This window comes from Trichoplusia ni, chromosome 10 (assembly GCF_003590095.1).
Source record: "Trichoplusia ni isolate ovarian cell line Hi5 chromosome 10, tn1, whole genome shotgun sequence".
NCBI classification, from domain to species: Eukaryota; Metazoa; Arthropoda; class Insecta; order Lepidoptera; family Noctuidae; genus Trichoplusia; species Trichoplusia ni.
The window spans coordinates 13,765,366-13,909,544 of record NC_039487.1 but is presented as its reverse complement, the minus strand read 5'-3'; the positions used below and the strand labels follow the sequence as shown (position 1 = coordinate 13,909,544).

Genomic DNA, 144,179 nt, shown 5'->3' with positions numbered 1-144,179 from the left:
TTATTCGTTTATTTGCGAATTCAGTCTTTGTATCACAGTGGTTACAAATAACATTCAAGTCAAATGCACAAAAGTTGTTTTTCAAATGAATGGGTTTGTCTATGTCACAACAGAAAAGACAACTCTTTTTCAATCGAAATTTAAAATCTACAGGGATTGTTAAGATTGTTTCACTTGTATCAACACGAGCTTATATTGCTTAAACACAAAACGCGTACTCTGCTAACCAATATAAAACCACAAATAAACCCTCAATCAAACATATCTTCGGACTCATCTCAAACATCATGTGCACCGCGATTTCCCACAATTTATTCACACGTATCCGACGATACTTATCTCATGTACAAAGCATATTTATTTGCTTATGTTTTACCTAATGAATCATTGCGTGACGTCACTAAAGGATGTATGGGTTATAATTTGAATAAATTTGAGGATTTAAAACTTGTCAGTGTCTTGTGTCGCTGTAGTGATGAATATTCCTGGGATTTCTTTGTAAGGGGATTTTATTATACCACTAGCTGTTGCCCGCGATTTTGTACTTGTGTGCTTCAGTTTACAGCGCGCGGTGGTTCCCATTTTCGTGTGAATGCCGGGATAAAATGTAAGCTACATTAATGCAAAGTTTCCTCAAAATCCAGCCAGTGGTAAAATCCAACAAAATTCGCGTTTACAATTTTATTTTGACACCCAAAAACCGCTGTGCACATATTTCATTCCGAAAAAAAGTTTCATATAAACTTTGTCCCCACAGAAACACACATTTCAAGTCTTTTTTGTAGTTAAAAAGTAGCCTAAGTTGCAACTCTTGATCGTCCTCATGGGTCTTGGTATCTAAATAAGAAACAAAATTATCCACACAAATTAATGTAAATGAGGAAGAAACTATATTTTTAGCACTAGTTTATCATTGCGACGCTATTTAATTACTTTTCAATACCTAATGTTTGATTCACGCATTTTAAAAGAAACACAAACTCCATTCATGGTTAAAAATCTCACCAAATATGGTTGATTTGGTAGGAATTTTCTAAGATGCCTAAAAGTAATAGGGAATTTGCCAAAAAAAGACGTCAAACAGAAAAAATATTGGATACGTATTTTTTCCTTTCTGTTGTAAACCAGAAACGAAACGAATCTGTCGTTTGTCAAATTCATTTGCCTCTTCAACAAAATCATTAACACCTACACCCCTATCTACTTCATTATTATCTTCATCGTCAACAAGAATATTAACGAAAACTCTTTGTTTTTCATGATTAGACATTATTGTATATCTCAGTTGTGAGCGGAGGTGTTGCCAGTTTCCCACACTCATGACAATCATTAAAACTTGTTTTTTCTTTCATAAATTCGGTAGTGACAACGATTTGATTATACGTTTGGTTAGTTTCTTGTTTTTGAGCTACTGGTGCTTAGCCATTTGTTATTTTGTCCTTTGATCCGAGTATGTTATTAGATATTACACCTTTCTTTGAAAGATAATGGCTATCTGTCAATGCTTTGGTGACATGTTCAACTTAAGTTTCTCCTTATATATTTTGTTTCTTTTTATAGATGACAGGTCCAAATCTCGTGATGAATCGAATCAAAATTGACTGTCATACATTTGAGTAGGCTTAAAGCTAAGAATCTAGAAATGTCCAGTGACTTGGAGGTCTCAGGGCCAATGTTGCAATTTCTTAAAGTTAAAATTTTCAAATGTATAGGAATGAACTTTTTCGACAAGTGACGTGACTTTGTCTTGTTAATTCAAAACATATTGGAGTGAATCGTTGCCGTAAGCGTTCGGGGAAAGGGTCTGGCTACAGGATTTGTGAGATTCTGACTTCATAAGCTTAGCACCTCTATAGAAACAGTTAAAGGAGTAGGTACTGTAAATCGTGTATTGAAGTAATACTGATGACTATATTTCATGAAATGTATGGTCGTATGTCACGCAACTTGAGTATGTGAATGATTCTACTATCACAAATCAAATACTTGTACAATGTTATGATTCGATCTTTGTCACGTTGAACACGTAAAGATTGTATTTTTACTTAAGTTGAACTCTGTTATTACTTTAACAAAAAAATATAAGATTGAAATTCAGGGACGATTGATACGATAACATATTATTATGTAAGTTTGTCTTGTAGGAACTTAAACGGTTTTATTTAACAATGAGAAAATTGATCACTAACTTTACCTTAAAAAAGAGGAGGTTATTTTAATGGCAGACAATTCAACAAAAACACATTTGTTACCCTGATTTATGCGTAACTTATATAGAACATAAGGTTCCATCAAGATTTCCAAGTAACAAAAATAAAATGACTCATAAAATACCGAGTTTTAAATTCATCATGGCGGCCGAATATATTAGCGGACAAAAACACATCGACATTGAAACTACGAAATAATTGTTAGCAACGAATGTTAGACAAAGGCATATTTAATTATAGGCTAGGGTGACAATATGTTTTGGAAAAACTATGTTAGGGAATTTTTGGATGGTAAAACAGTCAGTCAAAAAAATGATTTTCTCGCAGTTTGACTCGAAACGAATCGGGTGATCTCGATAAATACTCGTATGTTAACCATAATTATGAATTTTCTTCTCGGAAGTTATTAAGACTGAGGAAATTAACGATTTTTTTTACATATGGGCTTCCAACAAAGGCTGTTCACGTGAAAGACAGTAAAATTGAGTAAATGAGTATCAATGTAGCAAAAAATAACTGATACAGCCCATTTATAAATTTCGATTTTCAATATTTTAACACATTACATTAACAAATATAGCAGGAATTTTAGCCATTAGCCAGCAAACATTTTCAACACCCGGACATACTGCCAAACAATACACGCCAAAATTTATTGCTTTTAATAGAAATTCATGGTCACTAAGTGTTAAATTCCCCTGTACTTTATCCTGTTGTTAATCATGGTTTTTCAGCATAGATAAACTGTATGTGTATTAGACTAAGCAACATCCAAGGACAATGCGATAACATCGAAATCCGACAACTCTTTAAACGAATTTTGAAATATTTTTTTCTACGTCACTATATAATATTGGACAACATTCACACAACGTCATCTAGTCTCAAATTAAGCAGAGCTTGTGTTATGAGTACTAGACCACTGATAAAGATACTTATATAGTTCTAAATACATACATATTATAGATAAATTACACCCAGACACCAGAACAAATGGTCGTTCTCATCACACAAACATTTGGCCTGGGTGGGAATCGAACCCACGAACTCTGGTATAGAAGACAGGGTCACTAACCAATAGACCAACAGGTCAGTCGAAAATGGACATTTTTGATTAACTTCTGAGTTAAATGTAGTTGCAGCATAGCGTTTTGGTGGCATGATTTGTATGCCGCCTGTTGGAGGATCGAAACCAAGTAAGTGTTTAATAATTGCTATCGTGAAAATGTTCTTTATTATTTTAAGACATTGTTCTAAAAGTAACTAGTTATGAAATAGAAGAAAATTTTAATGATCTAAAATATATAAACGTAGTGTCTCTCTGTTTGTCTGTGTGTGTATTACCAAAGCTCATGTCTTGAGGAAGTAAATAAAAGATACGGTTTTTTATTTAGTACATTTAATCACTTGTTAGAAAAAAATGTATTATTGTATTTTTTATTAAATAATTTCATTACTTCCCAGTATCTACAATAACCCAAATAAAATTTCCACAAAACAATACTTAGATAAAATCTATGAATTATAATTTCGCAAACCCATCCAATTACCGATGAAGCGAATCGTTCAACGAAAAATGTAAAAAACAAATGCAGGCGAAATGGGCTGTTTTGTAAACAATAGTAATTTTACGGTAGATTTACGTTCGAACCCCTGCGTAAGCGCAGCTAGTGAAAAAATTATGTAATTATTTCAACCCTTGGCCCTACTAAGGTATCTCGATTGAAACTCGTTTATTTAAGTTTCGGTTTACAATAACTTTTAGGTATTACAAGTTATAGTCAAAAAGAAGTAATAGTTTCTTAGATTTTTGTGGAACTTTAAAGTACCACGGGACTGTTTGTTGATTAGGTTGTAAAATAAGATATAAAAAGTCGTTATGTTCGGAGCAATTCTGTGAACAAAAGTAACATGTTTGCTGTATGGTAGTACGTATGAATTTTCTATAAATTTAACAAACTGCACCAGGACTAAGGTTTTCCTACGATTTTCTTTAGAATTTGAAACTACTTCTTGACAAACATCAAAATACATTTCAAACCAAAACCTCACACACAACTCACCCCAAAAATTATAAACTAGAAAAGACAAATGGTAACACATTCTCACCCGTTTAAAGTTAATTGGTAATTTCTCCCCTATTTATCACAATTATCATATTTATAATGTTTACCCCTTAAATTCCGATACTACAGATCGCGTGAGTGCCAACGATTGCCCTTAATAAGGGGTGGGTCCGAAGTTCAATTCCCGTGTCGGTATTCAAATTATTGTGTTTCCGGGATTTACTTGATTTTATTTATCGTTTTAGTGTTAATGGGTCAATTCGAATATTTCATATTATTTTGTAAAGGATTTTTAAAAATGTCTGTTTTGCTTTCTCCGGGCCCGACGGAATTCGCAATCATTACTCATAATTTTGAGACTTGGTGCATGGAGTAAAATTAAGCGATAAAATATTATGTAACTTAGAACGATGAATTACATTTGATCTGATCTGATGATGGAGTAAGATATTAATCATCCCATCTTGTTTTAAGATTTAATTTTGATGGATAGCCGATTAGTTGAGGTCATCACGGCAATCCCATTGCGCGCGGAGTGTCGCGGTTTCGAACCCCGCGTAGGACAAGAATTTGTGTGATCCACGAATGCTTGTTCTGAGTCAGGGTGTTATTGCATATGACTTGAATGGTACTGTAGCTCCTCGCAACACAAGGATTATATCCCTTAGTGATGTTCTTTATTGTCGTAATCTAGTACTGTAAACTGTAAGGCAGTCATATCCAAAAAGTCGATTTTAATTACTTTGTATTTTTGAAGTTTTCAAAGTCCAAACCAAAGCCCACATATTCTACAACACGGTTACCCAATAAAAGTTAAAGTAAAAGCATTTTTCCTTTCAAACATGACATAACTCGACGTAATTGTAAAGGCTTTTCACACGCGTCCTAGACATTGACTCGTGAGAACTCGCGGCTCGTGTGAACTAGCACTAACATTGTTATTTAGTAGGTTAGTTTCATTTACATTAGAGACTTGGAAAAAAGGCTGTGTGACCTCCAAGTGCCCTTGAACTTTAATCTTGGTGTTACCGCGAATTTTTTTGAAGTGTGGATTTGTAATGGTTTTTGATTGCTAATCGTTTCTTGGTTTATTGCTTGGTAAGTCTTATGTTGCGTTGTGGTTGGGAGTCTTTTGGTTAAGTTATCATAGGATTCGAAAGTAGATCTGATTGTGTAGACAGGCAAGAACTGGTTGTAAGCATAGTAACTAGCTGTCTTTTACGTTCTTTTGCTGAGCATAAGTCCATATTTTAAAACGAGCTTAAGATTTTGTTATTTTATAAAAAAAGGTGCCTTGTCAATAAAACATTTCCACCTTCAAATTTTCGCTTGAGTTCCGAGAGGATCTCAAAAAAATATGTTTAATTTAGAAAAAAAAGTACCTTCTCCTTTCATTTAAAATTCGCTTAAAAACAGACACTCCTGTACTACCGTTAACTTAAAATAATAAGTCCACTCTTCTAAGTTCGTTATTTTATTATAATGACTGATAAGACAGGAAACATACAGGAGGGGAAACAAACTACAGTTGTCGCAATTAACGTGTTCCAACCGTCTTCAGACATTATCCTCACGACATTGTATGTGTATGGGGTAAGCGTAGCTTTAAGTCTAATTAGCTCGAAGTTAGTGTTTAACACTGAATTTCAGCTCATATATGTAGCATTTTTCAAACTATGTTGTGGTCGGCTTTCAGTGTAGTCGGATGCAACTAAATACCAGTATTTTACAAGAAGCGATTGCCTATCTGACTTCCTCAACCCAGTTACCTGGGCAACACGATAGCGCTTAGTTGGTTGTCAGATTTTCTTGCTTCTGACTACCTGTAAAAAGTTTCTAAAATGTCTAAATAACAGATGGGGTCCACAATTTAACGTGCCATCCGAAACACGGAGGAACTTGTTATGACATAGCTTGTCACCCACCCACAGACGGACTGTGTCAGGAGTAGCTTAACATATGATCGATTAACTTGTGCAGTTAATAGTTTAGCCTCGAGCTTCTCTAATGTAACTCTTTGACATTGAACTATAAATTAAGCATGACTTATGTTAATCTGTTTTAAAATAAGTAATCATCATTCTAGCCTTTTCTCAATATGTTGGGGTCGGCTTCCAGTCTGACCAAATTTGGCTAAGCACCAGTGTTTTACAAGGAGCGACTGTATATCTGGCCTCCTCCACTCAGTTACCTGGGTAACACGATACTCCTTAGTTAGACAGGTTTAAAATAAGTATTTAATCAAATTTGAAAGGATTTTCCATAACATTTTATTGCAAGTTTCAGCTTCATCCGTTTTCCTTGTCTCAAGAATATTTTATTATTTGTTAAGATAAGAGGAAATTATACAGCGAGTAATTATTCAATCATCGTCGATAAGTTTTTGTCCCATTGTCTTTTTAATTGTCCTATTAATTAGGGTTCAATGAACTATCATCTTAATGGCGTCTGCCTATACGTTTTTTATGGAAAATTACTGATGATTTATGATTCTAAGTTTTCTTATTATTTGTAGGTATTTTGATGTGTATTTTTTAGTTTCCCCTATAGTGATTCAATTAAGGTTTTTGCTTATAAATAGTCGAGTAGAATAGGTGTCCCATAAGATCCCACAATGTGGTGTAGCTTCGATGCCCGATAGGTAAATATTAAACTTCCATTTATAATTTATGGTACTCACTTACTTATATCGTTAAAAAAATCGAACTGTAATTTGTGTTTTTTTATGACCTACAGAACAGTTTTAACTACCCTTTACCTTGCTTTGAAGGGTTCCGTAATTCAAAGGTAAAAACGGAACACTCAGACACCTCTGTCTGTCCGACTGTCCATCCATCTATCATCGTATCTATCATAGAGATAGCTAGAACTTGAAAATTTATGAGAAGATATATCTGTGCTGCAGCTATAATAAAAATTAAGGGTAAGCAACACTTGTTTCGTTCAAAATCTGATAGATAACCAATTTTCTGCAAATATCATTTTTTCATCACGTCTATACAGAACCGCACCAACCTAAATTGTCCTTAACCTAATTTCCAAATACTTTTACACAACGCCAAACCTTACTAACCTACCTTACATTAAACTCCTCACTTATCTTAATCTTGTAACAAAACAGAATGTTCGTTACATCTAAAAAAAGGTTACAAATCGTAGGGGTGACTACCCGGGGTCGTTACACCCACCTGCGCGGCACCTGACGTAACGGATCATGCGCACGCGCACGCCAGCGACGTCTTGCCGCCAAATCGAAAGAAATTGATGTAAGTGATTTATTGGATCATTGCAGAGACTTCTGAATTCCTTCATGCTTATTATTTTTCCTCGCCAAACATATTTTTATAAAATTTGAAAGTTTTCATTAACAGCTGATAACGGCTGCCAATTTCCTTGCACAAATAGCCGAGTGTTTGAGGTCACCACGCAGAAACCCACTATAAGTGACAAGTCGCGGGATCAATCCCCGTGTAGGAAAAGATTTGGTGTGATCCACTAATGCTTGACCAGAGTCTGGGTGATTAAGTACATGTGATTTTAATGTCTGTAAAATCCACGTCTTAATTCCTTTTAAACTTCTATTAAAAAAATAATATAATTAACATAAAAAACTTATGTTTTACACCCTGAAATGCTCCTAGTTCTACCTAGGTTTCCCTTATCAGTCACCACCCAGGTTAAAGGCCTTAAGGTCTAAGAACCTGTGCTTATTAATTAATAAAACGAATGGGAGCACCTGACGTAACGGAATCCTGCGCACGCGCCGACCCTTCGCACCGAAAGGCGTTGGGGTTCAAACGTTTTTTTTTCACCCCGTAATATAGTTAAGATAATCTTCACAATTATTAGATTAAATTTACAAAAAAAGAAACCTTCGAAGATTATTTATCAATAATAATTTAAGTATTTTGCAGAATTTATCATGATTAATGATTACTGTTTAAGATAATCTAAAATATTTTAAGCTCATAATTAGCTTAAAATATTTTGTGTGTTATATTTAGTGATCAGGTAAAGGTTTGCTAATATTTGAGAGCGAAGAGGTTCTGTTGGCAGACAAGCTATGTTTATTTACTTCTTAAACAAAATATAAGGACTTAGAAATAATTTATTACAAAATATTGAAACAGCAAAATTCCATACAAAAATACATTACTTTACATGTCCCCTTGAGTTAGGGCTGTGCGTTATTCAAATTTTAATATATTCAATGTTTTTCAACAACAGGTGCGGAATTTATGTGTGAACTGTTAGCTATTTGCATACCGATGTAATGATAGCGGGTTCAATTCCGTGACGATCACCGGCAAGTGACAGTGCATGAATTGTTGCACTTTCTGAAATTGAATGTAACTTTTGTATGATCGAATATTTTTGTTAATTTTTAAATATCGCTATGGGTAAGTATTATATAAGTATTGAGTTGAGTATCTTCTGAATAGGCCACGGTCAATAAAATGAATTTCCATCTATCGTGTTGGCCGAATGTTTAAAATAATAGGAATAGTTTCAAATTTAATCAAATTATCTACCATTCATTCATTGGACATTGTGAATAGTAGAAGTGGGGCCCTGGTGTCGCAGGGGTTTCACAAACATTCACATCATAATATGTACAAAGACTCCCAGAATTAGGACAAGCATTATAATAAGCGGGGATCGAACCGGCGACACGTCGCGCCCAATGCCCAACGCGTGCTTACCTCTTGCACCCTCACTTACACCGGTCTATGACGAAGTGACCAGATTCGTTTATTAGAGTCAAGATACATGACTCAAATCCTCCTTGTTTCAAGAACCAAAGTAAATTACTCATAAATGCAATAATAATAATTAATATTATTTATTTTTATAACGACTAGGTATGGATAATTACTACAAATTAACTATTATAACTACTTTCGTAATGAATCTATTTTTCTAACCTCGTAGGAAACCGTTTGACCTTTGCAAACCTTTAGAAAATACCGCAACCCTTAACTAATAATTGCTGCACGACATATTAAAAACAAACTTAGGGTTGGCACGTTTTTTTTGCAAAAATGTAAGCATGTGAAGTGAAGTTGTTAAGTAAGGCTATGCGAATAAAATAAGTGAATAAGGACACAATTATTTGAAGAATTAATAATTAACTTTTGTATTAAATAAAATGGCTTTATTAATTAATTTTAATCATAAGTCTGTAACGAATTCCGCTTAAACCAAATGGCCTAACCTATGTAGGTAGTTTATTGAAAAAAACCATCATTTTTTAGTGTCATTTATTTTTTCATTTAAATGTTGTAGAACGCAAACATGTTAGCAGAGAAAATTAAACTGAAATAAAGTTTTATAAACGTCTTCATTTTATTTTATGTAATATTCCTAAATATTCTTCTTTTATTCTTATAACTCTCGTGTGTCAACCCTGAGCGGGTTCCCCGCTCGCCAGGTGAGCGAGCACGTGTCGCGCGTGATTTTTTACAGCAAATGTCAACGCTGGTCAATGGGTTCGATGCTCAGGCCGTTATTGCTAATAGGTAATTATGCGATTTGATAATTGTAATAATTTAAACACGATGAAGGAAAAAATGTGTGCTGAGAAGATGAATACTTACTAAATAATATTATAGTACAGATAATTGATTAAGCAGATTAGAAAAATATACATTGCGTACGTTTTGGCTCTAAATAACTTAGAAATGGGTTATATAAAGATTAAAATTGTGATGGTCAATTTTTTTATATTTATCTACTAATATAATTATGTGTCTATGTTTTGGATTCAAAAGCTTTTAAGCCTCTGGTTGTTTTCTTGTTGTTGAGAAAGAATAATGAATGTCAATATAAAATTTATCGTTATTTTTTTGTATTTGAAAAAGTTTTTTCACCTTTAAGTGACTGTATTAAAATGTAACTTTTTACAAATTCCCACCCGTTTCTAGACCAAACGACGGTTAAAACAAGGACAATGAACAGACAAACAAACAGGTTGTTTTATATTCATATTAATACTCGAACACATGGTCTAACGTCAATTTTTTATCCAATCCGGCGCGTGGATAACTATTATAGAGGGTGGAGTCATTTCCGATGACAATGATATCAAAATGTAACATCCTGTATAATTATATAACGGTTGAAAGTTGAATAGAATCTTTTTTATGTTCAGGGTTCAAGAGTTCTCTAATTTTTGATGGTGGTTAATGAGAAATTATTGATTTTTAACGCTTTTAAGGTAACAGGCCTTAAGGTAACATGGTAGGACAATCCCCTTGTTTAACAATTCTATTTAATAGATATTTTTTGTATTTTAAGATCCTATGGTAGTAATTTTAATTTTTGTGAATCCTGCGCAGAAGATTTCCAAATCAAGTCATTATTCAAATAATATTGTTAATCTAACCTTCGTTTTTTTTATATTTTAGTTCAAATGTAAATTCAAATTCAACAAGAAACTAGGAAGAAACCAAATTGCGAACTTCCTAGCAACAAGCGACAAATCTACAACTAACACACAAAAGGTATAAAACACAAAGAAAATTGAACTTTATTACCAACAAAATACGAATCACTAAACAGTTTTACCAACTACACAAATAAACTTGTCATCACTTGCAGTTGTTTTATCAAAACTACAAACGAAATTCAACCCTATGACTGTGATAATACGAGTGATATAAGATGTTTGTGGATATCAATAATAAAACTGTTTCAACTCAGCCTATAGGAAATGCATTTTAAGTATTTTATTCTTACTTACAGGGTGTTTTTTTTATAAAAGTAACGGCAGACTAGTGGTGGCACCTGTCTTCGCTTTCTTGGGGTTAAATGACCTTTTGTAGGGTCAGGAAAGGGCAGTGATAAGGGCTAAGGGTAATTCTAACGGTCGAGAGAAAGTACAAGGGTTGGAAAGTCATTTCTTAGAATGAAAGGAGTAATAATTAATTGACTGCTGGAAACTATCTAGTAGCAAGGAGTATTTGATTGAAAAGTCAAAATATTTTTAAAAAGTGTTTTCTAAAGAAGCTTTAGTCACAATTTCGAAGGATACTGACAAAATCTATATTTAGCCTAATTCTAAATATTAGTCTTTTTTAATAAGCCAAAACCCTCAATACGTCACAATTGTGTACATTTCTTACGTAATCGTTTGGTCACAAGCTCACCTCTCTTAAACTTGAAATCATAATCTTCGTCAATCTTTCTTTCTTCTTTTAAAGAAATCGGCAAAAATAAGACACTAACATTTTTTAATTATCTAACTGAGTCTAATATCCCAGTCTTATCATCCCTAAAATTAGTATTAACGACAAATTAGGCATTTTACCTAACCATTCTATAGTTTTGGCTATCTAGCCCATACCTAATACAAGTTTATACAGGATCGTCCTAGGTCTGCAGTTCGGCCTACATTCTAACTGTAGTCTAGACTAGATTACAGTGTTTATCCTGGACAGTTACCCATTTCTAGGACCCAAGCAAATATACTTAAGGGGTAGTTTTTGAAACATGCTCAAAAATATTTTGTAGCTTTATAAAACTGTTCTAAGAAATTGTTATTTACTGTGAAGAAGAATAAAAAAAAACCGTTAAAGTGCAAGTCGGACTTGCGATACGGGTTCTGTACAAATAGGAGGGGAAAAACAATTGGATGATAAATAACTTTGAGAGTCTATTCCGGCAATAAAAATGAAAATTTCTACTGTCTAGCTATCTTGGTTCATGAGATACAGCCTTGTAACAGACGGACAAATAGACTTCAGTTTTTACCCTTTGGGTACGAAATCCTAAAAATAACAAAATGGCATACTTTTTTGTCACTTTTTGAATCCCCTGGAAATCGAACCCACAATCGTCTATTAACAATTGTAACCACAATACTTTAGTAAATGCTTTACAAACTTTCAAAGACATAGTATCTTAAGTTAGTAATAAAGAAAAGAAAGTCGCCCCGGGTGTGTTTGTACTGGACGTAATCTTTGGAGGGGGCTGTCAACATTTGGATAAGGTACTTAAACCTAGTAGTGACAAATCGGGAAACTGATGATGGTACGAATATGAAAAGTTTTTAATCCGTAAGTCATATTATAATTATATTTTCTTGCTAAATATAATATATATTACCTAGTTACAGCGATTTGGAATATGGAAAAAAATACTTGGTGAATAATCACACTTAATGATATTATACCTATTACACCAACCAATATAAAACAGAAGTTTCTAAAAAAGGAAAAACAAATTTCAAAAATATCACTCGTAAATTTTCGAAAAGCAACAAAATGTTTGTCACCCCTGCTCTAGGACATAATCTAGGGTAACTGGATTGCGGTCTAGACTTAGCCTACGGCTAGCTGTCTGACGTCTTCTTTATGGCTGTATTGTATACTAGTTTTGGACCCTGACTTGGCTTGACAATGATGATAAAGTGAAACTCTTTGGTGACAATTTCTATGAAGGAAAGCAAGCTTTTATGTTTAACTGTTCATGTTAAAACTTTAAAATGTTTAACTATATAGTTATATAAAGTATTTTACTGATATCTTCTACCGTGTGGTGCCACACCATTGGAGTAATCTACATTCGTATTATATTTTCTAAGCCAATAGTATTGGATTATTAAAGAAATCCCGTCCCAATCTTGCTGCGAAAATTTAAGTCTCATTGACGAAATTTCTAAACCTAAAAAAATATATTGAGGTAACACTTCGCAGGGCCAATGGAGGAGAAAACGAGACAACGTAAAGCGAAGATCTCGCTTCCATAATAATAATAGACTTGGCTCCTACCGCATGATATCCCTTGCTTGGGTAGTATAGACGACAGTTTTGCATACACCGGCAAGTCAGCAGTGGATACTTCGGCCGGTATACTGAGAGGCAGGCCATATGGGGGTGTGGCTTTACTTTGGAAGAAGGACGTGTTCCCAATAGCCACAGTCATCGAGTGTACCAGTGTGCGTTTATGTGCGGTGAAATTAGGCATAAATAATCGCTCTTTACTAGTATTTTCTGTATACATGCCTACAAACTCTATTGATAATTTATTAGAATTCACCGAAACTTTGTGCGAAATTAATGCAATTATCGAAAACAACAGTGTAGAGTCAGTGTACATGTTGGGGGACTTTAATGCCCACCCGGGTGAGCTATTTTATAATGAACTAAGTAGTTTTTGCATTGAACAGAGGTGGTCATGCGCGGATATAGAACTATTGCCACCAGAGTCGTATACGTTTGTCAGCGACGCGCACGGTTCGCGAAGATGGCTCGACCACTGCGTGCTGACGAGTGCCGCGCGGCTCTCTGTGTTAAATATTTCAATTTTGTATGATATTTATTGGTCAGACCATTACCCTGTCCTTATGGAGTGCAATTTAGATTTAGTTAAAGCCAAAGTTGTTTCAATTAGTTATAGTAAAAACAAGGTTATATGGGGAGACAGGGACAGTAGTCAAATTAAGAAATATATTAATATATGTAACTCACAGCTTAAGTTTATTGATTTTCCTGAGCAATGTAGTGAATGTGCAGATAGATTTTGTGATAACGTTAACCATAGAGTAATATTAGATAAAATGTACAATGATTTAGTTACAGTATTGACAGAAGCTTCAAAAGCGAGTAAACAATGTTGTAAAATACACAAGCGTAAAAAGTATGTCACAGGATGGAACAAACATGTCAGAGATAGTCACGTTATTGCCAGGCGTTGTTACATAGATTGGTTAGCTAGTGGGAAACCGACTTCGGGAGAAAAATATAATGATATGTGTAATTCTAGAATTATATTTAAACAGAAATTAAAATGGTGTCAAAATAATGAACAACAGATTAAAATGGATAAAATTGCAGATCAACATAACAAGAAAGATTTTAAAAATTTTTGGAAGAATACAAATAGCTTAAATCCGAAGCCTGGCCATCCCGTGAGTGTTTCTGGCATTCATGAACCAACTGAAATAGCTGAAGCGTTTCGTCTTCAGTTAAAGATAGACTCCTTGTCTCCTACAGACACTCACAAGGACGTAAAGAGATGTAAAAGTGCGGAGTCGGATGTCGCTGTCAGGTTCACTAATAAGCAGGTGAAGAATGTTATCCGAGGTATGGTCAAAGGCAAGTCACCAGGTCATGATGGTCTAAGTATAGAACATCTAAAGTACGCAGGAGCTCATTTACCGCGGATTTTAACAATGTTTTTTAATCTCTGTATTAGCCATTCATACCTACCAGATCGGTTAATGCATACAGTTGTAATTCCCATAATTAAAAACAGGAGTGGAGATGCCTCGGATATATCAAATTACAGGCCGATATCTTTAGCCACAATAGTGGCCAAAGTATTGGACAGTCTGCTTGACCAGCACTTGAATAAACATATCAACCTCCACGACCAACAATTTGGCTTCCGGACAGGTTTGTCAACAGAGAGTGCTATCATGTGCCTCAAGGAGACTGTTCAGTACTACGTGACCAGAAAGACGCCGGTGTATGCTTGCTTTTTGGACCTGTCAAGGGCGTTCGACCTCGTTTCTTACAGAAAGTTATGGGAAAAGTTGGAAGATGAAACGTCTTGTAACCAGGAGGTTGTGTCCTTATTGAAACATTGGTACAACAATCAGACTAATGTAGTGAAATGGGCTGGGGCGTCATCAGCAGTGTACAGGTTGAATTGTGGAGTGAGACAGGGTGGCCTGACCTCACCCAGACTCTTCAACCTGTATATGAACGGACTTATTGGTGAGCTCAACAGTACCGGCGTCGGATGTCACATAGACGGTGTTTGTGTTAACAACATAAGCTACGCAGACGACATGGTACTGTTGAGCCCTTCAATGGCAGCGTTAAAAAAGTTAGTTAGAATATGTGAAGTGTATGCGGAGGCTCATGGACTGAAATACAATTCGAGAAAGAGTGAGATTATGATATTTAAGGCTAGCAACAAAAGTTATGCAACAGTTCCTGTCACCTTAAGTGGTAGCGAGTTGAAGCAAGTCTCGAATTTCAAGTATCTCGGTCACTGGGTCTCCGAGGACTTGAAGGATGATAAAGACTTGGAGAGGGAACGTAGGGCGCTGGCGGTCAGAAGCAATATGTTGGCCCGCAGGTTTCGGCGATGCAGTGATTCGGTAAAAGTGACTTTGTTTAAAGCCTATTGCCAGTCATTGTATACGTGTTCTCTGTGGGTAAACTATACGCGGATGACGTATAACGCCCTGCGTGTACAATACAACAATACATTTAGGACGCTGCTCAGGTTGCCGCGGTTCTGCAGTGCCTCGGGCATGTTTGCTGACGCGCACACTGATGGTTTTAATGCCATCATCAGAAAACGCAGTGCTTCACTTCTTCACCGAGTGCGGACTAGCACCAATAGCGTCCTAAACGTATTGACTGATAGGTGGGACTCTCAGTTGCTAAGACACTGGTTAAGCCTTCACACTGTGTTGTAATTTGTATTTTATTTTATTTCTTTGATGTTTTGTGTTACCTACTTTTTATATGGACCTGGTCTGAAATAAAGATTTATTATTATTATTATTATTATAATTGAAAACTTAAAGAAGTTATAATTTAACATCCAAGAAAACTTTAAAACCCAATCAAAATCAATACGGAAACAGTACCAACATAGCAAAAATATGAAATAGAGTGTAAACCAAACAATCAGAATTAATGGGATCAAGACAGGTGCGACCACAACCACTTCCGATAAAGATGGACTGACCTTTACACAACCAGTTCCCGAAGGTCCTTGACTTCGAACTAATTTGAGGTACGGTAAGGTCAAGATCTTTGGCTTGGCTTGAATGAGAAACTAGTGTTCATTTTGATCTATTTTTCTGTACAAAATCTGATCTTTGAATCTTTCGTTGTGTGGGCTATTTAAGATCTGTTGTGATTTGTGATAAATAATAAAGTCACTTCTAAATTTTACAAGATCTCTGTTTTATAAAAAATAAGTATGTACTCGTAGTTATTAAATACTTGATTTAGATTCTAATCATCATCATCATCCTAGCCTTTTCAAAACTCTGTGGGCGTCATCTTCCAGTTTATCCTGATGCAGCTAAAGTCAGCCAGTGTTTTACAAGGAGCGACTGCCTATCTGACCTCCTCAACCCAGTTACCTGGGCAACACGATACCCCTTAGTTAGACTGGTCAGACTTTCTAGCTTCTGAATACCCGTAACGACTGTCAAAGATGTGTGAATAACAGCCGGGACAACAATACAATTTAACGTGTCTTCCGAAATAAAGATCAACTCATTATGACAAAGGTCACCCACCCACGGACCGACGGTGTCAAGCATAGCTTAACCTACAAACTCCTACTTCCTATTTTATGTTCTAAAAGTTCTGATAAGTTAATTTAAAAATTAGTTGACTATACTCGTCTTTTGCCTAACCAGGAAACCGAACTATGCTCAAGGTCTAGGTGTGCCTGACTGGCGATAAGGCGATGCCAGCAAACCCGCATTAACAACTCCTAATCAATTTGTTACACAATACTGTTTAGTTTAAAATAGTGATGGGTAAAATGAAATAAAATAATAATAATACTAGTTTTTGCATTAGTCAAGATTTGGTTGCGCAAAATACGGTTATTTATTTATTTATTTAGAGTTTAGGAAAAGTTCAAAATGTTCTGTTTTTTAGAGGCACTTATTAAAAACTATCTTTGGTTTACACTTTAGTTTAGAGTTTGAAACAACAGCGACCGAAAGTATAACTAAAGATTTTTTGAAAGTGAGAATTCGCACTAAAATATATTTACGGACTGGTGAAATACCTGTTGAAGCAAAACTTTTTCTAATATAACCAGTTGCAAACCAAAACCTCGGGTGGTCCTTTTTTAAAAACAGTAATAAATAAGATACCGCTCAATAGAAAACCGAAACAGAACAATTATGGTGGTTATTAATAAAAAAAGTTCAAATAAACATTACGAAATATGCCTATATTTTTTGCTAATGGAATTACTGAGAAACGAAATATCGAACACTAATATTGTATCGAGATGCTAGCGGTTAGCTAGTGATGTGCTTAAATGATTAACGAAATTATCGATGAAATTGCATCGACATCATTTGTATCGATATTCACGCGTTGACTTGCCAGAACGGTTTTGATGTATGTGTGGAGTCGATACCAGAATATTCATTGAACCGTTTCGAAGGGAAACAGACAATATTTCAATGTCAATGACTGCTATTGAAGGCAAAATTGTATATCTAAATAACGTCGTCAACCCATCACAAGCATTTAGTAACAGAAAAGTTTAGATAAAACGTGAATAAGTCAACAAACACACTGAAAACTTAGTAACACTCCTGTAAAACCTGTGAAAATAACCATCACGTAAGACACATTTTAGTCAATCACGACTTCAAAATCCCACACAACACATCAGAGAAATTTACAGTAAATATCGACATCAGAATCCCGCAAAGTATCGACATGTCCCATCCCTAGCGCTAACCGCACAATTATCAGTCTGTTTACCATTTCCAACCATTACCACTGTATCTATCTCATGCTGCCTACACAGTAGTCGGTAACCGGCTTTGTGAAGCCCCAGGTTTGATTATTGAGTCATCAAATATTCAAACGGAAGCTACATTGATCTGTATAGATAAGTATTTTGGAAACCACTGAAAAGTGAGGCAAAATTTTTTTGGAAACTACTGAATTAAACGAAAAGGGAACTTAGTCAGTAACGGTCTAAGATAAATTTCATATTTACAGGCAGAGTGCAATATACAGCAATGCTATCGACCCGGGAACCTAGACAGCCGCAATACAACGCTGAATTTAAAAGAATAATAGTCACACTTATGTTTGTGGGTTATTCTACGAGAGGGTTAAGTCAAAGTGAACTAAAGTCAAGCTATAAAGGAGACGGATACGCCTTCATACAATTTTTGGCCCGGATGTAAAAAGATGAAATTGGCGTCGTGTGATGGCTACTATATTAACAAACAATCACTGAAAATTTTAAATTATTGCTATAAAGTTACGAATTTTAGAGATCTGTATAAAAAAAAATCATGATGGCGATCAGACTTCAGAAATTATAATGACAGGCTGTTTTGTTTTCCCTGTAACCAAACAGTTCAATAAAACAGTCATAAAAATAAAGACTCTACAAAACTGTTTCACAAATAATTATTTAAACCATAAAACAAATAACCAGTAAAGATCAAGACTGAAGCAATAAAGATCAATGATCAATAGATCTAGATCGACCATTTGTAATGTCGCACGCGCACTCATTGTAACGTCTTCGCCGGATGTTCCGCCATTGCTCGCTCGACCGTTCCAAATTCAAAACGGAGCCGTTTCCGGTGTGACGTCACCGCCGCCATGTTGCCGTCGGCGTCTGCGCACCTCTCTGGCTATTGTCGGCTCCATGGGAAATGGGGGCATGTAAAATTTCGTTTCCCGTAGGAAATTATCACAGGAATTGGGAATTGGTTTTTGTTAGGCTTTTTTATTTTTATTTTAAACTAAATGGTTGTTTATCAACTTTCTTTTTAATGGTTTATTTTAATAACGTCTGTATTTTGCAATATTTTGATTTTCATGTAGATGTTATTGCAGTCGCTCTATAAGAGTATAGTTTGTGACATGTGATTTTGTGATTATATTAACGTTTTCTTTTTCCTACCCTCCTTCTAATAGAAAAAAATATATTATAGATAATAAAAGTGGATAAGCCGTGCATGTAAACTACTGTTGCTGAATGCTGGCTGTCAACTTCTAATCCGAAATTTCATTGGAGAAGTGCAGCAATGTATTAGGTACTTGGAATATTTTAAAATAACAACAACTTTTAAAGTGGAAGGGTCGACTTGTTTGTTTAAACGATGTGAAAATACATCTTAAAAGTCTACTAGAGATTAGCTGTAATAAGGAATAAATTTATATGAAAACCAATTATTCTCTTAAGACGAAAATATAAGACAAACAAAATATTCTACAAATATTTAATTTAAACATAGAATAAATGATGAAGTAAGTTTTATTCCATAGATTCAATATTTTTATCTATTTCTTTAACAAACCGCCTTGATTTGAGTCACAGCTCATCAGCAACCATTTTAATTTGGTTGCTAACAACCTTAATACCGAGGTGAGGTCAAGTTTAGATCAACGAAGGCCGCCATTTTGTACGGTTTACGTCAATTTCAATTAATGTATTTTATTATTGAAGATATTCATTTGGTTTATTATAATAGTTGAACAGTTTTTGCTACAGATGACTATTCTGAATTACGTTATTGGTGATTTTCAAACGTTGGTTTATTGACGAGTGGTGCAAATGGGTTTAAATATGTTTTTCCGTTTTACGTCATTCTATGAAATTGATTTGGATTAAAATAGATAAATTATAATGTTATAATAATAAAAAATGTTTATTTTCTCATTATCACACAATGTTACAATACTTATTTTTTGTACTATAATAGAGACTTTTGTCTGTGATAGGTAAGACCTGTGTTACAGATCAAATCACAATGAACTGTGTCTCTTGCATTACATAAAGAAATTCAAGTCTCCGGTACTTTAAGTACCTAGTACTAATTTAAGAGTTTTAGTCTCCAAAAGATTATGTACATCCAAATACATTAGGGTTTATGAGTAGGCCCATTATTATTCCGGACGAAACTTGTTACATATCCGATATTTGCGTTGCCTTGACTACTGACAGCCTAAGAGCTAGATTTTGTCAAAAAGACTACATATTTTGTTCTTAGACAGCATGGTAATCGTTAGCGTCTAAGTCATATAGGGTGCTACACACATAAATATATCTTCAGCTGCAAATTGATTTCTTTCAAACCTCAACAGCGCTGTGGCTGAAGAAATAAGTACAATTAATATTACATAACAAAAGGTATCTAACATTTACAAACAACAATCGTATCAACAGATTTCAGGGCAAACTTGCGCAAGCAAATAAGGTTGCAGCCTTGTCGATATCGACAAAAAATCAATCGTTAGTCAACCGACCTCTGAGTTTTTGTCGATAAGCCAGGGATGTACCGACGGCCATATTTTTTTCATGTTACTATTAGGGTCACTCATTAAAATTTAGAGTAGAGTATGGCCGTGACTCCATTGGATTAGATTTAGCCTAGATTATAGCTTATTGTGTCAGTCACATGATAAATTGTTTACTGAAACAACGAATTTTTAAAGTGATTTTCTATATAACCTTTGTGTTTGAAATCTTGGTGTGCTTGTTGCAAGTGAAATATTATTCTCAAGTCTCACATTGACACTTCAGCATGTAAGAGGATTCCCCTTATCATGTGTAAAATTCATCATTTTTTTAGAGAAAATCTTTTGAAAATCCCACAATTTTCCCAAATGAGGTAGACTGAGGTAGACTCTTAAACTTTAAATGCCAAATCGGCTTTTCACAGCCCAATAAAATTAAAATATCCATAATAATTTGGTCAGCAATGGTTCCTACTTAACCCGTGGTCTGCGGTTCTTGGTCGAGTGGACCCACGTGGGGCATGCTCCACTGAAGCATACACACAAGACGTTTGTTTGATTCGCACGATGACTGCTCATACCGCACTGCCTCGCTCAAGCATTGAACTTTGGACAAAAGAGTTTGTAGTGGCGGTGCATCAGCCGCGACGCCTGAGGAAGTACCGCCTTTTAGAACGGACGTAAACTCGCTGACATTGTGTGTTTTGGCTTGTCTTGCATATACCTGGCTTGATATTAATGTACCACTTGACAACCTCCTTAGAAGGTTGAAGATGATCAAAAATGTCATGAGTACTTTTTCTTTGCAAGTCAGGCGTTCTTCATTTATTTGGAGTCTAAAATTGGTCAAGTTTATGGTAAGTACATCATCAAAATGGTATATTTTGACGTTGTTAAGCAAACTGCTATCCTGAATACTCATATGGCCTAGTGGTTGTGATATGGCCTAGGTACGTATTGATTGATAGAAGTCAAAAGAGAATAGAAGTATCCAATTCATTCAGTTATGGCTTTAGAAAACTTTTTAATCATCTCAAATTGTCCTGCAGAAGCAAGTCCAAGAGTTGCCCAAAGGTTTGTTAGTAACAAAATGCCAAGCCTCATTAAAAACAAGTCGTTGAAGGTCAAAACATTTTCTCTAACCCGTCAGCTGCTGCGTTTGGTCGAGTGGACCCACGTGGGCCATGCTCCACTGAAGCACACAGGACCAGTGTTTGTTTCGCACATTGACTGCCCATACTGTTTCATACAAACTGTATTGCTTAATATCGTCACGATTGAACTCATGGAGAATAACTGAACCAGTTAGACAGATAAACGGAATGACGTTTCTTCACGAGGAACTTGAAAGTGACCGTTTTGCAGTAGGTGGCTTCAGGACAAGTGGAAATGATTTTTTCATTCTATCACTGCTCGTATTATACGAGATGTCAAATTCCAGTCATGAGCTCTGCTATACTTAGGACAATTTGGTAAAAGCCACCTTCTCCTGTTATAGTCGTTGCAGCTGGAAAAGTGAGGTTCAGTTCTAAGTCATGAGGTACGCTACTTAGTTTCCATGACTAAAAACTCTTCACTGTGGAGCCGCTGACTTTTTAACTTTACTTCATCGCTTCATATCTCTAAATCATAAAGAGCGACATTTCAAGTGACAGCAAAATTTTTGAAACATCTTTGCATTGGAAATTTCGTATGAAAACTTTTTGGTCAACATGGGTTTGCGGTACATCTTTCTTTTCATGGCCAGTAGCCACTGGTTCGTCCATTCACCAGCACGTGGTGCATGCTCCACTGAAGCACAGGACGTTTGTTTGTTTCGCTCGGTGACTGCTCGCTCTCTGCTCACCGCTCAGGGTCTTACCGCTAGCTGCGCAGGCGCCGGTAGAAACGGTAGTAAAAGTCAATGGTCTGGTTGCCGTTACTTGTTTTTGGTTATGATTATTTGTGTTTTTTTTTCGACTTAGATGTTTTTTTTTGGTGAATACTCTTTTCGCGGTTTTGGTACTTTCTTGGCCAGTTCAATTCCTGCTACGGAATATTTTTGACCGGGTAATAAGAAACCGATTTAAGTATTTTAATGGAGAAATAGAAGTACGATTGCAATACATCACAAATAATATTTTCACGTTATAACTGGAAACTTGCTTTGGAGGCTTTGTAAAAACTTTTTTGCTATAAAAAGGGACCTTTCTTTACTTAGACACAAAGAAAATTGTTGTTTCTATCAAAATTAAACAAAGCACTTCTTTCGCAATCCAATAAAAACGCTGATACATTTGACTGCGTTCCGTCGCCGTGGTTAGTACCGGCGTGGCAGCGATGCGCGTGCGCACCGCCGCGTCAGGATCCATTGCTGTGCACTCAATGAAGTGCACGTCATGATAAACTGATGACGTCATTTGGTGATTGGATTTTTGTTGGCACTGAGTATAAAAAGGACTAGGCAGAAAGAAATAGGCAGAATTGTTTTCTGAGCTATGTTTTTGTAGCAATAGATCTATTTGAATCATAAAAGAAGCCAAAAGGTGTTTTAACCGACTTCAAAACAAAAGAAGTATCTCAATTTACATAAGTTTTTTTAGGTGTTCAATTTAAATATTGTTTTTACTTAATAATTATTTAAGGTAAACCATCCTGCTTCTATTTATTATTATTACTAGCTAACTAGCAAAAGAAAAATACTCAAAACTAAAAAAGAACTTAATAGTTAAACAAACTGATAAAAATACTGATCAGTTAAAACTACAATAACACGATCATATTCTTATTATCAATATAACTATCTATCAAAATTGTTTACTATATAATAGTTGGTCCGTCGGTCTGCGCGCGCGCCGGTCGCCGATCATTTTAGAAAGTGCCGCCATTGTAGTTTTTGCCGCGATTTTTTTACTTTTTATTTAAAAATACTGACGAAAGGTGCTACTGTCACTTGAATCGCAATCAGATATTTTATTTGTTTATCGATTTTTGTTTAAATTTATTGATTTAGGGTTTTAGTTAGTTGAAAACTTTTGTTGTGTCGTTATAATTATTTAACTAATGAAAAATTATAAGGATTTAAAGATGAGAGAGACCTTTGAATAAAGTCTAGATATAATTTTTTTCTTGGTCTTGGATTGGTCTTATGTGCAAATAGAAAATTAAAAAAACGACTTGGCTTCATGAATGACCCATAAAATAATGCATTCAAATTCAAAGGATTTTGTAAAAAAAACAAAGTTTTTGTTAAAAGAAATTGAAAAATAAAGTTACAAACTTAAAACTTAAGAGCAAACTCATGTCACATAAAAATTGAAAACAAAAGACAATTGAACAAAACACACCAATTCATACACAACATATTCAAAAATAAAGTTCCTTAAGACAAAATTTCCGTAAGACTCCTAATTTTCTAGATAATACTTTAACAATTGTTTAAACATCGGTATACTATGAGAACTAAGCGTAGGTTAAACAATAAGTTTAACCTAGAACCCTGACAATGGCTCCCACACTTGAAATGTTAGATAAAAAATTGTTTTCACTTACTACCTTATGTAACTTTAAAGGTATTTTGATGACTTCAAGTTATGTAAACGATAGTTTCGTTAATTCTTTACTGATAGATAAATCGGTTTTGTTAGGAATTGGCGGTATTTTCATGTTATGAAGAATTTATGTTGTATTAGAGGAAGGTCGATGAAAAGATGGGCGGATTCAATTAAAGAAGTCTATTCATGATTTTATTAATACTTAAGGTATGTTTAATAAAAAAAAATCGTAGAGAAATCGTAGAATAGTAGAATTAAATAGAAACAACAGTTCAGAACAGAGGCTGTAAAAGTTTGAAACTTTGACAAATGAAATGAGTGCAGTTTTGCAGAAAATAAAAATCAATTGATCAATGTTTTATTTTCAATTTTAAGAATTATTTTTCAAGTTACCTGTGGAACCCTTGCAAAGCTTAAAAAAGATAAAGTCAAATGTGATATAGACGTTCCTAACATGCTAATACTCTAACATATGGAAAATAATATTCATAATACTTTATTTCGTTACCAGAAAAGAATAAGAATGATTTCAATATATTACAAATGAAAGAAATTCAACTAGAACATTCTGTAAATACTCCAACGTTGCAACAGAACGAGTTCCGACGGATAAAAAGTGTTATGAGATTTACGTAAAACTAAGTACTGCTTTTGGTATCGTTACCTAAGTATTAGAAATAAATGAATAAAATATTTTCATTGAGAAATGTAAGTATTGTTAAGGAAAAATATTTTTAATAAGGAAAATGCTGTTCTTTGTATGAATTTGTATACACTAGATACACGTTCGATCCTTACGCTGGAAAAGTGCCTACCAATGTGACTTCTTCGAAATGATATGTTCTTGCCTATTTATTCTAAGACACTACTAACAAATGGTGAAGGAAAACATCTCAACAATTAAAACTGTATTTCAAATATTGGAGTCTGAAATCGTCAACTCGCTGTGATCTAGAGTAGTGATCTAAGCTTAACCCTTCCATAAACGGACAGGCTTCTATCCTGTGCCCAGCTGTGGGTCAGTGGGCAGTATATAAGTTGTAATTATTAATAGTCTCTCGCCAATGTTAATAATATCCCTCCAATTCCTTTACGTTTATGTTAAATATGTACACTAATGTCTTTCATTACACAGGCTTTTATATAAAACTCCTGAAGATATTTACATAACACATTTAAATTAATTAACAAATATGATACCTTCTTCGCAAGTTTATATCCTGGTAAAAACGACTGCATTTCCTTTTGGTATCAAATTTTGTTGTGCTTTTTCCTCGTCATGATTTCAGTAAGATTTTTGCAATGTACCGATGCACTAGAGTCACTTTTAGAATTGTCATGATTAAGACTCTTTCGAAGTTAAAAAAATCAGAGGTATACTTTCCTCTTTAAGCTTGCCTATCCTACTTCGCTGTGTGCCACAAGGTTTACTATATTCAAGTTATACAACTAAAAAACTCATATTGTAATAGCTTTAATATAAAGGAAACTTTTCAGTTAACCTTTTCTTCTTTCTAACCGTAAAAATATATGAGTTTGTCCCTTTCTTAGTAATTTGCAAAAGCTTTTAAAAACATTGAATGCGAATAGACAATCTAAGCAACCAATATATTTTTCAAGACACATAAATGTTTACACATACATCTTTAAAAGATATAATTTTCCATCACTATTTCAACAACAATTGCTTATACGAGACGCCACTGCCTTTAATGCCTTCAGTGAGTCATTTTAATAGGTAGCTATTGTAACACAAGTTGGGTTTTAATATATAAATGCCTTTTAGTATTCCTTAAAACACTGTCTACTACTTTAAAATCGTGAATAAAGTTTAAACAGGGAAAACCAAGTTGAATTGTAGAGTCTTGATGAAATCTATTGCAACTTAGTAATGTAGACATGTTAAAAGCAGTTTTTACTCCGATCGTATGCTCTGTAGTAAAAAATATTATTATATTGTAAACTTTTGTTTTTAAGGAACTAAAAGATAGTACGCAGGTTTTCCTGAAAATCAAGTAGTTTCCTTCGCCCGGACATACATACATATAACTAACGTGCTGCTTGGTCATAGGTCTTCGAAACAATACATTTTCAATCTATAACGCAAACAAGAAGTGTTACCACAATAAAACTTAGATCAAATTTACATATAACGCTGAAAACACCTTTCATAACAAGTAAAAACAGCATTCAGTTACGATGAAGGAAAAAAAAACGTACCTGACCGGAAAAACACGCGAACAATCACGTTACCAAATCTTCCAAAAATACTTGAAAAGAATATTCGATGAAAAAAACTTGTTAAAAACCAAACTTTCTAACACTTGTCCACGGGCACTCACAAGCACTGTTTCGTAACGCTGACACGTCCGTCCGCGCGGCCGGCCACGACTCAAATGCGATTGAGTGGAACATAGGCGACTCCCGCGCAGCGACTCGCGACTGCCTGCGCACACGCACACATATGTACACACAGCCTTATGTAAGTCGTCCTTATGTAAAGTACTTGTATATTTTCGAGGACGGAAAACTGCTATTATAGTAGAGTTTTCGGACGACAGAGGTTCTAATTTAAGTGGATATGACGTTGGCATTTAAGCCTTTTCCTGTTGTATTTATCTACTCGTAAGTTAATAAGTCAATTTGATTGGTTATTTAATTATGAATGGTTAACAATTAGCAGTGAAGATATTGCTTGTAATTTGTAGAGAAGGCTGTTATTGTCTTCAATGAGCATGTGTTGTGATTCTCTGATTGAGATGAGGTCTTTGCCCTGAAGGCTTTATGTTTACAGGGATCGTGTTTTTATTTGAAATGGTAAATTTGCACTTAAATTCGAATCAAACAATAGATATAGTTGATGTTTGAGCATCATATTATGCATAGGTACTGAAGTTATAATATTCTGACTTGAATATTGAAGCAGAATTTTCATATTACACCTTCTAGCGCATCTATGTATATGAAATCATATCCCACTCTAACTACAAAGTGACAGTATTAAAGTTTATTTAAGCATTCATCAACAAAAAGTCTGTCTAGAAGATTCTAGTAGTAAATTCATTTAAAAAATCTTTTATAAATGAAGTTTTAACTAGTTTTAAGCATCCTTTGTAATCCTAAGTAGAAGTAAAAAAAGGGCAAGCAAAACCGCAGCACAAAACTATAAAACTAATTTATTATAATCTTATTTTTATATTCATGTATGTGCTTTATGATTAAGCCAAGTTTTTTTGAACAGTTTGAAATAATAAAAAACCGCCGTTTGAAACCACTTGAAGCATACCATTAGCCTTACCGCTTTAATTAATTGCCTTAAGTTTTAATTAAGTTACGGTATTTAAAAAATAACTTAATGAATCACTTTATTATTTAATATGACCAATCTGGTACATCGTACGGATTCAAAATTAATTATTCAAACAAATAACTTTAAAACGCCTCTAAGTAAGAGATATTCTTTTATTTATTTACTTCCCAGCTTAAACTAGGCGATAATAAAATTGTGGGCGTAATTTAATTTGTGATTTTCCAAATTGTTAACTACCTTTATGCTAAATTTCATCAAAACGGGCCAAGCCGTTTCAGCGTAAAGAGTTATCAAACTATTCATTTATCACGCTGAGCAGCTGCTTAAGTGAGATACATGTTTTGGAGTGAAAATACACAAATAAAGGTATTTAACATTATCATACAATCATATTTTTATATGTATACATATTTTGAATATAAGTTAATAACTATATTGTATTGTTAAGTATATGTATAGTCAAGTTACTCGATCAAGATACTTTCCTTATAAAAAGACATCAACGCGTGCACCTTTGTAAGAAAGTATTTGTAATTAACAAGAAAAGTTTTTTAGCACTTTATGGATTAAGCTGTTTATTTAATTATTAACAATAATTTAAAAAGCTTTATTACATTCGTTAAATTGTAATCTTAGTAAGACTTTTTGAGATTTGGGAATCCTCTTCAGCCTTTATTGTGCAAAAAATATCAGAACAATATGAATGTTGCCTTCAGCAGTTTTATCTTATTTTACAATTTCAGATTTTCAGTGATTCAAAATTCATATTTTTTTAAGGTTTTCACACAATTATATTGTGTGACGAACCTTGAAAATGAAAAATAACTATATTATAATCCAAAATATTAACAAATTTCCGTTTTCCAAAAATCATCGACTCTACAGTTGTAATTATTTCTACCCTAATGTCACGTGCCAAAGTACCAGCTTTATAGATGACTATCGCCACTATTAGTGACAGGTGGCAAGCATCCCTTACAACCCCTAGTACTGAGCAGCGACGGGTGAGGGGTAAGGGGTAGGTGGGGTAACACCTGATGTTAAGACAATTGACTATCGTCTGTCAATCTTCAAATTTGAATATTGCTATGAATATTTTAAGTAGAGCAAATCGATTTTTCAGTTACAAATTAATAATATTATTATTATTATTTTGGTAAAGTCTTAAGCATGCTCTGAAGACAAACAAACATGTTTTAGAGTTGATATTGTAAGATTGTTTTAAGAAAAACAAATGAATTATTTTTGAATGCATATGAACTCTTTTATGAAGACTCTTTCAATCCGACATATTAAATTCAAATGTTACGTTTTTTTTAGAAGTGCTTTGAAAGGTTTTTCAATATTTGGTGTGCTAAATAAATAAATAAATAAGTCTCAGCAAATGGATATATTCATCAAAGAGGGGCAGAAGTTTTCCCAAATGTTAGATTAAAACCATTAGCTATAAGATCGAGTGTGATCGTGCTGATCAATTTCAGTAAAGATTACAGCGCAAAAAGAAACATATTCGTGCCATCAATTCTGCATATTGAGGACCACTGCTGGGCATAGGACTCTCTCAAATTGCACCACAACCCTCGGTTCTCCGTATTCGGTATCCAGTCCAAAGCAGCTATATTATTAAGGGTCGTTCCATCGAACTTAATGTCAACCTATACTGGGTCTCCCGATTCAAGCTTTATTAAGGAGATCGATCTATCCAGCTGGATATCTACCTATACTGGTCTTCCCTATTCGTGGTCTGAACTCTACGACTTGTCTGCTCTAACGGCCATTGGCCATTTTTCCATCGACAGACATGGTCAGTCCACTGCCATTTCAGCTGGTAGAGCACCAGCAATGTCGTGCATTTCAGTTCTTTTTCGGATAATCTCATTTCGGGGTTTTATCCTTTAAAAGAACGAGAATAGTAAACTCCGTAGTTCTCTGAGTGACTTTAAGACGTTCTTGAATATTTTCTATTAAATTAATTTTGGGAAAACTGTTAAAAAAACGTGACGTCACAAAGTATATTATTATTTAAAAATATTTCAAATGAACAATACAGTCTTAGAGATATAGCACCATTACGCCATCGTAATTAAGAACGGAACAAAACTCTACAGACAGGTGTAGTAGTCGCCTCTCGCTCTAACTTATAAGAATCTATGTATACCCGTCTCTTTCTAGTAGAAAATTGTGGATTAAGTGTAACGAACTGTTGTAATTTGGTAATGTTTGGCTGTAGGCTGTAGCACTGTTATATTGTACTTGTAATAATATTTTTACTGTTGTTTACTCATACAATATCATAGTGGCCATGAGGTCATGTGGTTCTGTACAGGGTTGTTAGGTACGTACAACATCGTTCCCGATTATCGAAACCTGAATTTCAAATGATCTGAAGTCGCAATCCCAAGTGCGCTTGGCGATCAATGCTTAAATCTTCTCGAAATGTTTTTATAAGCCGACAACATAAAAACATGCGTAACTTTTCCAGTACATGGTTTCTAAAAATTGCAGTTTTCAAAATATTTTCGAAAAATTTTAGCTTCTTTCCTTCTCTCTACAACCTGCCTTTCAAAAAATATATAAACACGGTCTCCCAAAATAGCCTTATATTGTAGTCTGGGGATAAGTTTCACTTTAGTAAATATTTTTTGAACCATGTTAAATTTTGTATAACTGCTATTATAAGTTACATACTTTAATATATCACATTCAAACATATCAAAGCAAACGCTATTCGATTTAATTACAAATCAATACTCAAGATGTTGTCAGTTCGATTCCCGGACACGACAATTACCAGACTAAAACTCACTCATTCATGTATGATTTTAAAAGTAACACAAGTTAGACATGCGGTCTGAAACTCAGCAATCACCGTTAATAGCGGCGCACGCGCACCTCAACTTAACAAGCGTCTTTATTAAGTGGCACACACTTTTTGTTAGTGATTCTTAGAAACAACATAATATTGATTTTTAGTTTTGGGTGTCAAAACGTTTTTACTTGAAAGTTTAAAATGGTTTTTTTTTATGTATCAAAAATGTCACGATTATTTTCTCTCATGTTTGGGCGTTGGATACTTGTATGACCTACAAGCGGTGATGGTAATAGAAATCATTGCTGGAATTTAGACCTGCAACTATGTGCATAATAATTCAATCTTTGAAACCCTAGTTCACATTAATACTTAGACCTTTTTTAGTCCTAGCAACCGCATTAGGTTAAGTAACCTGTAATGGTAGATAGTGTGATAATTAAAAAAATAAATCATTTTTTTTTGTATGGCAATAACATTTAAGGTTGTCAAGTCCCGTGATGTGAATACATTTGCAAATTGATTTGCCTTTAGCTATTTTACAAATACAAATTTTCTAAGAGCCGACAATTTATGAAAAAAGATGTACATATATGCATGCAGAATTGGTGTTAATTAAAATGGTGCATTATGATGTTTTTTTTTACTTTTGCTAATTTTTACTGTTTTCCTAAAATATAACTACTATGGCACTTTTTCGTATTGAAACTAGTGTTCAATAATAAGGTCTAAAACAGCGTCCGGCTTCAATACCAGTACTTCATGTATTTTAAAACAGGTTAAATTCTCTTTAGTGTCATTAGAAGTTAACTTTATGGAATATCCAGTAAAGAAAAACTTAGTTTAAACCGTCAGATCCCCAGTCAATAATAATAGATGGTACAAGACAAGTATTGTGAACTTTTTCGTCGACTTACACCGTCCAGTGAGGGGAAGTCGCGCCACAATTATACTACTTCCGCCCCAGGACTATAGGGATGGGACATGGAGTTAAATACATCGATATCGATAATATCAAAATGTGTCGAGTAACATCAGTATTCAAACCCTCAATATTTTTTTACTGAATTTTAAATGAAACTGGGTTTTACAAACAACCAAATAATTTTCCGAACATATTACTTAAAACAGTATTAGTCAATATTAGTATTGGAGTAAAATACCCAAGTTTACTAAAATAATGTATTTTATGTGCAAAATAATAAACAAACGAATAATAAAACTAACAAATAATAACCATAAAGGTCTTGAGTCTGTTAACTAATGAAATATGCATGCGATATAATTATTATTCATTATTTTTTATGTAACAAAAAATCGTAAGATTGTATATTATGTTAATTTTGCGCTTAAATTAAAAGTATCAACAATTAACATGAGTATATATTGAGGTGGTTGTTACATATTAAGTTTATCCTTTACACTATTCAAGAGCGATTCTATTTGGAACCACTTGATAACTTATTACATGGCTGTTATTCTTTACATGTCATGTTCTCCACTTTTTCACTTTGTTTTCTTTTTTCATATAAAGTACGCTCTAAAAAATACCGAAACGGTATCAAAAATATAAACATAGGCCGCAGATTTGACCATTCTTTCTCATTTAACCGCTAGAACGATTATTATAAAGTTTAAAAAGTGTCTGAAAAAAAGTATTTTGAATACCTAAGTACAAGAATAAAACTTGAAACTAAGTTCATGGTAAAGTCTAAACTGGGCTTAGAATCTATGGTGTAATAAATTTTGTTCTTGGGCAAAATATATGAAATGCTATAAGTAATTATAACCCAAATTTTACCATCCCTAAAAAATCAACAATTTACACGTAAGTTAACATGTAACCATACATATCTTTATATAACATCAATTAGTGATGCAACCTATCGTATCGATATCGGCACATCACTAGCCCAACCCCGGCTGCGCGTGCGCCGGAGCGCGACGAAGAAAGTATAACCGCCGCGCCGCGTAACGGCCAACACTACTGAACGGAATTATAAGTTAAGAAAGCCCTTTAGAGGTAGGCAGAGGAATAATTATAATTTTGTACTTGGAAATATTGTTTTTATTTTGCCCAGACTTGCCCATTGCTGGGAAACGGGGTGCCTTTAATATGTGGAAATATTATTTCCATACATGCATAGTTTGATCGGAGTCGAAGCTTCTAGAATTTAAAATTAATATTCTCTTTAAATCACATGAATTTACCTCTCAACATATATACACACATATTTATCGGGATCGCCCGACTAGTTTCGCCATAGCTGACGCTACGGCTTGGACGTGTAAGTTAAGCTTTATCAAATCTATTCTATATACTTACTAATATATAAAGCAGAAGAGTTTGTTTGTTTGTTTGAACGCGATAATCTTAGGAACTACTGGTTCAATTTGAAAAATTATTTTTGTGTTCAATAAAAGGGCAGCTGTTATGACCTATACGCGTAAATATTTCATGAAAAAAATATTTTAAGAAAAAAATACATCCGCAAGAATAGTCAGAATTGTTTATTTATTATTATTTACGTATATGTGATATAAAATTTAATAATTAAACTGAATACATCCTTAATTAATAAACATTTATTTAGACACTTTAATTAGATTTAAAATTAATGATATGAATAAGTAAATCATCTTCGTAAACTTGAGTTTTTGTTACAAGTCGCTAATTATATTTAAGTTAACATTTAGGCTTCTTGTACGACAGGATTTTTTTGCATTTTAATCTAATATTAATTGTATTTAATTAAAATTGTAACATTTGTATCCAACCTGCCCCTTGAGTCGCAAAAAACCCTCTCATTTATGTAGATGACAGTCAAAGTCAAAGTGTTAATTTACAAACTAAGTGTAAAAAGGTCTTACAAAAACAGTTGGTACAATACTTGGTGCCTTTTTCAAGTGCTGCAAAAACTGAGGGCTATATAAATTAAGAATGGAATAAAACGGAATTGAAAAAAAAATAAATATTTTACAACATACAAAAATCAAATATTATTACAAGTAAATTAAGGTAATAAAAATTTTACTAACCATAACCTATAGACAATCTGCCACTATTTATTATCTAAATTTACTATAACTATTTATTTCAAAATACTCTTCAAGACAATAAAATCAATTTTTAAATATACACAATTTTAACTTCCCACAAAAAATGCCAATCTTTCTGTCTGTCTCTCTTTCGGTAATTTGGTATATATCTTTACTGTCAAATATTTTTCCATTTTAAGTTGCAAAATAGCCACAGGTATATTATCGAAACACTAAAAAAAATACTCTGCATTCGTTTATGAACTTATAGTCGCATTTCAAAATTGTCTGGACTTTGAAGAAGACCGCGATGAGAACATTCTCAAAAAAAGACATGTAAAAGTGATGACAATATTATCATTCTTGCAGAAAAATTACAACATGTGAATCTTTTCATATAGACTGAAAGTTTTATTGTTTAGAGATGCAATTTAAAAATTACCTTATATTAAATACTAGCTGTACCGGCGAACTGCGTACCGCCTACCAGTCGATGATAACAATGCAAACAAAAATACAGCCTTTTTGCAGTTTTCCCATATTTTATTTAAACCTTCCCTGTTTAAACTTCCACAAATATTTCAAGACTAAAATAAGCCAAATGGGTACAGCCATTCTCGAGTTTTAGTGAGACTAACGAACAGCAATTCATTTATTAAAAACACAGAAAATAATTAAAACAGTTTTAAGTGAACATAGGTAAGCTACATTGCAGAAAGTGATGTTATTCAAAAAGTCACATAATTGATACATGTCTGGCATTGAACCTGCACCCTCGTGCATTCATATCCGGTCATTAAGTACTGAGCTAATGTATCCTCTGTATTCAACAATAACGATAATAAAAGGTAGAAATAAGATAGTTATTACGTTTCCTTTTTGTAGAACATTTTTTTAATAACTTCTAATTAAAAATATGTAGTAAGTGAATACTAAAAGCAGTTACTTCTAGCCGATGTTAGATTAAAACCTGTTTTACTTTATCATATTTCAAAATTCACAAGCATTCTAATTCAGTAAACATGATTTACAAAATGCAGACATGGAAAATTAACATCCCTGCTTATACCTACACAAAAACAGCATTATAATAAAATAATTCTAGTCTCTACTTCATGTATCGCATCCAAATAAAAAATAAATAACTATAAAACGAATAAAAACATATAAAAGAATTCTATAAAACACCTCATTATATATCAAAACTCGGTAGCAATAAAAAGCAATATTTCCGAGATTAGACCGTACACTTGATACAATCACAGTAGGTACAGACAGACGGAACCAGTAACGTACAGACCATAATTACATACTTTATGACCGAGCGAGACAGCAATACTAAACGCCTGCACAAGACAGAGATGACAACAGCCATCTGTTATGTGTTGTAAGTGTGCGCACGCGCCAACTTTTTATTTCACCCACACATGAATACTTACTCACACATTGTGATTGAATGTGTGCGTGTGTGGAGTGTTTCTGTGTGTGTATGTGTGTTTGTGTGCGTGTATGTACTAACGGAATCTTCTAGATTGTGTCTGATTAATGTGATGCTTGACAATACGGATTGTGATCATCAAATTGCTTGATACAATTAAGTTTTGATTTTAGCTCTGATATAAAAATGAGTACAATTCTGCGTAGTTATAACTAAGTAGTGGTTAGGTAAGTTTGTAGCATTTTTTTTTTGTAATTAGTGATTTTGACACTGTCTGTATATGTTGCACTCTCAATCACCTTTGCACACATTGTTTTAATAGCTCACGTTATAATGGTCGTATTGAAAAACATGCTTACCTATAAAATACGACTCTACATTTTATTTGAAGAGGTACTAGTAAAAACGTTTAAAGGGAAAACGATTAAACGGCATTAAGCAATGTAAAACTTAATTAATGTGATATTTAAAATAAATTATATCCTCTCGGTAAAGAATCTTTTCAAACGTTTAACGCAAGTTTTTAGTTAAAATGTTTGCTCTACATGGCTCTTTCTCATCATCATCATCCCAGCCTTTTGCCAACTACATATGTTGGGGTCAGCTTCCAGTCTAACTAGACTCAGCTAAGTTCCAGTCTTTTACAAGGAGCAACTGCCGATCTGACCTCCTCAACCCAGTTACTTGAATAACACGATACCCTTAGACTGGATGTCAGAATTTCAACTTCTGACTACCTTCAACGACTGTCGAAGTAGCATGAATAACAGCCGAGACCAACAATTTAATGTGCCATCTGAAACAAGATAGTCACCCATCTACCGTCCAACCGCGTCAAGCGTACCTTAAATCAATGATCGATCCCCTTATGCAGCTATAGGTTAGCCACGAGCTCCTCTACATGGCTTTTCCTAAAAAAGTTATAGTCTTGGTCATGTTTTTGAAAACTAAGTACTACTAGTAAGGTCGGGTATTACGAGAAACAATTTTTTCTTGCCTTGTTCCTGGTTTTTACATCTTTATTTATTGATGTAAAATTGCAGCAAACCACTAGTATAACTTTTTTTGTTATTAATTTCTACTATTTATCAGTAACAGGAATCATGCGTTAATTTTCATGTAATTTTTTGTATTCACCTACGACCACCTATTATTTCAAACTGGCAAATTGTGAGACAGAGACAGAGCTATTCTTTATGTAGTACTCTATCTCCCTTCTACAATTAAAAAGGTCTTGTTTTAAGAAGTGGTGGTAGGTTTCTAGAATACATAATGACTTCTATTTGTGAGTAATTGCTGGTCTTATGTACTTGTTACAACTAATCAAAGCAAAAGAATATAAATTAATTATTGCTGCTTTCTTATAGAACTTGTAGGCAGGTTCCGTGCATGACGATTTATAATGTATTGCTACGTATAGGCCAAATGCTAGAGACATTGCACGGTTTAGATTTATTTTAGTCAATAAGAGTCTGACTCTACCTAATTTTTTCCCCGAGGTGAGTGTCCATGGGTAATCTTCCGGCTTGCCTGAAAAGGAGGTTATAGTGCTTAGGTAGTGAAAACCTTTTAATGTTAGTATGAAGTGTATTTGTGCATTGCCAATCAGGATAAAGAGCGGATGGTATTAAACGTGCAATAATAAATGCATTTTATTTATCACATATCACATTTTTTTAACTAGCTTTTCAAAAAATTACAAAACTCGAAAACTTTACACAACAAATTGACTTTAGGCATAAAGTTAATGTATCAGATGTGTGTTTTTAATTTGTCAACTAAGTTACCCATATGTATGTTAACGACAAGTTTTGTATAAGTAAGCACAACTTGAATTTAACTGAAATTTTCTTAAACACGTGCTTTTTAAGTGCGCTACAAGACAAGTTAAAGCATGTTCCTTTAATCGTTAAGTTTTTTCTTTCGAGTCAGGTGGTCGTAATTATGCAGGGGGTAGTTAGGGCAACAGGTATCAAAGGGTTGGGGTTGATGACCTCTCTCAATTTCTACTCATTTCTAATGGACTTTTAATGTAGACGTTTATCTGGGTGTCATTGTTTTAAGGAAATTGTAGGAGTAAGGAGTTAGTTTTGAATTACACGTCTTGGTGGTAAGTTTTATCAAGTTTTACTATTATTGGAATCGGGACAGGGAAAAAGAAATTTAGATATTTTTTGGGAAATAAGACACAGCATACTGCTGAGGAGCGTTTTATACGGTTCGGTATAGAGCGCTTCCATCGGAGACAAAATATAATTTGGGTTGTATCTGGTACCTATTACAATAAATATTTCGATCTTGATTTATGAACAGGAGTTCCAAGTCAAAAATCTCAGGTTTAAACCCTGTTTTAACCCCTATTACAAAGTACTTTATCACTTGCTAAAATTGTGAAATATTGTGAGGGAATCAGCAAGGTAGAGATTTTTTAATGGTAAGCACGCCACGTCAGAGGCCTTTTTTTAGGATAGTGATTTAGTGAATCATAATTTAATATGTCTGCTTCCTCTTTGTTGAATAGAAGGGAATTACACTGCTCGCTACAGTCTAAAACTACCCAGGAACATTTCTTCATTTACCCTTCGTGTACCGAAGCCACAGTAAACCTTTCGGTCAATCCCACTGCTGCGGCAGGCACGTCAGAGGCAAATCGGCGGCGGTTTGATTCCGCAACCAGGATGTAGGAGGCAACTCGGCTATCAGCTTAGTTAAAAGGAAGACTTACCTTTGTTGGAACTTCAGTCTAAATAATCAGGGGATAAAGTAGTCGAATAAAATAAAAAGACACCTGAACACATCCCATCAGAAAAGGCAAGTTATCCATTATCAAGACTTTAAAAGAGAAGGAGAGCTAATTGGTTTTGCCCTAGTGAGGGAATCTTTATAGACAAGCGGCTCCTTTTGAGAGGATACGAATAGTGTCAGACTCTTACTGACTAAACCTTAACGACCATACTAAGACATCCGGGTAGATATTAGCGTCGTATGGCAATGCGTTAACCTTCAATATCTCCTATTCCCAAGTAAATGATTTCATTATAACATGAAAGTGTGGAAGCATTACCGTAAGAAAATCGGATGGAAATCCAGTTGCCAAGCGACAGTATCAATAACTACATCTCAGTTTTTGCAATGCTGTTAAGTATGCTTTGCCACACAAGTTGCTGTCAGGGTATTTTCTTCATTCTATTCTAAATTTTATTTACCTCAGTCTAAATCTATCTGGGGATATATGACTATGATGAGAGTACCCATCACCTGTGTTGTTGACCTGCACGTGCTACGTTTATTTATCAATTACAAGCGGGAGATTTGAACTTCGCGGTCTGTCAGCCAACTGTGGCCAGTCGGAACGGGCGCCCGCTATGTACACGCGAACGACATACTGGATACATGTGTTACAATATGGAAGTAGATGAGGATGTTTATTTGGATAGTGTTGAAAGGGTTAAAAAGTGGAGGAATATTTGGTAAATGTGTGTCAAATGTGATTTTGTCTCGCGCCTGCTATCAAGGGAAGTTGAGTACCTATATTTTACCTTACTCGTCCTTTTGTAAGCCCCAAAACCCACCGAGCCCTATTATATCTATGGATTCTGGTTTGATTGTAGATCCTGGCTTTCAGGAATTTCTATGATGAGCACGTGTGTTAGACCTGTCCTCACTTAATATTCATATATTATTGTAAAGTTAAATTTACTTTGTATCATAATCGAACACTTTGGAGGTATTATGAGTAATTGTGCCATGCAAAGAAAAAAGTCGCCAAACGCAAAGTATTTCTAGCCACAGAGGGCTTCAATGACATTAGGCTTTTGACAGAATTGCTTTCTTATATCACAAACAATTAATACTATTTAATTCAACGTCATAACAACCTCCATCCTCCCCAGCACCGCTGTCAGGTGTACGCGCCTCACTGCGGGCAAGTAAGGCACACTTAACGCAATTTTTTTTTATATTCTCTCCACAATTACTCCGTGCATATGTGCGTGTGTGTACCGTGAAAACTATTATGCATATGTGTGTGTGGTAACTGTTAACATCGCTGTACCGACTTGCTTGAAACACTTAGTTTGAACAGTTTTAAATCCTTGTGGAGATTTTGTGATAACAGTTATAAATATCTTTGTAAACTTCCTTAGATTGTGTTGAAATAGGTTTTTAATAGGACACTTACTTTCGGGTAAAGTACTGGTATTCAGATCAGACAAGCGAAGTTAATTAGATAAGATTTGGAAGAAATATTTGCCATTTTATGCCAAACATTTCAATGATTTACGAATGCTTGTCCTGAATCTGGGTGTCTTTGAATGTTGGTGAGACCCTCAGCGACGGAAGGAAAAAGTCATTTAATAGGAGAGTTTTCTTAAAACAAAATTACTTTGGATAAAAATTATACTTCACTGTTGAACGAGATGCAACTTAAAAAATCGTATTAGTATCAATTTTAATGTGACTGAATGTCTAGAACAGCATTCTATTGTTACCATTAAGGCTAGGATTTGCTATCGTAGAGAGTCTAGTTGGTAAATCTATATCTATACTAATATATAAAGCTAAAGAGTTGTTTTGTTTGTTTGTTTGTTTGTTTGAACGCGCTAATCTCAGGAACTACTGGTCCAAATTGAAAAAATATTTTTGTGTTGAATAGACTATTCATCGAGGAAGGCTTTAAGCTATAAACCATCACGCTATGACTAATAGGAGCTAGGATACAATGGAAATTAGGAAAAAAACCGGTCAGGTATACCTAAATCATAACTTATATCTTCTACCCACGGGGACGAAGTCGCGGGCAACAGCTAGTGTAGAGAATTAAATGTTAGATGCTAGTGACTAAAACAAAATTATACTTAATTCCTTGGCGATAGTCAGTCAGATGCTGAATTTAATCACATCGAAAGTTGTGATTAAACCATGCGGAATTCTGCAACACCAAATTTTCTAAATCATTTTAAATAGATGTAAAAATTCAGACACCTTTTTTGTATTTTTTGGTGAAAATAACAGGTATCTTCAACCCACGGTTCGGACACAGCCGGGTACATCCATCGTCAAAAACAATCCGTGTCTCTTCTAATGCTTGAGCCAGAGTCCCGAGATTACGCATGCATGCTCAGTGCACCCCTGGCTAGCCCAAGTCCTTTCGTCTTCTTCCCGAGGATCTGGTGTACATAGCCCTCCCCTCACTCATTCAAATCTGCGCAGAACGACGCTCCCGTCTTATTTTACCTGTAAAATTAAATCATGCAGTACATACACCGCCAGCTACAAGCATAAATATCAATGCTATTCCTATTTGCATCTGCAAGCCATTCCGTATCAATATTTCATCGTATATCGATATTATCGAGGCATCACCCGCGGCTCATTGGGGCATCAAAACAGACCATTACTATGCGCCCACGTCTATGTTTTTCCTGCCGCTTCCGAGTATCACAGATTAAAATTATGAATATTTTTTGCAGAAGCGACAAAAGAGCCTTTTATAGTAGTAGTATAACTAGTATTAAATAATAAATAAATAAATGCGGACAACATCATATACATTGTTCTGAACCCAATGTAAGTTGCTAAAGCACTTGTGTTATGGAATTCAGATACAACGAAGGTACCACAAACACCCAGACCCGAGACAATGTAGAAATGTGATTTTTTACATTGACTCGACCGGGGATCGAACCCGGGACCTCAGAGCTAGCGACACCTTGATACCGGTGCGAACGCCATTCGACCACGGAGGTATTAGGTATTGTAAAATAGAACAGCTCATTATAATTAAATCGCATTCACCGTTAAATGTTTTCACATTACAATTACAAATAATATGAAATAATTTATTTATTTCTTTGATTTCAATATTCATTGTAGAAGACAAGTTAAAAAAATTAAAATATTCATACTTGCTGGGTTACCTCATAATTACGACTCCAGTTAGGCCCAAAACTCGTCAGGTGACCCCGATAGATACGCGTGTGTTTTTTATTTCCTTCTACTTCTTATTGAGAACTATGTATTTTTAAAGCCAGAATCAGAAAAACTAGGAGTGTTGTAAAAATAAAGTAATAGAAAATAGCTAATTACTATAATTTTTACACTGAAAACCGAAACATGGTTAATTTCCAAATTGTAGAATTTTCAACAACACACAGTAGTAGATAATTTTCGATAAAAACCTACTAAAATATCACTCAATAAGAAAAAGTACCAGGTAGGCACTTCACTTTACAATTTTGTCTGTTCTGCAAACATTAGTCTTTGGCCAATTTTCTTGTCGGAAATTAAAGATATATCAACGTTTTATAACTGACTTTCTTGCAGGATGCATAATATGCATAGTTATGTTTCTGTTATTTTTTGCAATATGACCGGATAAGAATAACTTATGGTTGTCTACCCTGGATGAAAGTGGTGGGGTTATCGGACTTAATAATGCTGTCAAGGGTAAGGTTTAGATCAAGAACTAGTGAACATGAAGGTCTTTAAACGTAAGCTGAAACGGGATTTAAATAATTTGAGGAAAAAATCAAAGTTTTCTATTTAACCCCTACAATTTTTTTGGAAGGTACTACTTGGTACTCGATGCAATTGGATTTCGTTCTTTTTTGAAGCACAGTAATAAATAATGTTATAAATAAGTCGATACCATCATAATAAGGAAGCGTTACAAAAACAAAAAAATATGCTAAATGATGAATGTGATCTAATGTTAAACAGAAACCGAGAAGTTGCAAAGTACCTACATGGATATTTATATATACGGCCAAAGAAATAAGCTTATCAGATATAGGAGATTGAAAAATGGACAACCTAAATAAATTCTTGCGTAATATAAATATAATCTAATATATAAAATTCCCGTGTCACGATGTTAGTTACCGTACTCCTCTGAAACGGTTCGACCGATTTTTATGAAATTTTGTACACGTATTGGGTAGGTCTGAGAATAGAACAACATCTATTTTTTATACCCCTGAGTGATAAGGGTTGCTCACACTAAAAAAAAAAATTTTTTTTTGACAAAATTGTTAGATTTTATTTTTTTTATAATGTGACATTAAAAATACATACAACTAGAAAAAAAAATCGGCAAAACAACGTTTGCTGGGTCAGCTAGTATATATATATAATATATATACATCTTGAATTTTAGGTTTTATTCAAGAGGTCGCCTTTACAACGCCATCTGTCGTTGTAAAGTATCATTAATTCTTTCTCATTTCATTGTAGTTAGCTTGGTTTCACAATAGATGGCAGGCTGCAAAGGAATTTGTTATTGTAATGGTCTTAATAGAGCAACAATTTCACTTGATAACATGTAAATATTGAATCTTGTATGAAAAATTGTTGACAAGACATTAACTTAATAACAGACAGCCAGGTAATGGGTGAAAGTAGCTTAGTTTACTGCCATCTATTCTTTTCTTGAGAGTTTTGTGAATGCGGGGTTGGCATAATAATACCAACACTGCTAATAGATGGCGTTATGAATGCAGGTCTGCGTAGTTTGAAGTTAAAAAAATAAACTAGATGGCGCTTTACGTACGCATCGTACGCTGTAATTTTTTTTTTATATTCTTCTCTGTTTTCTTAACAATAATAAAAATACGTTTAAATTCATTAGTGTTCAGTGTGAGACTCAAACAAGTGTGCGCAATGTCGGTTTTATAACAATTACAGCAATTTGATACTTTCATAGTTTTATGTTTCTAGTTTTTGTTTTTTTTACTGGAAACTAGACTCTGTTTCACGAATTAAGTTCCGCAGGTGTGTCGCTAGTATCTATCGACGGGCCTATTGGTCTAGTGGTTAGTGACCCTGACTGCTATACCGGAGGTCGTGGGTTCGATTCCCGCCCAGGACAAATGTTTGTGTGATGCGCATGATTATTTGTTCTGATGTCTGGGTGTAAATTGTCTATAATACGTATGTATTTAGAAATATATAAGTAAGTTTATCAGTTGTCTGGTTACCATAACACAAGCTCTGCTTAGCTTGGGCTCAGATAACCGTGTGTGAGTTGTCCCAGGATATAATAGGATATATAATAATATCTATGCCAATGCGTCATTTTAGTAAGTATTGAAATATTTTAGTTTCCACTATTTTCCGCGGGTCTTCTTTCGTAAGACAGAGTTTAAGTAGTATTTTGCCTAAGGTTTGGTTTTTGCTAAAGAAAAAACTTAATTAATGAAGTAGGTAGTAACAGATGGTTATTTAATTTTGTTACTTAGTGTCTGATATTGCTGGAAAGCCATTTCAATAGTATAATTACGACAATTTTATTATATTCAGGTTAAATTGCTATTTTGGTATACATCACAAAGTATATTATACTTTCCAATATCCTTCATAATTTGAGTTTATTTTTAAATTAATCCTTGTGTCGTAGGATTTTTACAACCATTTAATCACATGCAAAAGACACATATGATCTTTAAATCATATTTTATTGACATTTTAGTCCGCCGTGTCGTGTCGTAGCATCGTGACAATCGTCCATTGCTCGACAAAGACCTGCATGCCATAATGAAACCTTCTCAAAAAGCTTAAAATAGGTTAAAAATAAAACTAGAACATTTATATACAATTATGTTTATTTTTTTTTTCAAAATAACAAAGAATTAAGCTAAAGGTTCAGAACCGAGAGCCTTAAAACATTTTATTTCTCGACAATCGATAGCTAAGTACAAATTATAAAATAAACCGTCCACTCGTTTACTTAGGAATTGTGAACAGGAGAATAGTCTTAAGGAGGTGTGAGAACGAGACAGCACTACAAGTTATAGAGCGGTGTCCCTCTTGCACAGCTACAAGAATATTACTTTAAGAGGTGTTAGGTCTGTCGCTGTGCAAGCAGGACACCGCTATACAGAGTGTATTTTTCTATCTCTTTCCTACAATAGCAAGAGTGCGATTGAAGTAAGTACTCATAATATAAGAACTGAAGCTTCATCAGAATGGCTTTCTTTGGGTTTGATTTTTCTATTTTGTCCTGACTATGTTACAGGAACATCCATGGTATAGTTATATCTACATATAAATAATATATATGTATTAGGATTACAACATGCACAATATATGTGTGCTTTATCCAACAATTATCTCTTTATAATACACAAACATTTACTATTGACTATCATATCAATGTAAATGAACTCTTTCCATAGACAAAACGTGAGGACCAGAATCACCAAAACCCCTTTTAAACTGACGGCTCAAGTTATACTGGTTTTTGCCACCTTTAATTATTCAGACCATTTCTTGAAAACTGCCAGTTCAAGTTACACTGGTTTCTGCCATTCTTCAATAGTTAGACCACCTCCTGTCCACAATATCTAAGACCATCCTATGCTAAATCTACGCACTCGAAGTTCCACATTGGTCCATAGACACAAACGCTCATTTCACAACTATATACGGGTTATGCTCGGTATAATATATGTTTTTGGCTTTAAAGGGAAACTTGGAAGTATTATAGAATATTCGAGAACTGTCCAACGACTATAACAAAGTAACATTCCTCAAATCTTTAACATCAATTGGGTATTTGACAAAAAAGAACCGTTAAGTCTGTCATATAGATTTTCAAAAAACATTGGATACGTATTTCTGTTTTTATAGCGTAAACACATAATGAAGGAGATACAGTGTTTTAAATCTTGTGTGACGTCACTTACCAGTACATTTTACTAGCAATTGATGTCACTAGCCGTCACCAGTATACCTTTCAGCATCTTAAGTGGTTTTCATCTTTCTTACTTATGAAATGATAAAATGGAAAATACCGACGTATTTAATCATTTTTGGAAATCTTTCTGATAGACTAATCACATTTATAGAAATATATTTAGCCAAATACCCTATTGAAAGCACTCTTATTTATGGAAATGACAGGTCAAGGTCACGTGACTTGAAACGAAATGTCATTACCATATATTTCAGTGTTATTGAAGTTAACGATTGTAGAAATTTCATTTGGCTAGACAGGCTGAAGTTAAATACTCGTAAGTAATGAGATTCTTGCTTGGAGAGCTTCAGATTCAGTTGGCAGTAAATAGGTATGTAATAATTGATAGAGCTTGATAAAAATTTAGTTTAAAAGTCAGTATTCAAACACCTCTTTAACTTAACTATTTTAGCACTGCTTACTGCAGCTAACATGAGTGAATTTTACTAAATCACCAAACAATATTTTTTCTCTTTCTGCCTTTTTAACTTTATCATAGAAGAAGAGACAGCAATAGATCAAGTAAAATAAATTTCGTGAAGAAGAGAATCTTCATCATTAACAATTCCATTTTAAACTTAATTTCAATGGATTAACAAAAATAATATCCAAGAAGATTATCACAACCACTTAAAGTTAGTCTCTTGCCGGTGTTGAAGAGAGACAACACTATAATGACGTAGAGCTTTGTCCCTTTCTCAATAGCAAGGGTATCATTTTACATTGCAGTGGTAGGTTTTTATCGAATACTGCATTTTATTTTTTGTAGGAAAAGTAAGATAGTTTATTAATAATGAAAGGCATGTATATTATTTAACCCTTTTTAGTTTTATATGTTATTAACTATATAATAAATATTACCGAGCATACCCGTGTTAAAATTATATTTATTACTAAAACAATACAGTCTTGATAACACACAGTTAAAGTATCGTGAATTACCATCGTTTGACGTCTTCTTTGTAAAAGTGTTAAAATTCAAGTTATTCAAAAACAAATTCGGATAAAAATAGAAAAAAAAAACAATCCTGTCAAAAAAATGTAGGATACATAAAACTGTATTGTAAATAATAAATACATTTTTATTAAGATAAATAAATACTTTTTACAACTTTCTGATTATTGTTTTTTTTACTGGCAATATTTCGAATACATTTTCTGAGTATTGTAACACTTTTACAAATATTCAGCCAAAAACAATTAAGTACTGAGTAACATTTATAGACATGTTCAATTTATGAAACAAAAATGAAATAACAAATAGAATTTTAAAGAAAACAATGATATATTTTTGTAAATTGTAAAAATCAAAATTTCAGTTTTAATTTTAATTTTGATTTTTACAATTTAGTTTCTGAAAGGCAATCTTTCGCCGAAGTGATAATGAGCGAATGGATCAAATAGCTTTTAATGAACGAATGAAAAAGAGTGATTGTATGTACGAAACCTTATTAACAAATTGGTAAAATATTAATTAATTAATATAGACCTATCTACTAATTCAATGAGGATAGGTATTGATGAGTTTTTTTTTATTTGATATTCGTTTTAGTTTGTATTCTATTTGTCAAGTTTTGATATGCAACATATGATAGAAAATACTATAGGAATATTAATAAAGCAGTCCAAGTGACATTCCTACCAAAAACCTGTAATTTATGGACACTCTTGTCAATTATCAAAATGATTGTGATTTTGATTATTATAAATATATTTTTCACAACTCTCAGACAACGCCATCTCGTCATACAGACATACATACATGTCATGCTCATCACACAATCATTTGCCCTGGTTGGGACTGGAACCTTTGGTATAGCAGTCAGTTACTCTAACCGCTAGACCAACCAACAGGCCAGTCATTTATATTATATATTTCATATTTATTTGCAGAAACGTCACTTGTTTAAGAATGATACATCACTACCACTTCGGCTAAAAAGATTCGGCGAAATTGAAATAATTAATTGGTAAAACAGCCATAGAATCACAGGGATGTGGACCATTAATACATATTATTTAAAAATTCGTTTCACATTGCAAGATATTTGTCTTTAGAGGTAAAAGTGTTATTAAATTGGATATTTCGTTTTCGGCGTCACAAAGGCATGGGGTGAGTTTTGTGCTAGTCCATTAAAGGTAGGTAAATATAATAATGAAAGATATTATGTTAATACGATAGAATATTTTATAAATTGATTGGAAAAAATGTTTTTATTTGTCATAGCACAAAACGTTCAAGAATTCATACATCCTTATAATTTTCATTTATATTTATATAGGTGTATTTTATCACAAGTATCTTGCAACACAAATCGCTTACTCACCACAATTTAATTTCAGAATTCACGTTTTTATATCGATTTTACAGAAAAAAGATACTTCTTAATATTTTTTTTATACTTGATTTCTAGAAATACGATATTACCAAATTGTCAAATATTACACATTTCATTACATTTAGTAGAAATTGTGGCAATATTTTGGAAGAGACATTTATTATTCAACATTGAATTCGGTTTAATAATTACTACAATAAAAGTTAAAGTAAAATGATTTTTTTTTTGTAATAAAACCATGCTTTCTTTAGTGTTTTGAAATGGTTTCAATGGTCCACGATCATTTGAGGCACCACTTAAGAACCGGTTTTGTTTAAGAAATATTAATTAACGCTTACTTTGTCTAATCACTTTAATACGACTAAATAGGAATTATTAAAGAAATCGGAAGAAATCTTCCTTAACACCATGAACCTGGCAAGCGACTTCAATAAATAGAAGTATTATAATTTTATGTTAAAAACAATTTACATAGTATACTGATTCATAACATTAAATTTAAAATTGAAACGTTGTCACCAACGTCTTATCACTTTAACATTTTAATTAATTATAGTCGAGGATCAAAGTCACGTTTTGAAAGAAAGCATGGTGAAATAAATACGTATTATTATCTACATTTAAAATCATGCATTCAATGCAATAAATTTTTACTTAGCAACTATTCGTCTTAACTATTATTATAATTAAATAAATCTCTAATTTAACCACATATATTCTCTATCTATAATAACATTGTCATACTATTTCAATCATAAGACTGATCTATATTGGGGGTCTCTGTAATTGGAAATGACGGTCTTCGTTCAGTGCGCTTTCATTTGTTTTCTTTGTACAGTTATTTAATTTGAGAAAGTTTCATAATACCACGCTTTAGTTGAACTTAACTCCCAGACTCAAAATGAAAATGATAATTTACGTCACGTTTCATTTTGATTTTGGACTAGATTGTTAAATGAAGATAACCTCTAAATAGGAGACATTTTTTCTTTTCTGTTTTACAGATTTGAGGGCCTACCATCTAATCTGAACTTTAAGACATCATAGTAGGCCCCCAGAACAGTCCAATTGAAAGCATAGTTGTCACCGAACTGCTTCTATACATCCTACAGCATTTTCACCGTTTATATTTAAAAAACTGTACAAAGAAATACCAGACTTGACGTCATTTCCCATCACTTCGCTGAGCCAACATAATAATCTGTTTCGTTCGCACATCACTACGCCAGCGCGACTCTATTCTGTTAATATATGACTAAACATTACAGTGACGTAATCAGTTACAACACTATACCTCACTAACACAGAGCAACGATTCGGAAATAACAGATATTGAAGGCACTAGAGTACTAGTGAGAAAATTAAATATAATTTAAACTTTGGCTGAGACCAGAAAATATAGAAGTTGTTTAAACGGCGTCTTTTGAGTATCTCGCGATATTTATATTCAAAGTGTAAGTCAAAATACGCACGCAGTACCATTTTTTTTCGAAATAGATCAATTCTATTAGGATCTTTGGAGAAAGTTGTTTATTTTTAACAATAGCAGCAGCTTTTAAAATATGGCCATGGATTACTCCCACACCTTGCATTACCGGCCTCTTCACTAATTTCAAGAATTTCACTTGCATTATAGATTCATTCACAATTCGCCATACGGTTTCCTTATAAATAACGCATTTTGTTAGTAAAACATAGTTTTATCATATTGCTCTGTCTGTACATTTTCTGGTCTGCGCCGTAGTTTTTTTTAAAAAGGGACATCGAAGTGACGTGTCCACAATCAAAGTCATCGGAAGGTCCAGTTTACAAAAAAAAAAATACAATTTAGTCACTAAAAAGAAAAAACTAAAGTTAAGATTAATATAGAGAAACAAATTATCCTTAATTAAAGGAAATCCTAAATTAAAATTATTAAATAAATCTTAAAATTAACGACATTCGATGTTAAACAGTTGCTGAACCGCTTAAAAATAAAAATGCAAATAAATAACGTTTTTTCTTTTATTTGATTTCGATCACATTGATTTTGACTAGATAGGATCTACTACCAAATATGAAAGTTTATAACTTAACACGTTGATGTGTACCTTTGACTAGCCCTTCTCTCTATTACACTTATTACCACTAAAACCTCTTTTTAGGACCCCCAGAAGTGACTTCAACTATGAACATGATTTATAATATACCGGTACATCTATGTAACTGCCTAATATTGATATGACTCCAATAACTATTGACTATAATGAAATTTGAAACTAATTGTCTTTTCTAAAAACGCCTCTCAATACAGGAAAGTCCACAGGCAATATCATTTTCACATAACTTTAAATCTCGTTGTTAAAAGAAGCGAGATCCCTCCTGTCCATCTTTAACATTTAAAATTCTTAATTAATACTGTTTTATACTAATACGGTTAAAAGAAACTACACGGAGAGGACGCGAAACAACAATGTTCCGATGAGACAAAGACATCCATATTCTTCCTTCTCTTTCATCTCACAGTCCAGAAATGCGTTCCATTTCCAAACGTTTCTTCCATTCCAGGAGCATTCCCAAACGAAATGGAATGCCGCCACAGAAGTCTTTTAAAAATGGAATGGAACTAGAAATGGACTATTCCATTTTTTGAAAATCACAGCGTAAAACTCTGTGTCCATAATTCACAATTCGAATTCATAGTATTTATACAAATCTGATATTTTTTAATGTTAGGCAGTATCGTGTTAGACTTAGAACATTAAAATTACACAGATTCATAATTCTAATAATTGTTGTTCGGGTCGGACTGTTGTCGCGACTGTGTTTGCTAGTTTCGACTAGTCTTTGTCCGTGTTTGTCACTGGCATGCTATACATAGCTCTCCATGTGGCTTGAGGACGGGCCCTAAAAAGACGCTTCCACTAAGTAAGTCCCGTCCATTGCAACACCGGTTTGGTTTCCTTGCACTGTGCTCCCGGCAGGAATGTATTTACCACACGCTTGCTGCAATCAGAGAAAATGTGTTTAAATGTTGTTCGAAACTGTTTTGAATACCATCTACTTGTATAACGGTTTTTTTTCAAACTTGTTCTTTTTTTAAACAATTTCATAAAGGTGTTTGAAACACGTTCTCATTTCAAAAAAATCTTTTTAAAATGATAAAGTTTTAGGTGTTTGAAATTAAAAGAACTGGCTGTTTATAATTGTCTTTTATTTCTTTATTAAACTATTAACGTGTGAAGTCAGACTTTTTAGTCATAATGTGCACTGCCTTACCAACATCTCCTGGACAATACTAGACAACATACACACAACACATAAATACAAACAATACCTGAACTAAGACTACACAATTTAACATATAATACTTTTCCTTTACATATCGCCTACCTATCTACACTCACATTTAACAAAAGCTTTACAACAATAAGCGATTCTCAAATATTTGAACCGAAAACACAGACATGAAACATCAAGAAAGAAACGATTAAATAAATAACATAATTTGTGATAGTTTGCTAGCATTGATGTTGTGTGAGTACTGTGTGCTAAACATGCCAATTTACAACGAAAATAGAGTAAATGTAGACCCAGTGTCATGTTAAATGTATACATTCTCTGAGGTATGTCAAATTTCTGTTTCTTAAACTGAAATACGAACGCCTGTTAGTTTACGATTAGCAATATCCATTCTAAATTGTATTCATTTGAAAGCCGAATTAAAAAACAAAAAGGAGTTGTTAAAGTTTGAATTTGGAATAGAATTTCGTTCTGAAAACAAATGAAGGACGAAAAACTAAATCCTACACTTTTCTTGAAGTAATTTTTGCTATAGGATATTATCGCGACGATACCTCAGAAAATAAATGCATGTTTGTGAGTTCGTGTTTCACTAAGATGAATTGTTTGGTCGTTTTCCATGGATGTCGACAGATGGCGTTGTAATTCCAGAGCCTCGGTAACCGAGACTGAGTCTCAAGTTCGAAAGACCTCATTCAAAAAGAAAATTTTCATTATATTAGTACGTACGATATTTGAGGTCGATTATAAGCAAAAGAAATTTCGAAATTTATTCATCTGTAGCCAATTGAATATCAAAAATGTGTGCAGTGTGTTGGCATTTGTTGAAACCGTGTTCAACATAACAGCGTACAAAAACACGAAGACATCCTTCTCAATATACATTTACAACACTTGGATCTACTAGACATCACCTTATCCAAATAATAGAAGAATAAAGCGATCATAAAACACAGGAGACCTACCACGATACCTTAAAGTAAGACTCTTGCGGTTGTGGAAGCGAGAGAGCGCAATACCCAACATAGAGCTCTGTCTTGCTCTCACAATTGCAACAGTCTTGTTTTAAGACTTGGTGGTACAAGGGATATACAAATATTTTAAAGGTACATATATATTTATAATAGTGACAGCACGGTAGCTCATAGCACAAGCCCAAAACAAAGATACAACATTAACAAAGATAGGTACAGTAGGATCAAGCAACAGTATTAGGCAGCCAACACCCTGCAGACATTTAAAGCCTCATATTTATTCTCTTAACCTGCTGACGTTACCACACAGCGACTTTTCAAAAAACATGTACCTTAAAATTTAGAAAAATGTTGACTCTCACTTAAGATTGTTAAAATTTTTAAAACTTAGTTCTAATTGGATCGAATTTTGGTTAAAACACTTATGGATTAAAACTTCACTTTTATTTAGTTAAATTTAGTCACAAACACTTTTTTGAAGCTAATCTACTTTTAAGTCTGATTTATTCACAAGATTTGGTTAAGTTCGCATGAATAAGGGGGGTCACTCTCGGTCCGACGTCGCTGTATGCTAACGTCGCAATCACGTACTGGTAATGGGTCTTCGCTGGGCGCAGCGGACACAGACGTGTCCGAAGGTCGAGAGGTCGACGTGTACCGCCTGCCGCCCTTCCGTCCCTTCCTACTTGTGTCTAATAGCAGGACCTGTCAGAGCCAATTCGAGACTGAGCCTTTTGACACAAAGTAAAAAAAAACGAAATTTTGAACTACGATTCAATTTGACAGGTAAAGTTTGACGTTTAAATACAGATTTAAAATAAGTTTTCTTTTTTTGGGATTAATTTTATTGTGCTTGAAAGCAAGTGTCAATAATGTTTAGTTAGAAAATAAATTTAAAATTAAATTCAGTTTTGTGATCGTGTAGGTAGAGTTGGTAAACGAGAAAATAAATAAATACGAAACTAGCATACGAATAAAAAGGAATATAGAATACACAAATATGTAATCATTGAGTATATTATTATCTAGCAATTTCAATATTTTGTCAACTTCTTGCGCAAAAAACGTTTTAGCTCACGACTACATCAAAATCTCACACACCAAGAATTTCTTAAATATCACCTTCGTAGCTCTAGCAATATAACTATTGAAAGTACAAAACAAAAAAGAACCTTGTCATAACACCATTAAATCCTATTATCACATCTAGCTCATCACAAATTCTATCTTTAACGATAGCTACTGTACCTTTTAGCGTTTTTCCCATTTTCTATTTCACGATTATAATATCATTAGCTTATGACTATTCTTCGCAAAGCTAAAAACTTAGCCATCAAAAATTTCCATTCTAGCTTTTTCTCTGAGCTTTCACCCAAACTATCCTCAGACCAGTTTCTAGTCTTACCAGATTCTGCTGAACACTAAACTTCTTATATAACCACTATCAACCATTTTGTGGATCACAGAGTATCCCATAGTGAGACTGGTTGTTAGAATTATAACGATAGTCATACAAACAGGGTGTCCCAAAATTCAACGTTAATCTGAGACCGGATGAAAGGCCAAGTGATCACAGATCAGGGGAAAAAAATGTATATCACTCAGTTTAGCGACAAAAAACATTTAAAAAGGTAAAATTCGACATCCTTCGTCGTGTCCTGTTTCGCTGTGATTTTTTTTATTTCGTCATCTTCATTAACGATGCCATTAATCGCAACTATAAATTAATGCAATGCAAAAAAAAATAATGTCTCTTATCGCTGAACTGAGTGATATGGATTTTTTTCCCTGATCTGTTATCACTTGGCCTTTCAACCGGTCTCAGATTATCGTTGAATTTTGGGACACCCTGTATAACCATATTCAAGCACGAATAAATATAGATATGAAACAACATTTAATAGTACGTTTAGACGAAGCTTCTTTGGCCACTTTTTTCATTTCAAGCTCATGGTCACATTTAGCAGAATTTGATAAACGTCTAGCGATATTTTGCATGTAAGCCACGAGACAAGTCCCGACCATAACCTTATAGATGTGCATAAGATTATGGGTAAGCCATTTAGGTGGACTGGATAGGAAGTCAGTGTCCTTAAATATTTTTTCCACATTTCCAAAATTTTATTAGATATTTTTTTCACATTGTGTGGTGGTGATGCACTACTAGTTATAGTTTATCCTCCTGCTTGGAAATTTGAATTATTGCGAAGACTTTTCCTCAATTAAGCCATGTACTTTTCTTCATTCTGATATTTTGTTTTCAGCCACGGAACTATCCATAAAATGCCATTTCAATAGCAACTCATAGAACTATTTAATCAAAATCATGGCATACACTTTAACACAACTCAAAAAATTGCCCATTTGTCTCGACCAATACTTGGTCTAACTATAAAATTGCTAGCAACGACCACTGGATCCCTGCTTTCATCCTCTCATCTAAAAACTACAACCGCCACCTTCTCCCAAAACCATAATTTGACTCCAGCAGTGACTTCAGTACCATCCCACCTAAAAACCTTTGGACCAACAGTGCTTAGTGCAGTTCGCTAGCAATTAAAGTACCTCTCGTCTAGGGCGCACGTACTGCCCTAACGGACTGATGCACCGAACTGATCGGCGACGCTTCTGTTATCAACAATATTATGTCCATATACAAAAATAACATTTGGAAAATAATGTGGAATATTCGTGTCGTGACTGTGTTGAATATTGTCAATTGGGCGACTGAAGTAATTTGATTCTCCACTGTTTGTACTGGTATTGGTAATTCAATTAATAGTTTAAAAAATATTAATGTGTTCTTCTTTATCAATATGTTTAGTTTATCATTTTTAATTATAGCTGCTACAAGTCTATAACCAGGGTTTAAATTATTTGTGTATTTCTCTTTTATACCTTTGTTATATCAAGTACCATAATTGATAGCCCTTTTTATACGTATAGTTGCTATAAATCTTAATTTTCTCACTTAGATACAATAAAAATCTTGCATCAGAACTATGGTATTTATTTTCAACCAGTTTCAGAACACCATTGTTAAAGGACTCTTCGTTTCCTTATCTCCTAAGATAAGAGTAAATTAATAACGAAACTTTACAAATAATGTGGTGATGAGTTTGAAGAATGATGATGCTCTAAGGAGACCAGATTCTGACATAAATGGATAATGTTCAAAATGACAATCGAACTGCACCACGAAAACGTACAATATTTTTGGATTTGTAGAGAATATTGTAGAGAATTTAATACGATCATAAAATCCATTTGGTGTAATTAATCCCTTGTTTGTTTTTTATTCCACAGAATGACTGCGGCTGGGAATATAAAGGAAAATATCTTTAATCAAGGGATGCCTGTGTGATAACTAGTTTTGCTAGAAACCTGACTCTTAGTGCATCATGGATATAAAACAGATAATCAAAAACAAAAATAAGAATAGGTCTAGATCATGCTTAGAAAACTTATTCGTGATTCTTTTATACTAACTGTTAATATACCAGATCATTTTTCTCTAAGAACAAAACCTAAAACATTTGACATTTGGATAAGCTTTGACGATCGAATCACCCTCATGAGTAGACATGACATTTCTAGTCAATGACTTAGACTTGTCAAATCCATACATTTGGGCAATACAACCAATGTCAACGCTTACAACAATGTCATTTGTCGAGTAAAAAAACAATTGCTAAGACAAATAACAAACCCATGCCACAGCATTTATTGCTGTTTGAACAATTTTTGCTAATCACTCATATCTAATATCACAATAATACTAAGTAAATCGTTTTATTAACTTTGACCAAGTCACACTCTCTAATTTCTAAACTTCTAGTTAAACGGATTTTATTGAACCGTACCGTTTTATTTCTCGAAAAGAAGAATCACTTCTGCCATACATTTGAAATTACATATCCTTTCAATCTAATCTTAATCTTTACCTAATTCTTCAACATCTTCATTAAGGATCATGTTGGCTTGTAACCCTTAGCCTAATGGTATCCAACTAAATCACAGGTACCTGGTATTTTTGTGGGCAGCAGCCGCATCGTGCGCAGCACGCGAGCAGCGCGGGCGCCCGGCCCGAGTGCGCCGGCGACGCTAGCGGGGAGGGTGACCCAGCTCGCTTAGCCGCGCCATTAAACGGATTCTCCATCTCCACAAACTCCCGGTCCTGGAGGTAGGGTTATGTGTTAGGGCCCTATTATGAAGGAAGGAAGAAGTAAAAGTTTTAAAAAGGATTCGAGAGAAAACTGGTACCCGTTATGGACTTTTATACTGGAAAGAACAGAAAATTCTAATAAAATTACTGTTCTAAACTATCACAACACATAAATTCATGCCATATAAATAAACTAAAGAAAATTGCAGTCAAATGTCCAAGGCATGCAAATAAGGCAGTTGCTTGATCGATAATTTAATTTAGATTTTTTTTCAACCGTCTATCCGGTTATAACCAGTGTCGTCATAGAAAAATCTTCAAAAAAGACAAATCTTTTTTTATATTGGTTGATATCCATCATCCTTACATGGTTTCTCCAAGGATCCTTGAATGCAGCGATGCCGATAGCTACATATTTATGCCGACTAATCTATTTAAGTCTTGTTAGTGAGAATGCCATTAGTATTTATTTAAACAAAAAACTGGTTTAAGATTTTTTCCAACCAACAAATATTGCCTGCAAAAATATGTATACGATAAAACGTTTGCCTCGAATAACTTCATGATACATTGAAATATAAAGATTTATTACTCAAAGATTAATTTCTACCATTCAAAAAATCTTATCACCTATCATTGCAACTGTTCCCTATGACCCTCAACCTATACTTACATCTACAGCTCAATCAATACCACATCACCCACCGTTGTGCGCTCCAAACACCTCAGAAGATGGTGGTGCTGCAATTCGAAAATGTCTTCGTCTCGGCCAGCGTCGTCAAGTTCCACCCCTGACTCTTGGGCGGCGAGACGAGCTTCTGCTGCCTTCTTCTTGGATACGAAGGCTGCCCCTGATGAGGCTTTGGCGATACGGATGCGGGCGAGGCGGGCTTTCTGAAATTCGGCGGGGAATTTTCTTTAGATTTGCTTAATAAAAATAATTTAGTCCAGGAAGTAGAAAACGGAAATATTACAGATGAATAATTTAATCAATCAAGAGGAAATATTTTTAATCAAATAGAACAAGAGTTTACAACCTGTGTCTATAAAGTTGACGCATTAAATATGTTAATAGATTTCTCTTTTCTATAAAACTAAGACCCGATAGGATGCAAATATCTAGGAGCTAGATGCGAAACAAATCAATCATAGAAGCTTTCTTCGTATAGTAGAATATTGTCCATTTCTAGGGTAAAATAATATCTTAAGAATACCTTTATTCCTTAAGAATTACTTGTGTTACTTATCATGTCCCTAAAAAGTACCAAACCGAAAGGTTCACCGAGACACCGAATCAACGATCGGCATAATCAGTATTTATATAAATATACCTAAATAAACACAAAATCACTATTAAAAAGCCCTAAATTAATTAAAATACCGCATTAGTCTGCAGTATTCATGTTAAGTCCGCATTACTCCGTCGTTGGTACCAAAAGTACCACAAACATGGAGCTTGGCGCCGACTAATTAACAGAACTCTTGTGAGATTGCATGAATTATGTTATTATAACCTCGCGTGTGACTTATGCGTGTTTTAGCATAGAAATGTATTTAAATCGTGGTAGCTACGTTTTTTTTTATAAGAAACTAGTTTTTGCCCATGACTTTGTTGAGAAAAACTTTTTGTTTTAAGCTTTAGTCCCGTTGATGGGTAAAGATAGGATTTGATTTGGTTCGTTCTATAAAATTTTATTGAATTTAGAAATAAAATAAACAGTTTAAGTACTATTAAAAATTATAATCCCCACGAAGCAAATTGAACAAAATTAAAAAAATGTAATGACGAAAATCTTTTGCAATTTCTATCCTCCAACTTTCGTTAATTTCCTAATCATTTATTGTTGAAACAGACGGACACATCTAAAATCGATATAAGTATGCGGCGCCTTGACGAAAATGCTTATTTACATACGTTTAAAGTCTCTTCTTACCAATAGAAGATAGGTATAATATTGAATATCCTTCATTGCACACCACACGAGAAAAGGATTTAACAAAGATAAAATAGTTACACACTGTAATGAAGTTAAATGGATTTTTCTTAAACACCACGCAGCTATGTGTACAGTCAGCAAGAAAAATCGACAAATACAATATGAGGGCCTACCAGAACGTCTTAAAGTAATATTTTATGGTTTTGGAAGCGCAAAACACGGCAAAAATGGACATCTTTTGGGTTGGTCCGTAGATGAACCATCTTTGTCATAAGGTGTTCCTCCATGTTTCGGAAGGCATGTTAAATTATGGGTCTCAGCTGTTATTCATACTGGTTTGACAGACGTTTCAAGTAGTCAGAAGCTAGAAAGTCTGACAACCAGTCTAAGGAGTATCGTGTTGCATAGGTAACTGGGTTGAAGAGGTCAGTCAGATACTCAGTCGCTCCTTGTAAAACACTGGTACTTAGCTAAATTAATAGTCGGAACAGGGCTAGATGATGATGACGATGAACCTTTGAGTAATTCTGATTGTATAAAAATCAGATTTAGTTAAAATACTTATGTTGGTAACTGTACAAACCAGTATAGTGCTTCTCTAAGTACTAAAGTACTTGAAGCTAGCCCTAGGTCACAAGTAACCTTGGTTCTAACCTTGTTAGCTCGTTATAACTGGAGTTATTTCTATGCGACAATTAACTAGCCGATGGGAATAAGATGGCTGGTTTATTGGAAAATTAAATGTATACTATAGTATTTTTCTTACATTACTTATTGCTAGGTAATTTGCTGATCGGGAGCAAAAACTTATATTATTTTTTATTGAATTATTTTCGTTGCTAATTTTATTTTATAGCGTCCCCTTCTTCCGGATGGGAAATCGAGCGAGTCCTCTCGCTCAGGTTGACTGGAAGGGAGTCAGATTTTTACTGGATAAAACTCTCTTATTGTGCCTTCTTTTGCCCTTCGAGTATCTAGGCCGCAATAACCCTTTCGGAAACCCTCTTTTATGGAATAGCAAACAATAAAAACAAGGCTTATTGTTCAAATCAAAGCTAAAAAAATAAATTGCGATGCGTCGCTTGAGTCAATGAACATGACATGAAAATGAACGTGTTTTTCCACGAGAGGATCGAAACTGTGTCCATCGACTATCCGTATGATTGGAACAACATCTTTCCCAAAAACCAGCACTTTAGCAAAATCCCTTCCCAAGACTTCACAAAACCATCTTTGAAAATGAATACTCCTTACCCTTTGAGCCTTCCTCTTATCAGCCCTCTGGTTCTGATGGTAGATCCGGGAGAAGTTGGAGACGATGACAGGCACGGGCAGCGCGATCACCAGCACTCCGGAGAGGGAGCACACACCGCCCACTATCTTGCCAGCTATGGTGCCTGGTACCATGTCTCCGTACCTGAGGACGAAAGGATACTATTAATACATATAAAGTAAAAACTAGTCCTATTAATTTCAGTGTTTGCTATTAGTAAGCTAGTAGACACCAGTCATGATTCAACCGCTTTTGTGAGTGATTGCCATCTTTAAACTTTGGAAAGCAGGATAAGACGCATGAAAACCCCGGTTTTTTAGTTCAGAATGACAAGGCAACAGATTCTTTGAAACAGTGGGACGAGACGGTCAATGAAGCGGCTCTAATAAAATAGTGCGCGTGTGGCGGGTGACACAAGACTTATTTTCTTAAACCTGGAATACAGTTGACGCTACCCTGCTCCCCGGCAACTAGGGAAAATCTAAATATAGTATTTTTGTGGAACAAAATACTTTTTGATCTAACGTTGCTGAAAATGAAATCTCTTTTTGAGACTGCCCGACTAGTTACGATCCTAACAGAGAGCCTAACACGACGACGACATTCCTAAAATTAAACTATTAAGACCGGGGGACCGTACAGCGCAATACACGGAGTAGAGTGGCATCTCTTCCACACCCGCAATTGGATTCTTTAATTTAATTACCATAATGCGGTAGCAGAAAAGGGAAACTCATAGCATCAAAATGATATCATTAAGTATGTTTTCAGCGACAGTTTCTTACAAGGGATGTGGGATATTCAACCTTTAGTAGAAGAAAAATACGTCCTTACTCGTAGGTCATTAGTTAAATTAGTCAAATAGTGTGTAATTAATTTATTGTATATAGATTGTGTTATCTGATTTTTTTTTATTGAATTTTGTTTTCATAATTTTGAAATGTAATAAATGCGAATTATTTATTTAGCTTTTTAAACTTCGGGAAAAATCTGAAAATATGTTGTTGGGAATTTTAATATTGCTTGCCAGTATGACGTAGCGTGTTTAAAATAAATACTAAACACGTAAACATTATTAATATGAATCAATCAATTGATCAATAAATTTTACACAGGAAGTTTTTTTTAAATGAAACAGCTGATACTTGAACATAAATCATTATAATTTGTGTAAACAAGTCGTTTAAAAGCTTTTAGTTTAATTCAAAATTATGTTATAAATAATTTAAATGCTAATGTTGTTTAACGATATTTGCGAAATATATGAAAAAATAGATTTTAGGGTACCTTTTCCGAAGGGAAGAAGCGATACCCTTTTATTAAGGCGGCAAACAACTGTTTTCACCGTTATAACTAGACAGTAGAATATGTGACAGATAATATAATAGTCTTTATTGCACATAAGGCATAAAAAAATAGTTACAAGGTGCTACAATGGGCATTCTTACCGCTAACGGGGATCTTTTAAAGACAACTTTTAGATGATGATTCTACAATGAAAAATCTAGGTGCTCAATCTTTTTTTTCTCATCCTACTAGTATTTATACTGAACCCTATGAGTAGTGACTCCGGCTCGCACCTGACTAATTTTATTTTCTAGCATCTGACTTGGATATAACTCGGGCACAAGTTGTGCAACTTTTGGAATTCGTGACGTATAGCGCAATAGTCCGTCAACGCGATAACCGTAAAATATGTAACAAGTTGTCTTTATGATGTGTTTATGTTTCATTTAGAAATAGTCGGTTATAAAAGTAACACGTTAGTATATTTTTTATGAGAAAATTTACGTTATTTTATGAGTTTTAAGGGTTTATTTGATTTGTACATGGTCTCTTAAAAGAAAAGTCTTTGAGAAAATATCATTTATCTTCTGTCTGGCCTTTTCCTTTAAGTCTAAACTTATTACCTATTTACTCTTTATTGTGTATCTCTATACTTATTCTTTAAAAAAAACTCCCGCATTGAGCCAATTAATCCTTGTATCGCGGGAGATTTCACAAACATTCATGTCACGTGCACAAAGACACCCAGAAACTGTCAAACCGTTTCTTAATGTCAATCTCATTTAATTTTCATACATTAAATCCTTAATACAAATCTGTATTTTAATTATTCCCTGTCTGCAAAGTGCCTCATTTTCGAAAAGCCTATTTAATTGACAACCGTTCAACTCCGCCTAATCTTATGCACGTTTCATTCGAAATCAAGTCTTTGCATTTTGTCTCGTTAAAGTTTCATGATCGAAATTCTTAATTGAAATGTTGTTTAGACTTTTTAATTTCAAAAAAAAGAAGATATTTTTCATAATACCTTTATCCCTCTGTATTTTTTTATTTATGGCCTTTTTAAATATTAATAATTTTTGTCATTTAATTTCTATCGTAACATCTGTTTCACGAGATGAAATCATTTGTGCCGGAATAGCTTAGCCAACTCCTCCAACTCTTACAGAATTAAACTAATGTTAATTGGTATTCGACACGTCTTTATGGTATAACATAATATAAAATCTTAATTTTGCAAAACTGGATAAACTCAAGTGTTAGATACGCGCCGACCTTAATCTAAGTATAAAATTTCATGATGACTGACAAGAATTCTCTACAAGCCAACACTGTCTTCCAGCAATTTTAAATTTTAAACCAAAACCCCATAGAAACTTCCAACCCACGACAGGCACGCGTAAAACTGTCCTTGAATACGTATAAGTACGATCCGTATGAGTCCGTGCGCTTCCGTATTGCTCTCATAAAACTTTCAGCATTCCCGACTCGCGGCACACACGGGGTCGGAATTGGGGCGCGAGCGACGGCGGACAGTTTGCCGGTTCTAGCATTCTTTGGCTTTGATACAGCGTCTTTGTGATCAGTTTGAAGTGCTGTGAACATCGTAGGTATGTGACAGTAAGAGGTGCAATGAGATGACTGGATAAATTGGCTGAATGAAAGTTTTGTTGTTTCTTGTGAAGCTTTCTATCCTTCTCTTAATATGGACGCGAAAGTTTTTATGTATTGATGTTTGTTACACTTTCACACAAAAAGCACTAAATGGATTTAGAGGAAAATTTGTGCGCAGATAGTTTATCACCTAGATTAGCACTCAGAATTGTGTTTATCTCGATTTTATGTTCCCGTGGGATTATTTTTGATTTGTAGCTTGCGGCTTGCGGGCAACAGATAATAGGTATACAACATGTATGAAAAACTGCTGCCCGATCCTTGAAGGACATATAAGTGACATGCACGACGTACGAAAAGAAAATATTGAAACAGTCTAAGTCACTATAAGGCGCGGTAGAGTGGAGAAGATGGCTGGCAGGAGCTGGATGCGAGCAGCCGGAGATAGATCTCGACGGCGTGCAATTGAGGAGACCTATGTCCAGCAGTGGACGAATATGGGCTGATGATGATGTTGCAGTTATTATAAATAATAATAATAACAGATCATTTTCTATTATATTTATAAAGGCACCATGTGCTAATATTCCAGTCGAGTTTTGACCTTTGGTTATAAAAAGCTCTAAAAATAGGCCGAAGCTATGTTTACAATAAAATATAATTTTAAAATGTTACGTCAATCTTTTGACACTTCGCAATAAGTCTTCCTAAGCTCCATGGATTTATTGACATAAATACCTGCAGTATTTATAAATTGTATCCTCTTTTTAAAGAAAACATAAATAGTAGAAAATATTAGGATAATTTTGGTTTATTGATCTTATTTCAATCAGTAAGGAATTTTGAGGAAATTGTAAGGAAAACAATAGGCTTAAATTGTTTTGTTAAACCTTGAACACAATTTTATTTATGGTTGTTTTTGTGTCGAATTTTGAGTGATATGTATAGATTTATGAGAATACAAAATAGAAACCAGAAACCAGAAAACGTTAAGTGTGTAGCTAAAAACAACATTACCCTCTTTTAACGGAGTCGGCTAAAAATAAATTATATGACCAAGGTGTCAGGTAACCATATCAATCGGTTTAGCAGTTTGGGCGATGAAGTAACAAACATACACACATGCATACAAAAACACGAACTTCCGCATTTAAATAACTATTAGTGTTTTCCAAGTTTTACAAAACGCCATTCTTGTATTTTGAGTACAAGACCTATATACAGCTTGTCATACAAAAAAATATTATCGGTGGGAATCGAACCTAAGACCTCTAGTATAGCAGTCAGAGCTACTAACCACTAAACCAACAGGTCAGTTCATTTATGACATGTCGCATATTGAAACAGTCCTATTTAAGAATAAATAACCTTTCTCCTTTCGTCTATATATTTTAATCAGTTTAATTATTTACTGTCTATCATAAATATTTACACAAGACTGCAAGACTAAAACTCCTCTTTCCTTCAAATATAAGTCAAGTTTCATTTCAATCTACATCTCAATGTAATGATTTTAGAAATCCGTACCCAAAGACTAAAACCATAACTATACCTATTATTACGGCACTGTCCGTCCGTGTTACTAAGTTCTACGTATCTCATGAACCATTGTAGTTGAACAGTTGAAATATTTATAGACGATGTATTTCTATCATCAGTCTATAAAAATCAGGGTTAAGCAACTCTTCATACGGCCATAAATTGGATGGGTGACCATATTCTTCAAATTTATTTTTTCTGCAGCCGCTTTGTACGAAACTCTCAGTATCGCTATCAGAATCGCACTTGACTGTTTTCTTATTATTTGCAAATACAGAGAAACTATCCCACGCGTAGTAATTAAAATGCATTAGCGGAAGAAATCAGAATAAAAATTGTTATTTTGTACACAATTAATCTATCAAGTTTATCTCGCGTCTGCGCTGAATCTCTCTGCACTAAACGCTTAATAGAATGTTGAATTTTCTTGAAAAAATAAAGTTGAACACTCTTTTACGTTCTTGAGTCATTATTTGTCTAATATAAATAGGTACTGGTGTATATTTGTATTTAGCGGAAATGAGATTGCCTATTTATTTATTTTTGTGCATCTATCACGTTTTTATTTTGTTGATTGACACTGGATCATTATGTCTACTGGGTGTCTTTGTGCATGTGATTTGTATGTTTGTGACACACCCCGCGAGAGAAGGATTCAATTGTGCGGCAGACGCTTTTTATTTAAATAAAAAAAAAAATTGAATTATATTAGATGGAGTGATCTAAATCACCCGTTTTGCTTTCTAGAATATGATTTTAAAGTAAGGCATTGCCGGTCCGATCCCTGGACACAGTATTTGTGTGATCCACAAATTTTAATGCTTGTCCTGAATCTAGATGTCTTTGTGCATGTGAATTGAAGGTTTGTGAAACCCTTCGCGACACAAGGATTTAATTTCTTAATGAGAGAAACAGTTATTTTTTACTTTAATTTCTATAATATTTACCAGTATTTTAGATCGGCTTCTACCTCCTACCTATTAAAATACTAATTTGTTAAATTAGTAAGAAACTTACAAATCAAGACGTACTATAAGTTCTCATTGACCGGGAAACAAAATTTTCAAATAATTTTCCCAACGGTGGACTATTATAATTCCCAGCCCGATTTAAATTTAAATATACATTAAAATACTTGAAAAACTTTTCAATTGCATTCCTATTAGCGTCATAATTCACTAAGTATCGCAATTAAGCGGGAAAGTCGGCCATTTTGTTCGATTCCAATTTCAAACGGATAACTTCGGGCATTCATTGTAACGGTCGAGATGACGTCATCATTGGAATGGACAATGGCTGCCGAATGAAAGGACGAAGGATTTCAGCGAAAATATTATAAAAGATTTATGTTCAGATGATGAGAAAAAATGTCTTAAAATGTTAAGAGGACTTTAACGTTGTCTTTGCTCTAGACATGGTGGCTGACGTAAGGTAAATTTCTGTTAATTAAAAAAATAACACAAAACTTCATTCTGGTTTTGAATTCAATATAAATTCATTAAAAATGAATAAAGGTGATTTGAGCATTGATTTTAATATAGGAATATGACACTTCATTCGCAATAAATCTGATTTAATACCGTTTTAAAAAAACACATACAAAAATACTTCAAAAATATTATTTATAAATATCATAATAATGTTGTGAAAATAACAACTCAGTGTTAACGGCTTTAAGGACATTTTGCTCGCGGCTTTGCCCGCCGGGGTGACGGTTGTAGCCGGAAAATCAAATCACTCTTTTAATGAAGTCGAATTATACACAGTAGCCCATGTGTTATTCAAGGTAATAGCTACCTCTATACCAAATATCATCGAAATTGTTTCAGCCATTTGGGCGTGATGAGATGACAAACATACAAACAAACCTTTGAGGGTTCTTTAGCATTTGTAATATTATTGTAATATAAGTTTCAATTTGTACCCAATTTATAGTTTCTGCAAACACATTTATGTAGGTGTAGTTAAATTATTCTTGTGTAAACACCATTAAATTATTATTGGCGAAACAATTCTTGTCTCGATAAATGTTTACTTTATTAAATTTTAGTCTATGATAAATGTGGAACGAAGTTCCTTTCGATTAATTAGTGAAGAAATTCTAATTGAATTAATTTTATTTAAAGTTATTAAATTTTTACCAAATATAATGTAATATAAACTTAACTGACTTGCTTTCTATGATAGAGAAAACATGCCCACGTCACAAGGTTTACAAATATTAACTTTTGTTCTTATTTTTTTTCCGTCTAACTAGCCATCTGTCAGAATGCCAGATAGGCTAACTAGAAAAATTGTTAGACTAGGTAATCAGTTTACCTGTGTACCTTGCTTCCTTGCTTTGGGATCAATATTGATTTTCATGAATTAGAAACGTCTATGGGAGTTTTCTTCTATGACATGAAAGTTTTCTACTCGAACTGTTTAAACTACTTTCCAGCATTAGAGCAGTTTCATTTGCTATTGACACGCAATGCAGCTTTATAAAAAAATCAACAAGCAAGAATTGATAACAGGTAGGACAAAGTACATAATTAAAAGAAAGAAAATTCCATGTTCATATTTCATTTCACAGTCTTCAATCAAAAACAATACGCAACGCAAACCCTAACAAACAACAAACTTTACGATAATTCCAAAAACCGACGAACGTGTACGTTCACAATATTGCGTCTTATGTTTTCATCAACACTTCCTCCAAGGCCAAGGTAGACCTTTACATTATAAGCGAAATTCAACTCTGTCGTCTAAAACATAAAGTTTAAAATTATATCCTCTGTTCGAGACAACATCTAACTACAACTGAAATTCAATTGTATGTGTTAGAGCGTAAGGTTGAATTTTGTGTGGTTTTGTTAATGATTTACGTTCCTTTGCAATTCTTGTTCGTTTATTTACTTGGCTTAATGTATGTATGAAGAATTTTAATTACATAAACTAGTGTGATCGCCATGTGCTAATGTTTACGAGGGCTGGAAGTGTTGATTACTGTCGCTGGTGATTACCGATTTGATACGATAAGTTTGAAGGGGTTTGAACGGGTATAATCAGTAAGGAAGGGAGTCTAATTTTAATAAATATTTATTTTCCATCGACCTCCAACAAAAAATACTGCTCCTTTTTTTTCAGGAGATCACGGTATTTATATTTAGACATCTAGGTGAACAAACTTGAGGAGCTCGTGGCTAAGCTATAACCGCATAAGTGATTCAATCACAGTTTAAGCTATGATTGACGCGGTTGGTCCGTAGATGGGTGACCATCTTTGTCATAACGAGTTCCTCCGTGTTTCGGAAGGCACGTTAAATTGTGGGTCCCGGCTGTTATTCCTACATCTTTGACAGTCGTTACAGGTAGTCAGAAGCTTGAAACAGTCTGACAGCCATTCTAACCAAGGGGTGTCGTGTTGCCCAGGTAACTGGGTTGAGGAGGTCAGATAGGCAGTCGCTCCTTGTAAAACACTGGTACTTAGCTGAAACCGGTTGGACCGGTAGCCGACCCCAACATAGTTGGGAAAAGGCTAGGCCAATGATGAAGTGAACAAACTTAACCCATAGACAAATTGGACTTAATTAGAATTTGAGGTTTTTCTTTGAATATTGTAACCTCGGGGTCTGTCGCAAGGTCTTAAAGTAATTTAAACGCTGTTGTAGAAGAGAAACACGCTGTCTTTCTCTCACAAAGACACTATTACTGGAAAAGGCTATATGGTAAGTCTATAGCTTTTCAAATTTTACTATTTATATTTCTGAAGATAATTTTCCTTAGAAATTAGTGGGATTATAAAATAGGAAATAAAATGAAATAATACTTGTTGAGGTTTACAAATTTTCATATACAGGTGAAGTCATTAGCAGATACCTATTATACCTACTAGTCATATGTTATACGGGATAAGTTCCTCGGTTTTATCTTAGTTTAAAGATCAAAGGTAAAGATAAAAGATAGTAGTTATATTTAAAACACTAGCTGTTGCCCGTGACTTCGTCCACGTGGTTAGAAGATATACCTAAGTTAGGAATATTTTAACGAAAGCCCTCGAAGATTAATATTTTCCCCCGTTTTTGCCACATTTTCCATTGTATCTTCGCTCCTATTAGTTGCAGCGTGATGTTATATAGCCTAAAACCTTCAACGATTAATGTTCTTTTGAACACAAAAAGATTATTTCAATTTGAACCAGTAGTTCCTGAGATTAGCGCGTTCAAACAAACAAACAAACTCTTCAGCTTTATATATTAGTATAGATATAGATTTATATATTAGTATAGATTACTGTACAGTCGTTTGCAAAATGATTTATGTAGAAGTTGATTTCCTTTAGACATTATTTTACGCTTTTGTCATATTTATCTGTTTAACGAATTTATGACCAAGACAAATGTCGCTGATCTTTATTTGTATAGCATTAGTTGTTGACTAAATTTCTAAGTTCGGGTGTAGTTAGTTAAAAACAAAACAAGAAAAATTGAGAGGGTCTTATTATTGTGAACGATACCTTAAAAATAAAAATCTACTTTATTCGATCAACCATTTCCTGTATAGAGGTATTTTTGCATGTGACTGTACTACACTCAGCTATCACACAATAAACAGGAAAATGCTTCACTACACTCGTTGTTGGTGTATATTTGTATTTAGCAGAAATGAGATTGCCAATTTATTTATTTTTATGCATTTATCACTTTTTTATTTTGTTGATTGACACTGGATCATACTAGATGGAGTGATCTAAATCACCCGTTTTGCTTTCTCGAATATGATTTTAAAGTAGATATTGCGAGTTCGATCCCTGGACACTGCATTTGTGTGATCCACGAATGCTTGTCTTGTCTTGGATTTCTTTGTGCAATTGCAAGTTTGTGAAACTCTTCGCGACACAACGATTTAATACCTCAATGCGGTCAACAGTTTTTGTTACGATATATTTTACTTTTTATAATATGTATATCAGTATATTACATCGGTTTCTACCTCCTACCTACTGTATACAAGTATTTTTGCATGTGACTGTACTACGCTCGGCTATCTTTCACACGATAAACAGGAAAATGCTTCACTACACTCGTTGTTGATTTTTGTGTTCCGCTTCTACAATTTATAAGAGTTTCTCTATTGTCAGGCTGTCAATCTGACAGGAGTTTTATTTTTAAATAGCTTACGATATCCGGGAAATGTTATTGTGGAAATTTTATTTATGGCAAGTACATATATTAGTCAGCCTGGGAAAAGATGCGCATATTGGTCGCGAAAAATAATCACGATCAATAAAAGTCTACAATTTTTACTGAATCATCTGAGAAATTTACATGCCATTTGTAAATGTATTTCTAAAATACTTTAATTTCTCTAATACCCATATAACTGTGACGTCATTATACTATACTTCACAAAAAGCATGTCTTAAATAAACAATCGATTATTCTCAAAAAGGAGAACTCTCTATGAAAACTCTTTTGTTTCGGACACTCTTACATACTACATAGATTACAAAAAAAGTCCTCCTATTTTTCAAAAAACAAAAACAGTATTAATACCTTTAAAAAACACAAGTTCTCTCACTCAAATTTTCAATTCTCCAGCAACAAAATACTGCAACGCTGTTTTAAATCCAATCTCCATCCATTGTTAAAATTCAGTAACATTTTGCTCCGACGTCCAGTTTACGTCAATTACCAGTAAAACCTAGTCAAAACTGATATGACAGGCCGATGGATATTGGCAACTGGATTAATGAATCTGCTTTCAGACTGAACGTAATGAAGATGGGAAATTCAGTTTTGCATTTATAAATGTAAATATTATGTAACTGGACCTTTTTGTATCGAGTTTGATTTGTTTTCGTTTTTTTAATAAACGTCTCCTGCACTTAGCAATTTAATAGTTATTTCTCGACGGTTCTAAAAACATTTAGCAATTAAATACAAGACTTGTGCGTTGTGTGTTGGGTGTTTTAAAAAACAACCAAGTAATGACCAAAGACACATTCAGAACAAGCATTCATGGAACCGAACCTGCGTCATGTCGTATAGTTACTTTTGTTAGCCTTAATTACTAGGCTATTTGTGAAATCAAAAATATATTTCGATGCGTTCCGATACGATAATTTAAAGAAATATGTTGAGATCAAGACCAAAAATACCAGTTCGCGATCTTACATTCGAACTCCCCTAACTAAACACTCGTTAGTTAACTATTTCATATGTATGAAAAAAAAGGAAAAAAGCAACACTGATCAGTACGCTTGCTCTCTTGCGGGCTATCGATCTCATCCCCTATTTGCATTCCCATTTGAATTTCCATTCTCCTAGTCGTTTTTCAGAATGTACTTTAAAAGTAGATACATTTCTATTGAGAGGTTTTCATTTGCTCCTCCTTGCACCCAAGAACCAGCGTACTCCTTCGTTTTCATATCGAAACTAAACGATGACCAACAATTATGTTTGCCACCCTCCAAATAGCATATTAATCGCAACTACCTGTAAAAACTACAAAAGGTTGCAAAGATCTTGGAATTGAAGACAAGAATGCTCTCCAGTAGGAAGACAAAAACAGCTAAAAATAAAGTACAACAAACAAGAATCAAACTGAAACCCTTATTTATTACGCTTTAATTTAACCACTGCACCAAATATAACTTCAAAAGCTGATAAAGTAAACAATCCCCATACAACTAACAAAACATTAACACAAGGAAGCTTTAATATTAACTTATGATTTAAACGGTACTTGTAACAAACAAACTAACAGTTATTTACTTAGCTAACCAAACAGTCTCGATTAACTGGAAATATAAACTAAACTATACCAGAAATCCAGGTAGGTAAGTACTGAATCCGTATGTACCTATATCATGATGTTTTGACATTTGAAATCGTATGTTCATAGTTATAAGAATGATAATTAATTGTAATAACTCCTTCAATTTATATCAAATTCGGAAAAAAATTGGTCAATAGATAGGTATCCTGCGCGGTAAATTAGTCTTATGATTATTGAAGATTTTTTGTATAATTGGAGCTTAATTAGCTTCCTGACTGTTTCGAAAAAAGGAGAGCGACAGCGAGAGCTACAGCAAATTTTATTAAATTTTGCTAAGCAGTTTAGTCATCTAAGCAAAACAGTTTCAAGTTGAAACCTTTTTTTTTTGACTTGTAAGTTATGTTTGCAACCCTAAACATAACATTAAAGGTAAGAATATACTAAAAGAAAACCTCCGACAGTAACTAAAACCAATTTTAAACCGCTCAACCATTTAGTGATCAAACAGGAAGAAAAAATCACTCTCCTCAATCTCGCACAAAAATTTTTCTTGACACATAACAAACTTATCTGAAATCGCTCATCTATTCAGGATCTATAGTGCCACAGACAGACAGACACATAAAACTTATAACACCCTCTCAGAATTGGACGTTTAAAAGACAACACCCTTTCCCTTCATTTCCAAAAACGTTCGCAAAGTGACAGTCTCCAAGAAAATATACGATCAGACATAATTAAAATGAGCGCTTAAGTTAAAAGACTGCCCACCCTCTTCAAGTTAAGATGGCACTTGACATAAGTGAACACAAGATGGCGGCCTTAAATACTTGTGAAACCCTTTTTAGTGCCGCGTTTAAAATGAGCTTGGATTATGTGTAATGCTTTTTATATTTTTGTAAATGTTAGGATTTGAATGTGTTTGGCCTAGCTGTGGAATTATTTAGTGATGGTTATTTAAGCAGGCGTTTTTGTATTCCGTTTTCAAGTGTCTAAAATGAAGTGTCGCTACTAATTAACGTGGAAGTCGGACTCGTGACTTTAGGAGTTTTGTTGAAATAAATACATGTTTCTAAAACTGGTTTCTCATCAAATTTATGACCTTGCCAACTATACCTTACTCTTTCTTAAGATTCTCTCTTTCTTCAAGTAGCAACAGAAACACAACTTATACGGTTCATGAGAAGTAGCCCGACAGACGGACAAACATACAAACATTGGAGCCTTAGTATTGTTCCGTTTTAACCTTTATGTTCAGAACCAGAAAAAAAATTATGCCAACATACCACTTAACAGTTTTCATTATTTCATACATTCACCTAAACATTATGATGTTCAGAACAAGATGGCTGCTTGCAATCCCTGCAACACAATTGTTTACAGCCAAACATGAAAATCTGATTTTAAACGCACTACTTGTCAGATCAGCAATTTGCTACAAACATGTATTTAGCACTGCTCTATCAACTGTCGATGTTTACGCAATGTTTGTAGTACGATGCTTCATTTGTTTCATGATATAGGGCGCCGTTTGAGCTTTTCACGCAATGCATTGAATGTTAGACCAAATATTTGTGTGATCGGTAATTTTGTTTTGCTTTGTTACATGCATAAATGTATACGTCTCAATGTTTCATAAATGTGGAATGTGTTTTGATAATTTGTTAGAAATTATTGAATGGGTATTGTACTTGACAGTTAGTTAGTTATATTCATTTTAATTAGTATAAACTTTTTCAGGACAAATGTTTAGTTAAAAATAATGATACCTAATGTCCATTTTTTTCAGCTTGATTTAAAATAAAAGTTTATTTTGAAATGCGATTTTCCCTCAAAAATAATGTAACAATGACAAATAGAGTTTTTTGAAACCGATGAATCTTTATTTTTTAGACGGCGAGTTTTCGACATAAGAATGAGATATAAAACATAACAGATTAAAGCCTCCATATTCAAGTTTCATGAGAGATCGAAAACCATTGACCTGTACAAAAAAGAACTTTTTTTTTTCAGATCGTAATTCAGTCCTGTCACGCGCTTTTTACGACTGACATCAAAATATTTTCAAAAGACCGAACTTTATCTAGATTTTAAAATATACAGGTATTTATTGTTTTTCTCACTGCCAAGAGAAACGCTGTTAACATGGATGTGAGACTGTATGTTTGTTTGTAAAAAGACAGTTTATTTACATTTTATATTGTTTTAGAAACTATATAAACATAGGTTGGCTTGTTATAGAAAAACTATTTTTATAGGTAGCTGGGTTCTGTATTATTTTTATTAGACCGGAAAATCTTTTAAGAAGTTACAAATTGTCGTAGTCTTTTATGAATAATTCAACACAAGCTATGGTTAAAATAATCAAAAGACACTTTTGAATATTGGCAATTGGTTGATCAAAAATTAATACAAAAAAAAACTTTCTAAATTGGGGTTAAATTCGTGTTTAAAGGACCTAACACCCCGAAAAATATCAAAATATCAAAATTTTAGTGTTTTTTTTGCATATTTGTTTGTACCTAACAAATATGCAAAAAGAAACACGAAAATATAATTTACATACGAGAAAAGGTATATAAAATAAATTGATTTTTTGAAAGTTGGCAATACATTTTAATGATGTTGGCAACACTGCCTCTGGTCACATAATATACAAAGGAATCCAGTCACAAAGGAAAGGTCAGATTGGATAACCCATTCGATCCTATGGGATCCGGGATCCCAAATATCTTTGAAAAAAAATACGAATCAGTTTATTATTTTATACCGAAAGGAAAAGCAAATTTGTACACAAAAGATGTTCAGCCTGTGTAAATATTTGTAGATTTAATTCTACATAATAATATACCTAAAATCGTCGTCGTCGTAGGTGATCGTGATCGATCTAGGAAGTGGTGGCGAGACGACCTTAACGCTTACCGCGCGGGCTGGTTGCATGCGGCCCAGAATAGAGAATCGTGGGAGGATTTGGGGGAGGCCTTTGCCCAGCAGTGAGGCTCAGTGGGCTAGACAAAAAAAAGAAAGTAAAATATTCTTTTAGTCATAACTAAAATAAAGTCGGGTGAGGAGAACTATTTACTCAATACCTTTGAATCGTTTGGGTTGCCTCTGACGTTACTTTTCATATCAAATCGTAGACAAATAAAAAAATTACAACTATGTCTGTGTTTATTTTCTGACAACATTCAAATTGCTCACAGCAGGATACTTTTCTATTGCTAATTGCTATTATGTTGCACTGGTTTAATTACCTAATCCTCCCTTAACTATTCTCTCCTATTTTCGGTTATAAACGAAAATCTGATAATGATAGTTTAAAAAAGAATAAAAAAAATGATCGGTACCTACACAGGTAGAGTCCTAAAGCACAGAGCATACTTTAATACAAGTTAAGCAAAAGAATACTATAATACAGGCCATGAAAAAATCACGTGACACAAAAAACTAACATAAACTGCGCAACATCGAACAAAACACAAAATCAAAGACAGTAGTGAAGTGGTAATTTTTTATAATCGATAATAAAATTCATTGTTTATTATTTCGTTCGTTCGTTCGCATTTACGATCGCACGTTACGTTTTTGGGTCGAGTTTAATTTTATTCACGGCGCTAGGGCCGGGCCGTGACACGCTATTCAATCGATAAAGATTCTAATCGATTTAAATCGATAAAATTATCGATTACTGTGCTCGTATGTTAATGAAAGTTAATTTAATTGGTTTGATATTGCTTTTAGTAATGAAAACGTAATTTTAAATACTTGTTTTTTAAACTGTTTTTGTTTTCAAGTTACATTTATTTCCGAATTGGTTTATTTAATGATAAACAAAAAGGTTTATTAAAAACTTTGGTTTTACGTACCTAGCTTTTAATGTGAATACTATAAGACTTTTTCACCTAATTACTAGGTTAGTAAAACAATTATGAATTTAATTAGGTCACTGTTTTAATGTTATATTTAACTTAACGAAAGTACCTAATTGGTAAGCATTGGTTTTAATAAGACCATTTTAAATTATATTCTCATACAACTCCATAATAATAATTTTCATTCAATAGGGATGACAGGGTTGGGCATAAAAAGTGAAAACGTTATTAGTAAAATTATACGTAGGAATAACGTGATCAATTTACATAAATATGTTTCTGGGACAAAGTAACCAAAAAGTATAAACAAAATACCTGACGACACTGAAAAAAAATGATAACAAAAAATGACTATTCTTTGTTTAAGAATTATTATTTTATAAATAACTACCTCTTTTTATCTACTTTTATTAATAACGAAAAGCGATTCAGCTTATCAAGCATAAAAAACAGTTGTTCAATTAAACACATTATAACCACAGCATATTAATTACATACATACTTAAAACAAATCTTTTACTAAATACCCTAGCCAAATAAAAAAGAAAACGTCATAAATAATATCTAAAAGCAAATTTAAAAATAAACATTTATTTCTGTATCAAATTAAAATGTCATCTCCGCGCGCAATATTTAAATTTTGAACGTCAGCTGCGTTTTGACGTCATAGGCTTGGGCAATGACATCTCGACAAATCACGGTGCACTATAATTAAAGGCTTGTTTAGACGGTGCGGGGAATATCAGTCAAGATGTTATACTAATGGATGTCTTTGTGCATGTGAATTGTATGTTTGTAAAACCCCCCGGGACACAAGGATTAAATTCCTTACTGCGGGTTACAGTAGTTTATTAAAAAAAATACTCCGCTGAGCCAAGCAGCTGTGATGGCCAAGAGCCATTGCAATAGAATAGAAAAGGAATAATTACTTCCAACTGTTAAGATAACGACATTTCTTTGACTCCAGTTCATTTCCCTCCACTTCCATTTTATTAAAGGTGATAAAAAATTTAATTATGTTTTAACCGCGTTTAGACACGGTGTCTAGTGTTACTAAACACCAACCAACTGCGCAAAACATAATTATTGTTGTTCATAAACGTGTGCGCAAACACAGGTACACTCTCTGATTCCTTACTCTCATAGCCTGATAGGACGGCAAACGGAAAAACAAAAAACTGTAATATTTATTATCAAACCACGCAACGTTTGTAAAGTCGACATTCGAGACCTTTGGATTAGCAGTTGTCACAGGCAGTGCATTACTACTAGCGATATTTGTCCCATCGTCTGAATGATCCTTTAAGATGGCGATTAGGTAGCGCCGATCTTTGCCGCGCATATTTGGCAGACGGTCTTGCTAGAAATAGTTAGCAATTTTCTTTTTATTTCGACTTTGTTGCAGTTTGATACAAAGGAAGCGAAGTGAGCGAAATTTCTTTATTTTGAAACATAAAAATTATGCTGTTGTTTAGGGCTTACATAAATATAAACGTTCAGTCTTTACTAATCTTCTAATGTGACATAAACTTTCTTTACTCGTTTGTTACAAAAAATGGTCCACTGATTTAATTAAGTTTTTAAATATAAAATAAGCCACAATCGCAAAAGGCAGACCATTAATGTTGTTCTTATTACCAATATTAATGTAAAAAATCAGGTTTTTGGTTTTTCAAAACGATTCTTGCTCTTAGGAATTTTATCTTAGTATCGCAGATAATTTCAAAAATACTCAAGTCGTATGTACTATGCGGGGATCGAACCCACGACATTTCGCGCACAGTAAGCTCAACTATGTATTTGTAAAGTATTGTGTGTAAAAGTATTTCCGTATAATTACACATAGCTACATAAACACACCATAATTACTTGACCATGACAATGTAACAACAATTTATATTAAAACTATACAATATCATGAACACTATACATTTAAGTCTGATAAAAACAACAATAATGCATCTTTTTATAACCTCTACAAATAGCTTATGTGTCAAGATAATATCTGGCCTTGGTGTTGCCAGCTGCATCAAGGGCATATTGTTTACCTACATGTAAGAGACGCGAGACGTAACTTATATTTTTATACGAAGATGGTTATTGATTTTTCTACGCACAGGTGCGGTTATTCCATACAACATGATCGTAATAACATAAACGGCTACGCGGCTTTTTAAGGCTTTTTTTTTGAGGGAAAAGTGTAGGTCAAAGAAGAAGAAATTATGTAGTATCTAGATAATATACCACGACACTGCAAAAAAGACCATATCTTTAAGTGGCATGACATATTTTCGTTTGTCAATTAACAAAATTTTCCCATCTATTTTCGTTTTCCTAATTATTAGAAATTCTTCAAGACATACTAAATCTTAGAATACATAGGTTATAAATATAAATAAATATGCTTTTAGAATTTAAATGTATGTCTTTGATGTACTTACCTAAATTTTATTTTTAAAATTTTTTATTGCACTAAATTAAAAGTAAAAAGACTTCGACGATATTTTGAAATAAGTTATTAGTCTTATTCAGTTATTTTAGTCTTGATGTTCGGAGATCTGTCCCATAAAACACGTTTCCCGGCTCTCTGCATGTTACTGCATTGCTAAAAACATTGACTCAAAGTGAGTAACGGGCTTTACTTCCGTTCAAATTTTCTCGCTTCAAATAATTTAGATGTAAATAGTATTAGAGTATATTTCAATCGTTGTTTATTATTGTCAAAATGACTTATTATCAGCCTAATATTCAATTCGAATGCTGGGTTGTGATGCTTCTTGGAGACTCTTCCCGGTTCTCCTCCATAGGAATAACATTTTGGAAACGTGTAACTAGAATCTGAAAGATGACTACTGTAACGTTTATAATGTGCTTGGAAATGGGGCTACATTAACTGAAACCTTATGATTTTTTTATCATCATCGGCCTTGAGTAGCCCACTGTTGATCAAACATATATGTATGGTTGATTATTAGCTTAAAAATACTTCAACTTGAACAAAATTTGTCAATTCAAGCGCCAGCTAATTTAAAGTACAATAACAAGCCTAATATCTCCTTAAGGGCTGATTTTGTCTATTGGTCTATCTAGGGATAAAGATTGTGTTTGTTTAAACCAAAAGACTAACATCGCATCAGATTCAAAGACAGCAAATTTAAAAACTTACAAATAAAAGCAAGCGAAAAACATGTCGCGTAAAGAAAATATGTTTTCATAAAATAAATTTTCATCTTGTAACTGGAAAAAGTAGTTTTCATGTAGCATGCAACTTGAAAGAAAAATAGGTTTGAAGTTTTTAAAAAGAACAAGATTTTGAAAACCGTTTAACTGTGCAGTCTGCAGCAGAAAACATTTGAAACTTTTAATAATCTTTAACCGTCTTTGTATTCAAATTTAATGTCTTTTGAAATTATTAATTAATTCTTTCATACAGTAAAGTTAACAAGATTTTTCTTAAAAATATATTGATAATTGTCTACAACACATTCATTCATGCATCATTCATCTTTCATTCTAACGTGTTCACTTTTTTCACTGTCAAATATTTTCAATATTTCAATTCATTGCATACGTCAACAAATATATTTTCTGCATTTGTTTGATTCAATCGCAAACAATAATTTAAAAGGAGTTTTAACTGTACTTGTTTATATTCTCATCTAATGGCGCGCAGACGCAGTGACTGCACAAGATTAATGACGTAACACTTGACGTTCATGAGTGACGGAATTAGAAATGGCGGCTAAAACTGTCATATCCCGTTAAGATTGTAATATTCTGTTAATATCGCTAATGGAGATAATGTTTTTACGTCACTAGGTGTGTATTTTTTGTGTTTATCCTATAGGTTATTGATATATTTGTAAATATTATGAAAAGGTAAAGGTGTGAGTTTGTGATGTAGGGGTAATCTCAGGAACTGCTGAAACTATTTTGAAAATTATTCGGTCCAGCAGTTTTTATTGTTGAAAATTGCATTGTTATCGGGTTTGAAACTACCGTGTAAATTTCATCCAGCTAGCTTTTCGAGAAGTGCCTCAAAACCGGAACAGCAAACGGACAAGAAAGTGGGTGTATAAAAACGTGGGAAAATCAATATTTTTAATTCCAAAACACCAATTCTTTAAATTCACATACAATAATAACACAATTTACTGTCACCTATAATTCCACACTAAAATACTTTTTCCATACATTACTGTCCTCGCCTATATTATCCTATTTACTATAATAATAGGCACACCTCCTAATTTGTCACATTAAGTACAGTCGACAAGAAAAATCGGTGACATTGTCAGAAATATATTATTCAGTTAAGTAACAGAACGGAGTTTTGCAGCTTTCTAGTTGTAAACCCCGTTTATATTATACGTGTATATAACAACAGTTATATTTATGTATGTATAAATATTAGGATCTTATAGCTTCGAGAAGTTTTACGGGCCTGGCATTCTCTTTCAAAGTACTATTTTTAAGATTAGGTGATCCGACGATCTTCGTTCTGCCGCATTTATTTATGAATCTAAACCATCCATTCCCAACCGCATTTGATAAAAAAATATGGCATTGTATACATTTGCAGTAGAATTTTAAAGACATTGTTCCCTGCCGCATGTTCCTTCCTCAACCCTGGGCAACGCGATACCCTTTCGTTGAGACTGGTTGTAACTTTTCAAGCTTCTGACTGCCTGTAACGACAGTCAAAGATGTAGGAATAACAGCCGGGATCCATAAGTTAATGCCTTCCGAAACACGGAGGAACTAGTTATGACAAAGATGGTCCATCTACGGACCAACCGCGTCAAGTATAGTTTAACCTCTTATGCGGTTATAGCTTAGATACGAGCTCCTCGTATGCTTGAAAACTGCCAGCAGTAATAACATATTATTATCATAACATATTATCATAGTACAACGAATTATTCCGATGTTTTGCAAAACTAATCAAATCCATCATTTATTCTGCCGACTGTAGGTATTCTGCTGACTCACTTTAGTGAACTAATGTGTAATCCTTGTTCACAGAACAATGGCCGCGGCCTATTGTGGAATGTTCAGCGATTTATATCTATTTTGTTACTGTAAGTTGTTGCCCTTTGTTTGATGAACCAAACGTTCCATTAAGTGAAGGATGATTGGGAACGTTAATCATAGGATTGTGATGGTCTGTAATTGATCCTGTGATACAAATACCAAAAACTAAACTTGTTCTTAGGAAATTCAGAAAAATTGTGCTCATTGAATTTCTGTAATTTAAGAAACATTGTTTGCATTCCACATTTAATAATATTTTTGTAACATACAAGCGACTTCTATTGAAAAACTGCTGAACATGAAATTATTATGGGGCTGCTTTTTATACGTTAAATGAAAAAGAATTTATAAAATCGTTTCATCTATCAGAAGTTCTGAGGTAAGAAAAAGATTAAAAAAACAGACGTATTGAGAATTTCCTCCTCTTTGAAATATGTTGAAAAAAGAATCACGTATGTCGGATCAGGAATCTCTGAGTAAACTTCTTCTGTTTCAAGTTTGTTAAAACTTAGATTATAGCTTGTAATTGAGCTAATGAAGGGTAAGGTTATACACACGAATGCTTTAAAACGAAGTCAATTGTTCTCAGGTCTCTACAATTTAAATGATCACTTATTTTCTGAATCTCGAAACAGATTTTGAGGTAAAACAATATTACAGTAACAATAATATTGAAAAGACCCTACCTATCTAAAAAAACACACATAAACAAAGAATTATCTGTTATGAGCGTCTGAGCCATTTTCAGCCACTATTGGTCTTGATTTTTCGACAACCCCACCATTCTCATAAAAAACGATACAAAAAACCTACTTCTCAACAATAGCTCAAAACCAAAAACCCCTGAAATTATCTACCTTAAAAAAATCACCAACCGCCAACAAGTACACATCTCGTAAAACATTACTAAACGTACCAGAAGTTCGGAAACATTACCCCATCCTTGCTCCACACACTCGGCTCTGAGCACCCTCACTTGAAGCGCCCATTACACGAGAGGGTCACCCGAGTCCTCGAAAACGCTTCAGAATCAAATTACATCCATCCTTTTTCTTAATCTGTCAGTCGTTTGATGGACATATTTTGCGACTTTTTGGTTATTGATTGGGATATTGACTGATTTGTGTAATGGCTCCAGTTTTTTCACGTTTTTATAATATATCATACGCTCACTTTCTTGTTTGTTTGTTTGTTTGTCGTTCCGGTTGGATTTCGTAACTCAATTTTGAGGAACTTTCTGATAGCAGACTGAAATTTTCAGAGTAGCTTCTAACGCGATGACAATGCAATTTACAACTATTAAAAGGGCTAGACCGAATCTAATAAAATTTGAATAAAGCGACGTTTAAACACATGGGTATTTCGATTTTTTTGAAGTGAAACCTTCAGTTAATTAATAAACTCCTCGTCTCTTTGTATGTCAGCTAGCTCTGTGTATCTCAGAGAGATTGCCCGAAAGGATTGCAATAGCTCCGGTACACAAAGGGCAAAGGAAGTTACATGGGTGGGTTTTAGTTAGTAAAAGTCAGACACTCCTTTTAGCTCAACCCAAAGTGAGAAGAGTCATTTGATGATTTGGCATCCTGTGCCATCCCGTAATCAAAAGCTCATCCCGATGGCTAACTGACCTTCGAAAGAACTAATATCGTATTATATCATAACAACATCTCGAAAATAACCTCGAAAATAAAAATAGCCTTGAATCTCGAAGCCCAGCTTTTGCTTGTATTGAGTTCGAACCTGCACATCTTGCATACTAATCCATGCATAGACTCAAAAGGCCAACATACCAATTTCAAAAATCTTGTGAAAACCCTTTACTGGTAGACATATAGATACACTCTTTATTGTAGGAGCGTGACACCACTCTTCGCCATGTAATGCTCTGTCCCACTTCCACATCAACAGTCTTCCTTGAAGAGATAATGACAGTTCTCCAGTCTACCATCCTTCATTCAAAAACCTCCTACATTATAATTGTCATTAGTTTTATCGATTATCTTGTAGGACGACCATATTTGTCACCTGTTTGCATTCCCGTGATACTTAGCTCATGGCTAAGGGATATTAATTAACCATACAACGATTGTAGAAGACAGGTTTCATTTTATTTATATGTTTTACATGTTAAGTGGGACTTGATCATCCATTTGTGACATTCAAGAGAAGTTAAAATTATATTGCTTTAAAAGAAGATGGTTACCCGATCAGCTAATAGGCTAAAATAAATAAATAATTGCGGACAACATCACATTCATTGTTCAGAACCCAAAGTAAGTTGCTAAAGCACTTGTGTTATGGAATTCAGATACAACGAAGGTACCACAAACACGCAGACCCGAAATGTAGAAATTTGAATTTTTAAATTGACTCGGCCGGGACCTCAAAGCTAGCGACACATTGAAACCGTGTTGTGTGTGCGCCACTCGACCACCGCAGGCACGTCGTCTATTCTTATGAGGACTAAGGGGTTATTATACCCATCGAGAAGAGTCCAAAGGAAAAGGATTAATCGGATCAAAAGCGAGCGATCATGTGACTGGCTCAGGCAATAGAATGGGTCTAAGGAGTTTTTAGTCTGTAGGAGTCTGTCATATCCAATCGCCGTGTCTTCAGCATTGGTTGAAGTCAATATTCACATTGCAAAACAAAAAAAATACCTTAGAACCTCAATTGGTAATTCGTTTGAACTTTGAGTGTTATAATGTAAATGTTCCATGTTATATTTTTGTTTTCTGGAGATATTTGACGCATGTAATCTTTTCTAAATAATCTAAATATCTTAGATTTGTTGCTAACCTTACATTAAGACCCGGTAAACAAAGCCACCGTATCCATTCGAGTAATCATTAATCAAAGCTTAAGCCTTCATCATCTTAACCCTTATCAGGCCCTTCTGACGGACAGATGTGGTTAATTCACTTAATTTTATATCTATTCTATTGTTAATGTTAATCAACAAATACACGATTCAGTCTATGATAACCTCTTTCCTTTTTACTAGTTGTTGCCCGCGGTCCCACTCGCTGTAAATGAAAAATGATCCCATGGGAACATAAAATCGGGATAAAAACTATCCTTTGTATTCTGGTTATGAACTATCGGAGTACCAAGTTTCGTCTTAATTCGTTTAGTGGGTTTTGCGTGAAAGAGGAACAAACATCTATATAAAAAAACTTTCGCGTTTACAATATTTGAAGGATAATGAATCATTACAGAATTGCAAGATTCAACATTTATTGAAGCAAATCTCCTGTATCTAACCAAAAATAACGACTAAGTATTTATCTAAACAAACACATAAATTGACACGGCACATGAAAAGACAGTTAATGTTAAACAGTTAAATAACACGGAACCAAAAACACAGCTTCACAAAGCTAGCTATAAAATAATTGATTTGCGATATCGTAAATTAATTATTTTAATGCATGCTTAAAGTGCTTTCTGAGCGTAAATCAATTATGTGATCCATTGTATACTGAACCCACCAAATAGTGAAACAACGGTATATCAATAGGTCTTGTTTGATTTGTTTAACAGTCAAAGGTCTGTATTTGTAATTTCGATATGAATGGCAGTTAAATAATGGTCTAATAATATACGTCATTTATACAAAGGTTTACTCCCGGCTAGGTCGTAACTTGACTCGCTCGCCTCCTGCCGCGTCAGCTCATGATTAAGGACTCCGGTTGGGCCCGAAATGGACGACACTGATATTTCTATATAAACTAATATTATGTTAACTTCATGCAATTCCACTTTTATTTGAAAACAAAAGGTTGAAATACATTAAAGTCGAATTAACTTCTAAAAAAAATTATTCAGAAATACAAAAGTACCTACGTGAAATGGGAATATGGAAAGAAAATTATTACAAGTCCAAATAAAGGCAGTATAATAAGTCAACAGCGTGTAAAATATCCAAGTTTTGAACTTCACAATCATAAAGATACATCAAATATTTATAGGAATAAATTTATTTGTTATCCAAGCACATTTCCAACTGCATCAAAATTATTTCAAGCAAATCTAGTTCGAGTTATTACATTTAGACATAAAACCTGCAATAAATTAAAAAGAAAACATTCTACCTGTCTTGGCAACCAATGAATACTCTATTAAATCTATTTTATTGACAAACTTTACTTTCTAAATGCATTGAACAGGTAAAATACAGAAGGTATATTATGTATTAAGGTAATGACTTCGATAAACTGTTTGGTGCATTGCGGGTCTTCTGTTATGGCCCTGTTTAGGGGACGTAACGGATTTGATTTATGTAATCGTTATTGGATTGTGTAAGTTCGGTTTGCATTTGAATTTGTAGTTTAGTGGTGTATCGTGAAATACCGTTGCTTTTCCTGTTTGACGTTTTGTTGGTATTTGATTATTACCTAACTTACAGAGTTTTTTTATGATAATGATATTATGGTATGTTTTAAAAAGTACTACAATAAATTTAACAGGTAGTAGTAGTTTAAAACGTTTTGACATTTTGATAAAGGAAATATGAATGAGATTAACATTAGAAAATATGAACTACGGATATAGCTGCAAAAAATATTTCTCCTTCAACGAATTCAAACAAAAATCCATATCTAAATCAATTGCTAATTACCTAGATACTAAATTTTATCAAAATCAGTCCAACCTTTAGGGCGTAAAGGGGTAACAATCACATACACATACGAACATACTACAAACTTTCACATATAATATTAGTTGATACACGCAGAATTATTATTAAAGGTTGATATAAAAATACTTTCACTCATTGTATAAAATAATGTAACTAACACATTCCTAGTACTTTACGATTTGTTTTTCTATCAACGTTCTCATTGATTATTTAGTTTGCGGGGATCGCCTGTGATGTTGGCAAGCGACTAATGTTTTCTTATGATTTCAAGTAAGAATCTGTCGGTATAATGTACTAGGGTATGCGGCTGAATCTTTTTCAGGCACTTTTGAATTTCTAAGGGTCTCCCACCATGTCTTAAAGACATATTATTATGGTTAGGAAAGCCTGCCAGCGCAATGCATGGCTTCTTTCAGTATCAACTTGAGATTTTATAAGTCTATTCTCCTAGATCGGAGGTGAATGATCCGTGGTAGATCACATCTTACATAAAGTTCTCAACGAGGACTGTTGGATGTCGCATGTTGGACCTGTGTCTCTGTGCAAGCCTTTAAAAAGGGCCGAATCTTCTCATGAAGTTATCCCGGGAATGAAAAGAAGTAATATGTAAATAACATACACTTTAACCAAAAACATGCAAAACCACAAAAGAAAAACCGTTGTAACAGAAACTCTATAACAATTGGGAGCCCCAAAATATGTTTCCAAAAAATATCGAACAAAGCCCTCGGGCCCTTTATTCTACAACAATTTGGAAACAGGGCACGTTTTACAGCCTTCGATAAGGTCCTATTGTAAGGAGTCAATGAATTTGAGACCCCGTGATGTAGGGACATTATTATAATGCCTGAAACTTGATAAAAATGAGAGCTGAATCTGACGGATTAGAATCACTTTGGAGAAAATGTGTTTGAATATAAAGTAGCTTCATTTTTTTTTGATGGTAAATGTTTCCAAATGAGGGAAGATGGCTGATGGCGTAGACAACATGCTGAGAAAGAGATCGCCGCTATATTGGTTTGGTACACAAAAGCGAAAGTCACAATGCCAGTAACCATACTCCTCCAAACCGGATTGACTTGACATGATTTGCATATGCATATGCATATTTCATACCATAAGTGTCCACGCTAGTCCCTTTTCGACAACAGAAATTCCCATGTAACAATAATATGGCAAAAAACACGTTTAATGTAGTGGCAGCTAGTCAAATCTTTTCTTACCATATATATTATATCCTATAAACAACATTAATTTTGAAACCAAGCATAAATCAAAATCAAAAGACAGTTTCCAAACGAGGCTAACTCCGGTCCCCACAAACTTGCAACCCACCTCCATCGATTGAAACATCGTAACTTTCTAACTATAACTACTTGGCAACTCCAAACTCTAATAAAAGTTGCATCCAATTTATAGATACCGCATACCTTTATACCTTACCTAACTAACTACCGAAACTGTCTACTTTGTTACTTAGATACTCGGACAAAGAATTCAACGTTACTATAATAACGTGGTTTGAATGACGATACAATTTTATTAACTCAACATCTTACAGGATCATAAAATCTAGATAAAAGCACAAAGTTATCCTATGTATTGATTTATGTTCTCAAATATCTGTGCCATACAGGTTTTTGCGCGAAAGAGTAAGAAACATGCATATTTGCAAACTGTCACGTTTGTCAAAACAAGTATGATTACTACGATATTTTAAAGAAGGCTACGACACGCACTTGTGTGATCCACCAATGGTTGTGAGTATTTGTGCATGGGACTTTAATATTTGTGAAAGGACGACACAAGGATTAAATTCCCTACTACGGGAGTCGTCTCAAAAAAGAAAAAAACCTTACGAATATCATCTTTCATCTTTAGTTCTATCAAAATCCAAAATGCATTTTATTTCTAGTGCAGATTTTAGCTCATTTTAACTCCCATTTATAGAACCTAACTTAGCATCTAACTTCTCAATACCTACTTCAAAATTTCTACTTGATAACTCCATCTCCAACTCATAACTACCTATCTACGTCTCTCTCATACATATCTACACAAGTTACCGAAACTCTGATCTAATTTCCATTTGCATCCAAGTCTGAAAGGCTATCGATGACGTCATCGGCGACGCAGATTGAACTTTTCAGGTCACGGCATTGTTCCATTTCTCAGCGCCATCTAAATCACGTTCGAGGTAGCGTCAGCAGAAAAACTAATAAAATCTTATGTTATGTAGGTTGCTTTTGTTGTTCGGGAGAGCGAAATTTGAATAATAAAGTAGTTTTACCTAGATTTCGTTGGGTTCCTGGGTTTTTGGTATGTGACAGCTCTTTTGTGAAGTAATAAAAAACTGTCTTGGTATATATTTTTCTACCGGAATTTTCATCTATGTGTGCAGAAGATTGGGTATAGGATGTAAAGTCTAAATTACATGGCAATCTCAATGTTTACTAGTTCCAATTTAGATTCATCTTTTCCGTGGTCTGTAATGAAATCTTGCAAAAATTCGACCTACTTCCCGGTCCAATTGAATTGGAATCTTTAATCTGAAAAATAAGCTGTGCCAAACAGGGTCCATAATTGTTTCTACATCTTACCCACCAACTGTTAAAATATACATTATGGAAGCAATAAATATTGAGTGTTGAATAATGACTATTGAGTATTGTACATATTGCATGAGAAATAATAATATATTGACACAGAGCTGATCAGATGCTAAAGTTGGAAGGTGACCATAAGAATCCCGAAATAAAACGTCACAACTCAATTGAGTACCTATTCATATGACTTGTCTTGACGAGGACTTTTTACCTAGACTACTAAAACTAGTCATTAAAAAAAAAACTTGTTTCTTGTGCCCAATTTTCTGAAATCCAGTTTTCCTTTTAGCAACTTAACGGTTAATAGAGATTGCACAAGCAAAAACCAAGAACTAGAAGTTGCAAGAAAATGCTCCAACGAAGAGAAACTGCAATTAATCTAAAGAAATACCTATCTCAAAAAGCGAAATAAACTCGGAGAATTGTCAGCTCAGTAATCCGAACAAATTTTACCGCTTTCGTGAAAAATAAAATAGAAATCTAGGTTACCGAATGTCGTGTGTCGTTCACAGACGGCAAAATTTATTTGTTTATTTGTGTTAAAAGTTAGTGTTACACTAAATGCGCGGTATTGGTTGTTTACTGTCGTTTGCATACATTTTCCAGGCTTTAGAAACGAAATTGAAAATTGAGGTGGAAGGAAATGTAATTTTGATGTTTTGTTATGATTGACGATGTACAGAACTATTAGTTTTGATTTGTATTAGAAAGTTAGAGTCATATTTTGAAAGTGTTGATTTTGGACAAGCTTTCGATTGCATGTATCACATTGATGAATATAATAATTTATAAACATCTTGATAAATGCTTTGTGTGTTTGTAGATTTTTATGTTTTCTGCCTGACTGTTTTATTTAAACATTTGAAAATAGTGAATAATAGGTTTTGACAATTTTATTGTTTTAGAAATTAAAATGGAGTCCCTCAAGGGCCAACATAAGCACTAAATCAATTTGCTAAAGTATGTAAATCTATTTCGCTGTGATACATTCACCATTACTTTTATTTAAATAGCTATAATGATCTTAATGACACACTAAATGCTATTAATCAGGTGAATTATTGGTATTTAACTAGCCCTAAATTCTTATAAACGGTGACAATTTATGTAGTAGCTGTCAAACTCGTAGCTAAAATTAACGTGAAGAAATTATAAAGATATGTTAGTATTGGTATCTTATTATATAAAAATGAATTGTTGTTCGCTCCTTCGCTAAAACTCGAGAACGGCTGAACTGATATTTCTTATTTCTACCTTGAAATATTATTAGTAGTAGTATAAATAAAATAAAATAGGAATAGTAGCAAAAGAAAGTATTACTGTCTGCATTATTATCATCCACTGTTAGGCTAATAGATTTTATAAAGAACATATAGGAACATATAAGATTTTTTGTAAAGTCTTGCTTAAAGACTGAAAATTTTGGTCAGGTCATTAAAATGGTCAACTGTTGGAGACTTATAGGATTATTTTATCCTATTTCGTTAAGCCGAGATTATTTTAACGCTTACCGAGAGGGCTGGTTCCATGTGACCCAGAATAATCGTGGAAGAATTTGGGGTGGTCTTTGCCCAGCAGTGAGACACAGTGGGTTAGATAAAAATACCTAAACATTAACTATAAGGTTTTGGATTTAAAAGAAAAAATTGTTATACAACCAAGAGTTTATATGTCGGCAAAGAGCTAATTCTAGTTAAGTCAAAGTCAAATTATTAACTGAACATAACGGGGTTTATTAAAAAAAAGCTTCCTTTTGCAAAAAGTCCTGCCACCTCTTATAAGTATACCCAGCATAAGCACACTACATAAGCTCCACATTATTCAACAATAATATCCTAAATTAAACCCACATTCTAAAACCCTATTTTTAAGGCTATAAATATCCGAGATTAAGAGCAAGCAGGATGGAATTATACTTATCTCTCTCTTAAGGTAATATTTAAGTCAGTTTTGTAATTTGGAGTTCTCGTAAATCTTGTGGTACGTGGATTTAGTGTAGCCTTATTTTTATTCGCAAAGGAACGGTTTGTTTCAGTACTTTCAGTTTATTAATTTATTGTCTTGGTTTGGGTAAAGAGAATCTTATTTGGTTTGAATATTTTATTTGCTATTTATTTGTCGTCGCCATTTTCTCGTGGACCAGGCTCTTCGGATTCAGGTATTTCGTCTTTAGTAAATTTTATAGGTGCATAAACGTTTGGTTTAAGACCTGTGCCAATGTCTTTTAGATTTAATGGTGTAGGTTCATGCTCCTTTCAATTGTAGTTCTCTTTTATATCTACGTTTCTCTCTAAATTATTTACAAAATCATTTGAATGTTTTATTTTTTATTTGAAGACGTTTATCGAAGGTAGAAAATGGGTATTACCGGCTTTAACCACCGGGATGCTTTTTTTCCTTTCTAGGTCACCAAGCGGTTGACTGCTGTGATAATTGTATTACCGTTTGAGCCAATTCTTGAAACGTCATTTGAAAACGTTTTGTTGGAATGGATGCAAAAGGCGAAGGACTTGGTGTTATATAACTTTTAAAGCCTATCTACATTAATTTAGACGTTCAATACTCATTTTTTTATTTCATGTTGTTACGGGCACGCAAAAGTTGAAGAGTGAGGAAGGGCTGAATAGCTTTTGAAAATTTTGTTATATGTTATTGTGTACTTAATAGATTAACATTTTAACAGATACTTAGATAAGTAATGTTTTAAAATGTATCTTTGCCTCTCATCCACTTTATAATAATGAAAACATCTTAGCTAAGGACGACACCCTGCTAAGCATCTACTGCGCCTCGACCTTCCATACTGCTATACTGATCCTACAAATCCACACTTTGTCTCAAGTCAATAAAACACGTTATAATTGTCTAATTAAAAACATAAGGCTTCTCTCATTACGGCCAGTAAAGTCTCCGCCCACTCCAACCGGCCGTTACTGGCCACCTAAATTAAAAACGCCATAAAATACTTTTTAAGAATGATAGATTCAAATTCCTGCGTTCGAAACATCTGTTCAGAATTCATATGCCGTTAAATTTCGAACGTCATAACTGTTTGTGTTTCGAATGTACAGTCAGAATCAAAAGTCTGTTAACAAAAGCTGATTTAAAAACTTCAAAAAATATTTTAAAACATCTTTAATTTAGGTTTTTATTTATTTTTACTAGAATTTTAGTTTTAAAGCTACTGAAAGTGTCATTTTCAATACTAAATAGACAATTTGAATTGTATTCAAAAAGTTTGGAAATCTGATGGTATCCGTACAATTTTTGTTGCTATCCGTACTTTTTACGAAACCCGTAGTTTTTTTGCTTTTAATTTATGAATGGCGAGTCCTCTGCGTAATGGCTGAATGTCTAAATATTGTGAGTGAGATATTTCATAGTTGGCTTTTTTACGCTTGCTCAAGTCATAAGATAAATGTAGGTTTATCAAAGATTGTAAAAGGTTAGGCTGACTTTCTTCTTTAATAACTTAAAATTTGACAGCTATCTGTCAAATATGATTCAATTCTGGTCATACACCACGCTCAAGATGATCCCACAAAACCTGGGCAAATTTCGCAATTTAAAAATGCTAAAGAATTCATAGAAGTATCATCTATATCACACTATTCGCATTCTTCTAAGCATTTTGCCAACACAAAATTCGTTGTATTGACCGTGATTTACCTTTTTTCAGGTCATCGTGTAACATCATAATATCCACTCAAATTTTAATTGAATAGCCAATCACATCCGCTCATTAAGGTCTTTGCGATGAGAAGATATTTTTTTGGTTCCAGATCGTTAATAACTAACTTATTTTTTTTGGTAATTCTAATCTAATGAAGATAAAACAGTGTCGTTTATTAATTCATATCATATCATAAAATATCATATCATAAAATAAATGTATCATACTCTAAAATGTAAATACTTATTTTACCCAAACACCAATTAATCCTAGTTTAAAGTTAAGCCCAGTTTAAACTGTCACAGCGTTTAACAAGTTAATCCGAGTTACAATGTTAGTGAAATTGTGTAACACCGTCTCATGAAATATAATGTTTACGATGATAATATTATGGACTATCAGGAACATTTTAAAAGCAAAATTATCCTAATTGATTCAGTCGTTATGATATAAAGTAATGAAGACTCAACCATTCAAAATCAAAATCAAAAGTTCTTATTTCAGGTAGGCCGTTTTCCAGGCACTTTCAAAACGTTAATAAAAAATGATGACTCTAGTTCTAACTCGACTAGTTGTGCTGAGTGCACGCGAGACAAACGTTTGTGTGATCCATGAATGCTTGTCCTGAGTCTGTCTACCTTTGTGCATGTGACTTGAATATTCGTGAAACTCCCTGTGAAACAAGGATTGAATTCCGTATTGCGAGAGCCGCAAAACAACATGCAGATATTATGTACTCTTTCTAATTAATTTCTAACAGCATGTTGATATTATTTTTTTTGTAAAGGAAAACTTCTAAATTCTGATTAATTTATTAAGCATTTTCAGGCATATTTATCGAGATCACCCGTTCCAAAATACGCTTGAATAAACCTTTACAATATAAGTACAGATATTCATATTAAAATACATATGGAGTAATATAATGTACACGAACGCTTCGGGGACTTAATCACAGGCCTAAACAAACAACAGTTGGGAATTTATATCAGCTTTTATTGCTTAATACGCGTTCGGTAAGAATATCATGACAATTCTGTGAAAACATACGGGAGAGGATTGTGGGCGGGACCGGGCGGTTATGTGTTATGTTAAATTATAGAGGATGGAGATTATGTTGTTGTAATGCTTTACTCGGATTTAAATTTTTGTTTAGAATGCATGGGTAGCTAAGTGGTTTGGTTAGCATTTGGGTGATCGATGAATACTTGTTCTGAGTCTGTCTTTGCGCATGTGATACCTGCATGCTTGTTATACCCACGCGGCACTAAGATTAAATTCGTTAGTATAGGAGTCGATAGTAAAAACCTTTTTCGGATGTTTTTTTAGTTATGCAAAGGCAAAGTTACACATTCAAACTTCAGAGGTAAAATCTAGGTTCTATCTCCACCTTCAAAAGGAAAACTGTTATATGTGGAAGAGAGATGCCGAATGTAGCTTGTAGATGGATTTCTTACTTTGACAACAGCAATATTCTTTCTTATTGAAGTGATAATGAACCTTCAGGTTATCATTGCGATTATTTGAGTTCAATCAATCAAAGTTACTTAATGATTTAACAACAATCTTTTATCGTTTAAAAAACTGACATTGAGAATGAAAAGCCTTATTTGCTAAATCCACTTATATCTGACAATTTTAGAAAACTTAAACGTTTACTATATTAAAATAATGGCTGGTAAAGCGACGTAAATAGATTTTTACAGTTTATTGTCTCTTCTAGGCCTAGCAATTACTGTCAAAGCTATGAATACAAAGACTACAAAGTATTTTTGATTTGAAAATTGTGAATGATGGATCAATAGTTTACAATTGAATTATTCGTTTCTATGAAGTGAAAGCAATATTTTTAAAGATTTTAATACTTTTATAGTGCTTTTTATAGTAATAATATGCTTATATGGTAATCGCGAAATTCTGTTTTTTTTTTACCATACAGAAGTAATTTTTCTTCTTGTATTTTAATTGTGTTTTAATATATAGTTATATATTTTAACTTATTAGTAAATAATTCAACGATATAACTTTGCCTATACAAAAATGGCGTCTAATATCATCCATTCTAAATTGACTTTTACTAAACTGAAAAGTCAAACTTAAGTAAAAATCGACTTTAACGAAACAAAATAGAGTTCAAATTACACAAGCGAAGCGTTTCCCAACGAGACACTTTCCCGTACATTTTCAACACAAAATAGGTATTCGTAATAACAATTTTGGATATCTCAAGTCCGCCCGCATCGGAGCGAAGTTTCCCGAAGTTTTACGAAAACAGCCGAAAGTTTCCGAAAGTTGCCGAAAGTGCATCAATATTTTATTAAAGGGAGGAAGTTTTTCAGAATATACGTATCTATGCCTAGCTCTTTATTCTTCAATGTAAAGTTTATACTTACGTCCGGTTTGAGTTTGTTAGTTATAAAGAATTTTAAGAGCATTTTCTTGGAACGTGTCTAAGACTGGTTAAATTTTAAATGGCGAAAGAGAAAATGGCTGACTGGGACGGTGATGGCGGGGTAAGCTTGAATTCTTTTACAAAAACTAGTGTCACACAGTTTTAGACAGAGAAAGATGGTTGGAGATAGTACAGCTTTTTACACTACCTACATTATTAGAGTAGCTTTCATGAGGATGATAAGCGTGAGTAAGCAGTGTTTAGTACATAACACTCTTGTAGCGTGTTTAGGCAAATCCCGACCATATTTTGTTAAGCCAGGATGCGTGGAAGCGAAAAAAACATACAACTCTGAGGACATAAAATGATATGCCGTATATGATATGGGAGCACCAACATTTCATCAGAACGGATTTTCCTGTGTTTCAAAATTATCAATTTCTATAATGCAAAAGTCTGTTTTGCAAACGTTCATATGGACAGACATAGGTTGTCATTTTTACCCTTGGAATGAAAACCCTAAAAACAAAACCTTAACTTATTTCATAAATTTTTAAATTCTTTAAAACGTTACAACTCATGAGACACAAGAAGAAACATTATCTTTCCACTCACCTACCACCAAAAGCTGTAAAATAAAACCTTTTTTTTCCTTTCATCTTTATGTAGCCCATAGCTCTCTTTTCCTGAATAAAATATGCCGCATAAAGGACTTTGGTCAAAAGGCTGTATTAATTAATGACACACGTTATTAATTAACTCATTTCGATGTTATTATCGTAGATTAAGCCTTAATGAGGTGTTTCGTGAAAGGCTGTTAACCGCATACGTGTTAACGTATTTTTGTTAAGTTTTAACCCCGTTTTTAATTAAATCTGTGGTGCATTTTTTAATTAAATTATGGTTTTGTTAAGTTGACTTTTTCGTAATTTATTTAAATGAATATTCCGCTAGGGGATTTAGTTCATTATAGTTAGATTTTAGTGTCATTAGAATCACAAAAGTTGACTTGAAAAAAAATAAAACAATTTTATACATATTTTAATTAATATCTTAACGTGTCTTTCATTTGTGGTTCTATAAATGAATTTGTGCTGATTCAAAAATGTTAAATACGGTCACCCATCTACGGAGCAACCGCGTCAAGCGCAGCTTAACCTGTGATCGACTCACTTATGCATCTGGCTTAGCCACGAGCTCCTCTATGCTAATGACATGCCTATTGAATAAATGTGTAACCGCGGTTTGCATGGTAATGCTCTGAATAATAAAAGCTACTGAATCCGGCCCTGCATTGCAGGCGTAATCAGATCGAAATGTAGTTACTTTAACAGTAAAAGTTAATTGTAAATGGGGATGTTAAGGTTCAATTGTTACGTGACTTAAATGGTTATTTATGTTATTGGGTTGGTGATTACTGAAATTGCAGTTGTAGTTATTTTTGCAGTTGGAATGACAGCGTGCTGCTGGGGAGTTTGTTGCACCGTTACTTCTCTCACAGCAAAAGCACTTAGGAAGCGGTGATGGGTCGGTGAAACTGGGTGCTGTCCAATGTAACCTGACCTTCAAAAAGTGCTACTTAGTAGCCTAATTTGAATAAATGAATTTGGTTTTTTTTTTGAGTTAGGTTTACTAAATAATAAAAAATGGATAGCCGAGTGGTAGAGGTAACTGGGTGGCACAAGCGTTTGTGTGATCCTTGAATATTTGTGAAGCCCCCCCCCCCCCCCGCGACCCAAGGAATAAACTTCATAATATGTGGGGGCTTATTATTAGTAACTAGTTAAAACTATAGTTAGTATCTAAATGCTGTTATTAATCTGTAAGCCTGCCTTAAATAAATAAATAAAATAATTATTTTTTTGGGTTACAAAAATTATCTCCAATTTTGTTTTAATCGAACTCAGATCTGCAATCCTATGAGTGAATGTTTTTAATATCCCTGAATTATACTGAGATATTTGAATTTATTAAACAACAAACAATCATATAGACAACCTCTTTCTTTTCAATTCGTTTCAAAATGGTAAAAAACTACACTTTCTTACCTAATAGAAGATTTCTATTTCAAACAATATATAATCATAGTTAACACAAATTCATACAAAACAAAACTACGTTATTAAAAATCCTAGATATTATAACCTTTAAAAATAACCTGCTATTGAAATTTGAAACCTATCTCCTTGTTATTAAGGTTTTCTTTTCATTGTATAAGCAAGTAAGATGTCTTGTAACACAATACGTCTCATGCATTGTCCATCCAACAATGTCAGGATTATAATAGAAGGTTTAATAACGAAAAGATACAAAGACAAGACTACGGAGAAAAGATTATTCTAGAGAATGCATAATATTGATGTATAATAAAGCATTCGATTTTATACCTTATGTGCAACGAGAGAAAGTTGAAATTGCAATAACAATTGTAGGATATTCAAAATTTAATCTAATAAAATCGAGTAAGTGCGAGTATTACATGCAAATCGGGATTTCTTTGCAAGTTAAAGGAAAAGAAGATTGTAAAAAAAATATGACCCATCCAATTGATGACCGCACCAAGCGTTGCTTAACCTAAAAGGTTTATGACGATAATTATGATATACATATTTACATATAAGGTTAACATATATGCCAATTAAAATAATACTAAAAATTCTCCCCTATCTATAATATTATAATACTTACTCAATAGATATCAATGTTAGAGAATGATACAAGATGGCCGCCTGCCAAAAATCCCAAGCACGCATACAATAATCATCCTAATTAATTTAGAAATACGACTCAAGTACGATGTTTTCAAATGTTACATTTTAAAATCTAAGATTTATTCGTTTTTAAACTGTTTTTACGAAGTTTTGATAGTTGCTATCATTGCGAAATATTATTTTGATGGAGTGCTTTCAATGCCAATAATAAGATTAGATTTTCAACTGAAGACGTGTTGATCTTGTGGAAGCGAGAGAGGACATATCGTCGTCTCGCTTTCACCATCATTATCTTAATTCATCAATTCGGAAAGAATGCAATGCAGAAGATATAGCAGCAGACCCAAAATGTTGTCATAGTATGAGAATTACTCTTTTAACTTAACCTAGCATTAAACTAGCTTATTTAGCTCATTAGCTTTCATAAACAGCCCCCGGATAGCTGAAACAAGACACTAATTACTGACCAAACAAATACTTGAGAGCGACACTTGATTGGCAATGAGGACAAACATATGATACGGACCCTGCACCCTTTGTAAATAAAAGGGCCCTGGTTATTAGGGTCACTGGGACAATTGACCTGTTTAGAGATTTTTTTTCTGGATAGGAAATCATTAAATGACCGATTGATTCCAGTGTAACCAGATTCAGCTAAGTACCAGTTTTTTACAAGGAGCGACTGCCTATCTGACCACCTCAACCCAGTTACCTGGGCAACACGATACCCCTCTTAGACTGGTTGTCAGACTTTCCCACTTCTGGCTACCCGTAACGACTGTCAATGATGTATGAATAGCAGCCGGGAACTACAATTTAACGTACCTTCCGAAACACCGAGAAACTCGTCATAACATAAATGGTCACCCACCTGGATGACCACGGACGGAGCGCGTCAAGCGAAACTTAACCTGAGATCAAGCAACTTGTGCAATTCTAATGCTCCTCTTTTAAGTGGAGTTTTAGCTTTAAACCTTTATATTTTTTAGGCAAAAAGACACGAAAATAATGGCGCCTATGAAGATGAAAGCCAGAGAGGCTACCTGTTGTTAATACCGGTTTGAAACATTACAAGCAGTAAACGTCGATAAGTAATGTTGCATGAGTTATTGCAGTTCTGATCTCATACAATGATGTATTGTTTGAAAAACTTTTTATGATTCCTTTGCGTCAGATGTTAAGGTGCGCGCTCACTGTAGTTACAAGTCAACGCTCGGCAAAACGATACAATGGTGATTCAGGCATTTTCGCTGAAGAAAACTCTTGTAGTAACGATTTTAAGATTTTTTTACTTTGCCGCTCTCATGAATGCTTATATAATTTTACTATATTCTATTAGTTCCTGCTCTCCTTCACCTATGACTTATATATATATTTGAACGCGCCAATTACAACCAAGTCTCTTCAATATGGGATCTATTTTTTTCATGTTACGAACTAGAATAAATTACAGCAGTTAATTTTTGAATAAGTAGATTTGCTGCTGTCACGGCTAAAGAAAGCGTTGAGCATGGAATTAATATTGTACAGGAGAAAGTATGACCAAAGAAACATGAAATGGCTGCATAGTTTTTCTTGTGAGATGACGTCAGATAGAAAGGTATGAAAGAAAAAGACATTTTGCACCGACCACAAAACTAACACTAATTATGAGGTTCAATTTTTACTCTTTGATAACAAAACTCTCACCAGGTTTTTCAAGTTTAAACATGTGCTATGTGCACTCACCTTTATATTTTTTTCGTAAGTATGTAATGCAATATAATATTTTCATTGTTGAAGGTTATTAATAGTTCAGTTAGTCATAATCTATATTTAAAATTTCATTTGGAGGTGAAGAACGAAACGCTTAACGTTTCCTACACATACCAACTAAAATCGTACATCCTATTATTATTTGCGGAGTATCTTGGACAGATCCAGGTCATATTTATAGGTAAGTAGGACACGGGGACGTCGTCCACCGCAACCGTTCTTATGAGGAGTGAGGGGTGGGCTTTTACACCTATCTCTTGAGAAGGAGTCCAAAGGACTAGAGCCAGCCAGAGCCGCGCAGAGTATGCGCGAGCGATCCCGTGACTCTGGCTAAAGCTGTAGAAGGGGCCCGGGGTGGTTTTAGTCGGTGGAAGTCCGACATATCTCCACGCCGTGCTCTCGACGTGGGTTGAAGTCAATAGCGTTTCACCACGGAAAAAAAGGTCATATGCATGGGTATTAATGGAATACCTATAGAGCACTGGGACCCTATTCCTAATGTTCTGTCCATGCGTCTCATGACTAGGAATAGCTAAACAGATTGAATTGTCACGGATTATTAATTCCTGTTGTAGCTAAAACAGCAAATAAAAAAGCATAAAATTGAGGTTACATGACTATAAAAACAGGCATAAATTAAAAACAAAACTAGTCCATTACGGAACCCTAAGAATTGCTAGTTTTCCAAACACAGCTACTGTACCTAGAATTTAAGAACGTTTTCCGAGAAACGAACATGTTCCTACTCCCATACAGATTTTCGTCAGATGATTAGATGTAGTATGGAATACCCAATTTTAAATTAAAATGAATAATGTTAGAACAGGCATAAATAAAAAAACGATAGTCCATTACCTACCTAGAATTTATTAACATTTTCCGAGCAACGAAACGAACATATTTGCTTTCCCCGTACAGATTTTAATCACGTGCTTACATGTAGTATAGAATTGTAAATTAAAATGAATATTAGACTATTCAATTATTCAAGGCTGATGATAATGATGAAAAACTTGACTGCATCTTTTACGAGATGTATTTAAGTATACTGACATGATATTATTATAAAAACTCCCGTGAGGCGGATACAGAATTATTTATTTAATAACAGTTAACTCACGCGTATTTATCGAGATGATCGAAACTGATGCTCATGATTAAGGACTCCGGTAAGGTCCAAAAATAGTCGGGCAGTCCCGATAAATACGCCTGGGCATTATTAAATCAATAACTATACTGACGTCTTGCGACAATAACATTTAAAAGATCATCTTGTGTTATAAGTATTTGTGTACACATGCCCTCAGATTTCAACCCAATAATGATCATAGTCAATTATGTTTTTAGCATAAATATTTAAATTCCATATTCTGTACTATTTATATCAGCCCATAATTGCCCCAAACTTTATCACTGCCTAAATCATGCACAGATAAATCGTCATTAAAACTTCAATAGTACTCTCTCAATTATTTTTAGCCCGAACAGGTATGAACTCGCGACCCTTCTGCAGAAAGGTCAACACAGCCACTGCAGCAAAAGGTCGATGATCTCTGAATCAATATGCATTAAATTAGATTCAGCAGTTCGGCTAAGTGCGAATCGATTTTATCTGTTTAGATGAACTTTTAGATGTTGGATGTGGTACATTGTTTGTAGTAGGGACCCATGTTGGTATTAGTAACTCAAATAGTGTATTAAATTGAAGTTTTTACATTTAAAACGACGAACAAATATGAAAAGTATAATAATACATCATTATGGTCGAAATGAGTAATCTACCATTTTTAATTCGATTAAAAAATATGCTGACTATGTGATTGTCAATAATATTTTTATGTAATCCGTATGCCGCCAATTATATACAAAAAAAAACATTACAAAATTGTTTTGATGGTTTTAATGGTAAGCGATTTCAATCTTTATTTGTGGCACTGTTATTGTTAATTTCTTGCTTTAATAATATCTACTAGTACTTTGCAAAAATTTATAATGTAGCTATGTTTTACAAAGAATAAATGAATCTTAATATGAATCCAAAAACGACACATTGACTGGCTTGTTGGTAATGGCTCTGACTGCTCTACCAGATGTCGTGGGTACGATTCCGATCCTGGCAAAATATTTGTTTGAAGAGTGCCATCGTTTTTTCATTATTATGTATGGATTAAGAAATATTCAAGTATTCCTATCAATTGTCAAGTTCTCATATTATAAGTCATACAAACTACAAGCTTTGCTAAGATTTAAACTAGATGGCGTTGTACCAAAGTTTTAAAAACGTTGTAATTTAATTCATAAAACGATATCTAAACCGCCCTCTAAATCAAAATCTAGACACCCAATAATGCCTATTAAACAGAAACCGAAGTCCTCTTAATAGGTCTATTCGATCCCGATTAGCATATCAAGTAAGTCAGCGATTGTTAAAAGGCCTGAACTTGAGAGCCTCTCAACCTTCTGAGGGTACAAAAGAGGTTTATTATCAACCTCCAGAATCGCTGACAGAGGGTATAAGGCTTTATTAAAAAGAATGTCTTATGATGTTGGGATATTAATTGTTGTTTCACGCTTGTTTTGAGAAAAGGGTGAACGGTATTGGATTCTTTGCGGTTTTTTGTGAAAATTACTTTATCATAGCTAGGAAATAGTTTCGTCTATTTGAGTCTAGGATATCTTTTCGAGTGCTTAATTACAGAAAAGAGTTTGCTGTCGTAATAAATAAGTATGGTACATGATATGTAACAAAAATAATAACATTATCGTGCTAGTTGATCCGAAAACCTTCTTTCTGCCAGGCTGAGTATTATTCCACCATTCCAATAAATACCATTTAAGAAGTCACCCAAATACACGAGATCGGTCCAGCCGTTTAAGAGGACTTTAGTGACATTCTCGAGTAATAGAATAACATAAGTAAGTATATAAATAATTGTCCTTTTGGTAAGTGAAAAGAAATCAGAACATTCATTGAAAATTCTATTCGAAAGTGAGCAAACTCAGTATCAATTTTAAATTACGAAAAGTCGGTATAAGCTAATTAATGTAATTATTATTAATCTTTTATCATGTTTTTATTTGCGCCCTCTTTTGTTGTCAAGGCTGAAAAATGGTGTAAATCTTAATTCAAAAATTTAGAATGACAAAGGAATTTTAACCCCTCTCGCAAGAATATTTCTTGCAAAAAAGGTTTGAAAAATTTTAAGGTTGTGTTAAAATCGCCCTTTTTTATTTATTTGTCTTCAAAACTTCGCTAATTAAATACTGAGAACCCCTTTTTTAAGTCCATTTGGCCTTTTGATTTTGTATGTTAGCTTATTTTGACTCCTTATCCAATAATCATTTTTGATAATTTCAATACTTTTTATGATTTTTATTTACCAAGCAATGACATCAACCCTTAAAACTTCTTAGATTACTACATCATAAAAACAAAATTAAAACTATCACAGAACCACAATTCAACCCAACACACAAAACTAACTCGAAATAAAAACTCAACCCAATTCCAAACCAAATCAGAAATTCCTTTCAAAACACAACTAAACAAGATTTCACAATTGTTACCACTCTCTATTATTCCTGGGGGGTTGAACCCCTCTCAACCTTCAAGGGGTTGGGGGGATGTAATTAATAACCCCCTGTCGTAACAGACCGGTAGTGTTTCTTGTCCTTAAATATTTTCAGAGAAATAAAGTGAGTCGACGCTGTTGGCTACAAATGGTGGAAGAAAATTGGATAATATAATTAATTGTGTTTCATTGAGGAAATAGAATTTTGGTTATAAACAACGGTGGTTATAATAGCCGACTGTAACTGTCCGTTTACTTAATAACTCTTTTATACTTTTAAGGGGTAAAACAAATGAATTCTTTATTAAAAAAAACTACGATCGCAATTCGTCATCAAATCACGGATTTCATCAAAATATTCTCGTTCAAATATTTCAGACTACATCTCATTTACTCTAAAATATTAGTTTTACATAGTATCAAATAATGATATGTACTATCTTAGTACCATGCGATACTACAGACAAGCGGTGAAGCGAAATATCTTGAGAATATCCAGATTCGAAATTGCAATCTGTAACCGCAGACTCGCTAGCTAGCAACCGCGGCGATCAATACTCGTTCTCAAATAGATTTAGAGAACAAGCTTATATAAAAGAAAAAAAAAACTAGCTTTGAGTATAGTGATGGTCTACACTAGATGGCTAGCAGGAGCTGGATGCGAGCAGCCGGAGATAGATCTCGAAAGCGTGCAATTGGGGAGGCCTATGCCCAGCAGTGGACGAGTATGGGCTGATGATGACGATGATGATGATATTGCTTTTATAGCAATTTAATGCATTCATTAAAACCAAGCTACAAAGTAGCACTTATTGAATGTCAATTTTACATAGACAGCTCCCTGTATCGGACCCCATCAATAATTATCTTTACAAACAAATACTCAACAAGACAATTAAAACGAATCTTGGCATATTTTTTAACGGAACTCTTACGACCATTTTCCAGATCCACCATCAGATGTCATGATTAAAAATGCTGTCAAAATTACAGCTCTTAGAAACCGGCAAGAGGATAAAATTCAACATGCAAGATTGTATTACAAACGGACAGATAAACAGATAAACACAGCTACAACTAAATGAAACCTTCATAATAAAAAAGTAAAACACCATAAAATTGGAATATAAAATTTATAAAATTTCAAATCTAAACTAAAAATAAACCCAAGACACAGCAGTCCAATGCACGTCAACTCAATGATTTCAACCCTAAAGCTGTCGCCTTTAACGAAGTGCCAAGTCTCTTTCACCTCAGTACCAGGTGCAGCTGTAAACGGTTGACCTAAATCCAGCTCAAACTTAATTGGTAAAGTTATTTCTGGGGTGGCGCGACGGTTTATTTTTAGGGTACCGTATGAAAATGGTAAAAACGGAACCTTATCACTGAGAGACCGATGTATGTCTGTCTAACCGTCTAGCTGTCTGTCTGTCTATATCCAGGTTTTATCTTATGGATATAGCTAGACACTTGAAATTTCGTTAGATGAAGTATTCCTGTTCCCGCTACGCTATATAACGCTCAAATATGTTGGTCACTCAACCGATTCATTTTTCTTTGGCCTATTCGTACGGAACCCGCAGTTTTGCAAGTCTCCCCTTGACTGCTTATTTGCAATTTTTACACTTTGCAGCATACTTATTTCTTTTCTCTTTCTTCTAGAAGAGAAAATTTCTCTAATTCGTCTTATTAACTTAAACTAATAATTTCAAAAGAAACGCTTTTTAAATTATTGTGTGCGTGATATTAAGTACTCTGTGGTTTTCATTGTAGATCCTGGATTACAGGATGATGGGCATGTGTCAAAGCTTGTCGCAAACCCAATACTCAATTTTTACCTTGCAATATATGGATCGTTACGGTTTGAGCAATGCGGGTAGTGAGATATTTATCATTCGCGGCTTGAGAGGGAATATTTTATGATTGCGTCTGAATATGGAAACAATGGATAAGTTATATTTTTACCTGAATAAAATTGAACAAGGCTTTTTAACATGTATTTTACGTCAGAGATGTTTTCAACGCATACTGCATAGGCTGGTTTCAAGTGGCCAAATATAGGGATTTGGGGGAACTATTACTATTTAAACTAGAATATCTTATAACCAGTCTTACTAAAGGGTATCGTGTTGCCCAGGTAACTGGGTTGAGGAGGTCAGATAGGCAGTCGCTCCTTGTAAAACACTGGTACTTAGCTGCATCCGGAATAGCCTGGAAGCCGATTTCAACATATTTGGGCAAAAGGCTGGACTGAGAAAAATCATACATATATTTGTACATTTTCAAAATAAACTAGGTAGAAAAGTGTTACAAATATAAAATAACTTTTCGGAGGAATTGGTGTAAATAAATAATACTGCAGATACATTGGGTTCGGCTGAAAACTATACATTTTCAGATATTTTCAGCTGTCCGGCTCCCGTCGACGAAATAAATGACCTCGGTTAAATTGTGGGCTGAATCCATTGCAGGCTGGTATACGTGTATATTTGGACTACTTTATAAATGAATTTTGAGTCAAAGTATATTAAAAAAATGAAATATTTTCATTCATAAGAAACATGTTTTTCTAAAAGTTGTATTGATCTGAGGTTAAAATTGTAACTCAAATCAAATAAAGTGTCAAGATAAATCTTAAAGTATAAGAATAACATTTTGTATCCGTTTGCTTCTTCGTCTAAATATCATTTTTGAAATGTTTATTTTAGATTGGGATTCAAAATCTAACTTTTTACAAGTTAAATGATATACATAGGTAGTCATAACATGTTCAACTTCTTTCAAAGATCAAGTCTGCCCGTGACCATGATAGTTGCAAAGGTGTCGAAACGTCGGGAACTAAAGTCAAAAAATTAACTGCGATAAAATCCGTAAAAGTAGTTTCATTTCAATGTCTAACATTCGCGTAAACCTAAGAAACCACTATACTTTATTTAATGACAAAATATAACCACCCTGTATAAATCGAATCAATTTTGCAACTATATCAACATAATATATTTTCAATGCACCAGCGACACAGATTCAAGGCGCATGCGCGAGTCTAGTGACGTCAACGGAGTCTGCAAACAACTCTTAAACAATCTCAACTTCGGTTCGATTCCCGGTTTAGTAATTTACGATTCTTAAGGTGGATATGTATACATTTCAAAACGCCTTCCAAAAACGACCTTACAAATAAAATATATACGATTTCTAGAAATCATAAATAACTACGATTAATCTTTTTGGAAGTTTTTAATAAATTTTGTTGTTAGACTTTCGAAAAAGCACTTTGAATTGATGGCTATAGAATTTATTATGGTTTGTGTTGCTGCAAGAGTTTAAGAAAATGTTTCAGCCTATACGTTTTCCATTTATCAGAGCGTCTGGATAATGTTGATCTGATGCGATTTATGCTCGAAACTACTTATAAGTGTCATGGGCTTGAGGTGACTGCGAAGTCTTTCATCGACTATTTGAAAATAAAAGTTATATAACGTAAAAAAACAAATCGTGTAATTGTATTTTTAAACTTAAAAAAGCCCAAACCCAAACGGTAAAAAATAACCCTGTTACTTAGACTCCGCTGTTAATCCATTAGCTGTAAGTTCGTCTGTAACTACGCTAGATCTCTTGAACTGTGATGGCCCGTAAGTTTAATTATTCAGAGGTGTATTGTTGTTGCTATAATAAAAATTGTGAAACAATAAACTCTGCCTCTCACGATTCATGAGATACGGCCTTGTGACAGACGATCATACAGCTAAATTCCATTCCTGTTTTTTACCTCTTCTGTTTTGAACCTAAGAATGAATTAGTAAGTATTACTTTCAAAATGCTTCAGTATAAATTGCAAATATCCAAACACTCTCACCAAATAATCAAATTAATAATTAACAACCTTGTTATTTTTAAGTTCAATGTTTAAACAATAGACGTATTGTTGAATGCCAACAACAAATAACTATGTTGAAAGGATTCCGCACAAGTTTCGAAGCCTTACAACGGAATTTACTTGGAAACTTATATTACAATGCTTGGGAACTTATATAGGTATATAAATTGATTAATTATATCCCGGTTGTGATTAGAATAGAGATTCTATGCTTGAAAAATCAACGAATTTCTTCAAGATATTTCTTTTAAAGAAAATAATGTAAGATGGATTTTTTGACCAATTTCTTTAGTATTTTAAAGATAGTTTCTTTGTTTTTGATCCATAAAATCCGAAGGTATGTACTTTGTCCGGACTGGTAAAGGAATCCCAAAATAGCATGGAAGAAAATTAGTTAAGAAAAATGATTGACAGTCATGATTTATAGTTAACTAAAGTAAATTGAATGAAAGTTAGCCTGACTAGTTTCAGACCCAACCGGAGTCCTTAATTATGTCACAAGTACCGCGACATGATATTTTATTTCTATGTCTAATATTCGCGTATACCTAAGAAACCACTATATATAATGTATATCTCAAAATGCGAGATACCTACTTCTAGATATATCAGCTTATTTTGTCAACCGTATACTAATAAGATCGTATATAAGCGAAGCGTATTGAACAGGGCGACCCTGGGCCGGCGTGACCCGGAAATCGAACCCAAGTCTAATATCTCTCGAATTCCCCAACGATTCCATAATGAATGCAAGTAGAGCAGGGAGACACGATATATTTATTCGGGTATATACTACGATAAATATGTGTTGAATATTCGATTAGTTAACGTATATTTATTTACTAGCTGACCTACGCAAACTACATTTGGCTGGCGGTAAACGTGTAGATTTCTAGAAATTATTGGACAAGTGTTTTTATTTATTCAAATTAGTAAAAAATATGGCTACAAAAAGTATCATAGTTTGTAGAATTTATGGAAGTGGGGGGTTATTAACGTCACTTGTCAGTAAAGTGTACAAATAAGTGACGTCGTAAAACTTTTGATAAAATTAAAAATACATGTGCGATATATTTTTATTTTTCATTAGTCAAATACCCAATTTTGATGGAATTTAGTATTAAGATAATCCAAATGAACAGGTAAGTAGTTTTTTAAGCAATATCCACAGAAGCCACCGATGCGTGTGCTAGCTAAGACAAGAGTAAATTTCGTCTAGCCGTTTGGCTTGCTTGATATTTGATTATAGAGTTTGATCTGTCAACAAACGTAAAGTAAGAAAGTAATATTCTTTAAGCTGGTTAAAAATTGGGTGTAGACAATAATTTTAAATTAACTGTATATTTAACATGTATTTCAAGATCTAAAATACAGTTTGTCAAATTAAATTTTATAAACAAAAACCTATATTAACCTTTTTCAATCATTCACCTCTTCGATTCAACATTCAACAAAAGCTCTCAACTGAAACTCTTCAGAACATCTCAAATCTAACTCAACATCTTAATTAATGAAAAGTAATTATCAGCTCTATATTAATCTATGTATCGACATTAGTATGTATGTGTGCGCACACTCGCTCCAGATGCATTCATTACCTAGAGGCTGAGCGTATCACTGCAGCCCTCCTGGGTAAACGGTGTGGCATTAAAGTGAACGAATTAATTTAATTAAAAATGGAGAGTTTTGGACGAGCGGTCAGTGACCTTTATAGACTCAGTAATGAGCAATGCTTTTTAATGATAGAGCTTAGCATTTTAGTTTTCTGTGTCCTTTTTTATTTTGATTTTTGAAGTAAAACTTCTTTCCCGCGACTAGAAGGTAACTGGATGACAATGCAATGGAAGTCCGTTAAGGCAATACGGCGTTAAGTTTCTGTACCATTGTTTTTCAAATATTTTTGATTTTGTCCATAGATAGATTATAAACAAATCAATTAAAAAAGTTTGCCAAAAAAATAATTGGATAATAATAATTGCCATCTCGTACAATAGCAAAAAAAATTTACTTCAATCGCTTGTGAGGGTTACATGCTCTCTTGCACAAACGCTTTTCCTACTCGGCGACACGTCGCTCTCAGTGTGGCCTGATGACCTTAACGGCTATCCGCACGGCACGTCAAAGTATCTATAGTAATCTCAATGTTATTGTACAAAAGAGATGCCACTCTATACCGTGTATGGTGCTGTCACGCTTCCGTATCACCGATAACAGTTCTTTAAAGCATGCTTGTAGGCCTTAATATTAGAAACAACTAGCGGTTGCCTGCGACTTCGTCCCCGTGGGTAGAAGATATAAGTTATGATTTATACCTGCCCTGTTTTTTTCACATTTTCCATTGTATCTTCGCTCTTATTAGTCGCAGCGTGATGGTTTATAGCCTAAAGCCTTCCTCGAAGAATGGTCTATTCAACAGAAAAATATTTTTTCAATTTGGATCAGTAGTTCCTAAGATTAGCGCGTTCAAACAAACAAACTCTTCAGCTTTATATATTAAGTAAGTATAGAAAGTATAGATATAGAAGTATAGATAGGGATGATGACAATTTTTTTGCAGTGTCCGTCTGGTAGTTTTTTGTATAATAATGGATACGTATTTTTTAATTTGATCCCCAAACATAAATTGACCAAATTACAGTGAATGAAACTTACGCTGACGTCACGATTGAGTATAAATTTTACCATATCGTTACGACACAAGCCATATCTCCTAAACTTTAAAGCAGTTAATCTTTGTCAATTCTAGTTTTTCTGAAAAAGGAAAAAATACGTGTCTCATACTTTTCAATTATCTGAGGGACTAATGAGAATTTTTCTTTTAATACCCAGTCATCATCCCTATTGTCCTCTCTCAAAAATACAGCAAATTATTAACAAATTCACATAGACCAATAAAATTACTCTTTAATAGTAACTTCTAAAATTAACAGCAGTGCATACTGCAGATTTTATGTGTTTTGATTTTATGACTCCTATAAACCATTTCACACATGAAACGGTTCAGTGCAAAATTGTAAATTGGCGCTGTTTAACGATTGGTGTTTGTGTAAAAATGTTGTTTTTTGTTTCTCATATATTTGTTTCTTTTTATTTATGTATTTAATATATGAAGGTACTAGATGTTGCCCGCCCGGTACAAATCAAAAATATTATACGGGATCATAGATCGTGGTTTTTGCGTGAAAGAGTAAAAACACCCATACAGACAAACTGTCATCCCTACTAATATTATAAATGCGAAAGTAAATCTGTCTGTCTGTCTGCCTGTTACGCTTTCGCGTCTAAACCACGAAACTGATTTTAATGAAATTTCGTACAGAGATAGAGTTGACCTTGAGAAAGAACATAGGATAGTTCTTATCCCGGACTTTTGAAGAGTTCTCTTGGAAATTTCATAAAACCGACCTCAACGCGGGCAAAGCCGAGGGCGAAAGGCTAGTGTTTATAATATAAGTAAGATAAATGTAGCATCTTTCGAGGCTTTTACGCTTTCTATTCAAAAGTCAAATGTCGAAATGTAGCGAGAATATTCAAAGGAATTTATTCACACTGCAATGCAGGTAGCAGGTTGGTTTGGCAAGTTTTGTTGCAAGATATATGAAACGTTCGTGCTTATAAATGTATGCTTATACTCCCTTTAGTTCAAAAGGATCATAGGTTAAAATTATAAACAAAATCTCGTGCTAAGTCTTCTTAAAAGATACTGTATCTTATTAAATGATGTAACGGTTTAATCACGCGTATTTATCGGGGGTGCCCGACTAGTTTCACATCAGATCACAAAACACCATTTAATAATGAATCAGTCTCACGATAGTTATTATAAAGATACTGTATCTTCTTTTGAAAATCAATGACAAGCAAAAAGTTCTTAAGTCCAAAAAGAGGAAAGCGCCCAATTTACTTACAATTGCCAATGAATGAATAAAAATGGATTAAATGACACTATTCGTAATCTCCTAAGCCTTTTTCTAACACAATATTGGAAATTCAGTACGGGGCGGAACACTCACTGTCAATACAACGATAGCTTGTATCGGGCGGGTCCGCGGGGTACAACTAGTTGTTATTAAATTGAAATACGCTACAAAACATAATGATATTTAGAAAACATCGTTGGAGATATCACAGTGACAGCGACGCAGTTACTGCTGCCAATGTTTACAATTTTTTTTCTCAGTTATGAATCACGATTTGTTTACTTGTCTGTTTAGCAAGGGTGACCATGTTTAAGTATTTGTAGAGGAATTACCTTTAATTTTATGTATATGTATGTCTTTGGACTACATATTGTGTACCTCCTATAAGTAAACCTTGCAGTCTTATTGGAAGATTATTTCAGAAATTATTATATACCTTCGTCTATAAGTGACGTAATACAATTGTTTCAATGATTGAATCAGTTTAAATATAGAAGTAATAAATCGCACTCTAAGAAATACATCGAAATTAAGTACCACTTGTAGAGTTTTTTTGTCCACAAGAGCCACTATATTCTACTTACACCAATGTTGTAAAATATCATCGGACTTCTAATGCATTCGTAAAATAACACTTCTAATAAATATTCTTCGTATTTTAATTAAACATAAATCTATACTAATATATAAAGCTGAAGAGTTTGTTTGTTTGTTTGAACGCGATAATCTCAGGAACTACAGGTCCAAATTGAAAAAATATTTTTGTGTTGAATAGATCCTTCATCAAGGAAGGCTTTAGGCTATAAACCATCACGCTGCGACTAATAGGAGCGAAAATACAATGGAAAATGTGAAAAAAAACAGGGCAGGTATAAATCGTTATCGTATCTTCTAACCACGCGGACAAAGTCGCAGGCAACAGCTAGTATTTAATATGGGTATTTAGGGTAATAATTTCGATCAAATTACACTAAAGAGATCATTGTACCCATGACAAACTCCTTATTCTTGAAGTAAATACTTTTTTCTTTTAAATGTTAATGGTGATATGAGTATTGCTTGTAAGAATGTATCGTACAGTGAGGTGCGTAAAACATAAAAACAATTTGACCTTCTGTATACATTTGGTGGTTTTGGCTTCGCTCCAGATAATTTTAAAGTAGCCATCAAAAATTTTGCCGTCGATACAGCGGTTAGGATTTGACTGGTGAGATTAGGGCTGCCTATTTTTAGTAATATTATTATTATTACATTATTGATATTTGCAATTTTCACTTGAGTTTTTTTCATTTTTTTGAGGTATGTTGGTTTTAATGTATTTTTTTTTATTACGACTTCCTAACGAAGGAATTTAATCTTAGTGTCGTTTTGCGCTTTCTCAAACATTTAAGTCACAAGTACAAAGACACCCAGACTCAGAGCAAGCGTTCGTGGATCACACAAATACTTGTACTAATGGGGATCATAGGGGGTCAAATAATACACACTTATTTAAATATTGTCAGAACAGTGATGGAATACATAGTGAGGAAACCTGAATTCCAAATATGGGAATCTGAAATCACCAACCCGCAGTGAGCTGGCGTGGTGAGCAATGCTTAAACCTTCCCCATACAGGAAAAGGCTTGTGTTCAGAAGTAGGACGTATATATAGGCTGTTATTATATACTAAAAACTACCACTAATAAGTGATTACATCCCGTTTCCAATGCAAATTGTACTGACAGCCATACCAAGAAGGTCGGTAATCGTACTCAAGTTTAATACGCTCGTGTAGCGCGAATATGCGTCAATCTCAGCTGCGAACACGATACGGTTTAATAATTGATACCTGGCTGAAGGACTCCATGTTTACTATGAACGTCACGGACAACTAATATTGTATTAAGACTCTTTGTTTCAATGATCTTCTTTTAGACGGTGTGTATGTAAAGTGTGTTCTATTTTGGATACTGGAGGGTCAAGTTTGTTGTTAACGTGAGGACGAAGATGCTTGGTTGGTTTCAGCATTTGGTTTTGTCGTGGTTTTTAATGAATAGATATTAGGTGTCGTAAGAAAAAGGAGCTGATGTTTTTTGAAGAACTTATTTTCGTTGTCAAAGTTAGGAGTGGTTAGCTCCTCTAATGTTTGTAAGATTATTTTTTTAGAGTTTTTAGAGTATTACCTATTGTGGATTAAAAGATACGATCAATATTCAATTGATCTTTAGTTCAAAATATTGAATTGCTCTAAAAAACTACTTGTCCTGAGTCTGAGTGTCTTTGTGCATGTGAATGTTTGTGGCATAATGATTAAATTCCTTAGCGCGGAGTCGTTTTTTTTTACCTTAAAATTAGTTTGTCTTCTTTGACAAATCAAACTTAAACTCCATTCCAGTCCATTTTTAGACAGTACAAAAAACTCCGTGACTTCTCTAAGACATCAAAGTCCAGAGTTCAATGCCCGTGCGTGTTTATTATTTCAGGACTAGCAGAGCAGGTGTGGCCACAAACCACGTTCTTTATAAGAGTCGAGGTCGTTACCGCGATTGGCTAAGGTCAAACTTATTTATTGGAATAACCTTTTACGGTTAAGAGCGAATTGTTTTCGTGTTGAAATTAAATATTAAAAAGCGTGTGTGGATTTTGGTAGAGTACCGACTTCAAAAAAAAACTAATGATCTGAACTTGATGAGTTATGGGAATACCAGAAAAGATAAAATACAGTATACTGAGTCAAATGACTTCTGCAGTAAGAAATGTAATAGTTGTGTCGCAGGGGCTTAACAAACATTCAAATCACGTTCACAAATACACCCAGACTCAGAACAAGCATTCGTGAACCACATAAATGTATGTCGAATCTGAGACACATTGCGCATTGTGGGTTTGGCGTGGTGACCTCAACTAGTCAGCATTCCGTAGTCAATAATATTTTAAGAGCTCACAGGCCCTCAGACATTCAACTTAGGGTCAGTTATTATTATTTAAACACCTTATAGAGGCCAAGGGAAAAATAACATCCCGACCATTTACTAGAAGCCCCCGAGAGAAAGAAATATCAATAATTCAAGTAGTGACACAGAATTTCTGAAACATACTGAGAAATTCGCCTTTTTTATATTTTAACAACATTGGGGTAAACGTTACATGCAAATATCAACTCTAATTCGCACATGATAAGGTCAGTTTTAGGAAATTATGAGGTACTCGCTATAATTTTAAAATGATGCATGCAAATATGGTCTTTATTCGAGAAGCTATAAGATCGGTTTTTGTAAATGGTGTTTGGTCTACTGTACCTTAGCGGTTTCTGTAATTCGGTTATTTATTGTTGTACTTGTCAATAAAGTATTGAGTATCATAGATAGGGATCATCATGAAAATATTGACATTAGCAATGTATTTAATTCCTCGTTTTGAAAATTTTCTAGGAAACTTTTGAATCTAAACCATCCAGGTCACCAAAAAATATTGAAATTAGTCTAGCTATTTCAGCTAAACACATAAAGAAAAGAGATAATAAAAATATTAATACTTCCCTTAGACAAAAAGGACAAAAAAACATTTATGCCATGATTAAAAGCTTTATGAAAACATATTATCACCAATAGTCCTGCCTACCCCAAAATCAGTCAAACTTACGCTAGACACTCCATTCACACTCGAGAATAGATTTAACGTCCACCATTATTACCCGTTTTATTTACTTTCAATACATTTAACATATATTGACTATGACTAACTTTATAACCACACAGCTAATAATACATCGTCCAGGTATTGAACCTTGGGCGTCTGACGTTGGAATCATTGACCTATATCGCGACACATTTCGACATATTGGAGGTCAATTTTCTTTTTGTTGTGTTTTTTGAGATAATTTTCAGTAGTCTTGGAATGTAAACAAAATTAAAAGCTTTTTGTTTTAATTTATTGTTGCCATATATTTTTATATGTGGCCACAAATTGCAGAAATTGATTGAAAATATTTTTTGAAAAGGAAGCCTCTGTCATGTTTTGAAATATTTTACAGAATAACTAGCTGTTACCTTGCCTATATTAGTTACGGTTAAATTCCTTACTTCAGGAGTCTTTTCATAATAAAAAATCTGTACTGTCTGTCTTTGGGTTAAACTCGGCTTTGTACATGAATTTTCCAAAAACATAATAATATGTCCAAGTGTGTGTTTTCAGTGCTCAGAAAAGGGCGTCAGATATTTTTTTTTAATTTTATTCTTAGTTCCACATTTGATCGTAAATAAATGACAAACATACACAAACACAAATTAACAAACGTTTTTTCATCACACCATAACGAATCTTCTTCTCTTATACTCATGCATCGACACACGTTCAAGACATCCATACATAAAATAGAACTACCCTGCAATAATTACCCCGCAAGCCCTAAGGCGGTCTATCTAGTTAGGTAAACGGGATTCATCCCGGTAAGGTTACACGTGCTCCTAAATAAACAGCCCCGGGGTAAACTGTAATTGTAGACTAGTGTTTTGATGGGTTATGCGTTCGTAGCACGGTAATGACATTTTCGTAGGTATTTACTCAATTGCTGCAGATGAGGGTTGTGTTTAATACCGGTCATGTGCATGTTAATCTATACTAATATATAAAGCTAGTCGGGCTACCCCGATAAATACGCGTGAGTAAACCGTTACATCATTTAATAATAAAGCTGAAGAGTTTCTTTGTTCGTTTGTTTGAACGCGCTAATCTCAGGAACTACTGACCCAAGTGGAAAAAATATTTTTGTGTTGAATAGACCATTCATCGAGGCTTTAGGCTATAAACCATCACGCTGCGACGAATAGGAGCGAAGATACAATGGAAAATGTGAAAAAAACGGGGCATGTATAAATCATAACTTATATCTTCTACCCACGGGAACGAAGTCGCGGGCAACAGCTAGTATATGTATATCTTCTTAAAAAGCTTAGAAAAGAATAGTAACAATCAATTTTGCTACAAAAATGTGCACAAATCAAATTTATGGCTGCACAAATCGCTGCTTAATCTAATTTTTTTTTCCGATACGGCTTGAACAGAAATATCTATATCATCTTTGAAATATTCAAGTATCTACCTATAACAGTTCATCACGAATAGCTTGGTGTCAGACAGACTGAAAGCGTACCAGACAGAAGAGCCTTTGCGATATCTGATTTTTCGCTTTTGGTATAAAAGCCTAAAAAGTAACAGTTTATTACAAAAAAGAAGAATCACCTTCTATACATACAGACTTGAATTTAAATACTAAGAAAAAAAGTTTTTTTTCAAAATATCTCATATCTACATAAGCCAATCTCTGAACATAGACATTTACACAAGCAAATCCGCAAGTTGACAAAACCTTACACAAAAACGAGTCCAATTAAAAACTCTACACCGAAAAATCCAAAAAATATGACAAAAAAATATACATTTTCAGATACAAGACCACCCTTATACAGGATCATAAATAACGGTGTATTGCAGATAGAATCGTGTTTCTGATGATATTCGTGGTCCAGATACAACACGCACCCCTATGACGGGATGAAATGTGAGCCGTGAAACGAACATTTATAAAGCGCTCTATATTTTTGGAGATTTTTATCGTTCTGTTACAAAAAGGTTAAATGGAACAATATTATTGTTGTTTCATTGTTTACTGTGATCAGGTTGGGTCTCATAAACTGTTGTAATGTAATCGACATTTCCTATCTGATTACCCTGAGAAGAAAGGTCGAAACAAAGTCAGGGTATCTCATGCTTATGCGGTATCTTAGGCCATTATTGATACGGTAATAAATTTGATGGTAGATCAACTTCTTTTGCTTAAATACTAATGTAAGTAAAAAGATCTCGTATTTATGCTATGCCAGTCCCAAATTATAATAAGAAAAAATACAATTTATTTTTCAAACTTATAAATATAAATTCTTCCTCCGGCAAAGTGATAAAAAAGACGTCTATTACACATTTACAACAAGATTTTGATAAAACTTGTATCCAGGATCAAGTCTCAAAAAACATCCTTGTTTGACTATGTTCTTACTAATACGGCTGAACAGATACAAAGGAATTTTTATAAAAGATCAAATCGCAAAAGAAGAACATCCCAGTACGACTTTATTCTTACCACGGTAATAGACATCAAAGAGGTTGAAACAGCGAGCTTTCGCTAGCATTCTATAAAAATAAAAAATCTGAGTCATCAAAAGGTCACTGATCTTACCTATCCCACCTTTCAAATACCACGCTCTCATTCGCTATACTTTAATATAAAATATTTATCATACTAATGCGCGAGGCGGGTTGAATGACGTTGCGTTTCATCCCCGGGAGGGTTGAGTCACGGTTGAGATACGTATAGATGTATACAGAGGGTTGTACTATCAATCATTTTGACTTACATATTGTTGTTACAACGTCATCAGTTGTGTTTACTTTTACTTAAAGAGTCGTGTCGCGTTCTGCATGTGTGTTTGGGGTTGAAATATAAAAGGTCGGTTTTCAGGAATATGTTTCAAAATATTGTAAAATGAAAGTGTGGGTGATTTGTGTTAGCATAATTCAAATTTGTTTAATGTTAAGTACGGTAAAGATTTGTTCAATTTTTTCAAGTGAGATGACCTTATCATCAAAGGAGCTGTATTTATAATGATAGTAATTTTCAAATGCCTAACTGCTCACCAAAGATGATTTTGTACACATACTTTTAAATACTGAACATTGTCTGAACTCATATCCTTTCTAACTGAAGCCAATTGACAACTGCAGGACTTAACAGAGAGATCACAACCCCATAAAACACAACCTACTTGAGACCGCGACCTCTCAAGCCTATTTTTACCGAGGCCTATTTTTAGAGGTTTATTTTTACATGTCCTTGAGCGGTGGCGAAAACATGATACCTTGGTGGCATCAGACTGCGTCCACTAGCTTTTAAGGTAATATTGCAAATGTGGAAAAGAGACGACGCTCTACGAAGTGTATAGTGCTCTCTCGCTCACTCAACTGCAATGATATTACTTCAAGGTATGGTGGTAGGGGGACCGAACATGAGTGGTTCGATTCCTTATTGGTGTTATTCAAATGTATGTGCATAGTTTACCATAAACGTTGCCATAACATATGGGGTTAATAGCATATTGAATGGTGATCGTATAAACAGTCTGCATGAAAATATGTATGAAATTTAAATATGAATCGCGATAGAATTTGTATGGTTATGTGTGTATGTCGTAAAATGTCGTCGTGGCTTTGCGGTTCTATGAATGGATTTATAAGAACGAGGCTTTAGGTTTGAATCCAATCAAGCAAATACCAAAGTGACTTTTTCAAAGACACTATAAAGTTGTTATACCAGAACACCTCTGACAAACGGTGAAGGGGAAAACATTGTGTGGAAACTTGGATTCCAAATATTGAATGTTGGAAGCACCAACCCGCACTGATTTAAGGTCTATCTATGCTCTAAATTGTTTCTATAGTGAAAGCTCTTGGCTAAGCTATGAAACAAAAAAAAATACCTACAAAAAAATAGTAGGTTTTAAATACACATAATAATCATTAACTAAATATATAAAAAAGTCATAAAAAAATATTCTTCAGTATCGTATTTTATTGCCAAACTTCAAAACGATAAAATAGCCATAAAATTGTTAAAAAAAACTTATCATTAAGGTAATCATGCACTAACTCGAAAGTGTTACAGAATAACCGTGTCTGTTTATTTTATTAAAGAAAAAATACAATGAGGTTCATTAGAAACTCATTATTTAAATATAGAGCAGTTATAATTATATAAGTTTTTTAATAAATCTTTATCACGTTAATAATTAATTTAAAAGCTTATGTTGATCTTAGCAGTACAAGTTACATTGAACGCAAAATCGCTCTTAGCATTGCAGCTTCCCAAAATCTTGCTCTGTTTTGTGCTAGCTCTCGGACTACTGTCGTATGTAATACAGGTGTATCAAGAATTGAACCCTTTTTTTGGTGTAATAATATATCCCTATCCATATCTTTATCTTTTACTAGCTGTTATAGACTATAAGATATAAGTTATGATTTATACCTGCCCTGTTTTTTTCACATTTTCCATTGTATCTTCGCTCCTATTAGTCGTAGCGTGATGATATATAGCCTAAAACCTTCCTCGATGAATGGTCTATTCAACTCGAAAATAATTTTTCGATTTGAACCAGTAGTTCCTGAGATTATCGCGTTCAAACAAACAAACAAACTTAGTATAGATAAGATAACAGATACATATTCCTTTCTTCCAACATCAAGCCTAAAATAAATATTCGTGTTATTGTTAAAAACGGTATTCTTACCACACGACAATAATTCGCGAATTACGTTCTTTAGCATCTACATTCGGCGAATAATAAAATAATGTCGAAAAAACTACTTTCGATATCCTCTCAGCTGTTACGATATAATGTCTCTACACCCTTACAACACTTGATCGAGTTTTATTACGTCCTAAAACGTGACGTCACGATAACTTTTTTATTTGCTTTTTTAAGAGTTCTTGAGAAGTGGTTGGCAATTGTTTTTCGGCCTATGAACTATGGCATTAAATAGAGGAGGAATAACAATTATTATGTAATAACTATGTTTTCTAATTACTAAATATTTTATGTTTTATCTACTTTTTTTAGTTTTGTTAAAACAACTTATTTAAATATTAAAATGTAAGAAGCTAGCTATTTTCCAATTTTCCATAGGGATGGGAAAGGGACTTTTAATTTAGAATTAAAAGCTGCTGTAAGATTCCATTTAAGTTTTAAAGGATTCATAAAGAATCAGTAGAGTGCTCATTTTGGTCTATGTTTTAATAATTTAATAGAAAAGAACAGTTTTTTTACATGTTTTTAATGGCTTTAAGATTTTATTGTCAATTAAAACGATGACTGGAATACAAAAAAATTATCAAGCGTAAATATATTGTTTGATAAAATACTAAAATGGACTCGGCCTACATTTTCTGTAGAATCTTTTATGCCGTAATATATGATATGCCATTGTACCATTTATACCATAAATCCCACGCCATCTGTCGATCCCATCCCCATAAAAGCGAGAGCATAAAACCTTTTCCAAGTTTGACAGGATATGACGTCATTCGTCAAGTTTGCCGGTTCGACACTCAATTTTGAGTGACATTTATGACTTTATGTGAACATCGCAAGTTGAGATTTGACCTGATTTGACTGAAAATATGAAACTGGAAACAAGTTTGAAATCTTTAGGAATGTGGATATTATGATCATTAGCAATTGGTGTCTTAGTGTGGGTCAAATGAAGTAGTTTGTTGAAATAGTTATTTTGTAGTCATAATACGCACAAGACTTTTGAAAATGACAAAGTAACTTCAAGGAATTCTATTAGATACTTATAATAAAATCGTAAAAATGTGAAAACTGCTGTGCTATGCGAAAAGCATACATTTTAAAATATAAATGTACAGAATTCTGAAACAATAATCTTAAGAAAATAATTTAATACTCGTTTTGTTAATTAAGGGTTTAATTTTATAATATATATCCTGGTATAATATGAAGTGTGTTTAACATTTCACGCTTGAAACCTAAAGAATAAGTTAACCTGACAAAATGACTGCGGCTCTATAAATTTTATTTGAATTCCAGTAAAAGTATGAATTTCTTGAGGTAAGTACCAAAATCCGAAACATCATAAAGATATAATACTACAGCTCTCCAGGGCGAAGCTGAGACAAAAAATACGCAAGCCTCCGCATTGACAGAGAAAATAATTTAATAAAAACACCGCATTTCACACACCGCCATGTTTACTGACCGTACCTGAAAAACACGGTCCCCAGAGACGAAACACATTTGTCCAGAACATTACCGCAAAAAAACCACTCCACAGATGAAAAAATACGAAATTAAAACAACATTAACCGTCAATTTCAAGTTGAACATTTTACGGTGTGGAAACAGCAAATTGACGCCATGACACATATTTTCCCGCGTTCATATTTAATGGCGTCGACAGGTGTCAGATGTGCGCAACATTTTGTTAAACGTTTTTTGATGCATTAACACTTTAACATAGAGTAACAATGTTTAGACTTGTAATGTTAAGTATGTACTTACCCCAGCGTTGTCATCGTCACGATGGTGTACCAGAAGGCAGCAGGAATGGATGTGAAGTTCGTGTCTTGCTCGTTCTTCTCAGCGTAGAACATTACTGTAGCGAAGATTATAATCGCCATAGCCAACGAGAAGACCAGGAAACCCAACTCACTGGCGCACGACTTCAAGGTGTAACCCAAGATTCGCAACCCCTGCGAGTGCCTGGAGAACTTGAAGATACGGAACACTCTGAACACTCTCAGGGTCACGAAGGCTCCGGACACGTCGTCGTTGTCCGTGATCCCCAGACCGATGTAGTACGGAAGGATCGCCACCACGTCTATGATCGACATCACCGATCTAACGAATTTACAACGGTCAGGTGCAGCGAAGAGTCGGAGCAGGTATTCAGCGGTGAATATCATAACACACGCTGTATCTAAGCAGAAAAACACGATTTTGTATCTCTCGCCGCAGGGCAGCGTCCCTGCTCGGCCGGGCCTGTGGCCACACGGCACTGTTTCCACTACGTTCGCCATAACCGACACAGCAATAAAGAATCCTGTGACATAGTAAAATACCAAGGCGGCCGTCGAAGTGTGGGGGTTCTCGAACGCACGCCACATCTTCTGCCGCAGATCTGTGAGCTGGGGCAGGCTCTGATCTCCCGCCTCACTCAACTTATCGTCCATGAGCCTTTCAGCATTCTCCCGTTTCCTATCTCTGTAGTCCTCATAACAACAGTCCCCGATCACATCAGGTAGGATCCCAAAGAAAGCCAACTCCTCGTCGTAGCCCGTCAAGCACTCGTGTTTGGGATAATGCAACTTCCCAGTTCTGTAGTAATTTAATATGTGGCGGAATATGTCTGGGTCTCTGTCGAAGAAGTACTCTCTGCTGTCTTCGTCGTAGAAGAATTCTCTCTCGGTGGAGCCGAGGAGGGAGTCGGGATACTTCTCGAGGGTGTTCCGCCATGTCTCGAAGCGGCGGCCGGAGACGTTGATGAGGAGCTTCTCGTCCTCGGCGCGGCGCCGGTCCTTGGGGACTGGGGGCGGTGGCAGCGGGTGCGTGGCGATGGGGACCCATCCGATGGCGGCTGCTCGGGCGAAGGGCAGCCAAGCGGCGACGGACGCCATGGCGCGGGCGGCGTGAGCGGCACCGCCGCGACTACTGACGCCCCCCCTCGTGCCACTATTTCGGGCCGCCCAGATGAGCGGTGTGTTACCACACGCAAAGTGTAATTAGGAATATCGTTGGACATTGTTTTGTGTTCTATTTTTGTGTGTTTAGTCTCGATGTGTTGTTTATTTACAACGTATAATGCACCAGCGAGTGTATTTTTATTTTTAAATAGACGATGTTTTTTCTTAAAAAAAAATTCAATGTTCCAGCAACTAGAGAGAAGGAAAGCATGTAAATATTTTAGAAATTATAATTAAATTCAAAGATACATGTACAAACGAAGAAAGAAACTATTTGCGAAGTATTCATTTTCTCGTTTGTTACTCTTTAGCTATACTTAAAGGATTAATAAAGCAGGGTTTATTCAACGTATTTGGAAATGATAGCATAGAACTATTCGTAAAAATGTTTAATACTTCATATTAACAAAGACCTATCTTAGTTGTAAGATAAAAAATAAAGGCAAAGAAATAAACATTTCATAAAAAGCGTACTTTCTTAATATATTTAAATTGCTTCAAGTGATCATAATAGTTAAATACTATAAAAACAAAAAAAACCTTCCTCGACTATTTAATAATCTACCACAAAAACGGGGAAATTTTCCCCACATCAGCAACCCTCTCCCGGGAACAAGCGCACTACGCATGCGTCCGCTGTGACGTCACTGCCTAATAAATTGATTTTCAGCTAGCCATCTCGCTCGCGGACGTTACACGGCACATCTTACCGTCTCGCTCCCACACTTTTAAGCTCTAGTGACCTTTTGTATATTTTTCAGTAGTACCGAGAGTTGTGTCAAAGGCTTTTGTCTTCAGGAAGTGAAAAGATCTGAATTTAGCTTTCGGATACTTTTTAAATTCATCCCCTAAACCTAGAGTTGAAAATAACGAGCTAAAGTTAAGCAAGGTAGGGTGAGGTTTGGAAAATGATGGGGTGGTGGGAGGGGAGCAGGCGCCCGGAGGAAGCTTGCTTACAAAGTCTCCGTTACGTAGCCTTCGCCTGTTTCCTTTGTCCTTAAACAAAGGCTACCTGAGAATGCTATAAATAAATAAAAAACAAGACAAAAAAAAAACAAACCGTTACACAGGGTGCTTGTTTTATTGCATTTGAAAAACACGTCAGGAAAAAGCATAAACCATACAAATGAAAATTTTCTTTTTGCTATTTCATTTGTTAGACTGTATTTAGTATATATTCATGCTTTTTAAGTGCGAAGGCTGGGCAGAATGACCTACACACCCACGTCGCCAGACGGTGGAAGTCGAGAGACGGGGGTGTGTCTCTTGCCATTTATTGGGCGACGATTAGTCAGCGTGTCTTAGTATAACAGAAATAGGTGCGGTGATGATGGAATTATATAATTAGATTTTGTTTAGAAACGAAGAAGGTTATTTTCATGAAAAATCAAATTTGTATGCTAATGAATGGTATGACATGTTAAATTGTAATCTTTTTGATGTGAAATTATTCAGTTTCGCATGATTTGATACGAGGGATTTTTAAGAATCTATTGATTTGCTTTTTTTTAAAACGAAACATGTACGTTTTTGCGTGAAAGAATTTAGTAGAATTTATTTTAGGAAAAACAAAAAAAAACTGTTGAAATGCTTACTTTAAAAAAAAACAATTCATAACCAAAACCAAGTTTTCATTAACCATCAACTTTATATAGTGTTACAAAACAAAAAAACAAAATCTACAGACACAAATTTACCTCCTTTAAAACCTTATCACCAAAAATAAACAAACTCGAAAACGTCAGAATAAATAAGTTCCCTTTCAGCAACCAGCAACCTGTTGTCAAGGTCACAGCTCAAGGTCAACCCACTTAGCTAACGTCTTGTCTTCTATGTAATAAAGTATTTAATAAATGTATCACCGTGACTTTGCTCTCTTGAGATCGGCAGACCTGTCAAATTGTCTGTTATAACGGAATATTTTTATCGCGATGTACTTTCTCTCATCGTAGTAAAATATTGTTATTATTATCTTACCAGTCGTTGCCTGTTAGCTCGCACGCTGCAAAAAATGATACATAGGGAACATAAAATCGAGATAAAAATATCACATTGTGTTAATCCTGGTTATAAACTATCTGTGTACCAAGTTTCGTCTAAATCGGTTCAGCGGTTTTTGCGTGAAAAAGGAACAAACATCATACATATATTAAATACAACCTTTTGCGTTTATAAAATACGTTTATAAATAGGATTATTAAGATCTTCTCTCTTCTTTCTTTTTTTTCTGAGTCTTGCTCTCTTGAACATGTGACTAAAACATTGTTTAACCTTCTTCAAGCTTTGCAGGCAAATTCTAACCTCAGTGTATAAATTACCAAGAAGGCGGGAAACCGAATCCTGCTAAAATTATAACGAACGCAAAAGTTTGTGAGGATGTATTTTGTTTTGTAACTCTTCCACGCAAAACTCCTGAACGGGTTTTAATGAAATGGTGCGTAGGTGGAAGGCTGAAGTACCACGTGGAGTACTTACTATCCGACTTTAAAACAGGAACTTGTCTTATACTGATAACCGACATCAACCTTGGCGGAGCCGAATGCGATTGCGAGTTTTATTTTAATAGTGTAATAGTTAATATTCCTTTTCTTTCGTAAGGATGTGTATTTTCCTTTTTTTCTTAATATCGACTCCCGCACTAAGGAATTTAATCCTTGTATCGCGGGGCTTTTGACAATCATACAAATCACAAGCTCAATAACACCCAGACTCGGAACAAGCATTCGAGGATCACACAAATGCTTGTCCTACGCGGGGATTAGTCCCGCAACACGACACGCACAGTGATTTTGGCGTGGTGACCTCAACCACTCGGTTATTCGTGCAGTCTGATGATTCATTTTTAAATGAGGTGACGGGGCGACGTCTTCTCCGTACTCAACTGGTCGGGCACTCCCGATAAATACGCGAGTAAATCGTGTCATAATATAAATATGACGAAAAGATCACTAGATCACTAGTTTTGTAACTATATTATGGAAGTTACGATAAATGAATTTCATATAAGTTTGATGAATTCAAAATATATTTTTCAGGTTTTACAATAGATAGCACAAATTTAAATCATTAAGACGCGGGACTTCTGCAAACATTCAAACCACAATTGGTTGAAAATTAAAACACACTTAGACCTACTTATACAAGTGACTATAATATATATTTCATTAAACATCACTTTATGATGGTATTTTATTAATATTACTTACTTAAGTAAATGTGCTTCCTTTTTGGGTTAGTGGGCTACAATAAAATTGAGTGCATTCGGTAATAAATCTTTATTGATTATATTATTGTATTCATATGACTACGGTCTTGGGAAGAAATAAGGGTTTTCGTGGTTGATCTGTAGGATAACGTATACAATATGTATACTAACTTGAATTATAAATAATTTTAAAATCTAGCTTTTTCAGGTTCTTTAAAATCTATACTAATATATAAAGCTGAAGTGTTTGTTTGTTTGAACGCGCTAATCTCAGGAACTACTGTTTTAAACTGAAAAAATATTTTTGTGTTGAATAGGCCATTCATCGAGGAAGGTTTAAGGCTATAAACTATCACGCTGCGACTAATAGGAGCGAAGATACAATGGTAAATGTGGAAAAAAACAGGGAAAATTATTCATCTTCGAGGGCTTCCGTTCAAAAATTCCTAACTTATATCTTCTAACCACGCGGATGAAGTCGCAGGTAACAGCTAGTCGTTAATATAATTCCAGTCGCGTGGTTTCACTTCCAAAACGTGTGCATAATGTAATGGGCATTAAAATAGCTAGTATAGCGGTTACCCGCGACTAGGCTCGCGTATCTATGATATAACACAGATATAAGATACAAAATTGACAAATTTATCAACCGTCAGTACCGCGCAACTGCAATAATTATTTCACTGTGGAGCCATGTCAAAACAGCGATATCCCCTAAGATATTCTCTGAAATTAAATGATATACAGGACAGCTTTGATAGCCGAGCAGTTGAGGTCAACAAACACCTACTATGCTTAATGTGTCGCGGTTTCAATACCCGCGTAGAACAAGTGATTGTTTGATCCACGAATGCTTGTCCTGAGTCTGTTCCTTTGTGCATGTGACTTGAATGTAGGTATCCCCCGCGACACAAGGATTAAATTTCATACATCATCGTTTACAAAAAGTTTTGTTAATGTTACCCATTACCGACAATCTATACTAATATATAAAGCTGAAGAGTTTGTTTGTTTGTTTGAATGCGCTTATCTCAGGAACTACTGGTCCAAATTGAAAAATTCTTTTTGTGTTGAATAGACCATTTATTGAGGTAGGCTTTAGGCTATAAACCATCACGCTGCGACTAATAGGAGCGAAAATACAATGAAAAACGTGAAAAAAACAGGGCAATTAAAAATCATAACTTATATCTTCTACCCACAGGGATGAAGTCGCGGGCAACAGCTAGTAGGTAATATGTAGAGAGATGAAAACTAGGAAAAAAATTCACAAATAGCAATGAATTCCTGTAAACACTATGCTGTGGTTTACTAACTCGCTCTCAAAACTAAATTAATTAAAAATATTTAGCGCTCGCTTCAACTGTAGCCTACATTTGGATATACTCAGCTTGTTACTGAATGCAAGCTTTTAATTATTCGTAACTAGAGGCTTAACGTTAGTACTACGAATTAACATAGATTAAAACATTTTTTATGTAATTCGCAACCCTTATGAAAGTATATAAAACTACGACTTTTGTATATTTTCATAAGGATTGCGAATATATCTTAGAGAGTTTAGAGAAGAAGAAGTAGAAGTCGTAGAAGCAAGGGTTATCGCTTATACAATATACAAAAGACGTAAAATCAAAATCAAAATTCATTTATTCAAATCAGATAGCTGAAGCACGGATTTTTTTGAGTTCCAGCCCCAAAGGTTTGTCCGTCCTTCTATCAAGAGGCTGATCATCACGCACTGTGATAGCTAAATAATCGAAGTTCTTACAAAACTATGTTACAATAATACTATAAATAATAATGGGGGTTAAAAAAGTAGGGTCATACTAATTTCGTGTCGACTGCACGGATAGCTGAGTGGTTGAGGTCACCAAGCCAAACCCACTGCGTCGTGTCGCGGGTTCGATCCCCGCGTACGACAAGCATTTGTGCGATCCACGAATTCTTGTTCTGAGTCTGGGTGTCATTTTGCATGTGATTTGTATATTCGTTAGTGTGGGAGTCGTTTTTTTTTAATAGCATTTTTTATGGTCTTTCTTTAGCAAACCCTCGCTTTGCTGGTCTCACTCGAATGGTTTATCTACTATTCTGCCCTTATTTACCAGTTATGCAACGGGTAGAAATTTATCACTTTTTAGATATCTCCCGTCTTGACCTCCAAACCTCTCCTATCTATTTTTTATCTAGCCTACACCGTCCCACCATTGCTCAAAGAAATTCTTTCATATCTTAGTGTAATTTCAACAAGTGCCTGGAAAACGGCCTACTTGAAATAAAAACTTTTGATTTTGATTTTGGGTCTTTAAACGATATAGCCTTCCTAGTTCCTATCCTAACCTAAAACATACTATTTTACTTTAAAATTCTTCTGTTAACCACGTCTCTTGTAGCCGGTTGACGGTTTTCAGGTATTTACAGTGTAATCACCATGCTTGACCTTTGGAAGAGGGCGTATTATTTTCCTTGATGGTACTTGGCAAAGAATAGCTTTTTAAAACTACTTCTATTGTAATAAGAAAAGGGGAAAATTCTGAAACTGGAAAGTAAAGTTGGTACTGTTTTGTGACATTATTTGAAATGATATCTTCATATAAAGTTATTTAAATTTATAATTTTAACTATTCTTAATGTTATCGTAAGATAAGTTAAAGTCAAGATTTTGATTTAGTTTTTGTAAACCGACTTCAAGAGGGTGGAGGTTCACAATTCAATTCGATTTTTGATTATTTTATACACTTCTGACTTGGGAACTTCGGACTGGATTTGGCTTTGATTCAATCATTTGGTCCTACAAAAATTTCATAAACATTGGCTCACTTGTTTTTTTTATTTGAAGTAGGTTGCATGTTTTTGTTGTAAAAAAAAAAACATTTTTAAATGACAATCGATCTTAATACTATAATCTATTTGTATTATATTTTGTTCTATATCTCAAATAAATTTCTTTTTTTATATCAAACATATAAAATAACTTATGATGTTTTTACAAACGTATTCCATATTTGTGAAACAAATCCCAAAACAAAACATTTAGAATAAGCACAGGAATCGAATCTCCAGCACAAGCTATCTGTAAGGTAAGATCACTAGCAAGTATCATTTATCAAAGGGTTATTACTAGCTTCAATTTTTTTCTTAAAATACGTTAGAACCTACTCAGTAATTTTCATAAAAAGTAAAACATTTGCAGCTTTAAACATCATAACACTCTTTCTACACGACTAGCCAAGCAATTTTTATAATATTTGACAAAGGGTGACAGGAATATTCTATTCTTATTACGTAATGTGGACTTAAAAAGATAAAATGCTATTCTTTTAACTTTTCCAAAATTGATATCCGTATGATCTCTCTTTTTCAGTCTAGCCTTTTCTTAACTATGTTGGGGTCCACTTCCAGTCTAACAGGATGCAGCTAAGTACAAGTGTTTTACAGAGAGCGACTGCCTATCTGACCTCCATAACCCAGTTACCTAGGCTACATGATACCCCTTAGTTCGACAGGTTATTAGACCAGATTATGGCTTTGATTAATACTGTACGAAATATGAGGAAAATATTATCCAACATAAATAAGGGGTTCTGAAATAACACACAAGTAATTTTGTAAAATGTACATATAATCTTACATATAATCACGAACTATGTACATCAGAAAGCGTCCTATTTAGTACTATACATACACAAAAATATTGTATTTTTGCATTTATTCGATCGCCTCAAGAAAAATAAGATACTCGAAAGAACATTGAACAAAAACAAAAAAAAAAAATATTTCTTCGTAAAGTAAATAAAATTGTTTTTTCGGAGTACTTTAATATTGTGCGCAATTTTGGATATACTTAGTCGATTTCTCCTTAATAATTAAATGTGACATTAAATTCTTATTGCATTTACAAAAAAAAATGCAGTTTTGAAACGCACTGCGAGTAATATTGCTTTATTCCAAACTGCAAAATTTTAACGTAAGGTAATTTTATTTTGCTGTTGTGATGTTAACTCTTTTATAAACACCTAAGGTTCAAAATGCAAGTTCAAAAACATAATGACATAGGGAATCTTGAAAGTAAATTGCTTTTAATTAGTCTAAAAGTCTTTGAAATGGACTTAGTGTTAGTATTGTCTTCAATACATCTAAATAACGTCGCAATAAAACAGTTTTAAATCGATTAAATTGAAAAACACAAAATAAATACATGTGCACAATTATTAGTATTAACAATGTTAATCTCCTTAATTGAAATAACTTATTTCAGATAAGGAGAAGTTTTTATTAAGTGTGAGCATTCAAATGTACTCAGCAAATACAATATCGGTTATAAATCATCAATTTCTTGAGGATCTGACTTCAAAATTTAAGAATAATATTTCATTTTAGTATTTTCCTATTATAAAATACTATTGCAACAACATATATATCGTGTAAACAAATTGAATTGCTATACAAAAGGTCTCAACATTACATAAATTGTATTACACATATTTTCGCCGTAAGTACAACACATTTACGGAGATTTCTCCGTAATTGAAATTAGTGACTAGGAGTGACATAGAGTTATGGCAGTACCCTCTAAAGGTAAAAGAATGACTAATACACCAGATAGTTATCTTTTATAACTATATCTATTAATACTTTGACTTCTCATTCCTCTGTACAAAGATTTTTGCCCAGCAGTGGACAAGGTATAAGTGGTTTTACAATGTACAAAGCTGTCTATATCTTCAATCTGTCATCTTAATCTGTGTGAGTATAAAATGTAGGAAATACAATAAAAAAATACAATTCTTGCAAATTATTTAAGACAAGAGACAAATATGATTCTTCTCAAAAATCTGCTATTTATTTTGATACATTGAATTGTGTAGCTTATTCTTTTTCCTGTGCTTGATGTACAACCTAAGGTTTTAAAACCTCTGATGCCAGGCTATACAAAAAACTGACTAGACTTAATTGCTTGTTTTGATATTATGATGACAGATCAAATATTTTTGACAGGCAATTTTTGAAAATTATCATGGCTAAATACACTTTTAAAGGCGAAAAATAATTATGTCCACAGTATGGTTTTTGTAAAAGAAAAAAATTATCTGTAATATTATTACGAGGCAAGAAAACTAAAATAAATTGCACTTAACACATCTTTGGCCAAAACCAGACTAGCAAAGTTCTTAAATAAAATAAATAAGTAAATTAACTATTCTACTAACTAAAGTATTTGCTTAGCTAGAACAATTAAAAGATACTTTTTGATTGTATGTCTTTGGGTTGGTAGCGCACTGAGCAAGCGAAGCGAAAGATTTATTTTACAGCTTCGAATGTTGGTATCATTGGAATGTATATTAATGGATTTTTATTTAACAAATATGAGATCTGTAGTGGTGCAAAGTATTGCAACATATTGTCACAAAAATTTTGACATATATTTACTTTTTCAAAATACATTATATTGCTGAGATTCATTCCAAGCTACTATTGTTTGATTCAACTTTTATACTTATATTTTACTGTATTTATTTTACTAAATGGTCATTGGACAAACAAATATGAATAGAGATATTTGTACATTGCTTTAGAAAGCAATTGATCAATTATCTCTTTGTTACATTTAAACTTAGAAAATATAAATAAATAAATATGAAAACGATTGCAATATACCGTTACCACGTCAATTAAACACACCTTTCTTAGACTAAAATAATCATGACTAGATTACAAAAAAAAACATAGCTTAACTTAAAAACTATAAATTATAGCTCGCCTCGCTCAGTGCCACCAGCTTAACATCAAGCCTTGGAATGCTACGTTTTGAAAAACCAGACTAGAATTATTTTGAAGCATTTCTTAACAAATACCATTTATTTATATCTATAGTATAACTATATAATATCACGCACGAATTTGCTTTTAGTTTTTTTATCAGCCGTCTTTAAAATAAATGAAGTATATGTTTTGGTGATTAGTAACACGCCACATGATTATTTATAACTTTATATTTGTTGAATGTGAACAGGAAACTTTAATATGAGTAAAAATATGTACTAAGTATTCGAGTCCTGAAAATCTATATATCTATACTAATATATAAAGCTGAAGAGTTTGTTTGTTTGTTTGTTTGAACGCAATAATCTCAGGAACTACTGGTTCAAATTGAAAAATTCTTTTTGTATTGAAGAGACCATTCATCGAGGAAGGTTTTAGGCTATAAACCATCACGCTGCGACTAATAGGAGCGAAGGTACAATGGAAAATGTAGACAAGTATAAATCATGTGGGTAGGTGTAAATCATAACTTATATCTTCTAACCACGCGGACGAAGTTGCGGGCAACAGCTAGTGACTAGATAGAATTAAAAACTTTAAACTTCCATCTTTCTTCCAAAAATGATAAACTATAAATTGTTATTATTTGCTAAGGTTTAAGTTAAAAAAAGGTTTTGCTGTCATAAAAGTATCCACGCAAGTACACAGCTTAAAATTAGGTTATGCTGGGGTGATATAGACAAACCCATTTGTTTTTTCAGATGTAGCAGCCGCTTAGTACCTAATATGCTATTTATAGTGATCTAAGAAACGTCTTGTACCATATTACCCAAGAAGTAATGATATTTGCGTAAGTAATATAAGCATGATCATCAATCAATGGTCAAGCTTTCCCTGTACTGCTAGAGTCCTATGCCCAGCAGTGGGACGTATAAAGGCTGGTATTATAATATAATCATGTGACGTATTAATTAGAGTTAATGTTTAATCCGATTTCATCGGATATTTGACTACTTTAAATTTAAAAGATCCAATCTGTATGTGAATTATCTAATATCAATCAGTATTGGATTAAAGCGCCATTTTGAAACTGACTGTATTAAGTTAAAATGGTGTATTACACATTATTAACTATGTAATTAGTGACCACCAAAACCCATCCTGATTGATTTAACACTAAAAAATATATATTGTCGTTCTAAAATTAAAAAAAAGTAAAAGTCACTATTAATTGTTTGACTAGTAACGTTTGATTTAGAGATCAATGTGGGTACAACACTATATCGATATCGAGTGTCGATAAAAAACCAAACGACACACTCCAGTCCTTAGTCTTACAAAAAGCAATTCGCTCATTACTTGAAAGTACAAAAATCGAATACCCGTCATTCATCATCCTTGAAAATCTACTTTTAAAACTTTATCGACTAATTTTAATCGATAAATCTTATCGACAATCGATATAGTTCTCGATACCCAGCAGCTAACAACTAAACATTACCTATAACGGCGTCGAAGTCGCACTATTCACTGTACTGTACACTTTTATATAACTTACAAAGTTAGGGCCCCGATATTGTCGGAAATGTGTTTAAAAAGAGACAGGTATACAATACATGATATGGTGGAAAAGGATAGATTGGTTTTGCGCTTTCGTTTTCGTTTCGAGTTTAGAATTCTGCTATAGTATTATCAATTGAGATAAAATAAAGTGAGACTGTGAGACTTGATACTTTACTTAATTGTAAATCCATAACTATACTTTTAAATGTCAAAAATCGAATATACAAAACCAGTATTTAAAGTAAAATACAAAAACGAAAACGAAAGCCCCAACCATATTCACAACAGACAAAAACTCACAAATCATCTAAAAGGACCAAAACCGATTAGTTGCACTACATTCACTGACCGGGGCCCATAAACTCTTGTCTTATAGCACTAATAGCTGCTGCTGGATCAGACGACGTCACAACAGATGATCATCAGTGTCATCGTGGTCTTCCTCGGACTCTCCAGAGTCCATGCTGCCAACACGATCCATGTCATGGCTCTCGCACTGCTGATCAAGGTCTGTTGATGGCGCATCATCGTCCTTCCATTTGTCCATGGACCTTCGACGAGCGTTCATGAAGAAATTTCCAACCGTCGTTGGCTCTAAACCTAGCTGCCGTGCTATAGTGACTTGCATTTCTTTTGATGGTCGTTTTGTTTCCTGGAATGATGGAGAGGAATTATTAGTATTGTGAGCGTCAATTCGTCGCGTCCTTCTGTTTTTTAGAGGTTCCATTTGAGTTTCTATAGACGGTGTTTTGAGCTAAGGATGTGTAGGGACTGTTACTATTATTAAATTGAATTTTGAACGTGTCTATTTTTCAAGAGCACCTAGGATCTAATCTTGAAAAATATGTTTTGATTAAATAAGATATGCAATTCTTAAGATTAAGTGACTTGACCTGATCGCAGTTAATGATTAAATTTTACATCAAGAGTATTAAGATAAATACTCTTTTAAAACTTTTCCACTGTAAGTTAGTGAATCGTAATACTTCTTTCGTAATAAGAAGAACAATGGCAAAAATGAACATTTAAAAGTGATTATATGACTGAGTTACAAAAGTCTTAGTATTTTTAAGTTGTTTCAAAAGGTTCAGAAGCCCTGTAAATTATTGAATTGTTAAGTTTACGCATTGCAAACATTTTTACTTCCGAGATTTTAGTATTATGTAATGATCTCCTGTTTTATGTTGGTACTTGGTTTTTCTCGGCTATGACAAACAGAGACTGCTTTAACTAAGAAGTATTTTTGGTTTCTAAGGTTTTCTTTTTGTTATCTATTTTAACTATATATATTTTATTAGCTTTCCAAAAATGGATACCCCAAGAGCACCAATGGAAGTCTCTTGCGTTGCATATAATTCCACTATGCTCTACTTATTTATAGTAGAGTTCTATTATTTGTCTCCATTCACTTTTACATTAGCACCTTCATTATTTTCATCATCAACCCATATCCTAACTTCAGTTCACTTCGTTAATTCATTACTTATTAAGAGCTGGTCATTTATTGTTATTATATAGCTGTTTAAAGAATAGTACCTTAAAAATAGCCTGAAGAGTACGCCGCTGGAGGTCTGTGAAAACCAAACGGGGTTTCTTCGGGGAAGGAAGGGTATCCAAACCCATGTCCTCCTTGCGTTTGCAGCCTGCAACGAACAGATCAACAGTTACACCATCTGAAAACCCATAAGATCGGAAAGCGTGATTTGATCTAATAAAATGTACGTACATATAGTCACGGTAGGTCCTTTGAGCAAAAAAAAGAAGAATTGATTTTTAAACGGGGAAAATTTATCATCATTATTTGCCGTTAGTCAATTGTTTGGATCGGATTCTAAATCAATAAGATGCTGATCGAAGTTATTGAACTTGTTTTAACCCATTTTATTAATAAGTGTTATAATTAAGTGACGAAATATAATACTACTACCATTAGGACCACCATAGGACGTTTAAATACTGTATTTTCTCAAGGTGTCTTATAAAGAGTATTAATATAAAGTTGTTTTGTCCTCTTTCAATAGTTTTGGTCTCACACATTTTCAAATAGCCCAAAATCTCCAAATACTTGGTGTAAGTTATTTCTAGAGCCAATTGCCTTACTTCAAGCCCTCCTTTTCTCTTACCCCAATACATTTATCATCTGAAATCCTTTTTTTTTATATATCCAAATCTGAGATCTAGTTAAAATATTTTTCACATTTTCATATATTATAATCTGGGAATCTAGATCCCGAGACAAAGCCTGACCTAGATTCTACTTCATCTAAGCACGTTCGTTGCCTATTTTAGGTAAACTTATATCTGCTTGGAAAGTTCAGACTTACTCATTAGCGACTTGTATACTTATTTACTTATATTTTATCACCGGTGCTAGTTATTTCAAAAATATACTGTTTCATATTTATATTATACTGCAATAGATAGTAAATATTACAAATAAAGAAAATATAGTGTCGGACACAGAAATGTTATCAACGATAAATTCACTTCATTTTAACTGAAAATTTCGAATAATTTTATTTTATCTAGGCTTACAAAAATGGTTCAATTAAAAGCTGAGGGAGATAAGAACACGTTTTGAGTACCTACAGTAGTAGTATTACTTTCATCTACAGTAGTCCTTACTGTGCATTTTTAAGGCAGCAAAATTAAATCAATATACAATTATTTCTAATTACAACGATAGTAGTAATTTCTCTCTTCCTAATTTTTGTTTTTAACCCACTGTTAAAGTTAAATCAGCTTTAGTTCTTAATTACTAACTTACTTCAAATCTTAATTACTGGTACGAAGAATTTTAAATTAATCAAATGCATCATTATTGATTAAGAATCTGATCCAATTTAATTGAAATAAGGCAAAGATAATGATGAGTCAATCTTCTTTACTTATATTGACGACAACATTGCATGACAAATACAAAAAAGATTTAATAAACACCAATCACAATTGACATTAAAAAGGGAAATATTTTGTAAAAGAGGGATTTTAAAGTTATTAAAAAAGGGCTTAATTTCAATGGTAAAATGATGGTGGAATAATGAGTAGATGGAAAAATCAAGTTTAAATTTCTAGAGATGGAATTTAACAAAAAGTGAGTGAGTTCTGTAAAAGATTATGGCAATTTTCTATTTGACTTGAATATTATGATGTCAAAAAATGATATTAGAATTTTTATTGCATTTTATTATCTATATATTTATATTAACTATACTTACTGCCTCTCTGCGGGATCTGGGCCGCTGTAACCAAAAAAAGAAACCAATATTAGCAAATTTTGTCTTTAATACAATAGGAGTGACCTTATTCTATGGATTCGCGCTTGACGGTTTTCTATCAAGCTCATCATCTATACACAACAATCATGCTTCTAGACATAGACTAAATTTTATAGCTTTTACATTTACGCTGTCTACGGTTTTAGAGACAAAAAATAAAAAATCATCAAAAATTTCCTTCATGTATGAATAATGTTTTGAATAGACAGTAGAACATGTAAAAGCTAATAAACTGTTTTGGGATTAATTGAAATATCCATATAATCTATGGTAACGAATCTAACATCGAGAGTCTTAGTCATCTACGTATTGGCACCCAACATGGGACCAACTGCTATTTTTTGTCTAAAAAGATTTTATTTCCAAAATCGTGATATGTGTTACTTTCGTTAAAAATTAAGAGGTCGTTTGTTTACTTACTTACTCAAGAAATAAAACCTTTATAGAATTATAAAATGTACATGTTCTTTCTAGTACTAAAATTGGCATGTTGGAATCACATTTTAAAAACGTATAAATACTTATAATATTTCATCAAAATAACAGTTTAATATTATTATTTCAAAAAATACTTTAATTTTCCATAAATCCCAACATAACCAAAACAATCTAAACATCAAACGTATTATATAAAAACGCATACCTGGCGACAATGTAAACAACATTAACAAAGGGTTCTGAAATCTCGCAGGCACCTAAAAATCATATAATGAAAAACTATTGCAGCCCGGGCGCAGGGAGAAACAAAAAGGGAGGGATCAGGGCGCGGTAGCAGTCTAACATTCATCTTGGCCTCTTGAAGCTAACAAAATAACACTTACCTACAGCTAAAAATAATGTTTCAAAAAACATTATCTAAAAACAATCAGTAGGCAGTATCCACCCCACACAAGCCACACAACTAAAGCTCGGGCAGGATACTGCCTAGTCAGAAAAAAATAACATCTATGAGCAAAATCTCTATACATTTTACACATTTGATCGACAGAACAAAATAACCGTACAAGTTATCCTCTCAAACTAAGATGATTTGTCACAAAAGTTTTCTGAAAAAATTATAATTAATTCTAATATATAATGTGTTCGTTTTACCTTTTGCGACAAGCTATTTACATGTTTATAATACCTATTGAGAAACCAAGTCCACTGCTACGCAGCCACGGGTGGGGAGGGGATGGAAGGGGCAGGTCCAGGTAACAAAACCCATTCAGAAAGAACAAAAATAAACGATTCGGAAACCATCCAGGGTTGAAAGAAATCAACATGAACCAAAATCGAAAAATGATTTCTATAAAGTTAACTGAAAAAAGAAAATTTTGGGAAGATGTTTTAAAAAACCAAAACCCAAAAATCGAAGAAAATGAAATGAGAAAGAAATCAGAAGACCAAAAGGTATTGAAGGGCAAGGGAAGATGGAACCAGGACCCAAATCATGATTAGGGCAGGACTCACAAGCAAGAAACGTCCCCAGCTGGTTCGTATGGCGCGTCCCAGGGGGGCGAAGGCCCAGGGTACATTGCGGAGCCCTGGGGCACGGGCGGAGCGCCCTGGTACTCCCGAGGCTGGCAGTAAGCCTGTTGAGGCGTGTTGTTTACATTGTCGCCTTTTAACGTTTGATGTTGGCTTGGCGTATCTGGAAAATTAAAGGATTTTAAATTTTGTTTGATCGTGGTTGTTTGATTTTTACTACGTATCTTTCTTTATGCAGATACTAAATAATATAATTTTTACTACAAAATCCTTTCCTACGAAGACAGTAATCCTTCGCTTCGCAATAGTACAAGAACAGGTCAATACCTATATAATAGTCGCAATGATAGTCATCCTAAAAGCGCATTTCCGACATTTGCAAAACAAATTTAATAATGATCAGATTAAATTTGGTTTCCACATCGCTAATCCTACAAATTAAATAGAGCCACATCAATAGGAATTTACGTGTGTTTCATTTATTAAACCGGTTCACCCAAAAGAGCGTCAAGCAGTAACACATGTACAAGCATTTTTTTACTCCTCTTTGTAGGAATCGGATGCCATCTAGATAGCTGCTTTCCTCGATAAATTCACTTTCCAGACTAAACTTTTTTATTTCTAACCAGTATAAACAAAAAAAAACTTTTCATCCTTAAAATATTAATTTCCAGTTCCAACAGTGCACACAGGATAGGTCTCACAATAAAATTGTATAGCTAAGCTACAATAAGACCAACCCTTTATAAGGCTAATGTAGAAATACAGGTAAAACAAACGTCTGCCTAGTTAATGATTTCATTCCTAATGGATACCTGTTAAGCACATTTTTTGGGATGAATATTAGAAACACGTTTCCCAACATTTCCTTTACACGCGTGCTGTTACACACTCTGATAATAGATGGCAGCACTTGTCAAAGTAAGAACCATAGCATATGAACGGTAAGCGGTATTCTATGAGATAACAAGATTAATTTATCCATACAGATAAGGAGTTTGTTGATAGTTTGTGCAAGCGTAACGGCAGGTTGTATATCACTTTCTATGTTTTTTAGTTGTGTAAATGCGAAAATTGTAGTAGGTATTCAAAGTTTAACTATATTATACGGCCTCTACATGTAAGATCTGTGTCTCATTATACGCATTTAAAAAGAAGGTATTCTCATGTAGTTATACCGTGATTGAAAAAGATATATAAGACTAGCTTTTCGCCCGCGGCTTCGCCCGCGTCAGGGTCGGTTATATCGCGTTTCCAAGAGAACTCTTCAAAAGTCCGGAAAAAAAAACTATGCTATGTTCTTTCTCAAGGTCAACTCTTTCTCTGTACCAAATTTCATTAAAATCAGTTCAGTGGTTTCTATTAGACGTGAAAGCGTAACAGACAGAGTTACTTTCGCATTTTTAATATTAGTTGGGAAGAGTCCCACTGCTAGGCAGTTACCTCTTCCCGTATAGGGAGGGTTATTTGAGCATTGATCACTACACTATCTCACTGCTGGCTGATGATATTGGATTCAATTTTTTGGAAACCTGGCTTTCTCAGGATATTTACCTGCATCATTTGTCAGTAGTGTCTTAGAATAATTAAGTAAAATTTGTCGTTTTCGATTGGTCTAAAGTCTTTTAGGCAACTAACCCCACAGGTATCGTGTGATTCGTGACCATAATATATGAAAATAAAACCGACTAAGCACTTGTAGACTTTCAAAGATTTTTCCTCGCTAAGCATTATTTCGACACAATTTATATACTTTTCATTGCGCACTATGTAGGATATGTGGCCCAAAACTAGAAGGTTATTCAACCCTCTATGACTAAATTCTTTCTAAGAAATCTATTACAAGTCAGATCCTGTTTTATTGTGTACTTCTTCTGTAAGTTATAGGTCAAATATCTTTTAATTTCAATGGTTTTCTACGAAATACTGGTCTCCTTTGGGTTCAACGGGTTTTGCGACACATTTGTGTGTTTTCAGTGTCGTCTTCTATCACCATCATTTGATATAATTATTATAATATCGTAAATTCAACCGGACTTAAAATCAAACCAATACCAATGGAAACCTTTTAAAATTAAGCAATCAAAGTCTTTCCCAAAATGAAAACCAAACTCTAACCAATTCTCCACCCCCAAAAAAACAATTAACAAAATTATCATAATTCCAAAGCAAAACGATGCATAGGTAAAAATGTCCAAGAAAAACCATATAGGTAGGTAGAGACGGGCGACCGCGGGGCGCGGGGGGCGGGGAGTGGATCGATAGAACGGGGGTGGATGACGTCACGCGGGGCGGGGGGGACCTCGGCCCGCTAACGGCAGCGCCTCGTTTGCGGTACAAGTAAGGGTTTCTGTAGTTTAGGATAACCCTGGATTGTGTAAATATAGTTTATTGGCCCCTATATTTCAGTTCCTTATTTGATGAACGATATTTTTATTTGTGAAGACTTGATCATAACGGTTATATAGATGGCGCTTTGGTTTGAATATAACTTCATAGAGGATGCTATTTTTGATAGAAATCGTTGGGGACACAATAACATGTCGACGTTAAATTTTGAAAATGAAAAACACGTTTCATTCGTCTCAACGATAAAAACACGTATTTCAAGGTAGGTATCCCAATCAGAAAGAAATGTTTCAATTATTTTATGCAAAACAAGCGACATTTAAGAGAATAGAGTCATTTTTAAATTAATCTGTAACGCAACACTATAAAAATCAACATAGCAGACAGCACTCCACCAACGTTCATTGATGATCACGCCAGAAATTCACTTTCCACGTACCTTCCAAAACACAACAGCAACATGAAATTTTGTATTCGAAAGTCCAACTACATTCTTTCATGGAAAAGTAAGGTTTAATAATAACAATTCAATGTTACACGACATGCAAAATAACTTGGATCTAGCTCATTACTTTATATCACGGCATATCCACGCAAATTTTGGGTTAATATAGGCTTAGATCTAAAATTATAGTGCTGTTTTGTTTATATTGAATGGATGTAGCTAGAATTGAACCTTTATGAATAAGGTATATGAAAAGCGTTATTGTTTCTGAGGGTCTAAGCATTTATAAATAGTGATCCATGGAATATCTGCTGGTCTAGGAATTGCCAACTAGTGATCCATTGATTGGGTCCGCAGAAGATGAATATGGTTCGTGAATTATTGGGGTGTTTGGAGCGTTATGCATTGCTGTGCTGTAACTTTATCTATGTCTAAATTGTTATCCATGCTAACAGGTTTGATATAAAAGTACTCTGTGAGCAAAAAAAGTTTGGGTATCCTTTCTTTGGTATTATATAGCAGGGTAACCTCATGGAAACTGGCCTCCTCGGGGATGAAGCGGGCAGGGTCAAATTCTCACTGACTAAACCTAAACCGCCGTATTTCGTCTCCCGCGTTTTGGTGCCGGTGTACCAAAACCAAAGTGATAATTCTGTACTTGATTATTCTGAGACACCACTGAGAAACGGTGAAGAAAAGAATCGTGAGGAAACTTGGACAAATATATTGAAATCTGAAATCACCAACCCAGAGCGAGCTCGCTTGGTGATCTATGCTCAAACCTTCCCTTGGAGGGAAGAGATCTGCACCCATCAGTGGGTCATTTATAAGCTGGTATTATAAATACATTTTCTCTCTTTCACACCACGCTTACACATTTCTATTTTACTTGGTATTAGGTCGAATTTGTATCAAAAATCAAAATTCCTTTTCTTGAGACAGTCACAGGCTGATATTTATTATAAGGTCTTCGTAGACATGTTACTAAAAGTTTTGGGCAGAAATCCAAGTGCCATAACTTTTAAAACGTTTGGCTAGACACGCTAGACGTAAGGTCAAAACTAATAAATTTTGATACTTTTATAAATAGTATCGTTAGGGAAGTCTTATGGTGTTGACAACCTTTGGCGTATACTCCTAATAATAATTTCATTTTTGCGGGATGATTTTGTGGGAAGGCGCACAGCTGCTGAAATCTAGTATTTCTACTAAAGTTATCAATATGAAGTAAATAAGTATAATACGACCTTATTTTTAGGATATCCTAAACAAATGGTAAAAAAGGTTTGCTGCTCAGGCTCAGTTGCCAATAATTCCATTTGTCACCAAGCAAGGTTAAAAGAAAGATCCCATAATTCGAAATAACGATAAGACAAGTTAAGCAATTGTTTGCGACATAGAAGTAAGCTAATTGATACTATAACAAACTGTTTACCATAAAAAAGGCATACAATTGAAAACAAATAATAATAATGCGGACAACATCACATACATTGTTCTGAACCCAAAGTAAGTTGCTGAAGCACTTGTGTTATGGAATTCAGATACAACGAAGGTACCACAAACACCCAGACCCGAGACAATGTAGAAATGTTAATTTTTACATTGACCCGACCGGGGATCGAACCCGGGACCTCAGAGCTAGCGACACCTTGAAACCGGTGCGTACGCCACTCGACCACGGAGGTCGTCAAATCCGAAAATTGATCCAACAAGAAACTACTAGTTACCGAGTATTGTGGGGTCTACCGGCACCCCATTTTTACCATACATCACAATGATATACAAAACAGACCCCAAAAATGACTAGACAATTCCTTTTACAAGGAAAACCAAGTCATACATCATTCAAAGCGACATTCACGCACGCGCGCGTCCATTGCCCGCTCACTACAGCGTCTTGCTGCCCAGTAACGTAAGTATAACGCAATGTATACCGAACAACGTCGCGGTCGCGTGCCGACAACGCATATTACCAAATAGGGTAGGGTGACCAAATCCATGGTACGGACATGAGAATTAATAGGACAAATATATTATTATTATTTTCTATTTCTGAGGTCATCATTTAACAGAGCTATTTTTTTTAATGTATTGAGAATAAAATTAGAAGTTAGTCCTGACTAGAATAGAAAAAAAAATCTAAAAACATTTTATCATACTTTGTTTGTTAACGTTGCTTGTTTTATACTTGCACATTTAAAATCACGCAAGATTGTAATTCAATCTTTCATTTTAAAGAAAAGCAATTGAATAACAAAAACCTCACATTTTCGGTCCTAGTACCTTCTTATTGAAGAAAAATGCACAAAATTTAAAAAAAAAAGCGTACTTCTTATATGAATCGCAATTAAACGCATACTCTATTTTTTATTAAAAAAGAACAATGTCAACCCTACTTAGTCTAGTAAGATAATGTAAGCCTTCATAACGGGAGGGTGTCACCCCTGATGACGTCACGCATCGACCGCGCTCCCATTGGCCGGGATCGATACAGGCAGCTGATATAACGCACCCTAATTCTTACCTACCATAACTTGCCCTTTTAACATTTAAATCGTACCATTAAATATTTTAAAGTGAAATATTCTAATAGTATTCTTATTGCAAGTTTTGAAGTTAAGGTTTTGTTCGGACTTCATTGATAAAATGAGATATAGAATTAATAAAAGGTTTAATTGAAATAACAGGACTACTGACAAAACAAAATGTTATCATATATTAACTCTTCATGTTTCCTAACTTCCAACATTAAAACACAAAAATATTTTATATCGAAACCAAAACACAAAAACAAAATGTTAATATTCCAACACAGTCCTACAAATACCGAACGCGTGGCCACCACAGCTAGTGACGTGCCCACATCGACCGCGCGGTGACCCAAGCCATCGATTGCACGAATCGATGCGCGCAGCTGACGTAGCCCGCTGTTTGTAAACTCTAGTTTTTATCGATATCACTGTCACTTCATTGGCCTAGTCATAGCAACGTTAGTTTTTTATCAAGATCAGTGAGTTAGGTGAGTTAGGAGGTTATAAGGGATGTCTTTGGAATTAAAGTATAATCTTGGTCTGCAGTTTCGAATTTTGATCAAAGGTATATTTTTAGTATGATTATTACGAGTATGATTTTTTTTTTAATATTAATTGTGTTGTTTTATTTTTTCTAGGTATATGAAGGTTCCTAAAATGATAAAATAGGGTCTACTATTGAGCTTTTCATTATGAAACAGTACGGGGTAAAAAATTAAAATGTTAATATCTGGAATGTTTTTTAGCTCTATAATTTAAAGGAAAACAGTGAAAATTGTGGTTTATACCAAGTTTGATGGAATATGAGCATTTATTATTTACCTTGTGGGTTTAACACTCCGAATTAAATGTATAATTAAAAAACTTTGAACACGAATTATCATTTGGCTCACTTAGTTAGTATTATAAATTTTGCTAGTTTTCAGTACGCATTTGTCATAGTTTTGTGGTTCCATTATTCACATTTTCTTCTAAGGGAAGTAATAAACAAACATGAATTATACTCAAAACCAACCATGGGAATCACGCTCAACATACCCTTCAAAAAAACCTATAAAGAAAACCCAAAGACAACTTAGTCGAAAACCAACATACACGGTGAAGCGAACATTATGAATAGACAAGTTTCCTTGAAAGCCTGTCAGCTGGTGGGATTCCCACGAGACTTATGAAGACGTACCACTAAGAGTTATAGGCCTTTTGGAACCTACCAGTACCACTGACAGTCAGACTTTTGCATATGTGGGAGCGAGAAAGCATGCTGTATGGTGTAGAGCAGCATCTCTTTTTAAAAGCTGCAACTTTGAAAGGTGGTTGTAGACTTTTGCAGGCTATATTCAACACACTGAAGTATTTAGTAAAATCGGCTCTAACTATTTTATTATAATGATTAAGTGGTTTCTTAGTAGTTAACATTTTTATAAGTTCGATTTGGATCGATTTGGAAAGATGGATTTCGATATCGAAAGCTGCTACACAAAATGTCTAGGTAGGTTTTTCGAAGCTATCGATGTACATAACTGGTTTTATTCTGGAATTGAAACAAATAAATAATTCAAGAAAAAGTTTTTAGATGAATATTTTCCATTTCGTTACTAACATCTTATAAGATATTAAATTATAAGATTGCTACTCATTTACAAAATGTGTTTTTTATTGGAACACGTTTTGACAGTAATAATGTTAACTGATCTACATATCTATCCACTATCAATGGTCCAACAGTTACTAAATTATGATTGCCTGTATTTAGAGGTCTATTTCGTTTTGCTTTTTACATAATTGTAAAACTGTTCGGTCTTTATTACTTTTCAACCGACTTGATTTGAACAATATCTTTTTCAAAATATAAATTTATTACTAATTGGGACACGAATTCAGATATTCCCACATCAGTATAGTTTACTTTACAGTCACTGGTTTCTAAGAATAAATTAGGTTACACGAGGATCATATTGGTATTTGTGGGTTTATTAGTAAAACTAAGCTGTCATTACTTATCAAATACATGGACTATAAGCTAACTTAAGATAGGTTGAGAAAAATCTTAAGACAAAATTCGTGTATTTATATTTTTATCGCTTTCTAAGAAGATTTTTTCTCACTCGCTTAGGGTGATCTTCTCGTAAAATTGAGTAGAGCTTAAACACCAGCCTCTGTACGTCCCAGTGCTAAGCATAGCTCTCTTCCCTTATTGAGAAGGTGGCCTTTATTATCACGCTACCTCACTGCGTGTTGGGAGATTACAGAAGTAGAGCTTATTAAAAGACTTTTCTTAAATCATCTGTTTGTCTAACCTCTATAACTCGTAAAAAGTTTACATGTACTAGATTTAGTACCTATTATTTCGTAAAAGATTTATTTTGTTATACACTATTTGTACTTTACATGGTAGGCATAAAGTGGCACGATAACATTCTGGGCTAGTTTAAGTGGCTATCGAGGTAACGCTAAATTATGCAAATGTAGTCTGTCTGAAGCGTCGTACACCGCTCTGCGTTTAAAGTTAAACGTGTATAAAAAATGTCATAGATATCGAATTTTGTAGGAAATGTTTGAGTAAAGTAAATGAAAACGATGTATACAGATATGCCAAAAATTTTAGCCAAAAGGCCAAACCACGTGGACGGAAAATTCCAACAGGAAAATATCGTTGACTCATAATTGAAACCTACGCGATCGCATCAAAAAATCCTATTCAAATTCTCATTGAATAAAAACCTAAATATACCAAATACCGTCCGGAACTCACCTGTTTTGCTCTCAAAACAAAAGCCCATCTATGAACAAGTCTACTCATACAAGCATGCGGCACGTACCTGCTAGCCTTAACGCCGACATCCTCTGGAACTCTGGCTCCTGAAGCCACTTCCACATCCGCCTGAAGGTCTCCCTCCCAGACTTGAGCTTCGACCACGGCTTCGGATTTCTTAGCAAGTCACTGAGTGTACCTTGAGACCTACATAACACCCGCTGAGCAAATATCGCCTGAGGTATGGAGTACCTCTTCAATTCTCCACTTATCCTCTGTGCTAATTCTTTAGTATTAATTTCTTCTGTGTCGTTCTGTGCCTGTTGCTGTTGTTGCTGCTGCTCCTCTCGCGCTAGCAGAGCCGCGTTGAGGTCCAGCCCCGGGCTCGGTAATGGCGGAGTCGGTGACCGCCTGTCGAAGGAGTTCGGGGACGCGCTCCGTCTGCTGTAAGCCGACTGCGGTGATAGCGGCTCGTTGTAATTCGCTGGTGACAGCGACGCGTACGACTGCTGCTGCTGGATGACAGTGAAGGTGCCCCCCGCGTGGTACGCGAACTTGTCGGAGACGGTGCTGATCGGCGGCAGCGGGAGCAGGGGGGTGAGCGTCGCGTACGAAGCGGGCTCGAGCCCCGGCGGAGTCAGGCGCCCGTTCACCGCCGATAGCGGGTGGAAGGCCGCATCGCCGTCGGGCAGCAGGTCCGCGGGCGACAGTCTGGGCGGCGAGGCGTTGTTTGGGGTGACTATGACCGTGAGTGGAGCACGGTCGCGCGCTCTTCCCTCGTCCATGGCGCGCGGCCGGCGGCAGCGGGGTCGCGCGGGCGACTGAAGCACGCCTGCGCGACGCACCCTACCTTCCCCGCGCCCCGCATCCTGCAAACACCCCTGTTTCTTCACCCTCGTTTCAAACAACCTATCTTTGAGGTGGACATGCCTAATGTAGACCTTATAACTGAATGTTTGAGTTCAATTTTGTTTGAATTTCGTTATTTTGTCGGGCTATCTGACGTTAGCTGTATACAATGCACCCTTAACCTACCCTGGGGCGTCGTACATTTCTCGTTTCTAGCGCGACTGGTTGTTTTGTGACCATTGCTGGTTAGCTTGCGCTTTTGTTGTGGTTGGTGTGTTTTTGGTGCATCAATGTATTGAGTTTTGTAAGGTGTGTTCGGTAGTTTGGTGGTTGTATAGTGGCGGCATTGCCCTCGTTCGAGCATTGCTGACACTTGGCTACTTGCTACCCGAGCTCACCTCATGGTGGAACTTCCAAGAGGGAAATAATTAACGCTACAAAGCTTGAAATATTATTGCTACTGTATTGTGTATTATACAAAAATACATTTTCAATGGAGCAAACACATCATCCGTAACAAACATTAATATTATAAAAGTTTAATTCAAATTTAACAACAATAATTGAATTTTAGTCCTACAATGCTGAACCTGCTTTTTGTTCGCATGTTCAAAACCAATTGTATTAATACATGTGACACAAACATGTTTTCACAGATAATGTATAAAAACCTGTTTATACCGAATAAAAAGTAACATTAAAATAAAGATAAACATTATCATTATTACTATTATTTTTAATACCAAATGTCTAGTATGATAATTCGTAGCGCGCTACGAGCCATTTGCCGGGCAAGCGTCTACAAGAACACTTTCGTAGCACCTTAGGTCAAGTATCTCGTAAAGACGTAGGCAGAGACCGCCGACTTTAACTTGCTACGAGCGTAGTACTCACAAAAAATATTTTTGATACATTGTCACAGACACAAGAAGCGCGCTTTTTTTTACTGTTTTATGTCTTTAGTATCTATAATTTATCATTCAACCATGATTTCTGAAACGTCGATCTGATTTTCATGTTTTATGGTTAAAATACTTTCATGGCTACGAAAAACACAGATATTTTTTGGAAATTATACAAACCGTATTTTTTTGCCGAGAATGAATTATATATTTCTTTAACTTTTACTACATAGTTTAAATCAATTTAAATAACAATACCTACACTTAACCTTTTCAATGTCAACCCAAGAACTATAGAAATTTACTCTGTCTAGAATACTAGAAACTACTCACTATAGTCACTAACACCACTTCTTAAAGTAATACCAATTAAACTTATGTGTAAGAGAGACGGCGCTCTACATCGAGTATAGCTCTCTCTCG

The 144,179-nt window shown here is 34.2% G+C and overlaps 2 protein-coding genes across 8 annotated transcripts; both read right to left on the bottom strand.

The window, feature by feature from the left end:
• Positions 1–48,583: 48,583 nt before the first annotated feature.
• Positions 48,584–118,729, bottom strand: LOC113497943 (potassium voltage-gated channel protein Shal). Of its 5 annotated transcripts, XM_026877776.1 has the most exons (6): positions 117,469–118,729; positions 58,079–58,241; positions 55,593–55,781; positions 54,747–54,899; positions 51,314–51,427; positions 48,584–49,451 (listed from the first exon to the last, which is right to left on the bottom strand). In XM_026877776.1, the coding sequence occupies exons 1-6, from the start codon at positions 118,581–118,583 to the stop codon at positions 49,353–49,355; spliced, it is 1,833 nt and encodes a 610-aa protein (XP_026733577.1). In that variant the 5' UTR covers positions 118,584–118,729; the 3' UTR covers positions 48,584–49,352. The 5 variants fall into 5 exon arrangements, with proteins under 5 accessions (XP_026733577.1, XP_026733572.1, XP_026733573.1 ...); XM_026877771.1 differs by lacking the exon at positions 51,314–51,427 and having other exon boundaries at positions 117,469–118,728; XM_026877772.1 differs by lacking the exons at positions 51,314–51,427; positions 54,747–54,899 and having other exon boundaries at positions 117,469–118,727.
• Positions 118,730–128,208: 9,479 nt separating this feature from the next.
• LOC113498264 (homeobox protein onecut) lies at positions 128,209–142,987 on the bottom strand. Of its 3 annotated transcripts, none has more exons than XM_026878213.1 (4): positions 142,073–142,987; positions 132,396–132,419; positions 130,714–130,850; positions 128,209–129,829 (listed from the first exon to the last, which is right to left on the bottom strand). In XM_026878213.1, the coding sequence occupies exons 1-4, from the start codon at positions 142,788–142,790 to the stop codon at positions 129,584–129,586; spliced, it is 1,125 nt and encodes a 374-aa protein (XP_026734014.1). In that variant the 5' UTR covers positions 142,791–142,987; the 3' UTR covers positions 128,209–129,583. The 3 variants fall into 3 exon arrangements, with proteins under 3 accessions (XP_026734014.1, XP_026734015.1, XP_026734016.1); XM_026878214.1 differs by having other exon boundaries at positions 130,714–130,820; XM_026878215.1 differs by lacking the exons at positions 128,209–129,829; positions 130,714–130,850; positions 132,396–132,419 and adding an exon at positions 133,795–134,088.
• Positions 142,988–144,179: the final 1,192 nt, after the last annotated feature.

Bases quoted from the DNA above. Each gene is read 5' to 3' on its own strand.
- LOC113497943 (XM_026877776.1), bottom strand. From the start codon at position 118,583: ATGGCGTCCGTCGCCGCTTGGCTGCCCTTCGCCCGAGCAGCCGCCATC. The intron at 54,900-55,592 runs GTGGGTGATGTG...CCCTACCTCCAG, and splicing joins GGTGTTTGGAGCGCACAACG to GACCGGGAGTTTGTGGAGAT. The intron at 49,452-51,313 runs GTACGTGATTGC...CTCTGATTGCAG, and splicing joins CCAGCGAAGACCCATTACCA to CAAGCGTGTGGTAAATACAT.
- LOC113498264 (XM_026878213.1), bottom strand. From the start codon at position 142,790: ATGGACGAGGGAAGAGCGCGCGACCGTGCTCCACTCACGGTCATAGTC. The intron at 130,851-132,395 runs GTAAGTATAGTT...ATGGGTTTTCAG, and splicing joins CCAGATCCCGCAGAGAGGCA to ATGGTGTAACTGTTGATCTG. The intron at 129,830-130,713 runs GTACTATTCTTT...CCATCATTCCAG, and splicing joins CTCTTCAGGCTATTTTTAAG to GAAACAAAACGACCATCAAA.